The sequence below is a fragment of the Aedes aegypti genome, chromosome 2 (genome assembly GCF_002204515.2).
Source record: "Aedes aegypti strain LVP_AGWG chromosome 2, AaegL5.0 Primary Assembly, whole genome shotgun sequence".
Classification (NCBI taxonomy): domain Eukaryota; kingdom Metazoa; phylum Arthropoda; class Insecta; order Diptera; family Culicidae; genus Aedes; species Aedes aegypti.
The window spans coordinates 231672561-231787985 of NC_035108.1; the positions used below are offsets into that span (position 1 = coordinate 231672561).

General features: G+C 35.9%; 3 protein-coding genes across 7 annotated transcripts; all 3 read right to left on the bottom strand.

Moving 5' to 3' along the window:
• Positions 1–14241: 14241 nt before the first annotated feature.
• Positions 14242–37460, bottom strand: LOC110676455. The gene is made up of 4 exons (XM_021844392.1): positions 37049–37460; positions 17176–17322; positions 14609–14870; positions 14242–14547 (listed from the first exon to the last, which is right to left on the bottom strand). Exons 1-4 carry the CDS (start codon positions 37182–37184, stop codon positions 14400–14402), a joined length of 693 nt encoding a protein of 230 aa, XP_021700084.1. The 5' UTR covers positions 37185–37460; the 3' UTR covers positions 14242–14399.
• Positions 37461–38522: 1062 nt separating this feature from the next.
• LOC110674013 lies at positions 38523–58828 on the bottom strand. 5 transcript variants are annotated; one of them, XM_021844397.1, is made up of 4 exons: positions 52531–52623; positions 51746–51924; positions 42122–42322; positions 38523–39168 (listed from the first exon to the last, which is right to left on the bottom strand). In XM_021844397.1, exons 2-4 carry the CDS (start codon positions 51848–51850, stop codon positions 39082–39084), a joined length of 393 nt encoding a protein of 130 aa, XP_021700089.1. In that variant the 5' UTR covers positions 51851–51924; positions 52531–52623; the 3' UTR covers positions 38523–39081. The 5 variants fall into 5 exon arrangements, with proteins under 5 accessions (XP_021700089.1, XP_021700088.1, XP_021700087.1 ...); XM_021844396.1 differs by having other exon boundaries at positions 52426–52598; XM_021844395.1 differs by having other exon boundaries at positions 52357–52590.
• LOC5574375 (junctophilin-3) lies at positions 58752–110106 on the bottom strand. Its single transcript, XM_021844393.1, is given in 13 exon segments — positions 58752–59290; positions 59293–59517; positions 59520–59551; positions 59613–59659; positions 59661–59707; positions 59710–59753; positions 59827–59918; positions 59920–59961; positions 68738–69027; positions 69085–69296; positions 102867–103837; positions 109438–109602; positions 109975–110106. Coding segments are annotated over 11 exon segments (1716 nt in total). The 5' UTR covers positions 103097–103837; positions 109438–109602; positions 109975–110106; the 3' UTR covers positions 58752–58835.
• Between the last annotated feature and the right edge of the window lie 5319 nt (positions 110107–115425).

Here is a 115425-nt window from a genome sequence, read left to right on the forward strand (position 1 = left end):
GTAACGACTGTTTATTTCGTTCTTAATCGCTAACAGTTGGCGCCAGCGGCAAAAAGTACAGGCAACAACCTTTCGAACATTCAGTTTCTTTCACCGGCCGCCGAGCGACGACACTGTTGTTTGTATTCCTCCCACTGATCACGCTACGCTGGATTCTCAAATTTCTCAAACTTTCAACACAAGCGCATGGAAGAATGGTAGTCGGAGAACTGTCAAAACGTATGGAAAATAATGGAAAACGTAAATTACTTGCAATTTGGAAACTGGATCGAAAAAGTAGTGATTAGAAATCAAGTGTAAAGTGAATACATAACTTTTTGTGTTTAGTTCATCTTCCGTAGAGCTTTCTTTGCTTCAGGATTTCGTTTTTACTACCACTGAAAAAGAGCCATCTATTGCCTTTTCAGTTTTGAATATCGCCCTATTGTACCATGGTACGTATATCACAAGTGTGTCATAAATATAACAAGCTTCATAAACAACATGTCTATGGCAATCCAATTCTATCAATAGGGTAACGACTGTTTATTTCGTTCATAACCACTCGAACATTCGAACATTCAGTTTCTTTCACTGGCCGCCGGGCGACGACACTGTTGTTTGTATGTCACCCACTGATCGCGCTACGCTGGTTTCTCAAATTTCTCAAACTTTCAACACAAGCGCATGGAAGAATGGTAGTCGAAGAACTGTCAAAACGTATGAAAAATAATTAAAAACGTAAATTACTTGCAATTAGGAAGCTGGATCAAAAAAGTAAAGTGAAAGTGTAAAGTGAATACATAACTCTTTGTGCTCAGTTCATCTTCCGTGGTGCTTTCTTTGCTTCAAGATTTCGTTTTTACTACCACTGAAAAAGAGCCATCTATTGCCTTTTCAGTTTTGAATATCGCCCTATTTTGATTTGCATGCATCAAAATAACTTTATGAGCGGCCCAACCCAAAAGACATCGTGGTCGAAGGTCGAGTTGGTTGAGTATACCTACTACATTTCTCATTTCCACTACAGGTATTACATATATATATCAATCTACAATATTTTATACATACATAATCAATCAAAATTTATACATCATAATAATAATAAATTTTATACATACAATATTTTATACATACATATATCAATCTACAATATTTTCCGACAGGTGTTTTTTTCCTACCAACAGAAAAAAAATAATTCGTAAAAGATGGCTAAAATAATGAAATTGATCAAATGTCGGTTTTCTCAAAATCTTTGCGTGGAAACTTTTGAGCGTGATTTCCAGCCGCTGGTAAATTCCACTCAGCCGCTGCAAATTCAATCAATTTCTACAGCAGATGTCAGCATATGCATGGATCAACGCCATCTGTTTTGAATTCAATATCAAAATTATAGGCTGCGTTGTCGAATTCGTTTCCGAATGCGCGCACGAATAAAAGATTTTACTTTTAACTAAATTTGTTGATAACGATGAAATGGATTAGATTAGAGCTATCAAACTAGTAATGGATTACCTGCTTTGCTCTTGCTCACAGTTGATCAGCAGAAGTTTTCACATTTTATTTTGTATGGGGAAAGGCATCTAACTTCAAATATCTTGTTAATGGGAGCTTCAATCGAAAAAATATTTGGTAGGCGTGATAGCCATCATCATCACGTACAACCGGTACCAAATATTTTTTCGAAAATAGTTCCCAATTTTGCGAAATAATTCGTTAGATGCATTTCGCCATACAAATATTTTTCGGGTTACCTTTTAGCGATTTTTCGTGCATAGACACTAGCGCATGTGCGTTACGGTGTGGCGAGTAGCGAATCAGGGCATGCATGTAACCCATTCATCTAGTAAATTAAACATAATTTATGCTGTGCAGATTTAGTATCAGATTCACGTTTAGATTATGATTTGGCCAATCTCAAGATTTGTTTATTCAACACAAGAAGAGTTTGGTGTTACGTCTGTTTGTCTGTGTTTATAGTATAAAATAAGTATGATTAGATTAGCATGAATCTATTAGATAAGCAGATAATCTGTATGTATTACATATACCTATTATATCAATCTTCATCAGCAAATGAATCACAAACGTTGTCAAGCATCAAAATACAGGGGCCCAAACGCAAAGGTGGTGGAATTAAGGCAATGGGTTAAATGCATGCCCTGATTCGCTACTCGCCACATAGTAACGCACTTGCGCTAGTGTCTATGCACGAAAAAATCGCTAAAAGGTAACGCGAAAAATATTTGTATGGCGAAATGCATCTAACGATTTGTTTCTCAAAACAGGGAACTATTTTCGAAAAAATATTTGGTACCGGTTGTGCATAATGATGACGGCTATCACGCCTACCAAATATTTTTTCGATGCATGCTTTCACTTACGAGAAATTTGAAGTTAGATGCCTTTCCCCATACAAAATCAAACGAGAAAACTCCTGCTGATCAACTGTGAACAAGAGCAAAGCAGGTAATCCATTAATGGAATTATTGTGCTTTCTTCAAGTTTCCGGATAGTATTTTCAGGTGATTTTTCCATCCAACAAAAAAAATACGTAATTTGTAAAACAGAAGCTTATATTTTTTTGTTTCGGAAAAACTTCAAAGTCTTCAAAGGCTAATCAAATTCGATTTTCTCAAAATTTGTCAAAAAAAATCATTTTCAAACATCAACATTTTTGTGTGCCGCTGGCAAATTCAATTGAGCTGCTGCAAATTCAATCAATTTCAACACCAGACGTCGGCATATGTGTAGAGCAACGCCATCTGTTTTAGATATATTGCTGTGTGCATTTGAAATGCAAATATCAAATGCGGGAACACCAAATGCGGTAAGATTTTTCACAAGAAATGCGATGTCAAAGATAGATTTTTCTTGCTAGGACGGCGGTGATTTATTTTCGTTGCTAGGTGTCCTTTGATTGTTTTGTGTTACCGCATTTGGAGGACGTTTGGTCAAGATTTGCATCTCAAATGCAAACAGCAATATTATCAAATTTTAAGCTGCGTTGTCAGATTCCGCGCGAACAAGGATTTCAACGATTTCAACTAAATTTGTGACACTACAAAGAATCTTCATTGTTGGAAATGTTCTTGGCTACGTTTTTATTTTTCAGGTGATTTCCGTCCAACAGAACAGTAACAAGCTTCATAAACAACATGTCTATGGCAATCCAATGGATTACCTGCTTTGCTCTTGTCCACAGTTGATCAGCAGAAGTCTTCTCGTTTCATTTTGTATAGGGAAAGGCATCTAACATCAAATATCTCGTAAATGAAAGCTTTAATAGAAAAAATATTTGGTAGGCGTGATAGTCATTATGATTACGTACAACCGGTACCAAATATTTTTTCGAAAATTGTTCCCAGTTTTGAGAAATAATTCGTTAGATGCATTTCGCCATACAAATATTTTTCGCGTTACCTTTTAGCGATTTTTCGTGCATAGACACTAGCGCAAGTGCGTTACTATGTGGCGAGTAGCGAATCAGGGCATGCATGTAACCCATTGTATCAATTTTGATTTATAAACGTTGCATGCATCAAAATAACTTTATGAGCGGCCCAACCCAAAAGACATCGTGGTCGAAGGTCGAGTTGGTTGACTGACTACTCATTTCTCATTTCTACTACAGTTTATATCTATTTATATACATTTATTTTCCGACAGTATATTTTTTGCAGGTATTTTTTTCCTACCAACAGAAAAAAAAAATAATTCGTAAAAGATTGGCGTCCATGGCCAAAATAATAAAATTGATGAAATTGACAAAAACATCAATGTCGGTTTTTTCTTTTGAGTGTGTTTCCAGCCGCTGGTAAATTCCACTCAGCCGCTGCAAATTCAATCAATTTCTACAGCAGATGTCAGTATATGCATGGATCAACGCCATCTGTTTTGAATTCAATATCGAAATTATGGCTGCGTTGTTTCGCACGAATAAATTTGTAACACAACAAATTTAATTTGATAATTTGATAACGATGAAAACCGAATTTATTCGGCTTTCCGACGGTTTTCAGGTGATTTCCGTTCATTTCCGTTTCTTCAAAATTAATTCTATGGCAATGTGAAAACCAGAACCCAATTGTTTCATATCGATTTTGATTCATAAACTTCATGAGCATCGAGGTCGAGTTTTTGAAAACTTTCGTCTCTTGTCGTCTTGAAACGCTTTGCGTGGAAACTTTTGAGTGTCCAGTCGCTGGCAAATTCCACTGAGCCGCTGCAAATTCAATCAATTTCTACAGCAGATGTCAGCATATGCATGGATCAACGCCATCTGTTAACTATTCTGTCAAAAAAACTGTCAAAATTATAGGCTGCCGCTGCGTTTTCGAATTCGTTTCTGAATGCGCGCACGAATTTTTATGATGATTTTAGCCCTACCTTATCACACTTTTGGTATGAGTCCTCTAATACTTATGACACACTTGTGGTATACGTACCATTGTACAATTATCTTGAAATGGATTTCTATACTGATAATTGTCTTCATTCAAGATAGCCTTGGAATAATTTTCTTGACAGCTTGTACCATGGTATTTGTATCAGATGTCTGTCCAAGATATAAAATATTTGTAAGGCTTGTCACGCTTCGACTGTATTTCCGACGGTATTTTCAGGTGTTGTTTTTTAGACCAACGGACAAAAAAAATGATTTGCTCCATACAATTTGGAAAATTAATGAAAAAACTTCAATATCAAAACAATCTTCAAATTTTGAGAAGCTTTGCGTGGAAACTTTTGAGCGTGTTTCCAGCCGCTGGCAAATTCCACGCAGCCGCTGCAAATTTCATCAATTTCAACATCAGATGTCAGTATATGCATGGATGAACGCCATCTGTTTTGAATTTAATAACAAAATTGTAGACTGCGTTGTCGGATTCGTTTTTGATTGCGCGCATATTTCACCGTCAAAAAAGAGGTTGGGTTGAGGACCCACCGTGTGCAGCGTTGATCAAATAGAAATATTAGATTTAGAACGCTAGGGGCGCTGTTACCTCCATACATTGACTGTGATGGAGTTGAATCAACCATAGTAGCCTTGATTTTCCCCAGACACGATCCACTGGTACTCAAAGTGTCAACCTGATTATTTTGGTTTCTCTCTCGTGTTTATCATATAAATATTGTGCTCTGCAAGATAAATCCACGCAATGCGATTATATGAAAATGTCGATATACCGTCGCAGTGGTAATGAAAATCACCAAATGTTTCAGATTCAGCAAATTTGAAACATTTGTGTCCTTGAAGGACGAAAAAATCCAAGCCTACTTGAATTTTGACGTTGCGTTTGAATTGCGCGCATATCTTCTGCGCGTTTCCGCCGCCGCTGGATGTGGATTTAATATAAGCGCCGCAATAATACCTTGGACAAACATCTGATACACATACCATGGTACAAGTTGTCAAGAAAAAAATATTCCAAGGCTATCTTGAATGAAGAAAATTATCAGTATGGAACCCATTTCAAGATAATTGTACAATGGTACGTATACCACAAGTGTGTCATAAGTATAAGATGACTGATTCAAGTAACCCTGATCGAATTTTCTAAACTGGTCATTCATTCGAGGTCAGATCCTTCGCCGAAGATCTGGTTGGAGGAAGGAATCTTCCCGGAGCTGGTCTCTTAAATTGCTTCTCGACCCCGGTACCTTCCAATACCAGCAGAGTGGAGACCGGAGTCCCCCAAGATAATGAAAGTGTCCGTTCATTACAAACCGATGATTGCCAAGTTGGACGTTTGGGGAAGGAACCGTCCAAGTGCCCTACAGCTCCTAATTAAACAACTGTGTAACTATCAAGAATTTTATCTGAACATTAACTTCCTGATTGACCTGACTAAACATGGTCACTTCCAAATGGCGGATGTCTACACCGCGCATGGAAACCTTGTTCCCGGTGAAAACAGTCCCCATGAGACGATCGCTCAAATGACAGCTTATACTTATGACACACTTGTGGTATACGTACCATTGTACAATTATCTTGAAATGGGTTCCATACTGATAATTTTCTTCATTCAAGATAGCCTTGGAATAATTTTCTTGACAACTTGTACCATGGTATGTGTATCAGATGTCTGTCCAAGGTATTACGTCTAACGAAAATGCCAGGACAGCACACAGAAATCGCTGAATCGAATGAACCCATTCGACCTTGGTTTGAACTCCGACCAGAAAGTTTGATCTGTATGTTGGATAAAAGAGCACAAGGTTGAAGTGAAATAAAAATGAGTGAACTTTGACGTTCGTATTCATGGAAGCGCTTGGTTGCACATGAAAACTACAAGTAAGCCACACGAGAACCGATTCCTTCAGCAGTCCAACATTAATGGACACGTCTTGCTTCAACACCGTGATTGAAAGCGGATCAATCGCTTTGTATGATGATAGTGAACTCACACCCGCCGAAGTTGTTCAGCCTAAATTCGTGATTGCCGACAGTGCCATAGAGGGAGCCCCCCAATACCAGTAGAGGTGTTCGTTAACGTGAAACATCTCGGAATCCAAAGATGGCCGTCACAATGGCCGACTTGTGCCCCTACTCACGTTTTCAGAGGCACTAAACTGGAGAAGTACTAGGCAGACGTTCCTGATTTTCTTATTTTAAGCTTTCTGCTAGTGCACAAAGTCAAAATAAAAAATGCACTGTTGTTGGATGCTTCTTTCGCAAGATTAGTGCATTTGAAGTTTTAGTGCAAACTTTGAAGTATGATTCCAAACTGTTTCACCTTAAGCCGGGAGATTCGGTAAAGGCCGGCACTCCGCTCGCCGTGCTAATTAAGGTTCACCCAATTGTTGTGCGAAAACGCAACGTGTGTGCGATGGTACTGTGGCAAAGTTTATTTGTTGATTTCCAAAGTAGGTTACTATGGTTAAATCGGAAAAAATTTGACACTTTGAGTACTACCTCCAAATCTCGCATACTAGATGTTGGTCACAAGGTTTGCAGCGACAATAGCGGTCTAATGTTTATATGTCTATTGTTGATCAGCAGAAGTTTTATGATATTATTTTGTATGGTATATTCTTCTTCTTCTTGGAATTACGTCCTCACTGGGACAGAGCCTGCTTCTCAGCTTAGTTCTTATGAGCACAGTTATTAACTGAGAGCTTTCTTTGCCAAGTTGCCATTTTTGCATTCGTATATCGTGTGGTAGGTACTATATGCCCAGGGAGTCAAGGAAATTTCCATTACGAAAAGATCCTGGAATGACCGGGAATCGAACCCAGCTACCTTCAGCAAGGCTTTGTTTTGTCGCCGCGGACTATAACCACTAGGCTAAGGAAGGCCCCTATCACATCTACCTAATATGTTTTCGCACAAGAGCAAAGCAGGTAATCCATTGGCGATGGATTTTCAATGGATTAACTGCTTTGTACTTGTCCACAGTTGATCAGCAGAAGTTTTCTCGTTTTATTTTGTATGGGGAAAGGCATCTAACTTCAAATTTCTCGTAAATGAAAGCATTAATCGAAAAAATTTTTGGTAGGCATGATAGTCATTATCATCACGTACAACCGGTACCAAATATTTTTTTCGAAAAAAGTTCCTAATTTTGAGAAATAAATCGTTAGATGCTTTTCGCCATATAAATATTTTTCGCGTTACCTGTTAGCGATTTTTCGTGCGTAGACACTAGCGCAAGTGCGTTACTATGCGGCGAGTAGTGAATCAGGTCATGAATGTAACCCATTAATTTGTTCTAAGTGTAACGTCTGTTTGTCTGTGGTAAACCTATGGATCACCGGGATCTCCTACGTTGCTCTTGTCCACAGTTGAAGTTTTCTCATTTAATTTTTTATGGGGATAGGCATCTAATCTCAAATGTCTTGTAAATTAAAGCTTTTATCGAAAAATTTTTTGGTAGGAGTAACAGTCAGCACCATTATGCACAGCAAATTTTTTTTTTGAAAATAGTTTCCAAAATTGAGAAATAATTCGTTTCGCCATACAAATATTTTTCGCGTTACCATTTAGTGATTTTTCGTGTAAGACACTAGCGCATGTGCGTTACTACATATGTGGTGAGTAGCGAATCAGGCCATGTATGTAATCCATTGGACGATGGATTTTAAATAAATTTGTTCTAAGTGTTATGTATGTTTCTCTGTGTCAGAGTTTAAATTTTAAGTGAACATTAATAAAACCATTATTTTATACAACTTTGGCGCCCTGTAGCTCATAATTGTGACGTGCTGGATCATTTCTTAAAGCGGAATTAGATTCAGCAATCCCCAATTCACTAGAGGTATGTGATATGAGATATGATTCTTGGGACACGCAGAGGTATTATTTTTTTACGTTGTGTAGATTAATTCAGAGTTTTTATTGATGTTCTTATTCAGATAAATAAATTACTTATCAAGTGTAACTAAAAATAATCTTCAATGGGTTACATGCATGCCCTGATTCGCTACTCGCCACACCGTAACGCACATGCGCTAGTGTCTATGCACGAAAAATCGCTAAAAGGTAACGCGAAAAATATTTGTATGGCGAAATGCATCTAACGATTTATTTCTCAAAATTGAGAACTATTTTCGAAAAAATATTTGGTTCCGGTTGTACGTAATGATGATGGCTATCACGCCTACCAAATATTTTTTCTATTAATGCTTTCATTTAGGAGAAATTTGAAGTTAGATGCCTTTCCCCATACAAAATTAAACGAGAAAACTTCTGCTGATCAACTGTGGACAAGAGCAAAGCAGGTAATCCATTGAAAACATATAAGAGTTCATTCACATATTCAATTAAGCCGAGAATGACCATTCATGAGCCGTAAAATCACGATGTTACCTTCCCACCCCCTTCAGCGTTATTAAATTTGTGAACAATCCCTAAGGCCAGTAATAGCAATTCAACTTTTTTTAACCCACGCCGCGCGTCAGCGTATCAAAGTAACTTTTTTACCTTTACCCCGCGTGCGCGTGTATTTTAACCATGCCGTGTGGTGTTACATCGTGCAGCATTAGTGACGACCGCTTTCTTTGGAGGTGTGAATACTGCAGCAAAAAATACCATGCAGCGTGCATCGGAGTTCAGCGTCATCGGGAGCACATTATCACCGCATTTATGGTGCCTATGTGTGCCGACTGCCAGGACATCTTACGGAAGGAAGCCGACGTGAGGAAACTACTTCACCAACAGGAACAACTTCTGGAAGCAATCCGCTCCCAAACTGATGTAAACCAACGAGTGGCCGTTGACATAAAAAAAAAATTACTCAATATCGGAACTTTTCGACAGCATTGAGCTGTTGCCAAATGACCTGAAAGAAACAGTAAACAATAATAACGGTCAAATTACAAGCACAGTCAGTCAGCACGTAAAGTCGTGTGACTCACGCATGCACTCCATAATTAATGAGTCCAACATGGTGATGTCGCAAAAAATCGCCGAGCTTTTGGACAAACGGCTGACTAATGTCCACAAAGACATTCTACGGCTAACTGAAAAAACCGAGAATCTTTCGATCCTGAATAATGACCAAGCACTTTAAAAAAATAGTGCAGATTCACTTCAGGAAATTCTCGAGGAAATAAAATTTGTGTCAGCAACTATTTCTACGTCGAAAATAACTGAAAATCAATGCCCTCAAACGAGTTTGGAAGAGGAACTAGCAGAAAGTTTAAACAACAATCAGGTGTCTGAGCAATTACATCAAAGTCACCAGCAAAAACAGCATCAACAACAATTACGTCATACTACCAATCGACCTGAAAAGCAGCAGCATTTGAAAAAATCAAATCCACCCCATCTGGAAAATGGTAATAATGCCATCGCTGCTCTATTTGCTGAACGTCGAGCTAAGTTTTCCAATTCAAATGCAGCAGCTCAACTAAAAATTAACACCTCTCGATCTGGTTGGCGTACCTTAGGAAACAAACGGTGTTGGAGGCAGGATTGGTCTGCATACGACTTAAAGCAGACTAATCTACAGCTTCAGGAAAAAGCTGCCGAAAAAGCCAGACAAAGGAGAAAACGAAGAAAAGAACAGATCTCCCGAGTCAGTTATGAGCAAACCGTAGACAGTAGAGCTAAACCTAAACTACAAGAACGAAATCAGGGCTTGGTTTTAGACAAAGAACTACTGGCGATCGCCAAAGCCAAATTTTCCAGTCCACCATCTACCACCGACCATCCTATTTCCGGTCTATCCGTCCCAAAGAAAATCAACTTCAGAAAGGGTGAAACTATAAACCCTTATCGGGCGGAAAAGCAGAGCCAGCATTCACACAATACAGCATTTGGGAATGAAGCTGCCACACCTCCATTACCGAGCATTAACCGGCAGCCACAACAACCATCAAACCAACACCAAATAATTCAACCTACATGTAACAACACTCTAAATGGAGCTAATGCTAACCAGCATGACCATCACCAACAGCAGCAGCAACAACAACATCAGCTGCCAAATCCGGACAGCCAATTCGAATTAGACCCGATGAGACCTCCTATCGTTCGTCTAACTCAGCAATCTACGGAGGGTGATGGCCGCTTCCTTAAGGCAAGACTTCGTGATCCCAACATCATGAAGATCGTCCGGCTGTACCTGGCATACATGAAGGACCAGTCTGCAAATATCTGCATCGATGGCAACACACCAACTAGCATCAAGATGGTACTTGCGTCGGAAGGATTGCCAACGGATCCCGATCATCTTCTTCGAATTTTTGCGGACGTACACCAGGAATATGGAGTTGGCCCAGCTGAAGCAGCAGCGGATCTGGAGGCGTATCGTCGGTATCTATCGAGTGAGCGTACTAACCGACTTCAGCAATTGCGGGAGAATTCGCATAAATTCTTCTCTCCCCCACCAGGACCATCAAATTTTCGCAAGTAAGGACGCCCACTTCCACGGAAGAACATAGTATAATTTTATCAAACGACGTGCCTCCAAAAACTTCTTTGCAATGTAAACAGAGTGTGGCTGAAATCTTGATATACTGTCAGAATTTCAATCGCATGAAAAGCCCAGCAAAAATGAAGGAAATCTATAAAAACATTTTAGGCTCATCCTTTTCGGTTATTCTGGCAACTGAAACAAGCTGGGATGAAAGCGTAAAAAGCGAAGAAGTTTTTGGAAGCGACTTCAACGTATTCAGAGGCGACCGGAATTTTTCACAGTCCGGAAGAAAATCAGGCGGGGGAGTACTCGTTGCTCTTTCAACTGATTTTAATGCTGAAATTATTAATACGCAAAATTTTAAAGAATTCGAACAGGTCTGGGTAAAGTCACACATAGCAGGTGAAACACACTTGTTTGCCTCAGTGTATTTTCCACCTGACCATGCACATAAAGGCACGTATGAAAATTTCTTACAATGTGCCGAACAAATTTTATCACAACTCCCCCCAGAGGTTAAAGTTCACATCTATGGTGATTTTAACCAACGCAATGCTGATTTCATTCGGGACTCTGAAAATGAATATATTTTACTCCCAGTCGTCGGGGACAATGAAACATTGCAGTTTATTTTCGATAAAACCGCAAATTTAGGACTAAATCAAATTAATCATATTAAAAACAGACAAAACTGTTATTTGGATTTCTTATTGACGAAGATTTACGAAGATTTCTGTGTAACTGAGTCATTGAATCCATTATGGAAAAATGAAGCGTTTCACACAGCAATCGAATATTCCCTATTCATCCATAAAAATGCAAGACCCAACGACTATGAATACGAGGAAGCCTTTGAATACAAATCAGCAGACTATGAAAAAATTAAATGTAGATTAAATAGTGTTAATTAGCAAGAAATAATCAGAAATGAAGGAAATATTGAAACTGCTGCATACACATTCAATGAAATTGTACTAGAAATCATAAAACAAGAAATTCCTTCCAAAAAAAGTACGGCGAAACCTCAGTACAAAAAATCCAATATATATGGTATAACAACCACATAAAAAATCTGAAAAATCGGAAGCAAAAGGCACACAAAATTTATAAGAAACACCAGAAAGATGAAAACTTAGCAAAATATTTGGACATTTGCAATCAATTGAATCTTGCCATCAGTGATGCTTTTGAAGAATACAATTCAAAAACTGAACTTGAAATAAAGTCCTGTCCAAAGAACTTTTTCAATTACGTAAAAACAAAACTAAAATCTGACAATTTTCCATCCGAAAATGTGGGTGACAACTCAGAAAAAATTTGCAATCTATATGCAAATTTTTTCTAAGAAATCTATACTACATTTTCGGAAGAAGACCGCGATCGCAATTATTTTGCGTTTTATCCGGAATTTTCTAGAGATATTGGTGTAAATCAAATCCATGTGCGGGAAATTTCAGACGCTCTAATGAATTTGGACGCTTCAAAAGGTCCCGGCCCTGACACGATTCCACCAATATTTATGAAAAATTTAGCAAAAGAACTTACAGCGCCATTGTTTTGGCTTTTCAATAAATCCCTTGAATCCGGAATCTTTCCAAAAATATGGAAAAGCTCCTTTTTAGTGCCTATCTTTAAATCTGGCCAAAAATCTGACATACGTAATTATCGTGGTATTGCCATTATCTCTTGTATTCCAAAACTTTTCGAGTCAATTGTCAACGAAAAACTATTTCTTCAAATCAAAAATAGAATTACTGACACACAACATGGCTTCTTTAAAGGTCGCTCGACCTCAACAAATTTACTTCAATTTGTTGACTATTCATTGAATGCAATGGACAATGGAAACCACGTAGAAGCTCTTTATACGGACTTTAGCAAGGCATTTGATCGCATAGACATACCAATGCTACTTTTCAAACTAAGAAAAATTGGAATCGAGCCAAGACTGCTGAAATGGCTTGAATCGTATTTAACTGACCGCCAACAAATAATAAAATTCAAAGGAAGCAAATCAAAACCAATTCAAGTCACTTCGGGTGTCCCTCAAGGCTCTCATTTGGGACCTCTTCTTTTTATTATGTATGTAAACGACATTTCCTTCATTTTCAATAAACTCAAAGTGTTAATTTATGCCGATGACATGAAGCTCTACCTGGAAATAAGAAATGAAGAAGACATCAATGTATTCCGCAGTGAAATAGAAAAATTCTACATATGGTGCAAAAAAAGTCTATTAGAACTGAATGTAAAAAAATGCAACCTAATATCATTTAGCAGAAAAAGAACAACACCACAAATTTCAATTTCATTAGGAAATCAAAATGTGGAAAAATCTGAAAGAGTAAGGGACTTAGGAGTAATCTTAGACTCTAAGCTTTCTTTCGTAGACCACTACAATACAATAATTCACAGGGCTAATAACATGCTAGGGTTCATAAAACGCTTCTGCTACAACTTTCATGACCCATACACAATTAAAACTCTATATATTGCATATGTAAGATCAATCATGGAATACTGCAGCATTGTATGGTCTCCTTTCTCAATGACACACGAAGAAAGATTAGAATCTGTACAAAAACAATTTCTACTATATGCTCTTCGTAAATTAGGTTGGACATCATTTCCACTTCCACCCTACAAAGCACGCTGCATGCTTATTGACATACAAACTTTGAAAGAGCGGCGTGAAATCGCAAGAGTTTCATTTGTAAATGATATCGTTCCGCAACGTATTGATTCTACAGAAATCTTATCAAAATTAAATTTCTACGCTCCTTCTAGGCAACTACGAAATCGTAACTTATTCTTGACAAATCATCATCGAACAAATTATGCCAAAAACGGGCCTCTAAATCAAATGATGGCCATTTACAATCAACATTGTCCCGGCAAAATCTAAAAACATACTTCAAATCTATTAGAAATCGCAACACATAAAATAAAACCAAATGAAATTAACATTACTTACACTACACTTTTTTTATTTCAATATTTTTTATAAATTTCATAATTTTAGTATTAAGAAATAAAACAAAAATATGTATATGTAAAATGTACTAGTCTACGTCGTTTGACGAAATAAATAAATAAGGGGTCGTCCGTTAAGTACGTCATGCAATTAATAAGAGAAAGACAGTTAAACATAGGAACCATAAAAAAAAATATTTTATTTTCCGTATCTTCTTCTCCTTATTTCTGGCGTTACGTTCCAACTAGGACAGAGCCTGCTTCTTAGCGAGGTGTTCTCATGAGCACTTTCACAGTTATTAACTGAGAGTTTTCTTTACCAATTGACCATTTTTGCATGTGTGTATCGTGTGGCAGGTACGAAGAAACTCTGCCCATTGAAATCGAGACAATTTCCTACACGAAAAGATCCTCGACCGGTGGGATTCGAACGCACGACCCTCAGCTGGGTCTTGATAAATAGCTGTTTTCGTATACAAAGTGTTATACAGAGAGAGGAGGAGGGGTTCAAAAACAACAATTTTTGCGTGGCGTACTTAATGGACGTCCCATAAACCATCAGCTCAGTTATCCAATTTACTGTTATACTACATGTTCATCGTAATCATCGATATCTCCCGTACCAGCATCGATATCTGCATCAAGTCCTGGCGGTTTATTCAAACCAGACGCTTCACCCGGCTTGAGTATTTTCACGCCTTTGTCTCCCATTCGCAGACAGTTCAATTCTCTGAAATTTAAACATTTAAATATTAATAAATTTAACATATACCAACATTGCAATAGCATACCTCGAAAACAGTTCATATCCTTCAAAGCTTCCGTTCATTTCCAAGCATACATGTACGTTTCTCCCAACAAAATATAGATCGTAAAACCTTGCGCAAACTTCCACATAGTCGAACCTTGGTGGATTCACACACACGGGTCGTGGATTCTTTCCGCTGACTCTGTTTCTATACAGAACACGATTGTTGACCAGCATTCGAAAATCGAAAGCAAATTCCTCCGGTATGTACGTAAGATTCATGCACCCACGTAGACTGAACACCCCTAAAACAACGATATGAATTTAAAAATGGCCTTTTGCACGAAATCGAAGCAATGTTATGTTTTTGATGATTGCTGAGACTCTCTAGACCATAATGTGCCGTTTTGTTTCAAATTCCAAGCATGATTCATAGTAGCAATTTCAAAGGTAAGGATTATTATTTTCATAACTTTTTAATGAAGAGAAAATTGAGTTTTCGTAATACGACTCATGTTCGAAATTTGAGACAAAATGGTAATTTGAATATTCGCACTAAACGCTATATATATATACATGTATATTAGACAATTTCACAAAAATCGAAATTTCTGGGATTTAACCAGTCACCCCCTAGTCCTAATTGCAATACTAAAACAAACTACCCAAGAAAGGTATTTTTTTTCTTCTCAACTATTAAGTTTGTGTGTTAAACCTTATAGTTTTCAAAAGTTAACCCATACACGATCGTGGGAAATCATTCGAAGGATATTGGCATTCGAATGATATGAAAGTTTCAGGACTTAGTTGTGTACCAGGTATTCAGCAAAGTGAGGACATTTCGAACTTGGGGTTGGAGGATATTATCGACTATTCGTATATTTTTGGGTACCACTACCATTAAAATGGTCTCACTAGATTGGGTCTGAGTTGGGTATTTTAAATGATAAAGTTCAACACCCAAATTTGACAGTTTAGAAGAAAAATTAAATTGACCTATTTGGAGCCGGTTCCACGGAGGACCCATAAATAACCGAAAAAATATCCAACGCCAAAGTTGGTGTCAGTGTCACGGTACTTTATTTACTGTTATTGTCATATAAACATAGTGATGTCGGACGGGTTTCCAAAGCAGAGCGACTTGAGACCCGTTATTATCCACCGTTAGGAACTTCCTTCTTATGCGTGGTATGCCCCTGAAACGTTAAGCGCTCTAGTAAAATTTCTCTTTTTCACCAAAGTAATTTCGACAGCTGATCTAGTATGAGCGAAATGTAAGCCTCCACCTGATTCCAAAGAGAAGAAGAAGACGAAGTTCGATGGTTCAAGAACGCCCTGCTGGAAGTATGGCGGAATGCATTATGTCAGTGACTGCACCTACACGAAACACGATTTTCGAGACTGCAAGCAAACCGGCCACAAAAAGGGGTATTGTATATTCGATGGCCGGTACGCTGATCATAAGTGCTGTGCAAAAGGATAGGACAAGAAACGGTCAAGGAATGACTGCACAGATTGTACACAACGATTCCTTGTGATCTACCATGGCTGTGCCGTGCTTGAGGTTGTGGAGACGTTGGCACTCCGTGATGAGTGGTTCCAGTGTGCATTCATCCGCCGCGTTGGCCTCAAGATGGGATAGTAGCCTCGTTCGGATGTCGGCGTCTTTCGACAATTGGAGCCCACAGGTGAAAATCAGGCTTTTGAACTGATCCGCCACGATCTTGCTGAGCTCGAAGTCTTCACAGCATTAGTTTGCCGTCCGTTAAGAAATCGACTACATCGTTCTTCGTAAGCTAGAAGCACTGGTACCGCTTGCTGAACAGGGAGATTCGGACGCTGAGTAGCTCTTTCATCTTCTTCACCGTTTCTTCGAACGAGTACTCACAAGAGTGCTTTGGGAGTACGAAGTAGACGTACGTCGTTTCGCTGAGGCTACTCAACAGCAACCGCATTTTTGCGCATCGTCCATCTTCGCTCTGCCCTAGAGGAAGAGGTCTTCGTACTTCCGGTAAAAAACGAGCCCGTTGTCTGGATCGTAGACGAATTCCCACATGTTGGATGCCAGAGATTCGATGATGAATTCCGGACTGCCCGTGGACCGATTGGAGACGTTTTCTTGGTTGCGTTCTATCATCTCCATCAACCGGGCGTTTTACCCCCAGCCGCTTGAGTCTACCGCATTATTTGCCGGTAGATTTCTTCAAATTTGTTGTCGCCAGATCCAGATACTTGATGTAAACTGCAGCTGTTCCTCCAAAACGTTGAGTTCTTGAAAAATTCTCGTCGTTAACATGTTGTACTTCTTCATAAATCTTTATTCTTTGATGGCTTGGTAAAAACTGAATATTTTTCACAGTTGTTAACTGTCCATAAAGGTATAACTGTCCCATATGGCATTGAGAAAATAACGTGCAGTTTACTCCATATGGGACCAGTTATACTTTTATGGATAGTTAATGCCTTATAGCTGGTGGTAGCCATCGATTGCTTTTTTGTGGCTAATAGCTTCCAACCCCTCAACTATATGACATAGAAATGATGTGTTTAAAACTTTCTCATTCACAGACTAGATGGAATTAATTGCATTTCAATATGTAATAACTTTACCTGTGCAACAACTGCATAGTCCATTTGAACACTGACATCCGTTTTTGAAATATCCAGAGACTGTTGCTAGCGGATTTGGACTAAGTAATTGTTTAGAAAGCGCATTGATGTCTTCGGAATCGCCTTTCGCTCTCGACAAACTGGTCTCTGTAGTAAATAAAATTGTTTTAGTATAAATAAAATTCATAGAGAGTTTAAAGCAGACCGCATGTATTGTTGTGTATAACGCACTTAAAATGATAAAATATCACGTTTAAATATGAATCAAGCAAGAAGATAGAAGCACATAGAAGTAAGCAAAACTCTATTGTGAAAAGATCAACACTATGGCGCATGATCTTAGCTTATTTACTGTGTGAACTGCAGACTAAACCGCATCGTAAGATTTATATCGAAAGAAGTTTTCTCGTTTGATACGATTATTAATTGGTACCTGCCCTGCCCATAACTGCATATTTGTAACATTCGACAAAAGTAGGCATTGAGTAAATGGGATACAAAGTTTGCATTTTACTGCAGTATGGGAGGAAACTAAAATTTCAAAAAATCATTAAGAATTCAAAAGAGCTTATTTGAGGCTGAAATTTTGTACAACTCATATCGCATATTGGGTGAATAGTCAGAAAATAATTCTGATAGAAATTTCGTTGCTACTACATTATGAGGCTCATGTATAATCTCAATGTGACTGTTATGCGGTTACAATTGCCAATGTGACAAAACAACTTGGTATTTTTTTCGAATTTTCTAGAACAATCTCACAGATTTCAGTAAGTTGATCGAAAGTATTTATCATTTGATGACTCTCCATGGTGTTAACTCCAATTTGCCAAAAATGTCGAATGTGACTGTTATGCAGTTATGGGCAGTGCCGTATTTCCTATAAACTTATCCTGGTATTGAATTACTTTTTACTGTAGGGATTTTCTGCCGTAGACAGATTCATCTCCAGAAAAATATCTATATCGGTCTAAATACTTATATTTGCATGCTACTACAATTTTAATTGTATAACTTAAAAATTTATTTGATGAATTAATGAAACTATTCATTTTGTAGATAAACAATGGGTTACATGCATAGCCTGATTCGCTACTTATCATATAGTAACGCACATGCGCTAGTGTCTATGCACGGAAAATCGCTAAATGTGTAATGACGAAATGCATAATGCAACTAATAATTTCTCAAATTTGGGTACTATTTTTTGAAAAAATATTTGGTACCAATTTTGCGTAAAGATGATGACTAACAAACTTACCAATTTTTTTTCGATTAAAGCTCCCATTCACAAGATATTTTAATTTCGATGTCTTTCCCCATACAAAATGAAATGAGAAAACTTCTGCTGATCAACTGTGGACAAAAACAAAGCAGGTAATCCATTGTAACTTAGTCAGGTGAAATTCTGAGAAGTTGATTTTTAATAATCTACGTGAATTTTTACGTACATATGACGTTTAGATTGTATTGAGTGATAGAAACGCATGGAAAGTCTCTTATAGACAATAGTTTTTACGGCCCATTTAGAAATTTCATAACGCTGAAGGGATTGGGGTGCTGTCCTCGTGATGTTACGGCTCATACAAAATTTGTAAAATATTCATACAAAAAGCGTTACGAAGGGGTGCGTGAGTGTCGAAAATACCCATTTTTGGCGTTATGAAATTTGTTGATTAACTCTAATCACCTGCCGAATGAGAAAATATGGAAAATATGGTATTTTCATAATATGTAAGGGTTGCCTGTGCCCTTTTGCGCCGGATACAGGGTAATTAAAAAAAAATATTTGGATTATTTGGATAATTTTATTATTTTAAAAGATAGCGTGACATTTTCAGCAAATTACGGGTTTTTTTTATGTGACAAATAGCTTTATAGTACCCGTACAATATTTGTCTCAAAATGCTGCCTTGAGGAACACCAACTCTTTATTTACACAGTTTTATGCGCTGTACATTAGGGTGCGGCTTATTTTATTCTATTCTATTCTAAGTGCTTGCACAGCCAATGTTGAAAAGCATCCTGGAAATACTGAACTTTCTTCCAGTATTTTCTTGTCAGCATTAATATTTGCAGCATATCAATGATTTGATACAAATATTAAAATGGCCAGGCCCACTGTGCAGAATTGGGGTTTGAAGGTAATTCAACAATTTCCGGCGATCAGATTATTCACGAATGAATAAAAAGATAAACAGAAAATTTTGAAATATTATGAGGGAAGAAACGGGCAGAGTGGATCTAGATAAGAGTGGCGTCAATGTCAAAATTGGAACAGCGGCGAACTGTCATTTCCATACAAATCCGCGTTCCAAACGAGCAGGAGACCTGTCAAAACTGGAACATGACGTCACTCTTGTTTACAGGCACTCTAGAAACGGGGACAACCGTACCAACCGTTCCATTTAGGGAGATATGCAAAATCGTTGGGAGTGGCGTTGCTAAGAAAGTTAATGCGCACTCCATTGTTGTTTGTCGTTTTCCTAGGATGGGACACAGGTATTTCTCCCGTATGTCCTGGCTCTAAAGCCTGGGCTTAAGCGCCCTTACTCGCTCTCTGAAACGAAAAGAAAAGTTACTCTAACCCCCCTCCCGTAAAACAGCAATTTATGTATTTAAATTGAATGTGAATCACAACGAACACACGCGAAAACGCCATAAATTCTCAAACTGGCATTTTGGACCACTTTCCCCTATTTGTTTTGATATGTAAATAAAACTTGAAATCTCGAAAACTTGTTCAAATAGTCTCAAGTCAAAAAAGTGAATAAACTTACTTTATTGATCCTACGTGTTTCGCAGGCGAAATTCCACATGTTCCGCTTCTCCCCAACTAGATTTTTCACTTTTAGAACGTTTAATTTCCCGATTTACAAAACGACGAAAGTAAGATTTTCAACTTTCGCAACCTAACCACTACACGCAAAAAAATTGTGCGGTAAAAACTACCATTTTAGGGGGTTAACTTAAGCGCTCGCACCGGCAATTTTCAGCAGACCAGAAATGCGCTTGATTTTACCATGTCTGTAGTTGGAATCAGATTGTTGTAAATTATTTCTTTCAAATGTACCAGTAATGCGGTGGGGTGTACCGTTAACATAGTAAATTGGTCTGAATTCCCATGGTAGTTTTAAGAATGGGCGTAGTCAGCTAAAATAGTTATTTTTACCACAGTATTTTTTCCCGTGTACTTTCGCCGCCCCGCTGTATAGAGAGACAAAAAGTGACTTAACCACGAATTAGAGTGTCCATCCCGGGACATCCCGGGACAAGAAATCCCGGGATTTGACAAATTTCGGGATTTCCCGTTTCCCGGGATTTTATTTCTGGCATCCCGGGAATCCCGGGATTCCCGGAATGTACGTAGAATTTGATGAAAACCACTAAATTTCAATGAAAAACAATGTCATTTTTCCTCACTATCAACCTTATTTGATAAAGTAGTAAAGCATAATGGGAAAGAAAATAAACGAACAATTATTTTCATGAAAAGATTAATTTACCAACTGGTCAGTGTTCAGACAGACCGGAATAATGATATTTTGGCCTTGTAAAGATATGCCAGGAACTCCGCCGATTCTGATTTTCCCGATGCTATTTTGATACATATGTTTTACCAAACAGATAAGTTCTATTATTAGCTTAGCTTAGCTTAGACTGACTACACATATCAATGGTTGCTATTCCGTGATTGACCGAAGTCAGTGAAAATGCACAAAGAATCAACTAGAAGTTTGGCTGGGATTGGCCATAATCTTCTTCAATGTGCATAATTCAGTGCCTCTATTTATACAGGGTCAATAACGGCGCCGGCCACGTCCTTGCAGTCAGGTGGGATTGGGGGAAGGAATGTTAGTGTGTAATCTTTGCTATTTGGAGACCGTGTTTGCCTCTGCATCTCCACAAAGGTTACTGGGAGGGATGTTTGTTAATGGGAAGGATCGTTGGGTCACAGGATTCACTTTGATAAGCGATTAGACCATGATAAATAATGATTTGTGAGATATATAAATGCTTATTTGTAAATATAAAATTTTCATTTGATAAGAACAATTTCTATGTAGTGGAAAATTATGCCGACACTTGAGGTGACGAACCATTCAAAGTTTGTTGAACAAATACCTAAATGTAACATTCCTACAGCTGTCAGGACGAAAGCATGTGTTATTATATTTTACTTATTTGAAAAGAAACAAAAAACTTGATTGGTTGGAACATCATAGAACACTCTTATTCTTATGCCGACACTTACAGTGGCGAACTATCCAAAGTTTGTTGAATAAAGTGAACTTTTCGCAAGTCTACACTTGTAGTGTCGAACCATTCAAAGTTTTTTTTTTTAATTACAAAAATAAAGTTAAAAAGGGGTGTTCTGAAAATAATAAAAAAAATGTGAAACATAAATAATTCATGAATCAGAGTTTGTGTCGACACTCACAGTGACGAACAATTCATAGTTTGTTGAAAATTCATATTTACGTCCCACAATTGTAACGATTAAATGTGCAGTCATACATATTTTATAGATTAGAAATAGTAGCATGAAACGAGCTCATCAATTGATCCTTTATCCTTCACTGTGCAGCCACAATCCACTCTCAGCCTCACTCGTTTGCTCGGCTATATAAAAGCACTCAGAAAAAAAAAAGCGCGCCCCGAAAAGGAAAAAGAAACTTGGCTTTCTTGACGCACTGCCCAGCAGCAAGCGTCAAGGTCGAAGGATCAAAAAGAACTAACCGATCACGCCACTTTTTTACTTACTAGACCGACGCGCGACATGTTTGATCCTGCCCTCGTCGCTGGCCCCCGTAGAAGCAAGCGTCAAGGTCGAAAGATCAGACAGAACTCCCAAACAGATAAGTTCTATTATTATAGCAAAAAATGCGAATATATTGTTATTCTTGACGCTTGGGGTACGTTTTCCTGAAATCATTTAAAAAAGCACTTGGTTCAGTCTGTCTGAACACCGACCAAGTAAGAAACACATATTTTTATTTGTCTAGTTGTAAAGTTTTAATGCTTTTTTTTTCCAACATTAGTCGTTTTTATAAGCCTATGCTGAGATAAAAATTGGAAGTACACAAGTACAAGTCAATAAAACTTTTCCAAATCTTTCCTAGAAAAATATAAAGATGACCAAATAACGATTCATTTTTGTGAATCACGATGCAAAAATCTGCAGTGGTACTAACATGCGTTTACTTTTCATTATGGGACAATTCGACTTGGTGTTTTTCCTAATTTTACTGAACAAAAAGTGATTTCTCGTTAGTGCAGTTGAAAGATCATTAGAAGATATAATGAAAACTTTAATGAAATATCAATTCAATTTTGACCAAAATGCAGATAAGACTGACTTGCGATTCACAGCAGTGAACTTCAGTCAATAATTTTCAGTAATTAACTTTAAGCATGATCTACAATACCTTCAATGATCTTTAATCGCTTCTTTTGTTTTAAAGTTTTTATGACTTTTCAAATGTTTGAAGCAAATTGCTTTAAAATTGTGACTTTTGTTTTGTTTTAACCATACTTCCATTCATATGTGCTATGACGAATTTGAAAAAATCCATAGAAAATCCGTAATTAGTCAAGCTAAGTTTAGATTATTGTTAGATTATTTCATCAGAAAAAGAAAGTCTTATCTGAAATATGGTTTGCTATAATTAACATATTATTTTGAAAAGTTACATTATCTGTTTATTTCATTGAAAAAATATTTTATTGTTGAATTTGTACTTCCAATTCAACCGAAATGCTAGTTTTATTGAAAATTTAATAAATCCCGGGATCCCGGGATTTCCCGGGACGAGCATAGATTTTTTTTCCCGAATCCCGGGACGAGCAAATTGGCCGGGAAATGGACACTCTACCACGAATCAAAACAAAACACTACTTGAGCCGATTTTCAACTGATAGAAAAACGTCGAAAGTAACTGTATGAAACGGCTTATCATTTTGTTATAATTATTCTTGTTGAAAATTATAGAAACTACCTAGTTTTTGAACGCGATCTGATTGTATGCAAAATTTAAGCGATGTACACGGCGAAAAAATGTTAAAAAGGTGATTCATTTCAAAACAGTTTTAGAAGACAGGTTGTGATTCTTCTCAATTAGTTTTCTCAAAACCGTATGAAAGTTACTTACGTCGATTTGAAAAAGTAATCGAGAAATAATAATAATAATAATCAGAACAATGTCACCAAGATGATCGAAGGCCACGGTGTTGCTGTCATCGCCATGTAACCCAAGCAACCAATAATTTACCCTAGTTCGGACAAAAGAGCATGTTTAGGCTTATTCAGCTCATCGAAGGATAATGGAATGCGTTCTATACAGCGTACTTTTTAAGTAATTATCCGAACTTAAGTTCACAAAACGTTTCTTTAAGCTGCTGTAAAAAATGTAATTCAGCTCAAAAAGAAACTCCAATTGGGATAACAAAAATGTAAAAATAAAACACTTTTTCTCTCTATCGGTGTGCTGTGTCACATTTTCGATCAGATGTTTTTTATGACTAGTCATTTGGAGAATTTTTAGCTACTATGATTGTTTGTTTTTCAATGTCTGCTGCAAGACTCGAACTCAAGTCGTCATCGTTGAATTTGTAGTACGTACCGCTGCTCCACATACGTGTTGTGCTGTTGCTTAAGAAATAACGCAATGTCTTGATTTCTTATGTATGTACTTCAATGTTCCCATTTCGAAACTTGTTGTGAACTTCAATTTCTCTTCGAAGTTCACATAAAACTTAATAGGCACTTTAAAGTTCAAACAAGTGCACTAGGAACTTCTCTTAAACTTGCGTGGTTTGACATTTCTCAGATTGTTTTGTTTTCGCAGGTGTCCTATTTTCATTGAAATAAGTGTCTAAAATATGGAAAATTCAATCTCATATAAAAGTGAAACAAATTGCTGAGTTCTTCAGAAATTATCAGCTTTCAGGCCGAAATCAATAGTGCCAATTAGGACGAGAACATTCGAGGCAATAGAATATATTACGCATATAAAGCTGTTGCACTCGACTCTGCTAGGAGCAGTGCTGTAATCCTCCCGCACAAATCAATTTATTGAAAGGAATGGAAATTTTCAGATGGAGGTAGGTGAACTTTATGATAAAGTGAAATCTTAGTTAAGCGATGAATATGTTCGACAGCTCGTGAAACAAAATACAGCGACATTATGGTACTCGTGCTAGGAAGTGTATCCGTTCAAGGAAGTCATCGTGCTAGGAAGTGCATTCATTCAAACAATACTTAGGGTCGATGTACCAATAGCCTCATAGCTAAGAACAAATATTCGTATAAAATCTAAAAATAAAGCCAGCGGCATTAATTTTATATCATCTGAAAGCTTTTTATCTAGACTTTGTGGAAAAAATATGAAACATACGAAAACTCATGTTTTTGTATTTATTATCGCTTGTGCCACTATAGTTCCTATAGTAGCACTAGCCTCATGGAGTACGCCAAATATAAATCAAAACCGTATGTTTACAAATCTTTTATATTTGGATGTGTGGATCAAATGCTTTCGATTGATGTAAAAAAGTTCTTAGTTTATCAAATAATTTGTTTAATAAAAAATAGTTTCTCTTAGTAGTGCTACTATAGGATTATTAGGTTAACTATAGGTGCAAGGGAGCTAAAATTTTAAGCAAAACTGTTTATTTCGATCATTTTTTGAACAAAATCGTACTGTGTATCAATGGTACTTATAGATAAATAGCTACTGATCTTCATTCCAAAAAATATTTTACTACGAAAACTAGCGAAACGGCCGTAAAAAGTCACTAGTGCGACTATAGGGGACTGTCTACTAAGGGAACACCGACCCTACTGCTTACAAAAGGTAACGATATTTTTTTAATCGTGATGATGTGAAACAGTGGAAATGTTGAGTGGTGAATTACGTTAATTTTTAGTCTGATTGATTCAATTATTTTTCCGGATCATAAATAATTCCCAAGTTTAAAAGAAGTTTACAATAGGTACGGTTTGAAATTAAGTGAACCGGTTGCTGAAAGTTCACAGCAAGTTCAATTCGATCCGTATCAAGTTGCTGTGAAATCTTATATCGAACTTTATTTCAATTTTCAAGTCGGAGAGAAGTTCGACTTGAGTACGGTTAGTACCTTCAATGAACTCTGTATTCAAGTTTTTGAACTTTCAAGTTGTTTTGAAAGAAAGTATGCAACTTTTTATGCACTTTAAAGTATTTAGCAAATACATACGGTTTTTTTTTGAGAATGAAGTTCTGTTTGAAATTGTATCGTCTTTTAATCAGCAGTAAAGTTCCATGGAACAACATTCGAACCTGATGTGAACTTCTGATTTCAATTCTCAAGTAAAATCCGAACTTATGGTTGCTTAGGAAGCTTTCATCTACTGCGCTTCCATCTCCTTTCGCTCATGCCAGAAAACGCTCACGATCGATCACACATCAGGTGCACATTTATTCCAAAAGCCAATTCACATTTTTTTGCACTAATGTAGCTTTTTAAATACTGATTTTTATGTTTATTTTACTACGCAAAGCTTTGTTTCGGAAAGAATTGTTTCAAAGCACAAGCTGAATTTCGGAAAATTTCATAACGCGGGACCGAGGTAAACGTAACAGAAAATTCAAAACGTCGTACATTAGGGTGCGGTTTATTTTTCAAAAGTTCTTAAGACCAAAAACTCGTGTGTTCTACTGAATTTAAATCACATTAATTGAGAAACCTCAAAATCTGAGCCAAAAATATTTCCATTTAGAGGTCGCGCAAGCGTCTTGAAGGTGAAGTAACCATAACTTTGTTGCTCAACTAGGGTTGTCATGTCTATTACGGCTTAACCAGCCGACGGTGTTTTGAAAAAACCTGAAGGTCGTAGACACAAAAGTCAATTTGGACAAATTGAGATGTAAGGTTGTGAAAAATAATAGAATCGTTCTGGTGGGCTTCGATCCCACGACTCCCAATACGCTAGACTGGGCGCGTTAACCAACTACGCCACAGAACGGGTAACGATTCTGCAGCGCAATCGGCCAACCTGAAACCAAAGTCCGTCACGACCCCATTTTCTCCTTCACAACCCTACACCTCCTTCGGCTCTCTGAGATGCCCAATTCGACTCTCCTAAGCGTGCCTACGAACAACAGTGAGAGATTTTATTTTTAGCGTCGCACTGTTGCCTTGTTTGTGCCACACTACTCATTAGCCAACGTTGGCTCAATGAGATGGTTAGTATGGGTCCGGCTTTCGACGTGGTCGTATCTCGTCATATCGACCCCTTTTGCGATAGAGAGATCGCCGCTCAATTTTACTCAACTAGGGTTGTCATGTCTATTACGGCTTAACCAGCCGACGGTGTTTTGAAAAAACCTGAAGGTCGTAGACACAAAAGTCAATTTGGACAAATTGAGATGTAAGGTTGTGAAAAATAATAGAATCGTTCTGGTGGGCTTCGATCCCATACTAACCATCTCATTGAGCCAACGTTGGCTAATGAGTAGTGTGGCACAAACAAGGCAACAGTGCGACGCTAAAAATAAAATCTCTCACTGTTGTTCGTAGGCACGCTTAGGAGAGTCGAATTGGGCATCTCAGAGAGCCGAAGGAGGTGTAGGGTTGTGAAGGAGAAAATGGGGTCGTGACGGACTTTGGTTTCAGGTTGGCCGATTGCGCTGCAGAATCGTTACCCGTTCTGTGGCGTAGTTGGTTAACGCGCCCAGTCTAGCGTATTGGGAGTCGTGGGATCGAAGCCCACCAGAACGATTCTATTATTTTTCACAACCTTACATCTCAATTTGTCCAAATTGACTTTTGTGTCTACGACCTTCAGGTTTTTTCATAACTTTGTTAGTTTTCAACCGATTTAAAAATTTAAAATTGCATCAATACCATCAAAGTTATTTTATTTTATTTTTATTTATCTACTTCACTTCACCATCTTCAACTTATAATGTTGTACAGACTAATTAGATTAAAAAATAAGCATCTCACATCTTATTACTAAATCGTACATCTTATCTTAATCATTCATCATTCATTAATTATTTCATTCAATCAAGTTTTCAACATAATCGTAACAATAACATCAAAATTTAACACAGAAACACTCACGAAACATATTCAAACATATCAGGATTCTACAATAATATTATTCCACAGTAAGATAGAACGTTTTTAAGGCTTCCAAGTGTTGCATTGTCGGTGTTTTTGAAATTCTCGAAATCGAATTCCGACCGGCCAAGTTGATGCAATCATGGCCAAATCTTTCCATTTCCATTTCAGAGTAACTTTGAATGAAATGTAATCGAGTAGCCTATAATCAGTTCGCTTAGAAACTAATTTCACTGTGCTCACGCAGTCTCCTACAGTCATCAAAATTATATTTATGAAAACTTTGTAGAACACCAAATTTGTCTAAAATCAAAACAAGTTTTTGTTAAAAGTAATTTATTCCAATTTTTTCCTCATTTTACTAAAAAATTCAACTTTGTTTCAGCATAGCTTCATGATTACTCAACCGATTCCGAATCTTTTTACATGCTTTTGAAGCTAATTCAATTGAAACAAAAATATGTTTGCACGTGTTAAAAATATATGTACTATCCAGCTCGTAATTAAGGCAAGATGCTTTATAAATTTTTATTCTATAGAAAAAAATGCAATTTCCGGCGAAAAAACCTCAATAATCCAAAGTAGTTTGATTTTTTATTACAAAAATCATTTTTTTTTGGGTAGTTTTTGTTGAATAACTAAGTCAAAATCATTTTTTAGAAAAATGTGTTAAATATTCGAAATCGATTGAATATTTATGAAGTTATGGTCAAACAAAAATGATGTTTTTAGTGAAATGAGTAAATATTTAAATAAAAAGTATTTTTAACTAAGACTAGTTTTGATTTTAGACAAATTTGATGTTCTACTAAGTTTTCATAAAATTAATTTTGATGATAATGGTGCTAAAAGTTTCAAAATTGGTTGAAAAATAACATAGTTTATTTACTTCACTGAAGGTCATTTTTTTAACATGAAAATTCACCTTAAAGACGCTTGCCTCTAAATGTTAATATTTTTGGCTCATATTTTGAGGTTTATGTTTTAATGTGATTTGAATTCTTAGAGCACAAACATTTTGGGTATTGAGAACTTTTGAAAAATAAGCCAAACCCTACTCCATATCTACACCCTACTCTACATCGAAAACGGTTCATATGATATTTTAATGTAATTTTCGGTGAGAAACCGTTTCTAAAATTTTACAGCACTGACAATAAAAATACAAGCCAACAGCTATATTTGCGGATGACACAGGACTCTCCGCCTAAGGACGAAACCTTCGTGTCATCTGTACTAGATTGCAAAAAAAGTTTGGATATTTTTTCTTCATACTTGCATAAATGGAAGATTTCTCCTAATGCTTCCAAAACTCAATTAATAATATTCCCACATCAACCAAAAGCTCATTATTTGGAACTTTCAAGTAGACATATTGTCTCGATTCCAATAAATTTACACTGAGAACAGCGTTGCGGTTGAAAATACTATATTAGAGGGTTAAATTAAATACACAACGCCACTTGATTTGTGCAGACTAAATTCGCATTTATTTCGAATAATTTGTGCATTCAATTTTACCATGGCACCATTTGTATAGAAAAAAATACTATATCATGGTTAAAAACTTGCAGCAGACCAGAATCGAACCAAGGTTCTGTCGATTGTCAAGCACGAACGCTTACCGCACGGCTATCGATACGGTTGAATTGAGAGAGAACAAAACGCAAATAAAAAGCATTCATGACAGTTCAAACGTGGTTGAAATAGTAAATTTAAAAGCTCGTTCATGGTTCTCATTACTTCAACGCTTGTTTCAGTGTATGAAGTTAAGTATCTTTGGCTCTTGTTAGATTAAAAAAATACTTTCAAAAATCACATTGAGGGCATTCAAGCCAAATGTAACAAATATAGAAATAAAATGTCTTTATCCACTCATCAAGCATAAGCATAAGCATTGATGACTGTACAACTCGTAGTTGGTACTCCGTGGTTGACCAGAATAAGCGAAGTTGTACAAGGAACCAAGAGAAGTAGCTTTCCACCTTCAATGTACACTTTCGAGAACTCCAAACATTAAAAAGTCAATAACGGCGCCGGTCACGTCCTTACGGTCATCTGGAAGGGAAGGAATGTTAGTGTGACATCCATTGCTACTAGAGACCGAGATCACCTCTGCATCTCCATGGTTGTCATGGGAAGGAGTTTTGTTAGTGGGGAGGGATCATAGCTGCATGGTCACGGTTCACCTTGGTAAGTGATGTGAAGTTATTTTTATAATGATAAAAATCGGGTAAAAGGAAAGGTATGGGGTTTCCAATGTTTATGTACAAGAGTGTATGTCGACACTTACAGTGACGAACTGTTCATATTTTTTTAATCAAATCATTCAAGTAATATTCCTACCGTTGCAATGAAAAAATGAATCTGTTTCATAATATAATAATATACACCCCTATTCTTGTTTACGTACGAATCACGAATAGGATTCGATCGAACGTTGGACTTGTTTACAGCGGAGGGTGATATTGTACATTTCAAATAAAAGCCTGAAACGAGCCCACCAAATTGATCATCCATCCTTGATTGAGCAGCTGTAGCTACTTTAATTAGCATGCCCATTTCACAGCAGCAAAATAGCATACCGGCAATACACGCGAAAACCTGAACTCGTTTGTACTCAGAACGCGTGCAAAACGAGAAAAAAACTCCGGCGACGCAACGACGCAAAAATAAGCGATTTTTCGGGTGAAAATGGAACGAATCCTAAACTCAAACCCCCAAAAGCACAAATCTAGAGAACCAGACAGCGGTTCAACCTGAAAACCTGATCGATTGGTCACCACCAGCGAGTAGCTATTCTATCAAGCCCTCACTCCGATCCGCTGTCCGGCTCTCCGGACTCGCGCTCCTGAAAATTTGAGGTTCGCCTTCGATGCTTTACAGCTGCTGCTTGGGCTTTAACAAAGCAGAACGCGTGCAAAATAAACCATTTTAATTCCGCTATACACTTTTTTCAAAAACTGCACCAGCCGAATCTAATATTTTGCGGAGATGATGAAAACGTCATAAACCGGATAAACCGGATCGAATAATCATCGCATCCCAGAACGCACTGCCCTAGGTACTAGGGAAACCCTTGAGCCACTCGACCCAGTCGTGCATGCTGGATCCTGCCGCCAAAGTCGTTCTGGACCTGTGGTCGATGATGGTGACAGGGTTTCCCAAACCCCATTCTCAGGCAAGTATCCATACTGTGATCCCCTGATTTGCGCTGATTCTTTCTCCGTCTATTCCAACTCGCTTCGTCAGCACTACGTTGTCGATAATATATCTTCGAACGAATCCGATAATAATTCAACATCACTGAACTTCGATGGACCTGCCGAACCAGAACGCACTGCCTGCAGCATTATGGAAGCCCCTGATCTCCTCAACCCAGTCGTGCTCGCAGGTTCCTGTCGTCGGAGCCGTTCTGGTCCTGTGGTTGAGGGTAGTGATGGGGTCTTCCACCTTCTAAAAACAGGCAAGTATGCATGTTCAAACAGCGATTCCTTGCCTGATGTTTTTCCGTGTTTCAGTGCTAACCAACGAGCAACGAGATATTTGGATAGTACTGCCTCATCCCGGGATTCATATGGACTTCGTTTGTATTACCAAAATACGCGTGGACTAAAAACGAAAATCGACGATGTCTTCGTAGCTGTGTTGGATCTCAACTACGATGTTTATGTGCTGACGGAAACGTGGTTGGACGATAGCGTATATTCTAGTCAACTATTCGATAGTCGTCATTTCAGTGTTTTTAGAGTCGATCGTTCTCGGGCAAACAGTATTAGAACACGTGGTGGAGGTGTGTTAATCGCTGTTTCGAACAAATTTGGTTCTTCGATGATTCAAGCTGCCTCAAGTACAACGGTGGAAACCTTGTGGGCTAAGATAACAACGAACTTCGGCGCTGTTTTCGTAGGAGTGTCATATGTACCTCCTGAAAAGGCTGTAGATTGTGATTGCATACAACTTCACATAGACGCTGTCACCGAAATTAATCGCGTGATGAATATCAATGATGGAGTCATTTTGTTCGGTGATTTTAATCAACCACGCATTGTTTGGACCCCTGCAAACAACGAATACGCTTTTGCGGACCCATTCCTCTCATCTTTAACGCCCGCTAGTCGTGTACTACTTGATGGCTTGGCTTTTAATGGATTGAAGCAGCGTAATCTAATACGAAACCATATGAATAGAACGCTTGATCTGGTATATTCAAATGAACGAGTTGTAGTTCAGTCGATGAGTCGCTAGAGTCAATCGTTAACGTTGATGTTTTCCATCCAGTATTGGACGTGGCAATAAAAGCTCCGGAATGCATTACTTTTGCAGAAGACCCGGTCGATGTCAACCGCGATTTCAGTAGAGTTGATTACGATGCACTCAACAATGCGCTATCACAAGTTGATTGGTCTGTTGTGTCACAAAGTCGTAACGTTGACGAAGCTGTTTCAAATTTCAATAGGACACTCCTCGATTGCTTTTCGAATTGTGTTCCGTTATCTAGACCAGCGAATAAGCCACCTTGGTCAAATCCACGGCTGCGTCAACTTCGGAGGATTCGCTCTAACACGCTTCGAAGATTATCTGCCACGAAAAATGAATTCAACAAACGAAATTTTGTCCAATCGAGTCGTCGTTATAGATGCTATAACCGGTTTTTGTATAGTAAACATGTGAAACGCATTCAGGAGAATTTACGGAAACACCCAAAACAATTTTGGAATTTCGTCAATTCTAAACGCAAAGAGATTGGCCTGCCATGCACAATGCATCTTGGTGAGATAACTGCCAATGATGCCGAATCCAAATGTGATTTGTTTGCTACACGTTTCAAAAGCGTTTTTGAAACTGCAATTCCCACTCCGCGAGATGTCGATGCAGCTACCGCAATCCTTCCTACCAACGTGTTTGACTTCGATATTTTTGAAATAAACCAGATAATGGTGAAAAACGCTCTGAAGAAACTTAAACCGTCAACGTTACCTGGTCCAGATGGGATTCCCGCCTGCGTTTTGAAGAAATGCGGTGAACTTTTAGTTGTACCACTGCAAGCTATTTTTAATTTGTCACTGCGAAATCAACAATTTCCTAGTGCATGGAAGAAATCGTTCATGAAACCTGTTTTCAAAAAAGGAAGTAAAACTGATGTTCAAAACTATCGGGGTATAACAACGCTTCCAGCCGGGTCTAAATGCTTTGAAATTGTTGTTCATAATGTCTTGATCGAGGCGTGCAAACATTATATTTCAACAGCACAACATGGATTCTATCCTCAGCGCTCAGTGCAAACTAACTTGTGTGAATATACATCGTTCTGCATTAACAAAATGGACGGAGGCGCTCAGGTCGATAGTATATACACCGATATAAAAGCTGCGTTTGATACGGTAAATCATGACATTTTGGTGGCCAAGCTGAGCAAACTAGGAGCATCGATGAGAATCTGTGAATGGTTGCAATCGTATTTAACTGGCCGTCAACTGATTGTGAAGATTGGATCTGCTGTCGCAACACCTTTCTCTCCAGAATGTGGTGTACCGCAAGGGAGCAACTTAGGACCTCTGCTGTTTGTGTTGTTTTTCAACGATGCGTCGCTTCCGCTGACGAATTGCTGTGTTTTATTTTACGCTGACGATTTGAAAATCTTTCTTGTCATTCGTCGTATTGAGGATTGTCGACAACTACAAGAGCAACTGGATTTGTTTTGCGAATGGTGCGCAGTCAATTTTCTAATGGTTAGTGCTTCGAAGTGTTCAGTAATCTCCTTCAGCCGATCAAAGAACCCTATTCGACACAACTACTCGATCAACAGTGAACCGTTAAATCGAGTGGAACAAGTCAAGGATTTAGGGATAATTCTTGATAGCCGCCTGACATTCAAAATGCACTTCTCGGCGATAATCGATCGTGCCAACCGCCAGCTTGGATTCATTTTCAAGATTGCCAACGAGTTTGATGACCCACTGTGTCTGCGATCCTTATATTGTTCATTGGTTCGATCCATACTCGAGTTTGGTTCTGTTGTATGGGCACCTTACGAAGCAAACTGGATATCTCGAATAGAAGCTGTACAGCGTAAATTCGTCAGGTGTGCGTTGCGCGACTTACCTTGGTCGGATCCTTTGCATCTACCGCCGTATGAACACCGCTGTGCTTTACTGGGTATCGAACCTTTGGAAAAGAGACGACGAATCGGCCAAGCTGTTTTTGGCGCCAAAATTCTCTGCGCTGAGGTTGACAGCCCAGAATTGCTTGGACAAATGAACCTTTACGCTCCACACCGCCCATTAAGATCCCGACAAGTTTTGCGACAATCTCCAAGACGGACGCTCTACGGAAGCAACTGTCCGATTAATAGTATAAGCCGACGACTGCAAGAGAATTTTAATTTGTTTGATTTTAATAGTTCTGTATTGTCGTTTAGAAATCGTATGCGTAATCGTCCTTAGTATATAGTTACCGATTCTGTCTTGTCAAAGCTCCATTATTGTAGTAATTATTAATTTATTCATTAAGACCACTAGTTGTCAGATGAAGTAAAAATACAAATACAAATACAAATACAAATACAAATCCACTCATTAACAGAAAATCAAAACATTGTCTTAAGAACAAGCTTTTGATCTCCGAACAAATTTTCAGGCCAGCCATGTTGTATGCTGTACCAATATGGACTAGCTGTTGTAATACCAGGAAGAAAGCTCTGCAGAGGATTAAAAAAAAAATTAAGAAGGACTCTAAAGCTTCCAGGGAAATATAGTACTTATTAGTTACATATCCAATGTTTAAACATTGGAACAAATGTCAAATAAAATAAATAATAATTTTAGACCAACATCGAGATAGGGAGAGATCGACATTACACAAATGTTTGATAAATAGGTAGGGTGAGTGTACCAGTTATGGACATAGTGGTTCCATATTTCGCCATACGTCATTATTTTTATGTCTTCAAATTTTGAAAATTTTTGTGTATTGTAGTAGTTAGATTGAAGATAAATCTTGATGTTCAAGCATTCAAAAAGATTTAAAATGTGAAAGTTATCAAAATGTCACGTATGGCCAAATAAGGAACCACTATGGCCATAACTGGTACACTTTCCCTAATAGGAAAAAATAAAACGATTTCAAGGTCGAGTAAATTGAAGGCGTTTTTTTCTCTATCTAGTAAGCAGGTGAAACAAACTCACCTGTAGAAATTCTCAACTGCTACGGCAAATGAAATACAATATGTTGTTAACAAAGTGTTTATCAAATCTTAACTTAGTTTTACCAAATTAGGCTAGTAAAGAATAAAAAAAGATTGAAGATCACTCCGTTACCAGGAAAATTAAAAACAAACAGACGTAATTTGGTCGAAGCCATATCTAGAAAGACAAAAATGTTTGCGCCTAAACCGTCAGTCTTAGATATATGGTGTCTTCGGGAAAGTTTCTGAAAAACATCAAAAAAATTTTCAGTGATGTGGAATTAGAATGGGCTTCATTGTTTACGAGATCAGAATATAAACGACGCATTTAGGCTATACAATGTTCAACAATGTTTTAAAACGACCGATTTGGAGCAACTTTGCCGAAGAACCCAAATTTATATATCTTATTGTTCACAAGTTATGATATTGTTAAACAAACAAGTTAGGGTGGTCCTGAAAAATCAGTTTTTTCCTGATAACTTTTTATACAATGATTTCTTGCAAAAACTTTTGTTCCGAGCACTTTTAGAACTGCTTCAGCAAATAGTTTTCCTACTCCCAACTCCTTGAATTCAGCTTACTGTGATTGATCAAATAAAATCTCTTGTCTTTGAAAATGCCTCTTCTTATGGAATTTTTAAACGAGACACGGGCTTTTTGGATTATCGAAATGGCGGTAAAATAAGTATCCAACAGAGATTTTGCATTGAAAACTACCAAAATCTAAGCTGTTGAATTATTGTTGACTCATTTTGCTGAGGCCGGTGAAAAAATAAATAAATGTGTACGCTAATTAGGCCGGAACAAATTTGAAATTTTACTTTTGTCTCCCCCCCCCTTCAAAATTTTCAAAAAGTCAGAAGGGGAAAATAAATAAAATATCTTATTTTCAGTGTAGATTTTCATTATTCTTCGTGTTATTTAGCACGCTTTGTAATTCGTTTTAACTGTATTATATGAGATAACATGTGTTATTGGATTACAAGTCCTCAATCTGTCTGTTTTTTTTACTGTAACATAGATTTCTTATGATTTACATGAATTATTCTTCTTCTTGACATTATACGTCCCCACTGGGACAGAGGCTGCTTCTCAGCTTAGTGTCCTTATGAACACTTTCACAGTTATTAACTGAGAGCTTTCTTTTCCAAAGTTGCCATTTCGCATTCGTATATCATGTGGCAGGTACGATGACGCTTTATGCCCAGGGAAGTCAAGGAAATTTCCATATCTTTCTTACAATCCTTACCATAAACATAGAGTTCGGTGAAATTTTCAACTTTCTAGGTGGTGATTTGAAGGTGGCCCAAAGACGATGTTGGTTTATATGGAAATAACTATAGAGAAATGCTGAAAAATGTTCTAAGCAAGTTAGTACTGGAATGTAAGTACAAATTTATCATCCCATAATAAAAACTCATTCCTCAAACCATAATAAAGAAGTTTGTTGAAGAGAGCAATTCAATCCGACCGATAGGAGAAAAGACATTCATGAGTTTGTTAGCTATTATTTAGCTTCACAGCCCTACAAACGTCTACAAAAATCCCAAACAAAATTTGCTCAAAACGCATTTGTTTCTTCAGCAACTTCCTTCATTAAGACTTGTAGAATAAGTTTTTCCTATGGGATGATATGTTTGTACTTACAGTACTAACGTAATTAAAACATTTTTCAGAATTTCTGCATCTTAATTTTCATATAAACCTACATCGTCTTTGAGCCACCTTTAAACCACCACCTAGAAAGCTGAAAATTTCACAGAACACTATTTTTATGGTGAAGATTATACGGAAGATATGAGAGATTGGATTTCCAAACATTTTTAAAATTTGAATCGCCCTAATGTTACATACATGTTGGACCAAATTGATACAATCTAAATATGTTTTCTAGTTGCATATAAGTGCAACATTTTCGCAGTCTTCTTGAAGTTGTCAATAGCTAGAGTACAATTTGAAAGCCGTTTTATGAAAAATGTTATGCCATCGATGTTACGAACAATTAAAAAAAGTCGTGTTTATTATTCAAACATTTTGATTTGACGGATGTATGTGGCAAAACATGGTTTTTCACCATATAAGAATAAAAATGATGAATTTCCCTGAATTTCCATATTATTATTTTTTGTCCCCCCCCTCGACACATTTTGATGGAAGGTGACAAAAGAAGATTTTAAGATTTGTTCCGGCCTTATATGTGCAGGATTTATATTTCTTTAACGCTTCTACGGCAGTTATTACTCAATCGTCCATCATGGTGTCTTAGTAGTAATTTATCAGTTTATTAAATGCTTCCTATGCTGTCCACAGGTTCATGAATGTACGAGATCTACATAATTATCACCGAACCGGCACTTTCCAACAGGAATACAAGTTTGTTAAACCCTATGCAGTTCACAGTTTATTACGGTTTCCAACGTGTATGTACATAGATGACACATTTATAGTTGACCTACGTTTCACTTTCACCCTCGCATTACTTAATATTTCATTATATTCATAATCCATCAGTCGGCACTTTCACATTCCGTTACGGAAGATGACACAAGAATAACACACTTTGAGCATACTCACGAATAAAATTGCGCAACTCCTCAGCTGATTTAGGTTCCCATATTTCTGCAGGTAGGTCGACGGCTCGAATATAAGGGATAATAAGCAGCACTGTTGCAAGAGATGCCACTGATAACAGGAAATAAGCCTTCTCCATCACGCATTGGATAACACACTTCAATGAATGCAAATAAATGTGTCGTCTTCAGCGGCCGAAAGCAAAATGATGGTAACGGTCAACCTCGCTCGTATGTCCGCACCGATGCAAAGCTGGTTTAGCCTTACGCTAAAACGAGTTCGAAATATAACTGCACACCATGGCCATGGTATGCAATTCCTAAGGACTCTGTTGGTCAGCATTTTCTATGTTTAAATCCGGCAATATTTTCTTGAGAGATATGATGAATGTTGATAGATATGCGCAAAAGTCTGACCTGACCGTAAGATTGTTTTAAGCTTATACCTTAAGCCTAGATTAAAAAAAATAGATTTGAAAAATAATGGAAGTTTCTATTGAATAAGTCAGGGAAAGCCCATTGGCGTACGAACAGGGAGGGGCGCAGGGGGGTCAGCTCTCTTCTCCCAGAATCATTCAGTCCCCCCACCCCCCAGAGATTATGGATATTTTATATATATAAAAAAAGCAATAATCAATTGGCGAATATACACGATTTCAAACTACTGTGAAGAGGGAAGGCACGTTATTTTCGCGAAATTCAAGTCAACTACAGAATCTCATCAAGTTGCCTATGTTGGGTAGGTACATGGTTTTTTGCAATTTCTCATTAGGCTGTTTTTCATCACGCCAATCTGTCATGAAACTGTTTACTCTCCTGCACTGAAGGACTAAAGTATGCAGTGCGGGAATAGTCATTACGCAACAGAAACCAGTGCTGTATGTATTCATTACGCAACTGTTTTGAGTTGCGTAATGAATCATAACACAACAATTTTTCAGAAATCGTAAAATAATGGTGAATGCATTCCTATATAATTTCTGATACCCTCAAGTGGTCTTCTACGAAATTGCAAAAAAATGTTGTCAAGTACATTTGACATTACATGATTCGATTTTTACAGCACTCGGCGTAATTATTCTACTCGGCAAGCCTCGTAGGATAAATTTACGACTCATGCTGTAAAAATCATCATTCTGCAACTTGTTCCGTAAACTACTATTTCGCAATTTCGTAGAAGACCATTTGAGGGTATCAAAAATCATTTTGGGATGCATTCATCATTATTATCTGGAAATTATAGTGTAATGATTCATTACGAAACTCAAAACAGTTGCGTAATGAGAAGGCGTTGCGTACTGACAATTACCGCACTGCATAACTCAGTGCAGGAAAGTAAGCCGTTTCATGACAAATTGGCGTGATGAAAAACAGCCATTTACGATGAGAAAACGTAAAAAAAGCAAATATAGCATACGGTTTCGGTTTTGGTGATCCAAGAATGTGATAAATGCACTCGGATAAAATATGACTAGCCATTTTATGTAATACAGGTATTGATATTTTATTTCGACATCGAATATGTATGTTTAATATTTAGTGCTTTAGTTCGCTTTGGTTCTGAGGGCTTTCACAATTTGCATTCCAACAATTCGTGAAAGAAGTTTAACGATTTTTTTTCTTCAAATTTACTCAATATAAACATTTTAGGAGATTTAAACAGATAAGAATCTTTAGTAAGGTGGGCTGGACATTCAGAGCAGATGATGTAAGTTGAAAACTAAGTAATGTTAAGAAAAATAAAATCAACATATAATTAACATAAAAATGTAACTAAGATTCCATAACAACACCAATCTAATGATATATTCACTTGACTTACTCGTTCAGTCTAGTGGCTATCGATGGCAGCTGGCTGAATTGCGAATTCAAAGTATAGAAGTGTCTTAATGCTGTTTTAACGATTTTAGCACGCACAGCAGTTATTAGAGTTATCCCATAATGTTCGCTCAAATATCATCCTCGTTTCTGCTTTTTCTAATATACAACTATTATATTCAGAAAAATGCTGAAGGGCAAACATGGGTATGGTTGATGCTATGTTAGCATTTTAAAGAACATAATTGCCAAAGCTATATTTATTATTAACACCAGCATAACAAGTTGCTGCCGCGAGAACCAATCCTGGAAAAGAAGAGAAATACGTTCCAATTAGTATCTAATTCATCATAATATACATTTATAAACTACAGAAGTAATACTTAGAAGAAATCGCGATTAAAATCTTAATAGAACTAATAAGCCCAATGCTAAAATAACTGTGTTTGGCTAAATGGGCCATCAGGATGTAAACGTTAAACACGAATAAAAACGATGCGAGCGCTACGGGTGGTGGATTGACCACCTACCTATATTTGAATCGATTGTTTTAAAGGTAGGCGATGTACATCAGCGAGAGTGTGACGTTTGATTGTCTATAAAGCATATGCGGTAGCTGATTTGTGTTGAATTTTTAACAGTTTGTTAATTTATTTAAATTTTTACGGCCCTAGTAAACATCTCGACGTTTATTAAACAAAATTTTAAAGAATAATTGAATTTATACTATTGCTATCTAAGCAAGTCAGTCCAAACTGCATTTTTATATTATTATTTATTTTCTGGCCTAACGTCCCAACTGGAACAAAGCCTGCTTCTCAGATTAGTGTTCTCATGAGCACTTCCACAGTTATTAACTGAGAGCCTCTAGAGCCAGGACATAGGAAACAAATGTCCCTGTCCCATCCCAGGAACAACAACGGAGTGTTCAATAACTTTCTTAGCATCGCCACTCTCAACGATTGTACCGTTAACCCTGAATGGAAACGGTTGGCACGGTTGTCCCCGTTTCTTCTTTCAATGAATTGAAGATTTTGTGTCGTGAATAACCTAATCGTCACGATTTCTTTAATTGTCTTCAACCCCAAAGTCTGCACGGTGGGCCTGGCCATTTTAATATTTGTATCATATCGCTGATATTCTGCAAATATCAATGCTGACAAGAAAATACCTGAATAAATTTAGGTATTTCCAGGATGCTTTTCAATATTGGCTGTGCAAGCGCTTAGAATAGAATAGAATAGAAATGTGTCAACTTTTCCAAACAATGATTTTCATGATCATGAGTGAGCTAATCGAAAATTCATTCCTGATATGAGTTCCACAAATGATATAAACTATGAAATTGCCTATATTAAGGTGTATTGCAGGCCCAGATAGCCGTAGCGGTAAACGCGCAGCTATTCAGCATGACCATGCTGAGGGTCGTGGGTTCGAATCCCACTGGTCGAGGATCTTTTGGTAAAGGAAATTTTCTCGATTCCCAGGGCATAGAGTATCTTCGTACCTGCCACACGATATACACATGCAAAAATGGTCTATCGGCAAAGAATGCTCTCAGTTAATAACTGTGGAAGTGCTCATAAGAACACTAATCTGAGAAGCAGGCTTTGTCCCAGTTGGGACGTAACGCCAGAAAGTAGAGTAGTAGTGCGTAGTTTATGATACATTTCATTTTTAAACCACCAATTATTAAACTAAAAAAATAACAAAAAGAAGAGAGTTTGGAAATTTGAAGTACAATCTGGGGACATTGGATTTTTTGTTGTGTACAATGATTTTTAGCTCTTAGATCGCACATAATATTTTCTCTGGTCAAGGATTTTTTTAAGATAATAAGAACTTTCACGGATTTTCTAGAGTTTCTTTTAATCCGTATAATTGATCTCTGAAAAACATGCAGTATTATTTTATACCACAATGTTTTCCACGTCTATGAACTAATACTTGAAGTTATTTTCATTTTGATCGATTTTATTTTAAAAAGAAGAATTTTTGGATATATCAACATATTTAGTATTCAGTTTTTGCAGTCCGTGTCATCTTTTCTTCTTCTTCTTGGCATTAAGGTCCTCACTGGGACAGAGACTGCTTCTCAGCTTAGTGTTCTTATGAGCACATCCACAGTTATTAACAGAGAGCTTTCTTTGCCAAAGTTGCCATTTTTGCATTCGTATATTGTAGCAGGTACGATGATACTCTAAGCTCAGGAAAAAAAAAACGAAAAGATCCTGGACCGACCGGGAAACGAACCCAGACACCTTCAGCATGGCTCTACTTTGTAGCCGCGAACTCTAACCACTCGGCTAAGGAACGCCTCTCGCCATGTTTTCTAAGTACCGTAATTCGGTGTGTAGTTGATCAGTGGGGTTGTTCATTCCCGTGCCCACATGTATGAACTGTTAAGAGAGCTATGATCCATTTTCAATTATCACAACTTCTGTGATGTCATATTATCTTATATCTGCTCTTGATGTTGAAATTCGTTTTGACATTCAAGATAATTATACCATGTAAAAACAGATTTTTATGAAATGTTTGATGAACTGTTGAAGGGTTCTTTTCCAAACAATGTCTACTATTGCCAAGGCTATATAAAAACACCATTTAAATAAACGGTTTCATATATTTCAGATATGTTCTGTGAACTCAGTTTTGAATTAGCATTGAGGATAAACTTTTATTTTCAGAGAAAAAAACATGTCCTTTTTGTGAGCGAGTTGCTATTTCAAAGGAAAATTGCATACTTTTAGGCGTTTAATGTGGTGTATTCTGTAATTCGCAACATTCAACTTTAAAATTGACCGATTTAATAATATTAAGTTGTAAGATTGTTGAGACTTGATTCAGATTTAGTGACTTCAAATCTTTTAAATAGCATATTGCTTTATTTTAGGAAACCTATCGCAGTACCTGATCAACTTCACCCCGGAATCAAAAAACTCCACTTTTTGATTTCAAAAAAATATGTTTACTATTATGACATTACTTCGTCAAAATTACGTTTGTATAATTCAATAAACATTCAACAAGTACAGGTTTTAAAAATATTTGAGTGATAATGGACCCTACTAGGAATTATAGAACGGAATGGCACAAAAGTCATCAACTTCACCCCATTTTACGGTACCAAATTAGCGGGCGTAGTTACTGACTACTTGTTGCTAGAGACTAGCCGTACGGACATTTCAAATAACTTGAAATAAGATGAGACATACTTTACAAAATGTGTACATGTAGTTATTGAAATCTTACTTACCTTCACTTTTGGACTGACTAGATACAATAATGGATTCGCTTTCAAACGTTCTGATTCGTCAATCTGCCGCCGAACTTCTTCCCTTCGCGCAGATCCTAGCATAGACACTTCTTCTCTGCTCATCACACTAGTAGCGAACGGAAGCTGCTGAACATCGGGAAGGGATTTCTTTCGTTGAAGGGTCGTATTCACTGGAACGAACTGAAATAGTAAGGAAAGAATACATCATTAAAGTCAAATGACCAATAGGTTGAAATTCCCCTAGAATATTTGTTAAAGAACTTTGGTTGTACATCTTTTATCGATAATTATATACTGCTATTCTTGGCATTTAGAGTAAACGTAACTGTGAATCTTTCCTATGGCTCTTTATTAATAACAGGTAACCATAAAGCCATTGGCGTAATAAAAGAATGGGCTAGAATTCCCCCCCTAGCAGGATCGGGAGTGCGTTGAAATTGCCTTCTCCCCACGTTTTTTTAAGACGGATCTAGAGTTTAAGATCATCGTCTATAATCACGGATTCAAATTTTACTTCACATTTTGGAATTGCAATGCTCCTGGCTTCAACAATGGAATTTGTTTAAGTTTCAAGAGCATTGTCAATATCAAGTTTTGTTTGTAGAGAAATGTTAACATAAGATTAGAGTCAATATATGTTTCATATATATTCCAGTCGGCTCGAAAATAATTAAAAGTTGAGCTGATTGGATTGAGAATCACTTCATGGGATATTTGAAATGTAACCGAGACATGATCAGAATCAAAATCAGCATGAGTAATTAATTGGCTACAAAGATGACTAGAGTCGGTTAAGACCAAATCAATCGTAGATGGATTTCTAGAAGAGGAAAAACACGGCTATCAGGGTATTGAATTGAGAAATATCCTGAAGAGCACTCATCAAATAAAATTCTACCGTTGGAATTACTTCGAGAAAGATCGATGTTTGGCATTAAAGTCACCAATGACAAAATTTTTTGACTTATTGCGAGTCAATTTTCGCAAGTCAGTTTAGAGCAAATTAACTTGCTGTCCAGAGCATTGAAGAGGCAAATAGGCAGCTATGAAAGTATATTTACCAACAACAGAAACACCTAATGTTTCAAAAACTTTAGTTTCAAATGACGAAAACAGGTGATGTTTTATACGCCTATGAATGATGATTGCAACTCCCCCACATGTCCCATCAAGTCGATCATTACGATAAACAAAAAATTTAGGATCTCTTTTGAATTTAGGTCTAGGTTTCAAAAACGTTTCAGTTATAACTGCTATATGCACGTTATTAGCTGTAAGAAAATCAAACAGCTCGTCCTCTTTACCATTCAGAGAACGAGCATTCCAAAAATTTGACTTATGATTACCCCCGCAATTCGAGCATATAAACTTGGTGGTATCTTCCTTCACTGGACAGACGTCCTTAGCGTGAGAAGAACCTCCGCAAAGCATGCATTTAGCATCCATGCGGCAATTTTTTGTACCATGACTCCACTGTTGGCACCGACGGCACTGAGTGGGGTTCTGGTAATTTCCTCCAGGTTTCTGGAAATGTTCCCATGTCATACGGACATCGAACATAAGTTTTGCTTTTTCTAAAGCTTTAAGATTATCTAGATCTTTTTTGTTAAAGTAAACTAAATAATATTTTTGAGAAAGCCCTTTCCAAACAATGCCAGATTGGGTTCTCTTTTTCATAATGATTACTTGGGCTGGGGAAAATCCAAGTAAATCATTTATTCCATTTTTGATCTCTTCAGGTGATTTATAGTCACTTGAGAGACCTTTCAAGACGACTTTGAACAAACGTTCAGTTTTGCCGTCATAAGTAAAAAAATATGCTTCTTCTCTTCAAAATGTTTGAGAAGAAGTTCGCGATCTTTCAGAGTTTCTTGCAAAACGCAACAGTCTCCTTTCTTTCCGATTTGGAAGGAGACCTTGATTCTCCTAATGGAGTTCAAGATCTCCTGCCTAAATCCCGCAAATTCGGAACAAGTGACCACGATAGGCGGCACTCTGCTTCCTCACTTGAATCAAAGAGCCTGGGCTAGAGGCTGCTTCGATTTGGTGTTCGGAAAATTTGTCTAGAGCATCGAACTGATTGCTCACCCTTGGAAGAAAGTTCGCATTCCTTTCTTCCATTCTTGCCACATTCAGTGACAGTTTTAAATCCCACTTTTTTTGTAGGAAGTTGTGGATTCAGAGATTCACCCTTCCTTTTGTTTGTTGTTGCAACCATGTTTAGTGAATAAACGAAAGAAGACGTGACCTTCGAGAGGTTTTTTCCCAAGACGGTGTCCAAGAAGGATTACCACCGCTAGCTTTCGCCAACGGGTCCAACGAAAAATCGAAGGCACGGGTCCAAATAAGGATCGTAAAAGGATCAATAGTACAAAAAATGGGACTGAAAAGTACTGTTTTAGTAGCACTGAAAAGTACCGTTTTTAATTTTAGCACTGAAAAGTACTGTTTTTGTAGCACTGAAAAGTACTGTTTTATTGCTTTAGGTAGTTTTTAAAGAAAAACTTTCAAGAGCAGAGAGAAATCGTGTACGCACAGCACGAAGGTACGATGCGCACTGTGAGTAAATACATAATATGTATACTGTATGACTGTTTTCAGTATGCAATCTACCAAATACTCCGTTACCACGCAACGCAACGAAAAGCTGGTATTTTTGGGTATATCGTGGTGAATCAAAATCCGGACGGTACCAATATCCGGACACTCTGATAATATGCAATTATTTTAGCCTAATTTGAACGTTAGTATGATTGGATTTTATTCATACTTTTGACCTTAAATATATAATATTCCCTACTATCATTTCCAATCTAGTTAACATTGCCAAATAATTACTAGAAATAAAAATAAGTTTGTTTTGATTCAAGTTTGACGAACTGTGAACGCACAAACTAGGACACGAACAACGTTTAGTGAATAAAACAAGTGTGAAGCATATATTTGTGGATTGTTTGAACAGAATTAAGTCCAGAGTGATACTTGTAATGTTAGATTACACTACTGATGTGAAAATAATACAAATGTGTATTCAAACGGTGTAAAAAGAGACTGTCCGGAATTATGAGCCAGTGATTTCAAATCCGGACATCATATGGAACACCTACTTTGAACAAGTGTAAATGTTTTTATTTTTTTGATTTAAAATAAGAGAAGTGTTGAACGATAATCATAAACAGCGTTGTGAGTTGTCAGAAGATGGATCAGTGTTAAATTAATTGTGTATATCTTTCGCTATTAGAATCAAGCCGCACGTAAATGTGCTCAAACTACACGCGCTTTCAGTTCAGATAGTTTAAACACTAATAACAGTTACGTTTTGATTTTTGTGGCACTATAGGAAGATTACATACATCGAATTGATACAATAACGATATTTAAACGGGTATGTGTGGTTTTCTAGTAAAGATATATACATATTTCATATTATATTAAAGGTGTCCGGATTTCGATCCAAGAGTGTCCGGATTTAAAAACATCTTTGTATTAGGTGTCCGGATTTAAAAACAAGATAGACTTCAATATTTCATTGAATTACATGTAAAAATCATCAAAAATCGAGAAAATTCCATCGCTTCCATGAAAATCTGAGGTATAAGAATGTGTCGAATAATAAAACTTTATGAAAATTCCTAATAAACATATAAGAATCGCAGTTTGAACATTCATGTCGTCTTAAGCGTCCGGGTATTGATGCAGCACGGTATTACGATTAAGGCTATTTTGGGCAATTTTTGGATGAACATTCAGTGTGTATTTATCTGCGAACATAAATTTGCAGCTGGTGTAATGCCTGTCATAAAAGTATCCATATTTGTGTTTCAGCCAGCGAACTTTTGCCCATACTAGATTCGAACTTTTGCTCCAACGATGGGGCAAAAATTCGTTGAACACAATCAATTTTAAAAACTGTTATAAATAGGAGAATATTTCGACACAAGTTTGTTCAGCAATATTGTAGCCAATATGTGTAAGGTTCATTGATGGTATTTATTTCTTTTCATCGGCTACAGTTTTTCTTGAAATATTGATTAGTCCACACTCCCCTGATGAACTCAGCTCTTAAAGATAGTCTGTAATATTAGGAGTTCCGAGGATGTACGAAGTGTACGATTTGACAGATAATTTTAAATTTCTTCAACACAATGAACACAGAAAACAGGCATCAATACTAAAATAAATATCACCTTAAAAGTTCTGTACGGATTTAAAATAAAATAAGTTGAAACAGTGGCGCGGGAAGTGGGTAGGACAGGTAGGACATGTACTACGCAAAAAAACACCAGGGTAGGACAGTCAAAAAATTGTCCTACCCACGATTTAGCAAAAACAAAAAAAACAAGATCAGAAAAAATCTTGAAAAATAAATTAAACTATTTATCATCTGTTCAATATACATACAAGCTCGTGTGAAGAACGGTTGAGAATATGTATAGTGAAAATCCTGGAAAACTAATTGTAAGACTTGTTACAAGCTACTCAAACCGTTAGAAAAACAAATCGAAAAGTTACAGTTTAGGAATTATAATTATCAGAGTGATTTTATTAAGATTTTTTTAAGGGTCTCCTACAGGGATCTACTGCGAAATTATTCTAGAGATTTATCTTCCAATTCTCCCAGGAATTCTTTCAAAGGTTTTTCAAAGGATCACACTTAAATTATTTTACGGATTCCTGTGAAATCTCAACAGCTGAACAGTTCGGTGAAATAAATTAACGGAGTACGGTAAATTTTTACAGTATTTGGTAAAAAATCACCGTAATCCGTTAAATTCCGACGAAATACGGTATTTTATTTCACCGAACTGTTCAGCTGTTGAGATTACGGTAAAATTCACCGTAGTGTGTTTAGTGTGATGCTTAGAAGATTTTTTCAGAATTTGCTCCAGGATTAATTGATAACTCCAAAGCTACTACATCCAGTAATTTTCTCAGGTATTACCTGGATTTTCTTTTCCAAAACTATCCTGTAATTTCCACCAGATATTTTTTTTTACTAATTCTTCGACTGAATTCTTCAATTGATCCTGAGATTTCTATTGAATTTCTCGTGAGGAAATCCTCAAAGGATTATTTAAGAGTTTTTGAAACAAAAAAAAATAGCTGAGGGGTTATTTGAGAAACTCTGCAAGAATTCCTCCGCCTGTTCATGTGGATTCCTTCAATAATTCATCCACGACGTATCCCGGAAAACCAAAATTCCTTAAGGTGTTTTTCGAAAAAAATATTTTTTTTCCTAGGAATTCCTGCAGCGTTTCATCTAAGTATTACTCCTGCAGTTTTTCCGAACATTTTTTAAAAAGTTTTCCGAAAAATTACCATACAATTTTCGAAAGTTTATTTAAATTTTTCTAATTCCTCCGATCATTTCTACACAAACTTCTATATAGGTTCTGTCCAATGTTTTTCTAAAAAATCCTTTAGAAAATCCTGCGAAATACTATCCCGAGATTCGATTGATTTTGTTTTTAGATTATCTTAGCAAATTATTTAGGAAATCTTTTAGGATTATTTCAGAGATTATTGTTCATTAAGAGTACTTTAAAAATTTTGTCATTTTCCTGGAGAAAATCTCAAATTATTACAGGAGGAATTTCTGAAGAAACTCTAGAAGAAATATTTGGAGCAATTGCTGAAGGTATCTTTAGAGAAATCTCTAGTTGAAATCTTATATTCACTCTCAAAGACAGTTTAATAGGAAATCCCTCGAAAGATCGATGAATCATTGGATAAAATATTAGAGTAGTTGGGACTTTGTTGAAAAATTTCACAAAGAATTTTTGAAGCAATTCTAATAAGTCTTTTGAGAAATTCCATTTCTGGGGTTCTCCTTGGGTAGATCCAGGTTGAATATTTGAGGCATCCAAAATAAAATTCTTAAGGAAATTCCCTTGGAAAACTCCTTTAGAAATTTTCGGAGTAATATCTGAACATTTTATCTAAATAAATTTCAGATGAAATTTCTGGAGAAAATCACGTAATTCCCAAAAGGTCTGGAAATGTCTGCTCTGATGCTATGAAGAATTAAACTCTTATTTCCTGACTCCTAATAGGTTTCGATTGGTCTTGGTCCCTGTTTGTTTTTTTTTCAGCTTATTTCTGGTTCCTTCTGAGTATTTTTTTTTTTTCAGGCAAGAGTTCTCTAATTTCTTATTTTAAGGCACTCAGTCGCAACTAACCCTTTTAAGACAGAAAGCTTAGTCTTGTGGTAACAACTGGTATGAAAATGATAGGGTTAGAAGCAAAGGGGTGTCAGTGGAAAAACCTAGGTTTGAGAAAATCTACTTCGAACTTTCACTGCAATTGTTTATTCTACATAAATTGTATTAGAGTCAAAAAAAAAAAAACAATCCAGTTTTCAAAGAATCACGTTATTTCTTTGATTGAGTGGAAAAGTCACCTGAACATATTGTTAGAGCGCTTGGAAACATAAGATTTTTTTCAACTCAAAACCGACCTAAATGTCACTTACACAACTTTGCGTTTGAGCTCCTCAAAAACAGTAAGCAATGGTGCACAAATTATGTCACGCTAAATTTCAACATTTTTGACCCCCACGTTTTTGTATGAGTTTTCCGCAATTTTTGTAAGGCTTGTCACACTTGGATCCCCTCCCCCCTCAGAGCGTGACGTAATTTGTGCATGACTTCTAATTTGAAATTTTCTAGGATCAAAGGGTTAAAATTTTTGTTAGCTTCAATGTGCACAAAATATTTGCCAACGTTTGTCCTACCCATGCACTATGGCCAGGGACGCAATCTGGCGGGACAAAATTAATAACTCGGTAACGAAGCGTTTCCGGTATTTGGTGTCTTCCGAGAAGTTTTTGTAACAACGAGGACCATCTACTGACATAAACGGATAGTTCGTGAATCGTCCGCATAGGTGGCGCCACAATATAACTTTTTACTGAGACTTGGAATGTTCAGCAAAGTTGTTCATTTTAATAAAACAAACAACTCTCTCTAAGACGTCAAAATTCCACAGCCTACTGTTTTTGAGTTATTGGCAAAAGAAAACCAAATTAGTAAAAAAAACGATTTTTTTCACCGAATTTGACATTTTTCCTAAGAATCATGTCATATAATATTTTTTGCTGATAAATATATAACAAACACAGGCTCTGGTGTAAAAATTTTAATAATACGATGCACAACAATTAAGAAATAATGAAAAACTTGGAAAATAGAGCAATTTTTCCACCTTAATATCTCCTAAAGCGCATAAAATCGCAAGCTCAAATTTTGAGGCAATATTGAACAATATTTGATAAAACAAATGTCAAAATTTCAGAGAGGTATATTTTGGTGTTTTTGAGATTTTTCAATTTTTTTTTTCACTACGCGATTAATATTTTTGTGGCAAATATTTAAATGTATTTTAAAATTAGCAGAAAAATATATTTTGTTATTTCATAAAATTAATATATCTGCTCACAGTACAAGCTGGCTTTGGATTTCATCTCAAATTCGTCTATAACAGTTTTCCGGAAGCTCAAAATTTAAGCAAATTCAGTGATTAAACACATATTTAAGGTTAAACAACCTAACAGTTTTCAAAATCGAAGGAATCTCCAAATTGATACCTTTGATCTGTATCCTCTGTTTCTAAACATCCAAGGATCAACGCTCTTCCCGATTTAAACTCTAAGCACCGGACAAGAGATCGTGCGCTCTTATATTTTAGTGAATAAATATGCTTTAAAATTTGATTTTTCGTATAAAAGTAACACACTCACATAATAAATTGACGGGGATGGACCTGGTGTAGTGGTTAGAACATACGCCTCTCACGCCGAGGGCCTGGGATCGAATCCCATCCCCGAGATAGCCACTAAAAATTTCAGTGACGACTTCCTTCGGAAGGGAAAAAAAGCCGTTGGTCCCGAGATGAACTAGCCCAGGGCTAAAAATCTCGTTAATAAAGATAGAAAAAAAAACATAATGAATTGCTCACCTCGAGCCTTGATGACAACAATTAACTGACACATGATCAAGTTTTCATGGCATACTATATCATTTGAATGATTGAAGAAAAACAAATATGTACCCAATTTTAATCTACACTTTTATCTACATTACTCGATATCAACTCAAGGAATTGCTCTTAAACTGAATTTTATGGCTACTATGATGGCTTTTTTAAACAGTTTTCTGAAACTTTTTGTTCCATGACTCGTTATTTCTAAGAGTCACTCTATTTTTATGCTTCGTTTGTTATATATTTATCAGCAAAAAATATTATATGACATAGTTCTTAGGAAAAATGTCAAATTCAATGAAAAAAAATGTTTTTTTTTTATTGATTTTCTCTAATTTTGCCAATAACTCGAAAACAGTAGGCTGTGGAATTTTGACGTCTTCGAGAGAGTTGTTTATTTTATCAAAATGAACAACTTTGCCAAACATGCCAAGTCTCTAGAACGTCACAGTAAAAAGATAGATTGTGGCGCCACCTATGCGGACGATTTACAAACTATCCGTTTATGTCAGTAGATGGTCCTCGTTGTTACAAAAAAAAAAAAAAAATGCCGAAGACACCAAATACCGGAAACGCTTCGTTACCGAGTTATTAATTTTGTCGCGCCAGATTGCGTCCCTGGCCCATAGTGCCATGATTACGAACGTGGATGCGCCGTTGATATCACTACGGCCGCCACACGGCATATTGCGCCTATCAGTGGTGAATCATGGTGGTGGTTGATATTTTGCTTTCCAGGTGTAGACGAATAGGGGCCCAGATAGCCGTAGCGGTAAACGCGCAGCTATTCAGCAAGACCAAGCTGAGGGTCGTGGGTTCGAATCCCACCGGTCGAGGTTCTTTCCGGGTTGGAAATTTTCTCGACTTCCCAGGGCATAGAGTATCTTCGTACCTGCCACACGATAATACGCATGCAAAAATGGTCATTGGCATAGTAAGCTCTCAGTTAATATCTGTGGGAGTGCTCATAAGAACACTAAGCTGATAAGCAGGCTCTGTCCCAGTGGGGACGTAATGCCAGGAAGAAGAAGTGTAGACGAATAAGCCCAGTTCAATAGCCCATTTGTTGGCTTTCGTAATCATTACTCGTAAAAGTTGTTGAGTTGTCATATGTTTGTCCGAACTGATAATTTTCAAAAATTGAATTTTCTTTTTTGCAAACTATTATTCAGCTCAAACATATTCTTCAAACAATTTACTAGTAAATTTATTATTATTATTATAGCTTTATTAAGGAGATTTTCAGCCCTAGGCACTAGTAAATTGTTTTTTTTATATGAAAATAAGCCGATTGTACACTAACAGTAAGTTTAAAATAAAAAATCTGTTTTTTTTAATTAGTCAATAAGATTTTTTTCCTTATCAATACATGGGGTTTTATACAAAATTTTAGATAATTTCCAGATGAGCTAAGAACCAAGACTCAATTTAAAAAAATATTTTAGAAATTGTTATTGCTCAATTCAGAAAAATATTTTTTTTTTGCTGATTTTGTCAAATTATGTATTTTTAACAGACACATTTAAAGTTTCAAAAACTTTGGTTTCAAATGACAAAAAGAGTTTATTTTTTACGTCTATAAGTGTTGACAGCTAATTATTAATGTGTATTCACAATATTTACCTCTACAGGAGGAGAATCGATCCAGCTTTCGGACGCTCTTCTTGCTAAAAGTGCAGGTGAATAAAGGAGGTAATCTTCGTCTTCTTCTTCTTGATACCAAGACATTTTAACTAAACTTTTTCGTTCACTATCTAATTAGTTATCGTTATGTTTAGGTAATAACCAGTCACTAAAGAAAACTTTTTCAAATATAAAGGTAAATATCATTATGGTCAATATCTATTCATAAGTTGCACTATTGTTTTTTTTTCACATCAAAATCAAACGTACGGTTCAATACACATTTTTTCAGTTAGTTGTGTTTGCCATATAGCAAGTTGTTTGATTGTCGTCTACGGTAGCAACTTGACTTTAACGTCAACATGATTTCCTTAAACATTTCTCGTCACAAAACATGCGAGAGCAAAGCACGTTTCCGTTCATTTTACTTGATATGCGGTCATATGCTTTGTGACAGAAACGAGACAACAACAACGATACGAAGATTCTTCGAATGTGACGTTGCACGTTGATTCATATCTAATTCATATTCATTCTGGTTCCACTCAATGTCCTATTGCTATTATGATGCACGTAATACTCAAAAATCCTTGCGCATTTCCGATTTCCACCTTCATTCACTGAAAATGATCCGAACCGAAACTGCACAAACATTCACAATTATATGCAAAGACATCTACATTTCTCCTAACTTAAATACTGCATATCTTTCAAGGTCAGTTGTATTATGCGCGTTTAGTTAAATTTTACATATTGATATTAGTAAATTAGAAATAAAAACGCACGAAACTAAACAGGTACGTGTCGACTTCAAAATTTTTGACGAACTACAGATTCAAAGTAAAAGAATGAAAGAAACTAAGTAAAGTGAAGCAAAAATATACCGAGCTCACAAGTTGCAGCTAAAAAAAGTTATTTCTAGCACAAGAAGAGAGAGCCGTATATAATATGAGCGGGAAGCTTTTCGTACGACGGTGTCCTAATGGGAAAACTTTTTGTGAAACGCGTTCAGCATGCTTTGAACGGTCGTTTGAGTTTGAAGCGTCATTTTCATTTAAATAATTTAATACAAGTTAAATATGTCCAGAATTTCAGATCATGTCCAAAATTAGTTGTAATATTCCAAAATTATGTTAGATGCTAGTTTTCTTTTTATATTATTTTCATCCGTATAATCCAAATAGCGTTGAAGGACTGCTTTAAATGTTTTTCTTTGACAATTTTCTTTAACCCTTAACCATTATACGCACTACATGAAATGCACATACTGTTGTATTTAGATTGATAGTGGTGAACGCCGATTTTCACACAGAATGCTCAACTTTAACATGCTGTAACTTAGTCTCCGTAAGAGTAATCCGCATGAAATTTTAACAGATGCTCAAGTTCATTATTACAATAATGAAAATTATCGAAGCACCTACTAAAAAGTTAAGCACCAGATGTATTGTGTATTTCTTTCATTACTGGACTTCGAAGTGCGGTCTCATAAGTGCGAAAGTACGAATAAAAGTGCGGGATTGCAATGAATCCTGTTGGTGTCTTCAGAGCAATTATTCTTTGATTTACGAAGAATAAGTCCCTCGAAGACACCTACCCGATTTGACGCAATTGCGCACTTTTATTAGCGTTTCCGCACTTGTAAAAACTTCTGCGATAGTCCAGTGGTGAAAGAAATGCGCAATAATAGCTCAAAATATTAGTTTTGAAAATGTTTGTTCAGCAACATTTTATTTTCAATAAATCAAAAAAAAATATGAAGTTTATGCCAATGAAAAATGGTCACATTTCGCTGATTTTCGATATTGTGATTACAACCCGTAACCAAGTGAATCTTCGTTGGTTCAAGTATTATATATTGTAATAAAAGCGCAGATGGACGCTCCGCATAATGTCGACCGAAAAGACAAATCCCGGCTATTTTCAGGTCGGAAACGCATGCGCACGTGTTTCTGCTACGCATACAATTATTCATAATACCAGGAAGAACAAAGTTTTCATGTTTCACACAGATGACAAAGATATTGATCCGGCTCATTAACCGTTAAATCGAATTTAATTTTCTGTCTGTAGATCACCTAGTGGAAATGGAATGTAAAATCTGTTACTCGGACTGAAGCATCTGTAGAACATGAAAGTGAGAATATTGCAAATCGGATGCCCATAACAATTGACAATTCTATTTACCTTTGAAAAAATATTTAAGTTTGATAAACACAGCGTGTCAAAAATGACATTTTTGCGTGTCTCAAGGAACAAATTATGTGTCTCTAGTAGATTTTGGGTCGCTGAATTTGATGCCGTTCTCAGAAATGTTCCAGCACGTCACAATTTTTAGTTACAGGTCGCCAAAGTTGTATAAAACACAAGTTTTATTAATGTTTACATGAAATTGAAAGTATAATTTATCAAACTTTTTGTGATTCAATCCACCAAGCATGCAAAATAACTTGAACTTTCAATTTAGATATAATTTGATTGTAAATTTTACCATTATATTCAGTTTAAATCGATTTTTTCAACATGCTTGCCAGTCTCCATACAAAATTCTTCGTTTCTCTTATATGGCATAAGACAATACTTTTCAGAACCATCAAAAATAACATTTTACCAGCGAAAGAATTAAGAACTTTGTTGAAAAGTATGTATGTGTTAAACATAAAGTTTGAATTTTGTGACAAATTAAGCAAATAAATTACCATATAAGTTGGAAAATTTGTATGCAAGTTGGCTGAAATCGTCAAATTTAGCATTTTTAATGGTCAATATCTCAAAAACTAGACGTGCTATGATATTTTTGAAAACGGCAATGGATTCAGCTAGTAATCCTTTATAAGAGAGATTAGCGGAAGCTGACATTTCTGTCAAAGTGTGAGCCAATCGAGCAGCGAGAGCTGTCAAAGCGTGAGCCAAACGAACATGCTTTATGTTTTGTTTTGAACTTTTCTTGAGGAGTAATGTAATCCGCTTGAAATTATTTTGGTAAAAGTTGTTTTGCATAGAGCATAAAATATGAAATATTTTCAATTTTTGAATTTTTGTCAATGCCATATTTAGTTGTTGATTTTTTCTGTTGTTTATTAGTTTGGGAATGTAGCTCAAAGATCTATAACGAAACAAAATACACTTTTTAGCAAAGAGGAAGTCATGTTCGTGTTACAATATTATTCCCGACGCCGAGCAAACTCAGCACTGCTGGTCTGTTGCCAAATCATTCCATTTTATTTCCGCGTATCTCTCTATAAAGGATCACTAGATTCAGCAACCCCTAATTGAGTAAATAGTGGTATTTTGATGCTTGAGACAAAATCGTGTTCCGCAGTGTAATTGATGCACGATCTATCTATCGGATATTGTGTATTACATATATAGAGCTTAAATTACAGTGGGAAATCGCTCATTGGTGATCCGCTACATCCCGATGTTTCGATGGTTGTTGATGGTTGTTCGCTGGTTGGGATAAAAATTTCAATTAAAAAGCACTCGCATGTCAAGAGTAGATGTCAAACTGACTTTGACACCTGAGCACCATCGCTTTGGAGTATCCATAGATTTATAGAACAAATGTACATGTATATATGCGTTTCGTGACGATTTGCTCTCCAGATGCGTGAGTCTAGAGCATTTTCACCAACTGTCAGTCGTCCTTACTAACGGGTCGGATTCGCTATAGATGGAAGGCAGTCGTATTCCAACCAGCGAATCCCCGCTGTATTACAGTAATGGCAAATAAATCCATCACAATGAAAACTGATGTTGTGGCTCACCTCCCTTCGTTTAACTTTTAGTTAAAATTTGACAATTAGATAGCACTACCGGAATAACACCGGCGACATGAACATTCGCGACCACTTTTTGAATCCAGATATTTTTAGGGGTTCCTGGGGTAATATGCACCATTTTTAGAAGATGTGCCGAAATGAACACTAAACAACATGTAGGGGGGGATCCCCCAGTACCGGACACTTCTCGCATAACTTCTGATCTCGCCCTAAAAGCCATTGGTAACCATGTGTGTAGCTCGTAGTTTCTGAGCATTTGAATGGATTTTCATGCTATTTAACAACGCTATGGGGAAGAAAGGATCATTAACTACCTGCCCGTGATGTTGGTTTGGATGCTCATTCTTTCTTTTGCTCAGAAACAACGAGCTACACACGTGGCTACCAATGGCTTTTAGGGCGTTATCTCAGAGTATGCGAGACTTAAGCCATAAAATTCATAATTCGAAAAATATTGATTTTATGGGCTCGTGTTACCCATTTATGATAAATATTATCATTTTTATAGTGTACAAAAATAAATTTAAAAATATAAATATGAATTTTGACATTGCATTTTGATGATGTATTTCAGTACCAAATTGATCGATCTTGAAAGGTGGCACCCAATACCGGACACGATCTGGAAATGCCTCGAATTCTGCAAATTTGAACATCATTGAATGTGTACATTACAGGAATAGTTTATAATTACCAATTCAATGCATTTGCAACATTAACAAGAATAATTTGAGTTTTTCTTTGTTTGCAAGATGCCTATCAAAAACCTCTTCCATATATGATGAAAAATAGCACATTTTACGATGTTGTTCTGAATGTTCATTTTTCTTAATTTTATTGCATGTTTGATACCATGATCAACGGAACCAATGAAAATGAAAAAAATTTGAGACACTGACGCAATAATTACAAATATATCATATAAAAAATCAAGCTGTCTGAAACTGAGGGACAGGAGGTGCTTAACGAAAATTGTAATTTGTTCATATTTAGTTCAATTATGGTACAAAATACATTCATACTATCATATTAGGATTATGTTCGATCATGCTTAAGTGATCCAAAGTATTTTTTCATATTCAAAATAATTACTAGATAGGCTCAAAATTAAGCTGATACGTCAACTTTTTAAAGATTTTCAAACTTTTCTACTTTTTTAAAAAGGCATGCAAACATTAGTCTACATAATAGCTTTCTTTTCTACTAATACACCATCTTGATTGGACCATAATTTCTCAATGTTTCGACTTTGTCCGGTATTGGGTGCTGTCCGGCACTGGGGATATCCCCCTATGTAGTGTTCTAATACATGAAACTAGTTTGTTTTAGTTCACGGTTCACTCTACATGGTGTTGAGCGCATTTTCATCATAATTACACTAGATTGTTGGAAAATTTAACTTTTCAGTTTGATGCGGGGCACGATGCACCACTTTATTGAGCAGAACGCACCCACAACATTGAGGCAAGACGCACCTAAAATAGGGGCATGATGCACACCAACAATGCACCATCGTGTTTTAAACGTAATTTTATTTGTCGTAAAAACACGAGTTTTCGATGATTTTCGTCTACAAGATGATACAATAATTGTGCATAAATACGTTAGGAAAGACATCAAATAACCTAACTTTAATGATTGTAGTTTATTCAGGATTGGATCATTCTGTCCCGACCAATGGAGTGCATGTTGCCCTTAACAACCAAATGGTGCCAACCATTTGCAACGTTCCATCAATCCGCATAGGATTTTTCTCTCAAAACTCGTTTATTTCAGATAAATTGACAAGGTGCGTTTTGCCCCGGCAGTGCATATTACCCCAAGAACCCCTACAAGTAAACTGACAACAACTGACATCCGTTTAGCATTCGCCTCGCTGAGCGGCCAGAGTCTAAGTTTTTTTTCCTTTTACTCAGGCCTATACGGGTTAGAGCTCCATATTCCAGGCACTTTATTTCAAATTCCGGATAGTCCATGAAAATCATAAAAAGACAAGCCAAATCATTATTTTGAAATTGGCAAACCACTAAAGAGGCATCTAAGGCAGTTGAGTATTATAAATTTATAGATATCTATAGAACATTTTGAGCCTCGAAAATGTGAACTTCTGAACGGCAAAAATTGAAACATTTCATGTGAAATGTTTCTCATTCAAAGTAGAGTGTCCGGAATAAGAAGCTGTCCGTAATATGAATCAAAACGGTATGCTTGGAAGGTAATCAGTGGAAAAGTCCCAATTTAACGTGACATAATTTGTGCACTATCCCTTGTATCATACTACGCCGTCGATGAAACGTTAAACCGAAGACCCTACATATCGAGCCCAGCAACACATGGGCCTAACCAACGGCTTTACTTCCCTTCGGAAAGAAGACGTCATCAGGGATTTTATGTCTCAGAAAATGCCAACGGCGTCGACGGGAATTGATACCCGAACCGAGTGGGGTGAGAGGCAATCACGCTTACCACAATACCAACGACGCCGCTGCACCATAGTTCTAAGAGAATCGATATGTTTTGAATGCAGATCAACAGATTCAACTTACCTTAGGTGTCCTTGGCATTCCACCCCCACCACACCTCCACCTCCACCTCCACCTCCGCCACCACCTCGTCCGCCACCTCTACTCATCGCTGCACTAGGAACAGCATCACTTGGTCCACCAATTTTCCCTAACGGTTTCGACAGATACAAACTTTCCGTTCGTTTTGGCTGCGATGGTGATGGAATAATGTCTTGGCCAAGGGTTCGTTGACGTAGCAGAACGTCTTCAACGGTTGATTCGGACTGGAAAACGAAGCGTCAGTTGTCTGTTGATGAAGCGGGGTTGCTGCTCTGGACGGAGGATGTGGCACAATGCCATTACCCGTTGGTATCGTACTGCTTACATTCGTTACGTTTCTCATGGGCGTTACCCCTCGCATTTGAGAACCGGCACGCACAGATCGATCAGGCACAGATTCATTTGTTACACCTTGATTAACTACATACGAACCGGTTCTATCTACTGAAGATTGTCTGGATTGTGCTCCACCTAGTCTACTCGCTGCTCTGGAATATCGATCCACAGAACCATCTCTACTAGGAGGTCGTTTGTAATGGTCAAAATAATCTATAGAAGTTTGACTAATCTGTCCTATGGGTGGCGCTGTCTTTGCGGTACCGGATATCTGATTGGAATTTCGATGAGTAAAATTATCTTGTTGATATCGATCTATGTCTAACTGTTGGTAGTTTTGTCTATCCATATAATTTGATTCTAATTGTTGCTGGTTTAACATTAAATTATTGACTGGACTGCCAATATTCATGCTCGGCGATGCATTCGAATATGGGCTCTGTACATTATTTGGTATACTTGATATCGTACCGAAGCCTTGTTGACTACGCTCGAAATTTTGTGATAATTTCTATTACTGGGCCTCTGTGTCGGAACTGGTTGCTGGGAACTGGAATACCCTTTATTAAAAGCTAGATTTGTCACATCGGGATCATACATTGGAGGTGGCGGCTGTGTTGGGGATCTGACTGATTCTTGGTTGAAGATGTTTTGTTTGATTACTCCATCAGCGATTGTGGGTTTGAGAGGCATGTCTGGTGTTTGTTTAATAGAATAATCAAGTGGTGATCTAACTTGCCGCTCTCGCCTTAATCGTTCAAATCGTTCTAACAACTGTGGCTTAAAATCTGGGGCAAATTCTCTGGCCATTTGTATAGCTACATCAGAGTCCACACGCGCTTGATCCGCAGCAACATCCGCCATTCTGCCTTACCACGGGCTGTCGCCGTCCTTGAAACGGCAATATCAGCCTTCTGTAATGCGTACTTCGAGGCACGTTGGGCAGAATCAACTGCAGCGTCTATTCTTTCTCTGAATTTGGCAGAGCGTATCAGAAACAAATGTTTCTTCTTCTGACTAGTTATTAGTACATTATTTTTATATTTGCCTTCCTCCTTTGTGCCATCCTTAAACGTCGTAACGCCATACCATACTTTTTATTAGCAAACCATTCACCTTCGTACCTGAAAAGTAAATTTAAGTTGATATAACATTGTTCTATTCCCCATTGAAGATGACTATTACTTAAGTCCATCGCTGCGCTCAGAAATACCATAACCGCATCGCTTGTCAATTCTTCCATTCACCCATATAAGTCTCAACCACACTACCATCTAATGTTCGTCTTCCACGATAAAGCTAGCATTGGAATCTGTATGCATTGATCTAGAATGAAACAAAGAGTATTTAGAAACAATTAAAAATTATATGCTAATAATTGCAATGAAGTATTACATACTTGTTTGTCATCCCTGACTGTGAAGACTCTGTGCTGAGCCATGATGCAATCGATGCAGTTGACCGTATGCTTCCGGATCCAGTCCCACGTTTTCTCTAAATCACCTGTACTTCGTTGCTTTCTTATTTTAAGGCCCTGGAAAAAATAGATGAGAATTAAAATAATGGAACAAACTGTTTTTTCTTTTTTTTTTTTAATAAAGCTTTGCATTTTAGAACAACGTGCCCCGGGAGATTTAGACTCCGGGGTAAGTGGCATAAGCCATTACTGGTAAGATGTTTAGGGAATATACAGACTTGATCCCTAGGGACATTTAATCTCATTCTATTTTCTCATATGAGGTTTGTAAAACATCAAAACGAAATTTGTTTGTTCCTAATCAATTTGTTTTTTTAAGTACAAATGTTAAAAAGGGAATCTAGTGTCACCAAACTTTTAAATGATTCTTAAGGCATGGTATTATAAAAAAAACATTACAAACCAAGTTTACAGCGAAGCTTTCAAAATCTGAAACCAAACGTTCGAATCAAATGTACTTCTTTTCACATGAATATGTCATATTTGGGTGCAATGAATCGATTTTGTTTGCATTCGTGCGTTTTTGGAAGGTCTTGCCCCCCTCCAACTACGTCACAAGTTGGCGCCTATGATTGGAATCATTTAATTTTTCACAAGTATTAATCATCATCGCATTGGCTAGTATTCAAACATTTAAACAATCAATATTGCCAAAAGGAATCCTTCACTTATTACGTAGTTAATCATTGAGCTCTGTAAGAAAAATCCACGAAATGCGCAGTGACAATAAAAATCACCAAAAATGTTTATGTTTACTGGAACAATGTAAAAAAAAACAGATTTCTACTAAGGTACCGCGGGGCAAGTGGGTAAATGGGGTAAGTGAAAACAATTCATATATTTTACTGAATATGTGAATTAACGTTTTAAACTCATGCGTAAACCTTTGAGGCCATTGAGTACATTACGATAGGTAAGAAATTTCTGAGATTTTTCAGCGATTTTTGCATAATAGAGCGAAAAATTGTTAACCTGACAACTGTTACTCCGTAACAAGTTGGCGGCGTACAATCTTATTTTAATATTTTCAGTGGAAAAAAGTTGCGGAAAATAATTTCCTGTACCATTTCTTAGTTGTCCTCAGTGACAGTTTCAAACTGCAATAAAGAAAGTTTTAGAATTAATTCGACGTAGACCTAAAAATAACTAAATTTGACGGTGTATAAATTTTCTTATCAGGTGGGGCAAGTGAAAAGTTTATCATTAGAGATTGAATTTGTGTTTTCTCTTTAAGTAGCCAAAAGTAAACATGGTTCGCAATTATCATAGAAAAACATAACGTGCTGATAATTCAAGAAACACTATACTCAAGCGTTAAAAGCTATTAAAAATTATGGAACTTCTCTAAAAGATGTTGCCATACATTACAATATTAATATGTCTACTTCGGGCAGCCAATTAAAAGGAATACGTTGACTGAAAAGTTGCAATATTAGAGAACACACGGAAATCTCGTGGAATGTCTATGTTAAGCTAGTTCAAAACATAAAAATGGGGTATAGGTCTATCCACATAAAAAAGATTCTAAATACGTTATTGAAGGATTCCGTTTGATTTCTCCCGAAGAGTTATCCGACGTCATATCCGACTTCTCAAAAACAAATAACGAGCGGTGGAAATTCTACAGAGCAGAAATGCAATTGCTGTCCTATAATGTAAGAACTAACATTGGAAATGTTGCAGTTATAATGTTGTCGAATCATTTCAACTAACATAACTAAACAGAAGAAAACTCAAGTGAAAAGAATAACATTTTCTTTGTTTACATGTTACTTATGTTATTGTTCATTGGGAAGCCTTAAAAATGTTAAAGCTAATAGAAATCGTGAATATAACTATTTGTTTTTGAATTTATTGTTCCAAACGGTAAACTTTTCACTTGCCCCACTTTTGGTGCAAGTGAAAAGTAAGGAGACATTTTTCAAAAACTTTTTCTGTTTTTTTTTCTTGAATTTTTCATAAAAATCAATTTCAGCATGCTGTTTATATTTGGTGGGGGTCAAGTTAAAAAATATACACGACCTCATTTGTTTCAATTTAAAGTCTCTAGAATTTGAAGAATCTCAACTATGCGAATTCCATTACCCACTTGCCCCACGGTACCTTATATCATATTTTCTTGCACACATGTTTGGATTCGTGCGTAAGGGTGCTTATGTATGTTTATATTTTTTTGTAAACTGTTCGAAAATGTAGTGATTTAAAACAGTTTTTAGGACGTTTTGAGTTGCTGGTATGTGCCTTAACCCTCTCTTTCCCATGGTAGCACAGGTGATCCACCGATTTTCAACGAACGCGGGCTAAACCGATTTGGAACGAGTAGCTCAATAATAATTGGAATAAATTTATACGCTCATCAAACATCGAAATAAGTGACCTAAGAGTCAAGCTATTGAAAAACAATCAACTAACTATTGAAAAACAATCAAATTTTTTTATTGTGGTTTTGAATAATAAGGACTGTTCATTTTATAAAGTGGACACTTTGTTTATGCTATATCTTTTTTATTTATTGATAAAATTGTAATCTGTTTTCTGTGCAACTATTATTCTACAATGCTATGAAAATATAAGATCTTAGAAAATGCTTTTGGTTTGAAGAGCTAAATAGTTTTTTCCAAAAACTCCTAAGAAAAGCTGTTCATCGAAGTTTAACATTATTTTTCGCAAAACAAAAATTCTAATTTTTATGAACAAATTGTATGTTTGTATCCTTTACTATTCTACTAAAGGTATAGCTTAAAAAAAAATCAATTGTATTCCACCATTCTCTGACATTAGGTAACATTAGTGATTTACCTATTTATGGCTAAATTTGCTGATACACCATCCATTCACTCCTAGCAAAAGAGAAAAGTAAAAAGCTTGTTCAAATCTAGTTTGGATTACTAAATAAACTATGTTTGTATAAACGTTTGTAAACGGTTTTCTCCGAATATTTCAATTGGTAATCTTGGAATAACATATTATGAACTTAATATGTGGAAAATAAAATCGATTTTATTACGATTTCCTGTTCCTGTTGTTGTGCTAGAAATATGATATGATTTTAACACAACGTTGCGTTGTATTCTGCATAGCGTACTGGTTATTGCAGTGCAGGCTGAGATCAACGGTCGATCATTGGTTTCGATTCATGGGTTGCACTTCTCCGACATAATATACGTCAGTGCTATCAATGATTCTGGCCAATACCTAATTTTGATAGAACTAACATCAACTTTACAAGTGAGAACAATGTACGTTGGACGTAGACAACAGAACGATTGTTCGATAGAGGGTGTTCTAGAGGAGAAGAACGAGGAGCATCACAGACAAAAGTGGAAGCAGCAGATCCGTTTGTTCGAAGGTTTCATACCGCGAGCAGAAATGTAAAAGTATATGCTCCCATTGCTCGGACTAAGGCAAGGTGATTGAAAGGTGGAAGCAGCACTACGACGAACATTTGAATGGTTATGTGGACACAGATATGGAGTTTCGAGGCAGTGGAGGAAATGACTACGTCGGAATGTTGGACAATAGTAACCAACCAGCTCCCACTTTGAGGGAAGTTTAGGATGCCGTTCTAAAGTAACTAGGCGGTTGTAAAGGATGGTATATGAGTGGAACTCATCAAGCTGGGCCCGGAAGAGTTGGTCGCTTGGCTGTATCGGCTGATAGAATCAGAATCTAGAAGACATAACGCCTCTATAAGTCATTACTGCGTAAAACATTCTAAGGGCTTGTAGATAAGCCATTGAAGGGCGATAGAAGAAAAGAAACAAATAGAGATCTTGGGCGCATACTAATTCGTAAAGCGTAAATGATTGTCATTTTGCTTTATCTAAGATGAATTGAATAATGTAGGGGTACACTCGACACTCAATAGACGTATACAGCGCGAGCGGGGTTATTTTAGCGAAATGGAGCTACATAAATTGTCATCTAAGGTGAAGATGCATCGAAGCCATACCTCAACACGTAAAAAGCACAAATCTAAAGAACCAGAAAATGGTTCATACTGAAAACTTGATGTTGCAGAAAAGTTCAAATAACCATTTCCATTCACATTTGTGCTGTTGATGTTTTTATAGAGGTTGAGCTGATGGCTTTATTGAACTCTTTGTAAAATATCTTCTGGAGTAATATGTACCTTAGAAAAACCTATTACAGTCAGTTCTCTTATTAAACGCAACACATTTTTCTCCCACCACTGTTTCTCAACTTTTTCCATCGAATGATTTTTTAGTTTAAAGTTAAGTTATAATATAAGCTTATAGTCCACAAAAAGTATCATGTAAAAGAACTACAAAACAGTTGAATAATTTTGGTTGGTGTAATGTGGATGGCAGGGTATGGCAGGAAACTTAAGTGAATGACCATATGTATTTTAAAGATTTTTCGATGTATTGCCGTCTAGCATCACCATGTAATGCTTCCTACTCTGAATCAAAGTCTTAGTTCACTTCTATATAACAAATAGCGTTTTGTCATTATAAAAGTTAAGATTAAAGTGTATTGTTAATCAATTAAAAATGTAGTAAAAATATGAACAAATACTTCAAAAATCCATCTCAAACCATGCGAATTATTTTTTTTTCTGCCGCGACGGATATTTTTGGTCCCATACCAACTTTTTCTTGTCTCATTTAGATCTATCAAATGATATAAAAGGCACGGACACCGTCTTCAGCCATTTAGCTGCACAGACTGGAACTTAACACTAGACAACGGACAAGCTTTCTCCAATGGTACAGCCGAGAAACATTCCTGACGAAAAGTTTCAATGGCTGCAGCGGGAATCGAACCCACACCCCATGACGAGATTTGCTCATTGTCTTGACGACACTAACCGTACGGCCACGAAGTCCACAAAAAAAAAGAGATGATAAATTAAACATTTTTTTCATATCATGAAAATATTTTGATGTTTTAAAAAAACTTCAATATTTAACAAAAACGTAGTAGAAGCTTAGAGTGAACGACAATAATTAATTGTTTCCATGTTCAACCAAACTTTTCTTTCTATTCTTTTTATTATGAGTAGGCGTAAAATATAAATTAGAATTGCATATTAATGATGGACAAAGGCTATAAACCCAAAAACGTTTTTTGATTACGTGCGGAATCCCAATCGTGTCAGAGGGCCCATTGACCTCTATAAAAATTCTGAACACAGATCTCAATAGGAATTTCTACGATGAACAACATTGCCGAAGACCGCAAAGAAATCCGATGGTTGTGAAAAAAGTTATTAAGCATAAACTATTCGGAAATTTTGCCCGATTTTGTTATTATTGTTATTCCTTTACGTGTTAATCAACGTCGCCTTGCTAATAGGTTTTCATTGAATAACTTTTTTCACAAGTGTCGGATTGTTTCGCGGTCTTCGGCAATATTCTTCAAAAGTAAGTTTTCTCATAGTAAATCCCATACAAACTTTGAACGGCTGGCGCGTAAATATAGTTTCTCCGATCCAGCTGAAATTTTGCACAGTTGGTATGGGACCTAAATGCAATCCAAAAAGTGGACTGGGCGAGAATCTAAATTTTGTCTCACACTACTGCCCATTCATTCTGCCACTCCTGATGTATTTATTTAATGCAATTATCAATGCTCAATCATTTCCCTCACATTGGAAGCAAGCTCTAGTGACACCTCTGTCGAAAACTTCCACGCCAGGTTCATCAAAAGATTTCAGGCCGATCAGCATTCTGTCTGCAGTATCGAAAGTATTCGAGGAAATTCTTCTCTCTCTCACCGAACATCTTCAGGACGCCAATCCTGCTTCTCTTGCTAAACACCAATCTGGGTACCGTAGATCGCACAGTACGACGTCGCGACGGCGCTGATGGTCCTTATTGATTTTTCATTGGCCTTCAACTGTGTCAAACATGACCTGTTGGAAGAAAAATAAAAAGGGAATTTCGATTCTCGGACTCCGCTTGTAAACTTCTTTCATCGTATCCCGAGCAGAGAAGCCAACGTGTCGTTTTGGGAGGCATCTCTTCGGAACTTCGTATGCTGAATGAAGGGACACCGCAAGGATCGTGCCTCAGTGCATTACTGTTTGCTTTGTACATCAACAGCCTGCCAAACGTCGTAAAATGTGAATACCATCTGTACGCAGACGACCTGCAGATCTACGTTCAATAAACGGCCCAATAAACGAAATCGACAGACTCGTCCAGCTGATTAACGAAGATTGAACTTTGGGCTTTAGCAAACAGGCTGTTTCCGGATCCCAAGAAGACGAAGTCAATAGTCTTCTGTAAAGGGGGTGCCGTAAAACGTGGTAACTTTGATAGTTTTTAGAAGAAAACTTGAATATTTATGCATGCTGTTTCAAAGATTTTAAACGAACAGTAATGAGTTGATCTTATTTCGTAGGTGTTTCTTATTTTTTAAATTTTGATTGCTATTTTTTTATTTGAAGTTCGTCTATATGAACGACAATGGCAGAACTGGTAGTACATACTGTGTGACAACGAAAAATATTTAGAAAGGAGTTTGTTTGTATTTCCTTAACTAAATTTAACAAAGTTCTTTTGAGCAGTTTTGAATATTCTCAATAACTGTACAAAAGAACTTTCAATTTTTGATAAGTCAGAAGTTCGAATCATCAAAATCAAATGTGCAATTTGACATTCTCTAACTTTACATATGTGTCTGCTCAGTACTATCAGATTTATAATGGAAAAGCTGGGGATACTTGATCCCTCAACTAATATACATACATTATATTTGGTCGGTGTTCATACAGACTGAACCAAGTGCTTTTTAAATGTTTAAGGAAAACGTATCCCAGGCATTCCAAATATAAAAATATTCGCATTATTTGCTGTAATAATAGAACGCATATGTTCGATGATACATCAGTATCAAAATAGCATCGAAAAAATCAGAATTGATGAAGTCCTTAACGTATCTTTAGAACGCTAGAAAATTATGTAGTCCGGTCTGTCTGAGCACCCACCATTTATGGCTCAATAAAATTCTAGAGGAAAGTGGGGCAGTTTGGCCACCTTAAGGAAAAGTCGATAAAAGTGCTGAAAATATTATGATTTTTTCGAATGTTTGTATGATTTCCAACAATTTTTAGATGAATACACTAGATCCGCATGATTTCTTTTGTCTTATAAAGCTCACGGATGAATGATTGATTTTTCAAAATTTCTCATTTTTCGAATCGATTTTTTACTGATGGGATGATATGACTGCAAATAATCTCATATAATCTAAAAATTAAATTATTTTGTTACTACAATTGAAAGTTATTAGTATTTATAAATACTCCGTGCAGGAAGATATTATTTTTTAAAAACATTCTAACAGTCAAACATCATAATTAGGTTGTTTAGTGATTAAAAAATCACAGTTTTTTGTAGCTTGATCGAAAGAGCACATCTTTATAAGTGTAACACGATTTTATTGCGCTTTAATATATCAATTTTGATATAATAAATTATTAAAAAAGATTTCGAATCGTCGGCTCAATGACATTTCAATTTACATAATGACAGTTCGTCCCGAAGTAAAATTAGCCGAGGGGTGATTCAAACGCGATTTCTCACTAAATTCAAACGTGTTTTAAAAATAGTTCCAGGGCACGGAAAATTATGAAACTTTGGATTCTGGCTTAGTTTTTAGCGTAGAATCAGAATATGTAAAAAACAGGATACCCCTAAACAAGCCAATACTATGATGAAATTTAAAAGTGTCATTCGAGGCGATATGGGCAGTTTTTTCGAACATCATTTATTTATTTTTATTTGAGTTTTGAACATTGACTTATAACATGCATATTGCTTTATTTCCTCACCAGCTTTGGGGTTGCATGTTATTTCAGATGAAATTTAAAGAATTTATGCAGTTTTAAGGGGGTGCTCATTCCACCCCATTGGCCAAACCGCCCCGGCTACCCCTATATGGAAACTTCTAATTTATTGGAATTGTTATACTTGTAGCAACAAAACATTTTATAAATAATTAATTCGCTTGAATTCTATGCATTGGACAAAAGGTGAGATGGAGACTTGATCATTTCATAAAACATTATTTACTTGAAAAATTGGACAATCTTACATTTTTGAACAAGTATATCTCATGTATGGTTTGAATAATATGAAAACATGTTCGGAATTCAATAGCCCTTTCTTTGGGATATGTGTTCAGAAGGAGATCAAGAGTCACCAAACTTTTCTTAAAGCCTCATATGACAAGTCATTGAATAAATGAAATTACCCTATTTAATCGTCTAACAGATTTTTTTTAATCATTTCGTAATTTATGATCATGCAAAACATGTTTAATGGAGAGACTGTGCAGAAATCACATCAAAAATGTATTTCCCTGAAAGTTGTAGCCCCATTTAGAAGAAGGAAGCAAGTCTGTCTCCACTACCGATTATGTGTACCTCATTATTTACGTTTATAGGAAGCTGGATCCTATTCATGGCACATTTAATACACTTCGGCAGTGGGGTTTACTGAGCTAATTTTTGGCCAAAATATGCGTTGTATTAAAGTGCTTCTTATTACAAAGTTTTAGACAATTCGGCCGAGAATAACCCCCCATGCCAAAGTGAATCATGGGAGTGCCCAAGTAGCTCTGCACCCTATTAGCTTTGAGCAAAGCGTAGTGTTCTTTTGAGATTTTACCCAGTTATTGACTGAAGGCTTTCTTTGCCAATTGACCATTTTTACATGTGTATAACGACAGGTACAAAGATATTCTATGTCCAAGGAAGTCGTGAAAAGCTATTCAATTAATAACTGCAGAAATGTTCAGTGTAGGATATGTTCCAATTAAGGCGTAACACCAGAAAGACGAATAATAAAATGAAGATACAAACCGATAATAATCCCTTTTTGGTTTTCTCCACTAAACTATTTCGTCTTGCTGGTGGTTCATCTGATTTTGCTTTTAGCACGAAACCTCCTCGTGCGTCATCTATCCTATGACTGCGCTTTTCCACAGGATCTGGAGTAGGTGCTTGATTATTGCCGCCTTCATTACTTCGTAACGATGTCATAGATGCTCGTATAGATTTTGTACGAAAACGTGCAGCCATTCCGAATGGAGCCGATGTTCGTACACCGTATCCATGACGCATTCCACGTAACCATTGGCCCTGGTAACTTCCTAAAAAAATAAATTTATCAATTTCCTATTATAGTATAATTGACCGAATCGACTAACCTCCATCTGCATACGTTTCTGAGCCATATCCATCCTGTAAACCATTGGCCCATGTACCTTCATATCTTGCCGTTGACGATACACTTTGCCTCACGCCATATCTACCTTTAAAGCCTTGTGTCCATTCACCTCTGTATATCCATCTGCCTCGAGTTTCAACACCCAGGCCATGTCTTTTTCCATTTTGCCAGTGTCCTTCGTATGAAGATCCGCTAAAATGAAGAATTATGACAAATTAGGTAATTTATCTTTTGGTATCCAACATGAAAATACTTGTAATTGCGGTGATAAAATTTAATTACATAATTATAATAGAAATATGGAATATTCAATACCACTTCGTTGAGTTCAAACCTTTTTCATAAGCAACCTGGTTTATACGCCAAACTATCCAAACAAACACTAGATAAAACGGAGGTGCTACTTTTCCTCGAATGTCGTTTCATCTCCTTATAAAGCCTGTCCACGTTAAATTTCGGACACCCAAATAATGGCAGCAAAAAAAAGTTACTCATAATTCAACAAAAACAATTGTTTATTTCAGAATAAAAGAGTTATATCTACAAAATAAACAGTTGACAAGGATGTTAATCCTTCTTCCCAACTGACTTCTGACTTCCCAACTTTGCGAGCCACATTTCGCACAGAAAGATTGGGATTTTTCTCAATAATGGCTACCACCTTCTTATCCATTTGTCGGGAGCATACTTTTCGATTTGTTCCACTTCTAACCTTCCGATCCACAGCCAAGCGCTGGTCAAATGATTTTCAAACACTAAATACCGTACTTTTCGGTAGCTTTAGTTTTTTGGCAAGATCGCGTACCGATAAATTCGGATTTTGCTGCCGTTCAAACAAAATGCGTTTGCGCACTTCCACTTGATTGAACGCCATTTCAGTGAATGTTACGATAATGTAAACATGTTGTACCACGAAATAAAGTGGAGAGTTTCAGCTGTCATATAAGTGAAACGTTTCAGCAATCCGTGAAATAATTCAAAACCTACACTGAAAAATAAGTGTCCGAAATTTATCGTGGACAGGCTTTATTGATTGCTTATCATTCTTTCTGATTCACCATTCTGATACTGAACACAATTCTGACACCTTTGCTGCCGTGAATCGCAAGTCAGTCCCATCTGCATTTTCGTTAAAATGGAGTTGAGTTCAGTTTTCAACATATTTTCCAATGCTCTTTCAGCTGCCCTAACGAGATAATAAGATTTGTTCGGAAAAAGTAGGAAAAACAGCAATTCAAATTGTCCCATAATGAAAAGTAACCGCATATCAGTCCCACCACAGATTTCCGCATCGTGTAACCCAAAAATTAACCGTGTTTTGATACTCCTTATATTTTTCTCAGAAAGCTATCGTAATGAAAAGCAAATTGTGAAAATTTCATTAATATGGGATAATAATGGGACATGTTCCAATCCTCTAGAAGTTTTTGAATGTTCGTATGGAAAACGAGTTTGGAAACTTCACACCCCATTTTCTCAATGCCTACTTTTTACAGATGGGACTGACTTGCGATACACGGCAGTTTGTGAACTGAATCACTTTTCTGGGAAATGGCATTCTGAGAAAAGGGGGTGTCCGGCCATTTGGCCGAACGCCGTTTGGCCGAATGCCGTTTGGCCGAACGCCATTTGGCCAAATGCCATTTGGCCGAACGGGTCATTTGGCCGAATGCCGTTTGGCCGAATCACGAAAAAAAAATTGCTTCATTCATCAATAGTAGACTGGCCCAGCTCAGTATGGGAGAAAAATAAAGTTGTATGATTCCACGGGGCACCCCCCAGGATTGTTTCTTGGGGTTCGAGGAAGCTTTTCTGAAAAAATCAGCTCATTTGGTCGTTCCGTGAGCTGGCGCATTTGAATTGAAGTTAATATGGGATTTTTAGCTCAAACATATGAGCAACAGCACATCATCTACTGTTTGGTTCAGGAAAATTGATGATCGCGTTCAATTGGACCCAGAATGTCAAAAACACTACTTGATGTAATAGCGAAGAATATTGTAGAAGATTGTATCATGATCAAAATTAATAAAGTTGGTGTTTTAATCATCTGAAGTATATCATGCAATACTGCTTGTATTTCTTCAACATAGCTTGGAGGTAGCCACTAAGCGCATCATAGCCACCTATGACGCTGGGCGAGCTGAGGCACATGTCGCATGCATATAAGTGACTGTACGGGAGTGCTGATCTAAGCCTTACTTTCAGCAATCGAAAGAGTAATGAAAATGAGATTAAATCCAGATACAACCTTCTGCAATTATGTTCATTAGGGTATCAACTAGTGTATTTCTCATTCTGGGCTTATTTGAACGCGAACAATTAGTATACGGAACGAAACAGTGACATAGGATCAATTTCCAATATATTTCAGACGAATATCCCATACAAACTTCAAATCGAATGCGCCAGCTGGTGGAGGAACCAATTGAGTTGAAATTTTGAGAGAGCGTTTTTCTTACCCTAAGGCTCATATCTAGAGGGTGCCCCGTTGAGTTATACAACTTTTTTGTTTAAGGGCCAGTCTAATCAATAGTGTGGCCCAATAACTAATCAGGTAGTTCATTTGTTGATTTTGATAATGTGGCCGAACGTCATATTTGTCGCTATATCAGTGCTCCAAGAGAATAATTAAAACGATCCGTTAATTCAGGACGACGTCTCGAACTCGTGTCAAGACTCTAAGTCGTTTCTGGATTACCAACGGTGTGCTAGGTTTACTCCTGATTGATTTTCATCAGAATTTTTTCCTTCTTTTAAACATAGGCTATTCTTTCGATTTATACTGGTTCCATAACTATTGGCAATAATAAATCTTATATTTTTTTTGGGAATTTTACCTTCTTTAAATTATCGGCAGTTCTTTGTAGTTATACTGATATAATATTTTTTTTGCATTACACTTGCTTTAATTTTTATAAGAGATTTATCCTTCTTTTGATCATAGGCTGTTCTTTCATATTTGAATATTTTTCATAGTTTATTGGAATTATGGCTTACAATACGCTCATAAAGAATCTTATTAAATACATCTTATTTAAGATTTCATTCTCCTCCAAGATTAACTCTGCACCGTTACTTTCGTATATCAATAAATCGAACGATTCAGTTAACGTCAAATAGGCTCACTGTTTCTCCGTCGAGAAAAGAAGAAGCCAAAACTCGTGTTTGCTAGAACTATGAATAAAATCGCTTAAAAGGGAAGGTGTGCCGGTATTCGCCATGTTCCAGTTCTTCGCCACCCCGGATTATATACCATTTTACAACATATATGGTTGCCAATTGTTTAGTGTTCGCTAAATAGCTTTAAGATAGTACGGAAACATTCCTGGAAACCGCAAAATTTTCTCAAAAATTAATAGAAAAAAAAATATTTTTCTTAAAATTTTTGCTCCTTTGCATCTATTTTTCGCCATGGTGTTCCTGATTCGCCACCCTCCATAAGAAATCAATGTAGGTGGCAAATTCAGGAACCGAAATTAAAATCGTGGCGAATACTGGTGCAAGTGGTCCAGTATTCGCCACCCCCATTTTTAATACAAAAACAAAGTTTCTGATAAGTTTTTATATTTTCCCTGCTAAGCATGGTTTGAAAGCTTTCGTATAATGTATTGACAGTAATCAAAGGTCGTTTGATTTATGTATAAACAATATTTTTCCTTAGGGTGGCCAAAACTGGTACACCTACCCTATGATTGGAAGCATTGAAGCGAACCTATGCTACAGACGGACGACTAAATCTTAAACTGTATTTTAGTTACTGTCAAAAGCTGACTACAAACACAATGCGAAAACCTCTGCTGGCTACTATTACCGCTAGCAGAGAAGTTAATAATTGCTTTCATTTAGGATGTTCTTCTTTCAGCATTGACTATTTCTTGAACTAATACTAAAGAGCTGTACATACATGATGATTTATCCTTCTATAAGAATAAATTGTTCTTTGAAATTCATTAAACATTCATGCTAACTATTATCTATCATCTATTATTTTTAATTCGGCCAAACGGCATTCGGCCTAATGGCATTCGGCCTAATGGCATTCGGCCAAATGACCCTTTCGGCCAAATGGCGTTCGGCCAAACGGCATTCGGCCAAATGGCGTTCGGCCAAATGACCCGGAACCCTACTTTTTACAGATGGGACTGACTTGCGATACACGGCAGTTTGTGAACTGAATCACTTTTCTGGGAAATGGCATTCTGGGAAAAGGGTCAGACAAAACGTATGTTTGTTCGGGTAAGTTGGTATATGTACACATGTCAATTCATTTTCCTCTTATAATTCAAAAGTTTTAAAACAAATAAATGCTATTCTTATGTCCAATGAGCGCAATATAAGGCAAAGAATGTATAGGAACGATGAAATGCATTTTTTCCATATTAGCGCTTACGTCGACTTTGGACGACCCCATAAATGAAGTAGCATTTTAGGGGGAGGATATTCACTAAATTGGGACGGACGATGTGTGACGAGTAGGAGAGAGGGATCACCCCCTCCCACCGTAGCATTTTGAATCAAGTCGGTAGTAAAAACAGTAACGCTTGAAAGAAAATTGACATAATTTTGGTTGTTTAGTTTAACTTCGGATTTAAAATTATGATTCGTTGCAAATGACTCACTTGCCAAGATAGAAAAAAATCCAAGATATTTTAAATTTTCATAATAAATGCAATCTAACAGATTTGAAAAAAATTAAAATAATTATACAGTGCCTGTTTGATTTTGGCAACTTTACCGTTCGATTTTGGCATTGTTCGATATTGGCAACGCGGATATGCATTTACAAAAATGGATCGTTGATTAGTCACCAATTCTGTTACTAACAATGCTTCTGTGTGCCCTTATGAAGCTTGCCATGTTCAAAATAGGTGCCACGTAGAGTGATGACATTTTTTTCTCAGACTCAATCTTAATCCGCTAAAATAAAAAAGTGTCATAAACGAGAGAGAATAAATAGCGATTTTTTTTCAAATACCAAACTATTTGATATTGGAACAATATTCTAATTTGTCTAAATGTAAAGTTTAATTTTTGCGTTTCTTTTCAACATTAGTCGTGTTTATAAGCCTATGTTGGAAGAGCCAATCTGAGAGTACATCTAAACTTCAGTCGATAATTTTTAGTAAAAAGACTTTAACATGATCCACTACAATGCCTTCAATATGAACCAAATTATTTTGATATTATGACTTGAATGCTTATCATTTGATATGCCACTTTTATTTATATTATAAAAAATTTAAAAAACCATAAACATAAAATCGGTAATAAGTCAAGGTAAGCTTTGATTTTTGTTAAGTTACTTCATCTAAATAAAACAGTCATAAAAAACATATGTTGAAATGACCTTTTTGGCTTGGAAAGTTACTTTATCGTTATATTTTATTGTTAACAAATTGTATTGTGCCCTGTACAATTTTAATTATCCCGGTCAATCACGAAGTACAGTCAACTCTCCCTAACTCGATATTGAAGGGACCATCGAGTTAGGGAGGTATCGAGTTACAGAACACGAAACCAGTGCAACTGCGATCCAAGGGACTATGGAAGGCTTATGATGAAATCCCTGGAAGGTTTCTGATAAGAACCTTGCAAAGTTTCTGATAAAAACCTTGGAAGGATTCTGATAAAAGTCCTAGACAGTTTCTGGTGAAAATACTGTAAGTTTTCTGAAGAAAATCCTGATACAAAACTGATGGGAGTCCTGGAAATGTTCTAAGAATTGTGATGAAAATCATGATTTCAGATGAGATCTCCGCAATGTCTATGATGAAAATCTTGAAAAAAAATTATATTATTCTTATCGAATATCCGTGAAATGACAAAATTGTTTCCCGAATAATTTCGTGTAAATTGCAATTTAACTCTCACGGAATTTTTACAGTACAGTTCAGGTGTGTAACTAACTTGACCCTGAGTAATGTGTATTAATAAAAAAAATACTGCGGATGGTTCCATTATGGATTCATTTCTAGGTTTTTAATTTGGTTATTTTTTTTAAATATTTATGTGTGTAAAATCCCCATAATCTCCTATGTTTTATGATTACAATATAGGGGATAAACAATTTATTACATAATAAATTTAATTCAGAGATGTCTGTTCAATTAATTATGAAACAAATCGTATTTAGGGGAATTGGGGCAGATAAAACTATATGCTCTCACTCTCTCCTATCAATGAGGCAGGCGGCAATCGATCATTGAAATCCATATTGTGCACTCAAACTATCGCATATCGTTTGGAAATGTTTGGAATTTGTGATATAAGAAAGTAAATTATATACCATATTTTGCATGAAGCATAATAAAAAAAACATTTTATGCAAATTTCACTACAACTTGTTTCTGCAAGCTATACTCATGATTATCTGACTATTTTAGAATAAACTTCAATAAACAAAACACGCTGAAAAAATTAAAAACAAAAATTCCTCTTAAAAATATGTTATTGTACATTTGGCATTAATCCCCTAAATTTCCATCTTTTTATAACGTTCTCTGTAAGACAATATTGAATGAATTAGGAATGATGGAATTCATGAGAAATATTCTCCAAAACAATTTACAAAAAGCAACATGAAAATCTAGTATTTCCCAGGAATCAAGGAAAACGGGCACCATATCTTATCCTAGAACTGTCGCACGTTCGTGAAACTATCATCAATCGATTCCTGAGAAAAGTTATGTTCGAACAAGCTATAAAACTTATTTTTAATCTTTCTATTATGAAAGTTATCACTTATTTTTTCCACCTTTGGGTTCAGATTTCCCCAATGCGTAGTGGCATGGTGGGAAAAATCTTTACAAAAAGTATTCCAGTATGCAGGTTGAAAGGATCATTCCTATTTCCAAATAAAAGGATCATTCCTAATCGATGCTAAAAATTAGCGTTACACAGATAGGCTGTTTAACATCTTCGCTCAGCCCCTTGCGGACCGTCTACCTTGCTACGACCATGTGTGTTATTTATATATAAGCGTTAGACCCACAGGACTGACCCACGAACAGCTGGAGTGAAGCCAAAAATTTGGTGCTGATTCGACAACTCGTCCAAAAATACCGTTTTAGGCACGTGGTGTGTCTCGTGCCTTGTATTACTTTATCCAGTTTTCTGTAATTGCTAGGGTATCCGTCCTATTATGGAGGACTTAAGCACGGTGTTGAAATTTAAATCGTATTTCAGTGTCCAAAACCTAAATATTATAGTATTTTGCAATGTGAAGTGTTAAAACTATCCTTTATCTGGAGTACAGTGAAGTAAAAAAGTAAATTTTGGAACCAAACATACATTTTTGTAACATAAATCTGAAGCTCTTCCTCTGTCCTATTATTGCGGTATTTTGTCCCATTATTGCGGTAGTGCTGTCCTATTATTGCGGTATACCAAAAATCATAGATTTTATTACATTCAGTACACATTCAATGCCACACAATGTTCTAGCAGTGAAAATAAGCTCCCTCTATGCTAATGAAATTGCACGGTACTGTCATTTTGTGTGACTTTGGACATATCTATAAAAAAACTAATTCATTACTCTATGTCACGATTCGAAAACAAATCAACAGAATCGAATGATTTTCTGCGGGTTTCGTCTCCTTTTCCGTCGTTACTGGACAATGTTATTTACATTAGACAAGGTTCCTCCATCTGAGACCACTAGTCGCAATATAGGAAATTATTTTTTTGACTTAAGTATAGCCACAACTTTGATGCTTTCAAACATATTTTTCACTAGTTTTCACAAATCCAATGCAATTTTAAAAGATTGGTTCCTTGCGATCATCTTGTATCTTGGTTTTTCAACGCATTTTGGTATGTGTTCCGATTTTCAATCAGTTTATGTGATTTTTCGATAAAACATTGCGTTTATTTGCAATATATTTGTAAAAAAGAGCAACTACAGGGTAAAGATAAACATAAATCTTTTGTTTAACCAAATAAATGTATGAATGACACAAAATTGTGTCACAAAATAGTATCCTTATAATATAATCAATGTTTCCAGCAATTACATTCAAAATGACTATTGAAATATCGAATTTTTGAATGTGATTTACAGATACCGCAATAATAGGCAGGCTGGCATTTTCATTGTCCTATTATTGCGGTATAAGCTTTTTCTCAAAAATATAGAACTTTTGATTCAAAATTCAATATTTATCATGTAACTACATCCATACTGAACTGATATACCCGCTGCATATAATTGGTTTGGTTCTAAACTTTAAAAATCACGCTTATGAAAACCCGTCCGTAGATAGAGGGACTGGTTAAAAATATAGGCCTTTCTTGATGCATCATTTAAAACTGTTCTTCCAACGATCAAAATCGTTTAATTTTTAAAGCATTTATGTAGTACGGCTTGGGAATAAATTGAACTTTCATCATCATCAATAATATCCATGGTAAATAGAGTTTTCGATTAACAATGAGCGTTTAATTCTTATACCGCAATAATAGGGAATACCGCAATAATGGGCAAATTACCCTAGATAATTTAGCCACAATTATAAACGATTATCAATAGTATTTTTTTCTCATACAGCATCTGTTGCTTTCGCGCGGGGTTTGAAGGGGGCAAAGCCTAAATTTGTCACTCATTGTCAGCACTAGTGCTGGCTTCAAGAATCAGCGATTGTACCCCGTTTGGCATAAAGTCGTTTGACATAAGGCCGTTAGGCATAAAGCCGTTTGGCATAAGGTCGTTTGGCATAAAGCCGTTTGGCATAAAGTCGTTTGGCATAATGGCCGTTTGGCATAATGATTGAGTTAGAATGAACATCGGCATTTTCGAAGCTTTTACCGAGATCAACACCACTGAGCCCATAGCAAAATTTTTTTGTAGTTTCTCAACAAGCGTGGTGGTCGTTCAGAGATAGTCCAAGCTATGAATGACAAAAATTGTAGTGACATTAGAGAGCATAACTAAATAAAACTCGTGACGGGTCTGGTGGAAGATCTTTTCGGAATAATAATTTTCTCCACATCCCAGAACATGAAGTATCGTTGAGTTGTTGCGATACACATATTTTAAAATAGTAAATTGGCAAAGAAAGTTCGTAGTTATTAATAAAGGGAACGCACATATTTTGCTGCAGATCAAGCTCTGTCCCAGTTTGTACGTAACACTTGATGAAAATTACTTGGTAGAAGAAGGAAAAATTTATTTGCAAAATATTAACAAAGATCTATTATTAGCATAATGCAAAAATAGCCTATATACGAGAGCAGATTATTTTTCGTTTAAAATGTTTAAGGCTCTAACACTAAATATCTTTTCACAACATAACTCAAATGAACAACACATTTTTGAAAGAAAATATATGTGGTAAAACTTTTGAACGATTCAACATAAATTTTAATTTTGAAAGTGTACATCAAAAACACTGTCTATTATCGAAAGGAGGGAAAATTTGTGATTGAAATAATATTTTTTCAGCATATCTTGAAAAGAGATCTTGTGTTTGCAAAAAAATATGTTGAATATTTACAGGTTCTAAAGTAATTATTATTCTAACAGCACATCTTGCAAGAATTGCGAAATATATAAATGGTGAACATTTAGCTTGACTAAATAATAAAATTAAAAACAGTATAAATATAAAGAACAGCCTATTTTTAGAAGAAGGTAAAATTTATGATTAAATCAATAGAAGATTGGACGCCAAAAACTATTGCGGCATAATAAAACGAAAAGTCATCAAAAATTGCGTTCAGAATCATAGCTCTTGTCCTACATTTCCCCGAATGTCGTTTCTCTGAATGTCGGTTCCCCGAATGCCAGTTCCTAGAATGACTCGTTTCCCCGAAAAGTGATGCAGTTCAAATAGGTGCTATAATAGTCTTTAGTGGCTGGAAGGTGAACGAGCAAGAACGATAAGCAATCAAAAGAAGCAGGTATTCTGTCATTCTTGGCTATACACATGTTGGCAAAAATATTGAGGACGGTAAAACTCGAAAGAACCGCCAATTAAATAAAGAAGGGTGCATGTCAGATGGCCAGTTCGTTCACCACCCTAAAATGTTTAAAGTTACGACAAGTATGAGTGCCACAAACTTTTCCGGGAAGTGGACTTTTTGTTGAAGCGGGATATTCGGGGAACTCGTATTCGGGATACTGGCGTTCGGGGTAACGACATTCTCTTTTCGCTGATAACTTGAGCAGATCAATGTTACCAATTGCCGCCAATTTGTCGGTTGGAAACAATAAAATATCTAAAAAATAAAGAAATCTTAAAAGAACAGCCTATGTATAAAAGAAGGTGAAATTTGTTTCAATTTCAAATCAACTGTTTTTATGCCTATAATTTGGTAACATCATATTTAAAAAAAATCCAATGTTTGAAAAGAAGGGTAAATTTGTGCTAAATATATCAAAATCTTCAGTGCAAAAAAATATTCCAATAGCGGAACTCAAAAGAAAAATTAATATTTGAAAGAAAAGTATTTTCTGCATAAATTATAAGATATTATTAACAATAACTTTAATTTGGTTACATCATATTTAAAAAAAAATTCAATGTTTGAAAGAAGGGTAGATTTGTGCTAAATATATCAAAATCTTCAGTGCAAAAAATATTCCAATAGCGGAACTCAAAAGAAAAATTAATATTTGAAAGAAAAGTATTTTCTGCATAAATTATAAGATATTATTAACAATAACTTTCCTAATATGCTTTAGTTTATTCAAGAGCATATGATTGAAGAATAAAGTGACATTTTGTATCAATTATTGTCAATTATTGACTCCACAACAAGCCTGATGTCATCAGAAAGATTCAATAGAAACGTAAAAACGAATCTCATCTTAAGAAAGTCTTGGTTTCAGACTCATTATGCCAAACGACTATTATGCCAAACGACCATTATGTCAAACGACCGTTATGCCAAACGATCGTTATGCCAAATAACTTTATGCCAAATGATCATTATGCCAAACGACTTTATGCAAAACGGCTTTATGCCAAACGACTTTATGCCAAACGACCTACCACCGAACCAGCGCTTTCTTCAGGGGGTTGATTAGACCACAATGTTTTTGCCAGTGAAAAACTTTCAGCATTTGGACAAATATTTGTAAAGTTATAATTTTTGGAACAATACGTGCAACGCTGTTTTGGGGTCATCGTCGTCTTCGGGTTTCTTTTTCTCATAGTAGCGTGACAGTTGATAGCCAGCCTCTATCATATATTGCAGCTCCTCCGAACAAGTCAAGCATTTCAGATTATTGATATATCGGCTTTCGAGGTTTTTATGACTTGTCAAACTTGATGGAGTAGTTCAATTCCTTAAAAACCCACGTGTCCTTAACACCCCATTTTACGGTACCGAACACTGAACAAAACCCAAAATGGCCCCTATACGTCCGGAATGTCCTGACTTTAGCTCTAAAAGCTTCAATTTCCTGAAACAGTGTTATTTGATGTTTCGCCAAATGGGTGCTTTCCTACGATAAATATCGGTCCTTTGGAACAAAAAACGAGGTTTTGAAACTGTAATTAAAATGGCCACATGTATTTAAAATACCAGAAAGTCAGAACATGTCAAATAACCAAGTTAGTGATTATTGTGGTCAAAAATGTTCTGCATGAGCTCGCAGGACTCATCCATATACTTCACATAAATACGTTCGAAATATATTGAAATTTTATCAAGAACCACTGGTGGAATTGGAGGTGTATACTACATTTCCGGCCGTGTGTTCGGTTTGGCCACCGGTATCCAAATCTTTGTGGATGCATTTGGAGGCGCAACTAATCACCTACACAAACCTGTTACAATTTTAAGAATGGATAACCAGATTTGTTCTTATCCACAGTTGATCAGCAGTAATTTTCTGATTTTATTTTGTATGGGGAAAGGTGTCTAACTTCAAATATCTTGGGAATGGAAGCTTAAATTAAAAAAAAAAATTGGTAGGCATGATACGCACAACCGGTACCAAATAGTTTTTTCGAAAATAGTTCTTAATTTTGAAATATAATTCGTTAGATCCATTTCGCCATACAAATATTTTCCGTGTTACCTTTTAGCGATATTTCGTGCATATACACTAGCGCATGTGTGCTACTATGTGATGAGTAGCGAATCAGGCCATGCATGTAACCCAGATAGCCGTAGCGGTAAACGCGCAGCTATTCAGCAAGACCAAGCTGAGGGTCGTGGGTTCGAATCCCACCGGTCGAGGATCTTTTCGGATTGGAAATTTTCTCGACTTCCCAGGGCATAAAGTATCATCGTACCTGCCACACGATATACGCATGCAAAAATGGTCATTGGCATAGTAAGCTCTCAGTCAATAACTGTGGAAGTGCTCATAAGAACACTAAGCTGAGAAGCCGGCTCTGTCCCAGTGGGGACGTAACGCCAGATAGAAGAAGAATATAACCCATTGATCAATTGAGTCAAAAGTAATAAACAAAAGAGTGCAAAACCGTTGTCCACGATTTTTAAGGGTTAAAGCAGCATCCACAAATGACGTAGCATGTTTTGGACAATTTTTGACACCCCTTTCCTCATCATAGCCTATTTTCCCATACCTAATATATATACGTATACGGTTCGTCACACCCATAAAATGATGCTACCGTAATTCGGGGCAAATTGATCACTTTTTTACAACTTGTTGGAACTCAAATGGCTTTTGTTGTTCTGTCACGGTTTTTTTTCTCGATTCCGCTATTCACATTTCGGCTTGTACAAAACTCGGTTTTGACTGATTTGTTCTTTTAAGAGTGAATGGCGGCGATTTAATTTTTTTCGCGAGTTTTCACAATAGTGATTAGTAGCGAATCGTGAAGAACATTGAGGCTTCCATCACGAATTTTCTAAATAGTAAATTTTCTTAGCCTCTGGGCTAATATTTAAGTGACTGTAATACAAGTGTATTATTTGAAAGTGTAGTGAATTTTATAGTTTTATAATACATGTGAAAATAAGTACCTTCGTAAAATCAAGAAAATCAAGATTCGAATTGCCTACGATGAGTTGAACCTCCGGCAGTTGCGACTGGATAGCTTTTTAATAAGACACTCGGTGAGAATGTGCCTTTTATTTCTTACTACGCAATAATCAAGATTTAATCACATTAATAAGCCTATTACGATAAGAACTTGCAAAAATGTTTTTTTTTTAATATTATAAGGTTGTATTTCAGACATTTTTTGGGTAGTCGCATGATCGATTTCTCTTCATCGATCCTCTCTTCTGTAAATAAAGGTGACAAGATGCGGGTTTGTCAGCATTCTTTTACCTCAGGACGCAAGATTGCATTGCTGCCAAGCGTTCTGAAGTGAAAAAATGCTAACAAACCCGCATTTTTTTAACTTTATTTACAGAAGAGAGAATCGATGAAGAGAAATCGATCATGCGACTTACGCCCTTATTCTAGCACACGCTTGAGGTATCGTAAGTATCAAATCCTATACCATTTGTCTTGGGATTGCTTAGCACTTCTTTTCTTACTGATTCAAATCGTGCGCTTATTCTTAACTTTGTAACAGAAAGTATCTGCACGTCTTTAGCTATTAATTCATTTTTTTCTTTAATAATAAGATTTTCAACCCTAGGCTAGTTTCATCTCGAAACCAACGGCTTTAGATAGCATCCATTGATTACGTAACGCTAAAATCGACCATTTTTGACATTTTTTTTTTGTTTGAGCCGTAACGCTTGAGTCTGCTCCCCCATCTTCCTAGAACCTAGAGCGTTACTAAACTGAACTGAAGATAGTCAATCTACAAGTTTTGTCTATCACCTCTTGTCCCTCAGTTTTGGACAGCTTGATTTGTTACATGATATGTTTGTAATTTTTCCACCATTGTCTCAAAATACATTATTTTTTCGATCACGTTAGGAGCCGGATTTTTGGCACTTTTGATTCGCTTCGACAGTTTGTTTTTTGAAAGCTACTGAGCTCATATTTGGTCACAATATGCGTCGTATTGAAGTGCTTCTAATTGCAAAATCTCAGACAATTCGGCTGAGAAAAACCCCTCATGCCAAAGTGAATCATAAAAATGCCCAAGTAGATCTGCACTAGGGTGCGGCTTATTTTTCAAAAGTTCTCAAAACCAAAAATTCGTATGCTCTACTGAATTCAAATCACATTAAAAGAGAAACCTCCAAATCTGAGCCAAAAAAATTAAAATTTAGAGGTGGCGCAAGCGTCTTGAAGGTTAATTTTCAGCTTATGAAAAATGACCTGCAGTGAAATAAACATAACTTTGTTATTTTTTATCCGATTTTGAAACTTTTAGCATCAATACCTTCAAAATAAAATTTATGAAAACTCTATGGAACATCAAATTTGTCTAAAATCAAAAATAGTTTTAGTTACAAGTAATTTATTCCAAATTTTTCCTCATTTTTCTAAAAAAAATCAACTTTGTTTGACCATAACTTCATGATTACTCAACCGATTCCAAATCTTTTTACATGATTGTGAAGCTTATTCAATTGGTTTCAAACCCTTCATACATTACATTTCACTAAAAAAATGTCTTGACCAAGTTTTTCAGCAAAAACTGAACAAAAACATGATTTTTTAACGAAAAATGCCAGTTTTTTTATTTTTTTGCCAGGTAAATATTATCTCTAAAGCTGAAACTGGTTTTTCTCATTTGTTTAACCTTTGTGAATGACTTTGCTACATTTTTTAAATAATTTTGCAACAAAAATATGTTTGCATATGTATAAATATATATGCACTATTCAACTCGTAATTAAGGCAAGATGCTTTATATATTTAAGTTTAATAGAAAAAATGCAATTTCCGGCGAAAAAAACTTAAATAATCAATAGAAATTTGATTTTTTCATTGAAAAATCATGTTTTTGGGTGGTTTTTGTTGAATAACTAAGTCAAAACCATTTTTTTAGAAAAATGTGTGTATGAACAGTTTAAAAACAAATAAATTTGCTTCAAAAACTTGCAAAAAGATTTGCAACCGATTGAGTAATTATGAAGTTATGGTCAAACGAAAATGATTTTTTAGTAAAATGAGGAAAAATTTGGATAAAAGTATTTTTAACTAAGACTAGTTTTGATTTTAGACAAATTCGGAGTAGGAACATTCAATGATATACAAAAAGTAGTAGTATCTGGAGAAAAACTTAATGGTGCTTGCCCAAACTCCTGTCAGTCGATAGGTATTGGAGCTTTAATATATTTGATCATATTATGACTTATAAATTGGACAACTATATTCAGATTATACAAATTTTTAATTCAATCTCTTCAAATAATGCGGAGTTTTGAATGTATGTTTCAACTCCAAATTTTTGAAGATTCACGAATTCGTTCTACTGCGCGTGTGTACTCATCGCTACGTGCTTCAGCCATTTTCACACGAAAAGGTTATTAAAATCGAAAAATATCAAGAAAACTATTCAGGAAAATTATCAACAAAGAAGTAAACTATAATAAAAATATATAAATTAACAAAAATAAAATAATTAAATTAAAAGAAAAATAATAATGAAAGATAAAGATAAATATCTGAAGTATTAACTAAATTATATAGGATTGATAAATCATAGAATTTTAATTTTGAGTACATTTTTGATGTACATAAGGGGGAGATTGCAGCAGGCCATGCGCGCGGGCGGCTGCGTTTTGAATTTTGTGTCACGTTTACCTCGTCCGCGGTCTCTTTTGTTTCAATTCCGCTGGTGAAAATTAGATTCGGCGGTGCTACGCCACGTGCAAATGTTCTGTGGAAACATGTTTTTCGAAGTGATACATGTGGTTTTCATCGAAGATTATATCTGAAGACGTTTTGTAAAGTTTTGTTTTTTACTTTTATTCACGTGACTTTTTTTTATCTCCCGTGCGTGTTGAGCAAAAAATTGAAGGTGGTTCGCGGATGCTCGATTCGGGATGGATTAAGAATTGCAGTGCGTGCATTTTGATGGGCAGTGCTATGTTACGGCTCACGCTAGTGTTCATTATTAGAGAAGCGATTGCAGAGGATTTTCGAAAAAGGAATTTGGTGAGTTTGTTCTGATCAGCAGCGCATAATCACAATGCGTAAATACTAACCATTTGTCGCCAGAACGTCTACCGAACGTGTACCGAACGTATCCTGTGGCACTACCCTTTCCATCAACATTCCACAACATCCCGTAACACCTATGAGAGGTCGTAGAGTTCTCTACATCTTTCTTAAGTAGCTGTTCAATCAATCATCCTTTCCCATTCCCCAGCTTTCGCATGGACGTGGCCAGGACAGCTCTCGATTATTGGAAGATGCGTCAATCTTGTCTAAGAATTAGAGGTTAATCCCAATTCTCTGACTTTGATAACGGACGGGAAGGAAGCAGCCCTCATAGAATGGTCTAGGACTGTACCACCTACGAATTTGTGCGAAATGCTTAATGCTAATGCTAATGTTTCAACTCCAAATTTTTGAAAAGTTTATATCTAAAATTGAGATCTATGGAGAAATAGATGTAGTCATTTTGATTAAATTGATTTGCTTTTTGAACATCCTGCAACAATTTTTTGAACAAACAGTAACAATTTCAATTCGTTTGGCTCAATGTCACATACCATCAGAACAAGTAAGAATGGTTCAATTTTCTTACATTTATAGCCTATTAAAATTTAAAAATAATAAAATCAAACAATTGCAAATAGTTATCGAGATCATATTCTCATACTCGCATAATTATATAAAGTATTATAACAAACATTTTTTATAATCAATTTGGGCGTATGCATTTTTGATCCATTCTCACCCCTAATGACGAAGCATCCCATGTAGAGTACATGTTGTGTACTGGATGTTCTATTCTTCATGTACATAGATTGACTAACGTAGTTAATTAGACCTGTTAACGCCAAATCGATTTGCTTTCTTTCTCTTCTCCCACTTGACCGAGAGTAAATATGAGCGAAACTAGATTTAAAAATAGAACAACGACACCCTTGTCGAAAAGCACATGTTGAGCAGACTGTAACGATCACCAACAGAACAGTATAGGGCAAATGTACCATTAGTGGTGCACCTAAGGGAAAACTGCTAAAACACGGTGATAAAATCATCAAATATATGGTTTTTACGAATCAGTCGATAGATTTCAAATCCTTCTATCATTCAAATGTATTAATATCACGATTCATTTGAAATTTCCCTGTGAAAAGCCTTGCACCAATAATAGGAACACTGTTCCTTTAGTGGAGGTATGTTTTAAGAATGGTTCCTTTAGTGGCGCAATCCATTGATTTCTTATGAGACCCTCCACTATGGGTACCGATGCACCACTATAGGTGCAAAGGAGCAAAAAAATTTAAGCAAAATAATTGTTTTAAATAGTTTAACGGTTAAATTTCATGAATATTTTTCGATAACTTGTATCATTTTCGCATCGTACATCATAGAAAAATATCACATAGCCATAAATTAGTGCGAAACATGTCAAAACACACTACCTCCACTATTGGAGCTACCTCCACTAAGGGAGCGTTTGCCCTATCTCTGATCAATCAAGAGCATGAAACAGACTGCAACTACTTGCAAGATATTTTTTGGTGTTCATTAGGCCACTCAATCCTATTGCGAGTCGGTTGGATGAGTGTTCATTCAAACAGCTTCAACCATGGGAAAACATATTGTGATTTGAAACTAGGCACTATATTTGTCTGTTCTCAAGCTGGGAATCTACATGTAGAGCATTTCCAGGACAAAACGCAAATCGCAAGACGCTAGCTTTTCCGAATTGAATTGAACTTCGCACATGTATTAGTGGCTACACAACATGAAATTTTCCATACAAATTTTGCTACATTTCCTAGACTACGTTTTGAAAGGGCTCTATCAAATTGAAGGATTGTTATGTTTTGAAAATAAATAAATCAAAAACTGTTATCAAAATAGTGTCTGCTATTTCGAATGCTATTTGAGATGTCTAAATTAACATAATTTATAAGCAGTGATCAAACAACTTTCAAAATATGAGGAAGGATTTTTGCTTTCTAATATTAGAAAAAAAAACTAGAAAACAATGTTTTACGCAAATCTATTTACTAAAGCATCTAGCTATACTTTCTAGTGGTCTACACGATATTTTTTCTCTCAGTATAGTTGTAATTTTAACAAAAACTAAAATCCTCTCATACTTTGCAATAAATCTTTCTATGTTTAAACAGTATCTAAAACGAAGAAAAGCATAATACACTTCGAATAACGTTTTAAATAGGCCAAAACGTAAAAAAAACATGTATATATTATTCCAAAATTTAGAATAACTTGAGAAAGGTGAGAAATAGAAAAAAAAAACATCACCAAATTGAAAGAACTTTTTGCGTAATATCTGGTTTTGGTATTTGATATATCAAAAATTTGCTATTTCGAATCTTCAATAATTAAAAAATCGTAATAAAACGGTATTTTCGACTCGCAAAAAACGGATTTTGCGCTGTGTAGCACACCAGATGCGCTGACCAGCGTACTATGCCCGACGTTAGGTTCAACGCATAGATTTAGAAAAAAATCGGTTTTCGCGTGTCGAATATTCCGGCATTCAACTGGAGTCGCGATATGTTTAGACATTCGACCATCCTAGGCAATATGGCCAAACTTAGGGCTAGACTTCAAAACAATATGTATAAAAAAATCTAAGGGTATGATTTTGAAAAAAACGGCTTTATATATTATTTATATATGGATTCACTACGATTTTTTGACATAGAATATTTTTTTCTAATAGTCCTTGTTATTCACTGAAACGTCTTCGAAGACACTATTTTAATCAAATGCACCGTAATAACTTTTCATATCATATAAATCCTTCTATTTGATACTCCCTTTTTAAAACGTAGTCTTTTAAATATAGAAAAAAATGATTGGAAATGTCATACTGGAAGCGCCAGATTTATGTGAAAAGTTTCATTTTCATTATAAATCGTCAGTCTGAAAATGACATTTTTATTTATGCATTGAGCTGGAAATGCTCTATATCTAGAAATATTTTTTTTTTATTTGAAAGAAGGCAAATACATATGTTTCTGAGTTGGGAATCAACTTAGGAAGGAAAACCAATAAGGTTAAATATGATCCTGCTGTATATGTTCGGAAAAAAAACTTTGACACACAATTTTCCAATCAAAGTCATCAAAATGCTATTGTTGAAGTCCCTGATAGGGTAAGCAATTTGCTTGTCCAAATTACTATTTTCTACATACATAGTTTTTTGCTTCTAAACTCCGTGGGAACGTTGTTAGCCACGTATGGTAAGCTAGTTTATACATAATTTTATAAACTAAGATGGCTGCACTACAACTGTTGTGAAGCCTTTAGAACGTTTTTATGTGAAGTCTTAAGTATACGCTTCAAATTTTATCAAAGCATGTAATGCTTGTGTTTTATTTTTCACCGGAACCAGGAAGACATCCACACACTATGTCTGCACCAGGAGATCATAAAAATCGAATTTAAATTGGATTTTTTCTCGCTAGAGACCAGTATTCGCTCCATGTTTTCATAATTGAAAAGTTTTAAAATATTATAAGCAAAGTTTTGATATTTTTCTTTTGCTATTTTTCATACTAAATTTTATATAATTCCCATTTTATAACCTATTTCTGCCCATACAAAATGTATGGAAAAAATTTCACCGATAGAATATTTTAAAACCTTCCGATTATGAAAATATGGATCGAAAACTGAACTCTAGCGAGAAAAATACGATGTATGTACATTCGAGTTTATAACTTGTTGGTTCAGACATAACGTGACCCAAACAGCTTTAAATTTATCAATCAGATTTTGAGGTTATCCAAATCTTCCTGAAAGCAGATCTCAAAAGGGAACGTCTATAAATTATGTTATGCCATAAGTCAATAATTGAGGATAAATTTCAAGATTTTAAGTACAGTGTACAATAGACTGATGCAAATTTTGAAGGTTTTGCTCCCCTATGCTTAAACGATGTCAATTACGAAGAAAACCATTCTCCCAAAGTGTAAAATGATTTGGAAAAAAATTGATTGTGCACACACCATTTGAAGTTTATATGGAGATTACTATGGAAAACGCCAAGCTTGTGTCTTCAGTCCTCTAACTGCTCGTCATAATAATCTATGAAAAGTGAACTAAATGACATGTGCACAGTCAAATTTCTTCCGAATCATTTCAAACTCTGGAGTATGCTATTTACCATATTAAAAATCGTTTAAGCATGGGGGCACCAAAATCTCAAAATTTGTATCACTCTAGTGTACATTGCACATTGGTCCCAAAGCCATATGTATCTAAGACAAAAATGATTGCGCCTAAACCGTCAATTTTAGATATAGGTATGGTGTTTTCGGCAAAGTTTCTCCATATTTTTCAGACATTTTTTCAGTGATGTGAAACTAGGGTGGTTCACATGGTTTACGAGATCAGAATATAAACTTTTTTGCTGACGCTTTTAGGCCTTTACAATGTTCTATAATGTTTTAGAACAACCGATTTGAAGCAACTTTGCCGAAGAACCCAAATTTCTATCTCTTATACATCGCGAGTTATGATTTAGTTTCATAAGGTGTCCCAGAAAGTATGGGTACGATTTCACCATACTGCCATTTCAAGACTAATGAAGATACAAATCTGATTTTTACACATTTGATTACTGTACCCAACAAGAGTAGATTGCTATTTTTTAATTATTATTGTGTTGATTACGTAACATTTCATTGAAGCATCTCTTATCAGTCTTGCACAAATCGCATTACTTTTGAGCGACTTGGTTTTACACAATTTGTTCTATGTCAGAAAATAATTAAAATCTGAGAAAAATATATTTATCAGTGACGAAATTGTCTTATGTGGAGAGAAAAATACGAAATTTTTCGAATTTTACCATTCTCTCGAACAAAGCCAAATACAATTTCAAACAAAAAAATATGTAAAACATTTTTTATACAATGTACTTGAACTCACCACGGCGGAAGATTTTGGTAGAAACATATTTTTCTAGTAACTATTCAACAACAACAAAATGTAGGGTCTGTGCTGACCAGATAGGAATTGAACTTCTAAAATCAAAATTTTCAATGTAAACGATTATTATTCAATAAAATTTATCACAGATGCTGGTTGAAATAGCCTATAGAAATACATATATAAAAATATAAAAATATTTGATCGTTTGGAAAAGTACTATAACTTTCATTATCAAAGTCGTGCCCATACTTTCTGGTACACCCTATAACAAATAAGTTATAACAAATAAGGACCACCTTCCTGAAAAATAAGTTTTTTCGTGATAAATTTTTATACGATAGTTTCTCGCAAAAACTTTATTTCGAGCATTTTTAGAACTTTGGTTGCGCAACTGTTTGCCAAAGAAACAACTGTTGTATATCTTATGGTTGCAGAGTAATCAGAGATTTTCTTCGAAAAAGTGGTTGTTTTTAAATATCGACACAGTGCTGACCCGATTTTGTCTGCCCCCGATTTTGTCTGCCCCCGATTTTGTCTACCCCCGATTTTGTCAGCTTTTGACCCGATTTTGTCAGCCTATTTAGGATATAATATTGTTCGTCATGTTTTATCGTGCTTACATTTGAACTGATCCCGTATGATTATATATGACGCCAAGAAGCGTCCATAAAATAAGTCTCGCAAGGTTAGGCTTTTCAAACCCCCCATCCCATTTGTTATATGAAGATTCCAAAATTTTTGTATGGATCGTCACACTACGCTGAAGCTTCCCTCATCTTAAGAGCGTGATGTAATTTATGAATGACTCTCAGGTTAGATATTATAGAGGTTAAGCTTTGATTGAGATTAGTAGTACTATTGCAGTACTAGTGAGGCGCCATCCACAAATTACGTAACTCTCGAAGGGGGGAAAAGGTATGCTCAAGCCTTACGGCTCATTCAAAATTTTTAAAATTTTCATACAAGAAGCATTAAGAAGGCGGGGGTAGGGGTCGAAAAATTCCAATTGTAGTGTAAAAAATAATGCGTAATAAATGGATGCTGGCTAATATGATTTTGAACACCGATAAGGGACTGAATAAAATAGGAAAATTTTGCTCTAAAAATCGCAATGATTTGAGAACGGTTAGAGATTAAAAAAAAAATCGTCATACATAAGAAAATTCGATATCAAATATCGTTCTGTCCCTAATTTCAAACCCACTTATATTCTCAATACATGAATCTATATTGAAATTTTGTTTGAAAAATTTCAGTAAAATATGTCAAATTACGCGGAAATGGGAATCATTTGTGGCTCAACTTTGTTGTCTTAAAAGCTAGGTTAGACACTGGAAGTAGTATCGATTCCTTAGAACATCGCTTCCCAAACTTGGCTTTCGCGACCCCCCGACCTGTCAGCGCCTCGCTTTGCTCGTTCAACAAAATGCGAGGTGACGAGGCGTTGAAGCGTCGCGAAACCCAAGTTTGGGAAACGATGCCTTAGAAGATGCCAGTAAAACTAACTCAGATGACTTCGTTGGAAAACTGTACTTTTGTCTACTAGTTATTCGTCTTATTCTTTTTGGTGTCCCCAATGAGAGGTCGTAGAGTTCTCTGCAACTTTCTCAAGTAGGTGTTCAATTAATCATTCCTTCCCATTTCTCAGCGTTCGCCAGGACAGCTCTCAACTGTTGGAGGATGCGTCAATCTTGTCTAAGAGTCAAGGGTTAGTCGTGTTTCTCAGCTTTGTGTTCTTTTGAGCACTCTCACAGCTATTAACTAATGAACGTGTTCGGAATGTAAAACAAAATTAGCGAAACCTTGCTCCAAACTCTTACAAAAAATAATATTGAAAATGTTAAATTATTACTTTTATCAGTAAACTAATATAAGCAATGAAATTGCCTTTTTGGAAAATATTAGCTGATTCATTCGTATTTGGTGCATTTATGGCACTGTTAGCCTGTTCAAAATATGAGTCAAAAAAACATTTAAAAAATCTTATGCGGATTCACTATGTTTATGTTTCTCAGTCAATTTTTGCCATAAATTTATTCAAATATATCATATTTGAGTTTTTTCCAAAATTTCCAAAAAACAAAAATTGTTTTGTTTGATAGACCTTTTTAAAAACTTATTCTAGATTTATTTTCCCCCTTCAAAGTTCATATTGTTTGTAACGCGGTCCTTAAATCAATATTTACACGTCAAAAGTTGATAAACATAAGCAAAAATAAAATGTTCCGATTTGGTCAGCCTAAAATTCACCGAGGGCTGACAAAATCGGGTCCTTACTGTATCTCTGCAAGGTCGTCAATCTTTTGTCGTCATTAAGATAATCTAGAAGATAATCTAGATAATCTTTTTATATGTTCATGATGGAAAAACTGTAGGGACGTTTTCTGTTTGAAGCGGTGAACAAAATTTTGAAAATAATATGAAAATCGACCATTATAGTCACCCCACGCAGTTGAATCACCCACAATTTATGAATCAGCTGACTTCAAAAGACAAAATTATTATCAAACTTGTCACAAAACATCACAGAATTATTTTTTACTGATAAGAAACTATGTGTAAAAATAATTCTGTGATGTTTTGTGACAAGTTTGATAATAATTTTGTCTTTTGAAATCAGCTGATTCATTAATTGTGGGTGATTCAACTGCGTGGGGTCACTGTACTTGAAAAATAATCGCGATAGCTCTTTGGTGGCTCCAGCAAAAATGTGCAAAACTAAATCACAGACAAACAGACGTCACATTCTCATCATTGTCCATCGACCACCTTTTTAACGGTCGATTCAAAAATATGGTAGGTGGCCAATCCGCCACTCATAGCGCTCGCATCGTTTTTGTTCGCGTTTGACGTTTACACACTACCGCCATCTGTTCGCCCGTCGGCCAAACACACCGATTTTAGCATTGGGCGTACATGTCCTCGCGACTATGATTTTGATCGAGATTTGTTCAAAGTGTTACGTCTGTTTGTCTGTGACTAAATGTTCTGAAAGTTTTTTATACAAAGTATTCATAACAAAATCAACGCTTTAAGATGTATTCACCATAAACCGAAATTTGAATGGTAAAGAAAGCGAAAAAAGATATATTTGATAGAACAATCGAAATAACTGAATGTAAAGTAATTTTAAATTGAATATACATGAGCTAATATTAGATCGATCACAGTGAGCGGAATCTAAGGATCGTTGGAAATTATTTGCTGAAGCAGGTTTAACAGTGCTCCTTTGAAAATTAATCCATAAAAAAAATTCTTGGTATTGTACGCGAAATACAGTTTGTCCAACTTATAAATTGCTACCGCTTAGGCTTACTAAGTAACAGGTCATGCGTACAATACCGGTCCCGTCTCCTATATTATCAGCTTTAAACGATAATAAAACGTATCATTTGACAAATTACACCCGATTCTGTTTTCGCACGGATTTTTTTTACACGGCCGTGCAAAAAAAAAATTTCCATACATTTTTTTTCCGCCAAAACCTTATTTCTGCATGAATCGTGTTACTTTTTTAGCACGGTTTTTTGAAATTTTGAACTGAAAACCTCTGTGAAAAAACAGAATCGGGTGTACTTCACATTAACAAAACCTTACTTCCAGTGATATCCTCTAATAGAGATATAGAGGTATCTGCAATTATCTTATCTGAGCATCCAGCTTATCCCATTCAATTCAATTCAATCCATTAAATCTGCCACAACGAAGTAGTCAGGGCAGCATTTGCGTGTTGAAGAATGCATGAATCTTGTGCAAGAGCCAGATATAAGTCCCAAATGTCTGTCTAAGGTAACGAACCAGGGGCTTGATCACTTTGAAACTGCTTCAGCAAATAATTTCCCTACTCACAACTCCTTAGATTCCGCTTATCAAATATCACGTTTTTTCGCTTTCTTTACCATTTAAATTTCGGTTTATGGTGAATACATCTTAGAGCGGTGATTTTTTTTTTTGAAAACTTTGTACCTAACCCTTTCAGAACATTCAATTTAGCATATTTTTGCTGAAGCCACCAAAGTGTTATCTCGATTATTTTTAAATTTATGGTCGATTATTGACTAAAAACACTTTATTTTTCAAAATTTTGTTCATCTCTTCAAACAATAAACGTCCCTACAGTTTTTACACCATGAACAAATAAAAAGACTCTTTCTAATGAGGACAAAAGATTGAGGATCTGTTTGCGCCTTTCAGAGATATCGGTATTTGAAAACCACAATTTTTTCGAAGACCATATCTGATTACTCTGCAACCAGAGATAGAACAGTTGTTTCTTCGGAAAAAAGTTGCACAATCAAAAGTTCTAAAAGTGCTCGGAACAAAGATTTTGCGAGAAATTATCTTATAAAAAATATAAAGAAAAAAATGATTTTTCAGGACCACCCTAACTTTCAAATCGGCTGTTCTAAAACATTGTAAAGGCCTAAAAGCGTCAGCAAAAAAGTTTATATTTTGATCTCGTAAGCCACGTGGGCCACCCTAATTTCACATCACCGAAAATATGTCTGGAAAATATGGCGAAATTTTGCCGAAGACACCAAATACCGTGAACGTACCATATTTGACGCGGGTCCAAACTTGACGCATTTTATTATTAATTTTATCATAAATTAATTCTAGCTTAGAATATCACTCAAAAGTTAATTGTTTAATCTTCATTTACATGTTATTGAAGGATTCCAATCGAAAACAGTTTATTTTTGATTAATATTAGGCAAAATATTAAAAACTAATATTAGGCAAATATAAAAAAATGTTTGAAAATGCATCCGACAAGTGCGTCAATTTTTCAATCCTTAGTGAATGTGCTAAATATTGTTAATCAATTTTCGTGAAAATATTTTTCTGTTTTACATTAACATCATCAATAACAACCAGTAATATTCTATTATCCATGAATTGTCGTCGAAATTTATCTAGTTTTTAAGGGTTATGACATATTTTTGTATGAAAATCTTGTGCGTCAAGTTAGGCACACAATGTTCCTTATTATTTGCTGAACAAAATGTTGGTTCGAAAATAGGAAAAGAAATATTAATGGTAATTGCATTCAAAAAATCCGTCCACAAGACAACCCAATGCTTTATGTAATCAAATGTAAAGGGCCATCAAAAAATACGCAACGTTTTCAGGAAGAAGGTGGGTTCAGGGAAACGCAACGCTTCATACAAAATTTTCGCACTTTCCATACTAAAAATGTGGTCAAGGTAGAGGGGGGTTGAAAGTGATAAAATTAAGCGCCCTACGTCACACTTTTTATAAAACAGTGTACAGAGAGAAAACAGGAGAAAAGCTTTCATTTTACGTGTTATAATTAATGAAGATTCTCAAACGGCCATTTTTGGAACCGATTGTTTTCGTTCTAAGTTTTCAATCAAGGTTTCGTAATTTTTGCAACTTCCCTCCCCGTTCCGCAACGTAGTTTATAAACGTTTCCATTGTGTGAGATCACAACGAAAATGCATCAAACTAAACAATAATGCTTGATTGTATAATCAAACTCTTGTAAAAAAAAAACACGGACGCCGTCTTCAGCCATTTAGCTGTACAGACTGGTTTAGATTCTCGGTCTGTCCAGGACCTTAAAAAAAACACGGACACCGTCTTCAGCCATTTAGCTGTACAGACTGTAACTTAACACTAGATAACGGACAAGCATGCTCCAGAGGCACAGCCGTCCTGTCGAAAAGTTTCAATGGCTGAAGCAAGACTCGAATCCACACCCCATGACACGATGAGCTTAAATGCCTGGCGACACTAACCACACGGCCACGAAGCCCGTAGGATCTTTTCGTAATCGATATTTTCTCGACATCATCATACCTGTCACTCGATATACGTTACGAAAATAGTAAATTTGGCAAAGAAAGCTCTCAGTTAATAACTGTGAAATAGACTTGCCCCTAAAACAAAAAAGTTTTAAAACACAACAGTGCACCCTCTAGATATGAGCCTTTGGATAAGAAAAAAGCTGTCTCAAAATTCCAACTCAATTGGTTGCTCCGCCAGCTGGCGCATTCAATTTGAAGTTTTCATTACCCTTTCAGTTGTTAAAAGTTAGGCTTAGGCAGCGTCCATTTATTACGTAACGCTAAAACCCCCTCCCCTCCTCCGTAACGCTTTTTGTATGAACATTTTCAAAATCAAAAATCAAAAATGGAATAAATGATTTACTTTTATTTTCCCCAGTCCAAGTAATCATTATGAAAAAGAGAACCCAATCTGACATTGTTCGGAAAGGGCTTTCTCAAGAATATTATTCAGTTCACTTTAACAAAACAGATCTAAATAATGTTAAAGCTTTAGAAAAAGCTAGACTTATGTTCGATGTCCGTGTGACATGGGAACCTGGTGGAAATTACCAGAACCCCACTCAATGCCGTCGGTCCCAAATTTGGGGTCATGGTACAAAAAATTGCCGCATGGATGCTAAATGCATGATTTGCGGAGGTTTTTCTCACGCTACCCGGGTAGAGGAGAATAGCAAAAGAATAACAAAATTTACCATTAAAATAGAATGTTTGAATAGCTAAATTTGTTCTTTGTTTGTTTGAAATAAGAGATAAAAGAACAAAAACAATAACTAAGTTTATATGGCATAAAAACTAAATAATATCATATTTTGCCATTGTAATAACAAAATAATAGCAAAAATATGCCTAGGCAAAATACAGGACGCTTCGATGCTTACTGGCTTTAAAATGGCTTGCTCTAATTTTCACCACCTAATTAAATATTTCAATCTTGTCGCTCCCTTGCGACGCCTATGCACCTATTCGTTTCCATCATTTGCTTCTATAGACTCCCTTTTCCTTTGAGTCGCATGACCGCTACAGCCACAAAACACAAATAATACAAAATAATCACGGTCGAAACCTTCTCCTATGTATACAAAATATGTTATTATTTAGATATTGATAACAAAATAATAACTAAATAAGCTATTCACGAGTAGATATAAAAAAAGGTAATTTTAGTTCTTTTACTTTAATATCTAAATTTAGCATGATTGAAAAATAAACTTTTTGCTTTCCAGCGAAAAACATTTGCTTTTTGAATCTTCAATGAATATCATACGAACTGTAAAATGAGCTATTATGGCAAAATTTGATGTTGGTTTGTTCTCGTGAATTATTTAAATAAAGTTTTCAAATATCAAAATAATGACATATTTTACTGTGATGGCGATGTTTGTTATTCTTTAGATATTTAATAGTTTTTTTAGTATGTTTGCACAAATAACAAATTTTACCATGATAGTATATTTTGTTATTGATTAGTTATTACATGACTTTCAAGAATAACATACCAATGACAAATTTTGCTATGATTGTATGTTTTGCTATTGATAAGATATTTAATGTCATATATTAATAACATAATAATGGTTAAAGCAGATATGATAGCAAAATATGTTCTTATTTTACCATTATTTTGTTATTCACCTCTACCCGGGTAAGGACGTCTGTCCAGTGAAGCAAGATACCGATAAGTTCATATGCGCCAATTGCGGTGGCAATCATAAGTCAAATGTTTGGGCTTGCCCTTCGCGTAGGCGAGTCGTCGAGGCTCGTGCCAGGCAGATGAAAGATAATATCCGTTACGATAACGGTCGTTTCCGGAATTTTCCTGGTAGAGTTTCGAACAATGCTCATTTTTCAGTTAACGATCGCTTGATTAGGAATCATACCCATCAGGAAGATTATAATCATGCTCATTCACAAACTAATTTTAATCCGTCGGGTAGCCGTTCGAATCTTTTAATTTCGAATGTATCTACCCAAGGATTTTGCCGATATCGTAGCAGGTAATTTGAACTCCTCCCCTATTCATACTATGAATACCTATTCTAATTGTTTCATAACAAATGAAAAAAAAAAACCCTGCCGCCACTCCTGTTTCCTAACTTCTACTCCGCCTACTTCAAGATAATGTACCTACTTCAAGTGACATGTCTGCCTTTGATTTTAATTTTCTAACTGAACAATTGAATCTAATGATTGATGCAATGTTCAAAGCCACCACTATGACTGAAGCAGTCCAAGTTGGTGTAAAATTTACTAATCAAATTGTTATTGGATTACGTTGTAATTTGTAATGGATCCAATAAATAATAATTTAAATATTTTAAATTGGAATGCTCGTTCTTTGAATGGTAAAGAGGACGAGATGTTTAATTTTCTTACAGCAAATAACGTGCATATAGCAGTTATTACTGAAACGTATTTAAAACCTGGATCCAAACTCAAAAAAGATCCACGATGACTTGCAAAAATTGACTCGCAATAAGTCAAATTTTTTTGTCATTGGTGACTTTAATGCCAAACATCGGTAATGGAATAATTCTCAAAGTAAATCCAACGGCAGAATTTTATTTGATGAGTGCTCTTCAGGATATTTCTCAATTCAATACCCTGATAGCCCTACTTGTTTTTCCTCTTCTAGAAATCCATCTATGATTGATTTGGTCTTAACCGACTCTAGTCATCTTTGTAGCCAACTGATTACTCATGCTGATTTTAATTCTGATCATGTCTCGGTTACGTTTCAAATATCCCATGAAGCGATTATCAACCCAATCAGCTCCACTTTCAATTATTTTCGAGCCGACTGGAATATATATGAAACGTATATTGACTCTAATCTTGTTGTTAACATTTCTTTACAAACAAAACTTGATATTGACAATGCTCTTGAAACTTTAACAAATTCATTGCATTGCATTGCAATTCCAAAATGTGAAGTAAAATTTGAAACCGTGATTATAGACGATGATCTTAAACTCTTGATCCGTCTTAAAAACGTGAGGAGAAGGCAATTTCAACGCACTCGCGATCCTGCTATGAAAATTATATGGCAGGATTTGCAGAAAGAAATCAAGAAAGGTTTTTCACAATTAAAAAACAAAAATTTTGAAGATAAAATTTCTCAATTGGACCTTTTGGAAATCAACTAAAATATTGTAAAAAAAAACCTCAGAAGCAAATCCCGGCATTGAAAGAGGTAAACAAACTATTACTAACTAATTGCGAAAAAGCTCAAAAACTTGCTATGCAGTTTGAAGGCGCGCACAATTTTAATTTAGGACTTACTAGCCCAATTGAAAATCAAGTTACTCAGGACTTCGAAAATATTCTCAATCAAGAGAACGTTTTCGAAAACTCCTGGGAGATTGATTTGGACGAAGTGAGAACTATTATTAAAAAAATTAAAAAACATGAAAGCTCCTGGCGATGCTGGAATTTTCTACAACCTCATCAAGAAACTTCCAGAAAGTAGCTTATCATTCTCAGTTGACATATTTAACAAATGTTTTCAATTAGCATATTTTCCTAACAAATGGAAAAATGCTAAGGTTGTACCAATCTTAAAACCAGACAAAAATCCTGCAGAAGCTTCTAGCTATCGTCCAATCAGTTTGCTTTCCTCCATCAGTAAACTTTTTGAAAAGGTCGTTTTGAACAGAATGATGGTCCGCATCAACGAAAATTCAAGTTTTGCCAATGAACAGTTCGGATTCCGACATGGACATTCGACCACTCCTCAACTTTTACGTGTAACAAATTTGATCTGTTCCTGAAGGCTATTCTACTGGTCTTGCTCTTCTAGACATAGAAAAAGGATTCGACAGTGTTTGGCATGAAGGCTTGATTGTAAAATTAAAAAACTGTATTTCCCAACATACATTGTTAGAATAATTCAAAGTTATCTGTCAAATCGTACACTTCAGGTTAATTATCAGAACTCCAGGTCTGAAAAAAACTGTAAGAGCTGGTGTTCCTCAAGGCAGCATATTGGGACCAATATTATACAATATTTTCACATCTGACTTACCTGAGTTACCTCAGGGATGTCAAAAATCTCTGTTTGCGGATGACACAGGCCTCTCCGCCAAAGGACGAAGCCTGCGTGTCATCTGTAGTCGATTGCAAAAAAGTTTAGATATTTTTTCTTCATACTTGCGAAAAGGGAAGATTTCTCGTAATGTTTCCCGAACTCAACTAATAATATTCCCACATAAACCAAAAGCTCTTTATTTGAAACCTTCAAGTAGACATGTTGTCACGATGAGAGGGGTTCCAATAAATTGGTCAGATGAAGTTAAGTATCTAGGGCTCATGCTAAATAGATAAGAATTTAACTTTCAAAAATCATATTGAGGGCATTCAAGCCAAATGTAACAAATATGTAAAATGTATCTATCCCCTTATTAATAGAAAATCAAAACTTTGTTTTAAGAACAAGCTTTTGACAAACAAACAAATTTTCAGGCCAGCCATGTTGTATGCAGTACTAATATGGACTAGTTGTTGTAATACCAGGAAAAAAGCTCTGCAGAGAATTCAAAATAAAATTTTGTAAATGATTCTGAAGCTTCCTTCCTGGTATAGTACCAATGAGTTACATAGAATATCCAATGTTGAAACATTGGAACAAATGTCAAACAAAATAATTAATAATTTCAGGCAAAAATCGTTACAATCTTCTATTGCCACGATTAATGCGTTATATATTTAGGTTAAGTTAGGTTAGGTAAATTGAAAACATGTTTTTTTCTCTTATAAGCAGGTGAAATCAACTCACCTGTAAAAAATCTGAACTGCTACGGCAAATGAAATGTAATATGTTGTAAACAAAATGTTAATAAAATCTTAAATTTGTTTTACCAAATTATGTCACGCTAAATTTCGACATTTTCGACCACCTCCGCCCCCCCCCTTTGTCACGTTTTTTGTGTGAGTCCTCCGAAAATTTTGTAAGGCTTGTCACGCTTGGCTTGACCCACTCCCCCCCCCCCTTGGAGCGTGACGTAATTTGTGCATGACCCCTTAGGATGATAGTGTTGTCTAATAACACAGAACATCTAGAAATAAGAAATTATTGTAATGTTTGGAATGGTACTAAAAAATAAACTGAAATTAATACTTATATTTTGTGCCAAAAATATTGAGATTTACATGTAGCGCAAGCGATTTGAAGGTGAATTTTCAAGTTATAAAATATGACCTTCAGTCAAATCTTCATAACTTTGTTGTTTTCCAACCAATTTCGAGGCTCGTAGCATCATTCTTTTTAAAATTAAATTCATGAAGTTAGTAGAATATCAAATTTGTTCAAAATGAAAACTAGTCTTAGATAAAAGTAGTTCTCTCAAAATTTTTCCTCTTTAAAAAATCTTTGTTTTACCATAACTTTATGAATATTTATCCGATTACAGATCTTTTTACATGCTTTCAAAGCTAATTTACGAGTCGAGTCTAGTACACGACACTGAAGACGGCCTTACAGTTGAGGTCGAAATACGCGTATCTGTCAAAGGATACAAACTCTAGTGGAATTAAATGGTATAGTACTAAATTCGGTTTTTTCATCTACCTAATTTACTTGTTTTCGAACTGTGTATACAACAAATTGAATTAGATATAGTTTTGATAGTTTTTTTTTAACAAAAACGTGATTTTTCAATTTTTTAACAAGAAATTACATTTTTACTGATTAACTGAAGTTTATAAGGCATCTTGTTTCTCCTACGAGTTGAATAGTGCATATATTCTTTAAAAAAATCAAAAATATTTGTTTTTAAATATTCGTGAAAAGCTGCTTTTAAGACCATTTATTTTGAAAGTTTAACAAATGAGAACAACCAGTTTCAGCTTAAGTAATGACGTTCAACTGACAAAAAATTGAAAAATATTCAGTGAAACCTCCATGCTATTGAATGGACCATCGACTCATGGAAATATCGAGTCATAGAACAGCAATCCTTTGGAAACCTGCTTCTAGGGACCAAATTGGTAACCATGAAATTTTGTTTTTAGTATGGTTCCATGAGTCGATATCGAGTCATGAAACATCGACTCACTGTAGTAATTTTCGTTAAAAATTCATGTTTTGGGCAGTTTTTGCTAAATAACTAAATCAAAACTATTTGTTAATTAATTTGTTGTACTCTCAGTTTAAAAACGACTAAAATTGATTCAAAAACATGTAAACAGATCTAGAATCGGTTAACTATGCATGAAGTTATGATAAAACAAAAGTGATTTTTTTAGTAAAGAGAAGAAAAATTTGAAGAAAACTTCTTTTAACTAAGACTACTTTTAATTTTAGACAAATTTGATTTTCTACAAACTTTTTAAAAATTTGAAATTGAAGAGAATGGTGTTAAAAGCTTCAAAATTGGATGGAAAACAACAAAGTTATGAAGATTTAACTGAAGGTCATATTTCATAACTTGAAAATTCACCTTCAAATCGTTTGAGCCACCTCTAAGTCTCAATATTGAGGTATCTCATTTTATGTTATTTGAATTCAGAAGATCACACGAATTTTTGGTTTTAAGAACTTTCGAAAACTAAGCCTCATATCTTACGTTGGACACATATTTGATGTAATTAAAGTTTTTTTTACGTAACGTTTTTTTTATAAGAATATCTTCACATATCCGATATAACGTTGATAGAAAAGCGTTGATAACTCCACGCAACTGACGTTATAATTTCAAATAGGTTGCTCATTAGCATTGATGTGCATCTAATCTGGAGCAAATAACAATATACAGATCAAAGCATATATAGATCCGTGCTTTTGTAAATGAAAGTAAAGTTCTTCTCATTCACAGAAATATGTTTCTATTTCACTCTTTGATTTTCAGAAAATGTTACATTGGTGATTAAAAATGATACACATCTCGTAATGTTCAAATTAAAAGCAATAAAATGCGATTTTCTTAAATTTCAAAGCATACAACATAATTTCCATTCAGAGTTTCATAAAATATGAAGTAGTTAATATAATTTACACTTTCGTGTAATAATTTAACTTACCTAGGCCACGTGTATATTCCCGACACTTCAAAACCGTAGTGCCAAGCACCAAAGTAGGCACCTTGATTTTTTGGACCCGTACAAACACCATGACCGTGCGCCTTATTATCCTCCCATCCACCGCAAAATGTACCGCCATCCTCAAAGTCATAGCGACCACCGCTGATTTTCTGATGACCGTCAGAGCCAGCTGGGCTCACTATTCCTTGTTCTGGAACACTACTAGCCATATTTGCATGCTTTTCCTTTAATGAACACCTCTCTATTTGCGTATAGACCAGATTTCACTATTTATTTTCGCACAAACGGTAACACTTAATCTGCTTTCTCTGGTCTTGTAACGCATTCGATGATAATAATTGTAATGATTTCGCAGCTTCATGGGAAGAATATTGCATGCCTTTTCTAAATCATTGGTAAACGTATAATCTAGATGCTTCACTCACTATTGACTATTCACTTGGACTATTTCAACTCTTCGGTATGGACAGCTCAGTACACACATGTATTACCATTTCGATGAATCTACGCGAAAAAAAACATTAAATCACTTATTGATTTGGATAACGCATAAATAACATCAAATGCGATTCATTCCGGATTGTATCACATTTCACCGTTGCTCAACATAGCATGCTATTCTAAATCCATTTCGCTCGTTGCTTAGCTTCTCTGCACATGATGTTGCTTCGTCATGGAAACAAGTATTGTTAAACTGCCAATTTGAGAGTACACTCCTACTATTATGCTTCCTGGTATACATTGGCAATCATAGGAACGGCGTTGTAATTGTACAGATTATCCTAATGCAGTACATTTCGTATTAAAAATAACTTTGTTTCAGCCAAAATTTTCAACTCACTACCACAGTTACAGCCGTTACCGCGAGCTATTGACACCAAGTTTCCTTTTCTTCTCGTTCAACATTCATGCATTACTTAGCTGCCAGCAGTTGTAGACGAATTTTCCTTCTGCAATTTTCATTCAGTAATTGAATCAGTCACAAATAGAGATGAAATATATAATACAAACGGTTGGAACGTTCTGTTTTCTGTAGTTACACAAGAATGGTGCTGACTAAATGATATACGAAAATTAACAAAGTTTTTGATTGATACAAAATATAAGGTCTATGTTTTTGAATAGAACAATATTTGTAGACTAAACAATTTTTTATCGTATCAAACAGTCAAACATTGCATTGTGATTAGGCAGCGTCAATGAATGACGTAGCATTATTTTACCATTTTTTGACACCCCCTCCCCCATGGTTGGTCACAAAATCGTAGACTCCCCCTTCCCCCTGAAATGCTACGTCATTTTTGGACGATCCCTTATGAAAATTACACTGTGATTATGAAAATACACTGTGAATGTTTTTATCGGGATTCGAGTGTACGAAGGTACGGTGCTGTCATCTGGGAAAAGTTTGCTCGATGCGTGAAGCGTCGAAAATTTTACCCGGCAAGGTATAGGAAGCGAAATTTCAAATGCTCATATAAAATTAACTACAATAGTTATTTAAAATCTTTTCAGTATATGTTGATATACTTTTGATGGGCTACATTATAGGCATATAATTTTGAGTTTTATATTTTTTTCTCAATATGCTGCTGATTTTATAGCTGATCAATAGTCTAACCCCGTACACTTAACAGAATTTAATTAAAAAGTGTTTTGAATTTTTTAGAAGCATTTGAAAATTGACTTCCTATACTTTGCCATGTAAAATAATCGGAGCTTCACGCATAGGGTCAACTGTGGTAATTACCTTCGTAGACGCGAATTTACCATTTTTGATTCGCGTCTACGAAGGTAATTACCACAGTTGACCCTATTTTTTTACATGGCAAAGCGTAGGAAGTAAATTTTCAAATGCTTCTAAAAAATCAAAACGCATTTTAATTAAATTCTGTTAAGTGTACGTACGGGGTTAAACATTTGATAATCTATAGAATAAGCAGCATACTGAGAAAAAATATAAAACTCAAAATAATATGCCTATAAGCCATTTTACGAGACAGTCGGATGACGTTTTCTGGCGGGCCGCTCATTGTTATTGTTTTAAAAACTAGTATGATATGTGAATGGCGCTGGTAAAGTTTTTGTTGGTGATGACATTTTTATCTCTTTCTGGCTATTTTTCTACGCGGTTACATGTCTGATGTTACCAGTAAATGAAATAAATTCTTCCCTGCCTGCTGATTTTGATTTTACTGGGGAAGATTGAAAAGCTCGTTGCACGCCATTATTGAATGAGCTCCTCCCTAATGTGGCGCTAGAAGAAACGTAAATAAATGGGCCCGCCAGCAAGTTTCAAAGCTGGTAAACAAACAAAAAACATATGATTCGAAACGTCTCATAAAATGGCTTATAGAGTCTGTCAACATATTTTAACTAACTGTTCTGCCGTGAATCGCATATCAGTTCCATCTGTAAAAAGTAGCATTGAGAAAATGGGTTGTGAAATTTCCAAACTTGTTTTCCATACGAATATTCAAAAAAATCCAGAGGATTGGAACATGTTTAAAACTTAATGAAACTTTCACAATTTGCTTAGCACTACGATATATTTACGAGTCAATTATTAAGATGATCAAAACACGTTACATTTTTGTGTTACACTGTGCGAAGATCTGTAGTGGGACTGATATGCGGTTACTTTTCATTATGGGACAATTTGACTTGATGTTTTTTCCTTATCTTTCCGAACAAATCATAGTATCTCATTAGTGCAGCTGAAAGAGCATTGAAAGATATTTTGAAAACTGATCTCAACTCAATGTTGACGAAAATGCAGATGGGACTGACATGCGATTGAAGGCAGTATTGTAGTTAATTTTATTTAAGCATTTGAAATTTCACTTCCTATACCTTGCCGGGTAGAATTTTTGGACGCTTCACGCATCGAGCAAACTTTTCCCAGATGGCTGCACCGTACCCTCGTACACTCGAATTGAATTTACTTACAAGATGAACCAATCTACGACTAAGACATCTCAACAATGGAGCAAAGAATAAGATTAATGGAAATTGCTTTGCGTTTGAGGTGAAAACGTATTTGGACCAATTGAGTCGATCGAAAAATCTGGCAAATATTCTTTTTTTTGTATAAAGTATATTTTTGAAAAAATATCATGTTTTATACAAATTTCCATTAATTTAGTTGTTTGGCCCATTGAAATTGTTATCTATCAAAACAGTCCCAAAAACAAAAATTATCTATAAAAGTTTTGCTCCATCTTATCAATATCACTATTTGAAACATTTTTTGTTAGAATGGTTAAGCCATGATATGAGCGGAAAGTATTTGAAGCTTTAGACGAAAACTGTCTTCTCCAAAGTTGTTTGTATCAGTTAGATTGTTTGTTTAGTGTTATTCAACAGTAGGGTGGTCCCAAGTTTCATAGAAGATAAATAGCTCACTTTCTTATTTTTAGAAATTATGGTATACATGCTTTAGAAAAGTTGTAGAACATTTAATTTCAAGCAGCTTTGCCATGTTGGCATAGGGTGAATTGGGCAATTTTTTAGTGTAAATTTAGTGTGTATTTTTATGCCCCACCGGTGGGACACTAGTTTGTTTAGCTAAATTGTGGCTAATATGTTGAAGGTTTACTGTGTGGTATTTATTTCTATCCAACTGCTATATTTTTTCTGATAATATTGAATATTCCACTAAGGTCGAACTTTTGACCCATCTTACTCTACTTAGGCGTCCGGTTTGAATTGAATACGGTCTTCGGCAAAGTTGTAGGTGATGAATGTTTCTATATGTATCAGTGTAGCTCTAACACTTAGGAGCACACTGACAAACACTATGACCGATTGTTCGTCACCACAGGTGTCGACATTCATTAGTCTACGTTTATAATGAAGCCATTAGAATAATTATATTCAAAATCAAAGTTTCATGAGTCGCATCAATTACCAAGGTGAATCCTGATCATGTAACTTTTTAATCCTTCCCACTAATAAGAACCTTTCCTGCGACAACCGTGGAGATTTAGAGGTGATCTCGGTCTCAACAACGGTTGTCATACTAACATTTCTTCCCCTTCTCGTGACTATAAGGACGTGGTCGGTACTGTTATTGACTTCATTATATTTTGAGCTCTCTAATTGTGCACATTGAGAATAATTAGCTAATCGCAAGCCCCGTTCGTTGTTTCTCTGTGCAATTTCGATTGTTCAAGTCAATCACGGAGTAGCAACTACGAATTATGCTTGACAAGTAAAGAGTTCCACATGTGATGAACCTATGGGGTTAACCTGGAAGGGAGGCACAGATACTACACATGAAATACGACACATAGTTTTTTCAAACTGCAAGAAAACTAGCTTGCAACGGCAATCAAGGCAGACTTGATGAAAATTGCATTTTCTTTTGTTTTGTACCTACGAACATGGAAAAAGGGCCAAAGTTTTCTATGCATTACATTTTCGTTTATATGGGAAAAAGTAAAATGATGCGTATTTGAATACTTTATATTCAATCAGAAAAAAGGGGCTAGCGTGACATTACTTTTGAATAAGCATGAATAGCTTCTCAATCGATTTTTTGTCACATTAGATGAAATGCAAAAATATGTTTTGATCAATTCTTCTTCTTCTTCTTGCTGGCGTTACGTCTCAACTGGGACAGAGCCTGCTTCTCCGATTAGTGTTCTTATGAGCACTTCCACAGTTATTAACTGAGAGCTTTCTTTGCCGATTGACCATTTTTGCATGTGTATATCGTGTGTGGCAGGTACGAAGATACTCTATGCCCTGGGAATCGAGAAAATTTCCTTTACGAAAAGATCCTCGACCAGCGGGATTCGAACCCACGACTCTCAGCATGGTCATGCTGGATAGCTGCGCGTTTACCGCAACGGCTATCTGGGCCCCGTAATTACGCGTTTTAATCATGTTTGTCCATTGTTTAAGATTCGGGCTCACAGTGACAGTTCGTGACAGCAGAATCTCGGCCCACCCTGCGTACATGAATTTTGTATCGGTTTCTCCCTCCCAGGGGTTAACCAAGCCTGCGACAAAAAATAACTCAATGAAAAACAAAAGCATTAATCAATAATTTTATAACCCATTTCGTGCCAAATCGTATTCCGAGCTGGCAGCACCTTCTCAGATTTCAATGAAATTTTATGGAGGTGTAGACCTTGACTAAGTAAAGTATTTAGCATACTTAGTTTTTCCAAAATTTATCTGGGCTATCATTTAAAATGGGCCAAACTGTTTTGCCCGGTTTTTTTCTTTCAAAATAATGTATTCGAAAAATGCAATTCTTACAAAAAAAAAGTATTCTAAAATGTAATATTATAAGATGTGAATCTAAAGTTACATATTTGAATAAATAATAATAACAATAATAAATCAGCCAATGGCATTAAAAACTTTATTATAAATTAGGGAAGGTTGGCCGGTATTCGCCATGTACTGGTTATTCGCCATTATATACCGATTATATACCGTTTTACGACATATATGATTGCCAATTGTTTAGTGTTCGCTAAATTCCTTTTAGATGATATGGAAATCCTCTTAGAAACCTCAAAATTTGCTCAGAAAAACAATAGAAAAAAATAAATTTCCTTAAAATGTTTGCTTCTTTGCACCTTGTTTCGCCATGGTGTTCCTGATTCGCTACCCTCCATAAGAAATCAACATAGTTGGCGAATTCAGGAACCAAAATTAAAAAGGTGGCGAATACTGGTGCAGGGGATCCAGTAATTGCCACCTCAATTATTAATACAAAAACAAAGTTTCTTACTAGCTTTTATATTTTCCTGCTGAGCATGGATTGAAAACTCTCGTTTAACGTATTGACAGTAATCAAAGGTCTTTTAATTTATGATACACCTCCCCTAAATCAATCCTTCCATGTCATGGAATCATTCATTGGCAAGCTTCGAACCGAAAATATTCAACAGTGTACTGTGACTCAGAAATCATTTCAAAACTACAGAACCCAACGGTCTCTAGTTGCCGACTTTCACTACAACATATGGCTGGCAAAAAAACTGATGGTCGTTTTTCTCAATGATGATGAGAACACACTGTTATATATAAATAAATATCAGCTACTCTGCTCGATCCGTAAACGTCTACGGAAAGTACTGATGAGTCTATTCGGCTGGTTGCAAAGCTACGTCAAAACGAAAAATAAGTTTTCTGAGCGATTCATAAATTTTCGATAATAATTGCAAAAATAGTATCATCTAGATTCTAAAAGAAGAAAACGCATTTTTTAGACTTATTGAATTGTATGTGGACCAATTATAGTAAACTTTACAGTCTAACCTGCTACTCAATTATAAATGTATATTCGTATGTCATATTTCACCATCCATCCTTGAGTATAGCTACTGTAGATTCATTCCTTCGCAACGTGTTTCTTTTTCTCCTTTTGCTAAGATCGATGGATTGTGGCATACGGCGACGATTATTCCTTAATGATTTCAGGTTTTCTTACACAATCCATTCGAGCTTAGTTCAACTCATTTTTGTGCACTGAAGTGGGTTGAAAATAATTTCGTCGATTTTAAGCTCCCTTTTCCCCATACACCCATACACTCGCAGTGAAGTAATCCACAATTTTAGCGAATTAGATATGGTTCTGGCACATTTTTCAGCCTCCAAAGGCAAACTTTATAATTCCACACGTATTCCGCATTTTCACAGATGGAATTTTTGACTAGGAAATGTACGACAGAAACCACTAGAACAAACTTCTACACTAAAATGAAACCAAGAAAATGCATCCCTAAAATCAACATCGTCATCACACGCGAAAGCATGAGCTCATTTTTCGACGGAACGTAGACTTTTATGACAATTTTCTTCACATTGTTTCAATAGATTTCCTCTGAAAATGTCTGCGACAATCTTTTTGTTTCAACGAATTGACTATTGATAGCGAGTTTTCTATGCACGAAACACATAACGCACAAGGAGGCACAAGCAGTGAAGGCCATGAAATTAATCATTTACCACACATAGTTCACTTATTTCCCTTAAAAACTAAGCATTTGCAATTAGTTCTACCGAAATGGTGCAACACTACGTCAACTACATAATGTATGAAAATAGATAACCTAACAACAATTACTAAGTATTCTCCATTTTCACTTTTCTAAAATCACTGATATTCATTTCACTCTGCGTATGGTGAAAATTGGTGGACACAGTGTAGTGTTTCACGACGAGGAAAAGGTATTTTTACGTTTAAATCAAAATATTTGACAATACAAACGAAAATCATTATTTCCCTCACGTATATTTCTTTCCTCTCTACTTTTCACTCATTCGACGTGGAAATACTTGCACAGTTCGCCGAACGCACACTCACATGTTACTGACAATAGGATTTTCCGCGTAGAAGTTTTTCCTTCCACTCGAAGTGAAGCTCGTCTGTTTTTTGACACCAGGCTGCACTCACTCTCACTTTGGTGCCACCAGCAACATGTAGGTAGGTATAATACCACGTTCTAGGAGACATTAGTATAGCATTTCGTCTCTGCATGCTTGCAATGAATCCAGTGAGTGAATATGTGCGGAAAATCGAGGAAAATTCTCTGAGATTTTCATTCATGCACAACTACAAGGGGGTCGACAAAAGATTCCACAATCTACATTACAATCTGAGCTCTGTCTCTGTCACCGAACTTTGATATGAAACATAATCGAAATCTCGCAAACACACGATCTTCAGATATAAAATGACGAACAGTAATTAGATAATGTTGTCTCCTGCTATTAATTGTATTAATTAATTGGAGTAATTACCACATGCGGAAAATAATAGAAAACATAACAATTTAAAATCTAAATTGTATAGTAATGTATACTACACCAGTTGTGGTCATCATGCGGCCCTCGAGGCCCAAGTATGCGGTCTGCGGATGGGCCTACCAGATGGAATCATTTGGAAGGACATGCCCTCCTTTTTAATTCCTTTATTAGTATCATTTCGAAAATTGCATTAATGTCTTATATCTAAATGTTTTGTGTTAGGCTAATATATCATCCTAACGTGATGAAATTAAATAAAGCTTTCATTACCATTTTTTTAAATAACTTATTACATTTCATTAACCGTAGCAGTTCAGAATTTCTACAGGTGAGTTGAATTAACCTGCTCATAAGAGAAAAACCGCTTTCAAATAATCCAACTCAACCTAAATATATAACGCATTAATCGTGGCAATAATTTGCTGTTAATAAGTGGATACAGATATTTTATATATTCGTTACATCTGGCTTGAATGCCCTCAATGTAATTTTTTATCTAGCTTGAGTCCTAGATACTTAACTTCATCTGACTAACTTATTGGAACCACTCCCATCATGACAATATGTCTATTTGAAGGTTTCAAATAAATAGCTTTTGGTTTCTTTGGTTTATGTGGGAATATTATTAATTGAGTTTTGTAAGCATTAGGGGAAATCTTCCATTTTTTGCAAGTATGAAGAAAACTATCCAAACTTTTTTGCAATCTACTACAAATGACACACAGGCTTCGTCCTTTAGCAGAGAGACCTGTGTCATCTGCAAACAAAAATTGTTGACATTCTGAGGTAACTCAGGTAAGTCAGATGTGAAAATATTGTATAATATTGGACTTTCATATCTTCAATTTTTTTAAATACTTAGTTCTCGCTTCTTCCAAATTAGTCCCCCAGGAATTTTTGAAAACGTAATCTTGATTGAGAATGCTTTCGAAATCCTGAGTAATTTGATTTCCAATTGGACTAGCGAATCTTTTTTTTTTTATGAGGTTTCCAGCTGGAGCTGTATGACAGCTTCTTTATCTGTGCTGGACCTCGTAGTTCAAATTTTACCTCTACTTTTGCCAATATTTAGACGGAATAGGCTATGTTGCTCGCTTTAAGGTGAAGATGATTCGAAGCCAAACTTGAAATTTTCAAGAGCACAAATCTGAAGAACCGAACATTTGTTTGAGCTGAAAACCTAATCGATTGGTTACCACCAGCTAGTGACCAATCGATTAGGGTTTCAGCTTAAACGGACGTTTGGTTCTCCAGATCCGTGCTCTTGAAAATTTCAAGTTTGGCTTCGATTCATCTTCACCTTAACACTATTTTGTTTGAATATTGTGCAGAAGTAGTTTTATTAAATTGTTTTTGCTTCAATTTCCCTCCCGTAGTCATGTTTGTATAGTCAGCCTTTAGTCCTGGGCAATTTGGATTCTTGTTTACGCATGGAGAAGCGACATGAAAATATATGTTACTAATTAATGCATTTCTTGGAAATAACATACAGAGCTATGTTGTAGTAGTCTATGTTGACAAATTGTAGCACAGATGTCATCTCCAAGCATCTTTTGACAATGATAGACAGAAAATGTTAATTATACAGAATGCGGTCGTATATCAAACGATAGCGATAGGGAGATCCTTTTTTTCCCGAATGAAGGTTATTGAAGTGAAAAACATGAAATGTGCATCCATCTATACGCGAACAAGAACTATCTGAAGTGCCTCATCATTGTACGTCATGTGTTCTCTAGTATTTTAGTCGTTTATGCTACTAGTCTGAAACGTGATGTGTTATACTATATGAATAAATTTCAAAATATGAATCAAGTGTTTGGTTTTAAATAGTCATATCTTCCGAAGGTCGTACTGGAATGCTAATCAATACAATACTTTTCTAGGAGAGATGACTGTCTATGTTGCCATCTTGTAGTACCGAATCCAAGTTGTAGATAATTAATATGAGAAGAAGTATCAAATCTAAATGTATTGTAAATGTGTTTGGTTTGGTCATCGATGTGCTTTATGTTCGTCTTATTGTTATTGTTCTGAGGATTCTATGACACTACCCCGAACGCCACTACCCCGAATGCCACTACCCCGAACGCCATTACCCCGAAAGCCACTACCCCGAATGGGTCACTACCCCGAACGCCATTACCCCGAATGCATTACATTCTAAGACTTATTCTAGTTAGAGAGTTGGGAGATAATTGTACGAATCCTTATGAGTATTTAACGACTTTGGCTCAACAGTGTATTTTTCAAATATTGGAAGATAAAAATGCAGCTAGATATCAATTTATTAATTTTTACGTATTAAGTTTTGTTCGGATTTGTCCTCTAATTTTGATGAGATTCACATAGCCGCATTGCAATGCTCTAAGTACAGCCTATTTTGAAAAGAAGGGTGAATTTATTATGAAACGGAGTGAATGCCTTCAGGATATATTCCTTCAAAAAGAGATGTTCTTTATGGAAATATTAGTGACTAGGTTATCCAACGAAATTTGAAAGAACAGCCTATTTAAGAAAGAAGGGCAAATTTCTGGTGAAATGTTTGCAGCTATGACGTGAATGATCACTGTAACAACGTGATGCTATGGCACAACCTAATATTCATAAGTAAGGATAATATTTGTTTAAAATAAAATTGAAATATGAACACCACCAAGAAGTCCAAATACCGGTGATCACGCAGCTGCTCAGGAAGACCATATTGAGGGTTATGGGTTCGAATTCCTCCGTTGGCGAATCTTATGCATTGAACATTTCCTTAAAGTCCCTGGGCATAGAGTCACATGTACAAGAATGATAAATTGACAAGGAAAGGTCTCAATCAATAAAAGGCTTATTTCACTAAAAGCATATTCACAAATTTCGTAACGCTGAAGGGGCAAAAAATGTCGTGGGTGGTTGTCCTCAAAATGTTACAGCCCATACACAAAACGTAGAATTTCCATACAAAAAATGGTACGAAAGGGTGGGTAGGTGTCCAAAATGGCAATTTTTGGCGTTAAGAAATTTGTTAATGAACCCTTGAACTGCGAAAGTTCCCATTGAGCTAATAAACAGGCACTGTTTTAGAAAAATTGAGGAGAAGATAGTTGCCAACAAGATATTTCGAAAGAATAGCTGACATATAAAAGAAGGGAAAATATATGATGAACCGACGAATTTTATGCGCCATTAATTACCAGTTTTCATTAGAGACGCATTTTTGCCCGCAAAACAAGATACTGCACTGTATTTCATACTATTCGGGGTAATGGCTCATTCAGGGTACTGGCGTTCGGGGTAATGGCTTTCGGGGTAGTGACCCATTCGGGGTAGTGGCATTCGGGGTAGTGGCGTTCGGGGTAATGGGATGGAGCCGTTCTGAGGTCTTCTCAAAATGAGAATTCAGTTGAATAATGTCTCAAGTTAGTTTACAGTTTGGATAGCCATAGCTATTGGTACGGTATTTTCGGGCGGGTGAATATGTAGGGGGGCTGAAATGGTATACAATATGCGTTCGCTAAAAATTAAAAATGTTACTTACCCTTTTCTTAGTATACCCACCAACGCTTATGGATCGTTTTTACCGCAGTTTGATGTTAATTCGATCCGTGTCCGTGCTGATCTATGTGGTCCTAATACGACGTTTGATACATACGACAGACCACTTGCTCTCTCGTGATGGTGTTGTTGTTAGTTGTTATACATGAAAAGAAAGAAAGAAATAAAGCTATTAGTATTAGGAATAAAGTGGATATAGTGTGTTTTCATTGAATTACGTTTGACTACATCGCTGATTATAGTCAACGACATCGGAAACTTTATGTGTTGACTGTTGATCTAGTTTTTCCTCAGTCCCGTTGGTCAGTATTGCTAAAGGTCCTTTTTAACATGCTTATTAGTACTTGGACAGTTTGAATTTTTTAAGTTCACTACTTTTGTCATGTTGGTCAATAATGATTTTGATCAGTTTGTTTTATACATCTATTCATATTCAAATCTGCTCTCGTCTGTTTTCATTTAGAATCGTCGTAAATACATTTCTATGTGTTAGAAACTATACTAGAAATAATAAAGAAATAGAAAGTCATTTTTTTTTGTCCGGATCCACTTTTCGGTGACAAAATAAAGCTTCATCGCGCCTAAGCCCTATCTATTTATTAAAATTTTGCGAGAATGAAGTTGTTGTAGTTTTATGATACCAACATAATAAATGTGGTTTTTTATTATGATTCTAATGAGAGAAGCATAACAAATTAACATTTGTGTCACATTCTACTCGATGGATCCTTAGTCATTCTCCTCATTGATCAATTTTATAACCATTTAAACAAAATCTAACCTATCTGCATCAAAGCGTGGCTACGGCTCCTGTTACCCCGATGCCTGGTAACAGGATAACCGTTGGATCACATCCGTAAGATTGATGCATCTATGCCAGATGGTTGATGACGCGGCATTAAACAAATATTTCCTGATGTGTTACCACCACGACTGGACATGTCTTTGGTTCCCATATAAGTGCTAATGGGGTAAGCCCACCCATCGCGGCAAGATTACACGTCCTAGGGGAGGGATTTTCAATTGGACTAGCGAGTCTTGAATTAAAATTATGCGCGCTTTCAAACTGCATAGCAAGTTTTTCAAACTTTTTCGCAATTTAATTAAAATAATTGGGTTTCCTCTTTCAATGTCGGAAATGGGTTCTGGGTTTTTTTTTCAATATTTTAGTTGATTTCCAAAAGGGCTTAGAGCCAGACAGAGTCCAATTGAGAAATTTTGTATT

Excerpts from the sequence above, each read along its gene's own strand:
- LOC110676455 (XM_021844392.1), bottom strand. The coding sequence starts at position 37,184 with ATGGAGAAGGCTTATTTCCTGTTATCAGTGGCATCTCTTGCAACAGTG. Across the intron at positions 17,323-37,048 it reads GGAGTTGCGCAATTTTATTC|AGACCAGTTTGTCGAGAGCG; the intron begins GTGAGTATGCTC and ends TATTTACTACAG. Across the intron at positions 14,871-17,175 it reads ACTATGCAGTTGTTGCACAG|GGGTGTTCAGTCTACGTGGG; the intron begins GTAAAGTTATTA and ends TCGTTGTTTTAG.
- LOC110674013 (XM_021844397.1), bottom strand. The coding sequence starts at position 51,850 with ATGTCTTGGTATCAAGAAGAAGAAGACGAAGATTACCTCCTTTATTCA. Across the intron at positions 42,323-51,745 it reads TCGATTCTCCTCCTGTAGAG|TTCGTTCCAGTGAATACGAC; the intron begins GTAAATATTGTG and ends TTACTATTTCAG. Across the intron at positions 39,169-42,121 it reads TAGTCAGTCCAAAAGTGAAG|GATTGGTTCTCGCGGCAGCA; the intron begins GTAAGTAAGATT and ends CTTCTTTTCCAG.